Below are 144,179 nucleotides of genomic sequence, written 5' to 3' on the forward strand. Positions count from 1 at the left end.
AACACAGCTCTGAATCCCATCCCCCTATCAAAACAAAATGAAGCAAAAAACTACAAAATCTCTCTAAGGACATTTGCTGTATTTTATATTTAGAATCTAAGAGTTAGAATGTACTTTGAAAGCCATATATTTAATACCATAAGAAACAGGATTTCCCTCTCTAACCTGTGCAACAAGTTGATATTGAACTTTTGTGTGAAGATACTGAGTAAAGGGTAACCTATTGACTTCTGATCCATCCATTCCACTTTTGGCTACCTCCATGTAGCATCCAAACTTATTAAAGTGTTGTTTTCCCCAACATCTCTAGATGATCTACAGGCTTTCCTTTAAATATAAACATAAAAATCTATCCTTCATTTTTTGAAGACAACCAAAAATAACATTAGTAGAGTGTTGTGATGGCTTGCAAGTGAACTTGTCTAGAACATAAAATAATGAATATTTATAGCCTCAGAGGTGAAGGAGACCCTAAGACTTTTCCCCTTGCAGAATAATCTGTCATTATTAAATACAATGAATGAAAATCACTTTGCTACCTCAGAAGTGGATACGGTAATAGAGAATTAAAGGAGAAGTTAAAAAGGTGAAAGCCTTTCTTTTATGCCTATAAACCTAATCAGAGAACCTGCCCTTCATCATATAGTTAGCCAGCTTCAGCTGACTATAGAAGATCCATGTATGCTCCAGTTTCTCCAAGGCATCTTGTTAAATGTCTTGATAATCTGCCAAGAAACAGATCCCAAGCATCCTCCACATGGAGAGAGCATCTCAGATCATCTAAACATATTCCAGATCCTCATTACATAAGCATTGAAAGAATATATAAAAATAAATTTAGAGAATATATAAAAAATATTTGGAGAGGGTGTACACTAGTAATAGAAATAATCAGAAAAGACCTCTTTTGTAAAGCCATACTTAGACTGCATTTTGAATGAAGAATGAGATTCCATAAAATATAAATGAGAAAGAAATGCATTATAGATACAAGGGAAGAGCAATGCAAAGACAAAATTAAGGGAGATAGAATTTCTGTGTGAAGAATGAGAGGTCAATTTAGTTGGACTGCAGTGTGGGGTGGGGAAGGAGAAAAATGAAATGTATAATAGCTAGAAATTTCTGTGACTAGAAATACAAATTGGAACAAGTTTGCAAAGTTATAAAAGCTAAAAGAGTTTTTTATATTTAATTCTATAGGCAAGAGAAAAATCTCTGAAGCTTAGGCAGTACAGAAATGATATGGTCACATCTGTACCTAAAAAAAAATTTCTTTGGCTACTCTGGAGAATGGATTACAACACGCAGAGATGTGAAGAAGCCCTTAAAATGCTAAAAGTGAGAAGATGTCATTCATCCTCCATTCTTGAAGAGGATACATGACATCATATGGAAGATAGCTTAACCTGGGTGTGAATTAGATTTGAGGAAGGTAGCATGGCACAAAGTCATCAACCTCACTTTCGCCTCCAAAGTCATTGAAGTCCAGGGGTTTGATCTAGCAGTGTTTCTACTGAGCTTATACCCCAAAGAGATACTAAAGAAGGGGAAGGGACCTATATGTGCCAAAATGTTTGTGGCAGCCCTGTTTGTAGTGTCTAGAAGCTGGAAAATGAATGGATGCCCATCAATTGGAGAATGATTGAGTAAATCATGCTATTTGAATGTTATGGAATATTATTGTTCTGTAAGAAATGACCAGCAGGATAATTACAGAGAGGACTGGCGAGACTTACATGAACTGATGCTAAGCGAAATGAGCAGAACCAGGAGATCATTATATACCTCCACAAGGATACTGTTTGAGGATGTATTCTGATGGAAGTGGATCTCTTTGATAAAGAGAGCTAATTCAGTTTCAATTGATCAAGGATGGACAGAAGCAGCTACACCCAAAGAAAGAACTCTGGGAAATGAATATAAACTGCTTGCATTTTTGTTTTTCTTCCCGGGTTATTTCTACCTTCTGAATCCAATTCTCCCTGTGCAACAAGAGAACTGTTTGGTTCTTATTCTAGAATAAAAAAGGCTTTGTATATGCATTCCTAGGATGCTTTTCTCCCAAAATCTCTAGGTCTAATTTAATCTCTGCTGTTGTTTTGAGTATGCTCAGCTCTCTAATCCTTGAGATCAATGAAGTGTTAATAGGAATGTTTCACTAGCTGTCTCCAAATCCTTTCAGTGACATTGGCAATGAGTATGTGCAGAACTTTCATAGGAAGATAGTATCCCAACTACAAAGACGCATCTCCTTTTAAATTCATGAAACTGATTAAGTTGCTCTGATCAATCTTTATAATTCTAAACCAGTTAGACTCTACTGCCATTCTGACTGATAGGCAAGTTGTTTGTGTTCTACTTAAGGAAGCCTCTAGGCTTTTGGGGGATCCTTGTTATGGCTATTGATTTATATCAATTAATCTCTCATGTCTGTTCTTTTATCCATTTCCCATTTTCTACTATCAATAACTGTTTTACATAACTCAGATTGAATTTGTTTTGTTTTTTTCTTCTACTTTGGTGTTGATTTTGAGCTTTGTTCCATCAAATGAATAGAGAGCTGATTCCGAAATATTTCTCATATCAATCTCCAGTCTTTCTTTCTACTAAAATGGACTTTTTAAAAAAATCAACAGAGTACTTATCAAATATGAGGCTTCTGTGTGGTTTATATGTGTCTTCAAGCTTTTTCCTTTTAACTTCACATTCAAGACACATTTTCTAGAAATTTTAAAATATCCTTTTCTGTGCCTATCATAGTATTGAAGTTACCAAGCATTAAAGTATATGCTGATTTAATTTAAGAATCTTATCAGGTTGTAATAGATAGTAACAAGAATGCTGGCTCTGGAATCAAATGACCAGGGTTTCAGTTTTGTTTGCAATTATCTCGTGACCCTGGACTCTGACTTTTTAAGCCTTGGGTTCCTTATCTATAAAATGAATGGGTCAAACTAGAAAACCCTTTAGATTCCCTCTACATCTGTGTTACTAATAGCTTTATTTTTTTTATCCATATTGTTACAGAAATTGCAATGTTAGAAAACAATATACTATACTAGATAGAATAATGGCTCTGTTGTCAGAAGTCCAAGATTCAAAACCTCAGATAAATTACTTACTCACCTTGGGCCTCAGATTTGTGCATTGTAAATTTGAGAGGCTAAGACTAAATGGTCTTTCATGTCCCTTTACAGGTTTAGATTTATGAAACTGCATCCTTGTCAGTCAATAAATATCTATTATGTATCTGATAAGTGTCAGTATCTGATAAGTATCAGACTCTATGTTAAGTTCCAAAAATACAAACAAGCAAACAACAACAAAAAAAGGCAATTCCTATCTTCAAAGAGTGCACAATTTAATGATAAATAATAAACAAACAAGTAAATATGTACAAATAATATTGATGCCAGCTAAAGGAGTTTTCATATTCAGCACATTTAAAGAACTTCTCTCCTATATGAATTACCTTATGTTTAGAAAGATCTGGTTGCCACCTAAAGGATTTCCCATACTCATTATATTCAAAAATAAATAGAAAACAATTTACTGAGAAAGGGCACTAGAATTAAAAGGATTTGGGAAAATTTCCCAATAGAAGATAGGATTTTAGTTCTTCACCAAAGTAATCAAATACAGCTGTTTGTTTTCGTTTGAAAAATATCATCCCCATTTTTAAAAATCTGTAATCTAGTATCTTAAGTAAGATTGACAGTTTTAGTACTGTTTAAATCTTAATTTCAACTTCCATCCTTTCTCTCATACCTTATATTAACACAGGATAAATATATATACTAGCAATCTGGTTCCATTTCAATAGGGAATCTCATTCCTAACTTTGGAACTGTCAAGATCAAAGTCAGTGATTATCTCAGGTCTAGGGCTAGCGGCCCTTCCTCCAGGAGTGAACACACATCCTGTGAAATCACGGTCCCAGGCACAGTTAGAGAAGTTCTTAGGAGGCTATTGACCTTCAAGGATGTGGCTGTAGAATTCACCTTGGGAGGAGTAGAGACAAGTGGACCATGCGCAGAGGAACTTATTCAGATATGCTATGGTGGCAAAGTACAAGAACCTTGTTTCTCTGCATAAAGACAGCTTTTTTTTTTCTGTGACCAAAAACCTGCACATGGGAGGCAAACAATAACAAAACCAGATTTCATCTTAGCGTTGGAAGAAGAGAGACACCATGAATGAAACAGAAATTAAGGAGGCACCTATTTGAACAGTCTTATTCTGCATAATAAATGTAGAACCATCAAGGAAATCCAAATATGGGACATTTATGTAAGAAATCCATCCAAAGAAAGACTTAAAGAGGATGGTCCCGGGGATTCCAAGTTGAGAAAACCTGGGAATGTGATATAGCAGAACAGTTGCAACTGCAATCACAGAAAGTGTTCTGCAATCACAGAAAGAAAAAAACTACATTTAACAAAAATGAATATAGTATATTTAGAAAAGGCTTCAATAAAGTCACTTAGAATTAAAAAAAAAAGATCATGCAAAAAAAAAAAAAGATCTAAGTAAATGTGATACATACAAAACAAACTTCAAACAGTGGCCAAATGAAAGGAAATTTATTGTGATCTTTTCTGAGATGAAGCTTTGTAGAGAAAAATAAAGACATTCAGTTACCACCCAAAATGTACTGAACTTCACAGGGAAAATACTAAAGGAAAAACTTAAGAATGTGGAAAAGTATTCAGTTATATATCATCCTTTACAAAACATCATAATCAGTTCATACTGCAGAGAAGACATTTGAATATAATGAGGGGAAGAAATTATTTAGCTGGAATGGACAGCTTATTAAATATAAAAGAATTCATACTGGAGAAAAACCTTTACATGTAATGAATGTGGGAAAATCCTTTATGGATGCCTTATTACACATAAGAAAATTCATCTTAGAGAGGAACCTTTTAAATTTAGTGCATGTGGGAAATTCTTTAGCCAAAGTGGACAGCTTTCTACTCATAAAATAGTGTACACAGTAGCAAATCCTTTGAATATAATGAGTATGGGAAATCCTTTAGGTGGCAACCAGATCTTTCTAAACATAAGATAATTCATATAGGAGAGAAGTTCTTTAAATGTACTGAATATAAAAACTCCTTTAGTTGGCATCAAGACCTTACTAACCATAAGATGAGTCTTACTGGAGAGAAGCCTTTTAAATGTAGGGAATGTGACAAATCTTTTATGAGGAGTGGACAGCTTGTTGAATTCTCCAGTATGTGTTCATACTGGAAAGAAACCCTTCAATTGTAGTGAATGTGGGTAATTCTTTAATTGGAATGAATATCTTACTACACATAAACAAATTCATGCAGGAAAAACCCCTTTGAATGCAATAAATATGATTAAAAAAACTTTATCCATAGTAGATATGGATAATTAAATATAAGAGAATTCTTACAGCAGAGAAATTGTCTTAAATTCAATGAAGGTGGGAACATATTTGACATAAAGATGCCACTAAATATAAAATAATTCCTTTGAGAGGAAAATCTTTGAATGTATTTAGTACAGGAAATTTAGCTGCAATGGACCCCTTTTTTAACTTACAGGAAATATTTTTAGCCAGACTAGAAAGAAATTTCTTTCCATTTTACAAATTTAAGTGGTCTTTTGTTTGAACATAAGTGATTTCATATCAGAGTTAAAAGCTTTTTTGTAGAAGTCAGCAGTTTTACTCACTTGTGAATTGCCTCGAAATAACAATATTATATATTATTTGTATGGTAATTATTTTCTAATATTTTCATAGATGCTGTGACTTTCATTTGTATAGGAAATCCTTTCTACTAATTCAACTCAGTACAGGCTCGGCAACTTAGAGGCAAAGAAGTTACCCAAGTGAAGCCTCCAACTTACCCTAAATCACACAGCAGTATGTCAGGAGTTTCTTGAGCATAGATTTTTTTCTCTACTTTGTAGCCAACTCTCTATTCACTTAGCAATGCTACCATTAAAAATCTCGCTGATTTAGTAAATATACATCTACAACAAAACAAAATAATATCTCTATATCCTCATTTTCCCCCTCCTTAAAACAAATATTTTAAAACTGTGAAACCAAGTACTCTTATTCACTAATCAATTCAGAATTGCTTTATCCAGATGTATTTGCTCTTTACATCAAAGCTAATAAGTTAGAGGAGGAATAAGTCTAAAGGATTCAGATATTTGGAGAGATAACATTCAAGTTCAGGAAATGAGAAGTCAGATTTTATATATAATCTCATCCAGAATGGTCAGTTTTATTTTATTTCCAATAAATAGTGGATAATAAAAGAAGAGTTCAAGATTGCCTCTTTTGCCTTTAAAAAAATCAATTTAATATATTTTGCTTTTATATCACCTTTATTTTTTTTATTCTATCCCCTACTTTCTTTTGAAGAGCCATGTTATAAAATAAAATAAAAGGTCAACATGCTATATATATTAAAAGGCCAATGATTGATTCCCTGGAAGTGATTCTGTTAGACAGAAAAGAGGCCACTCTTTTGTTCATTTTGATTCTGATTCTGTGATTTTCTAAAAGTCAAGTCAAATTAAAATGTCACAGTGTCCATAAATGTATCATAATCATCACAGATCTGAGTTAAGCCACCATTAACATTTCTTCTTTGATTACCAAACAGCAGCAATTATAGACATTTTATAGACATTTTTCTAGAAAGCATAACAAGCACTGTCTTTATTTCTTGGTATCTGGACTAATTTCTTCCCTCAGTGATCAAATTGTAGGGGCAGCTGATAAGATGGTACATAAAGAACAGAGACCTAAAGAAGACAAACATCTGTTAAGCACATAAAGAACCCAAAAATTAATACATAAGAGAAAATTAAACCAAGACCTGAAGAGGCAAATTTGACATTAGTGCTAATGTCTTCTCAGTTCTTTTCTTGTTACTTTTTCCTTGTTATAACAAATACAGTTACATATTGTCTGTGTGGGCACTCCACTGACAAAAATAATAAGTTACTGTGGCCAAAAAAAAAAAAAATCCTTCATAGCTAACTTGGCAATCAATATTATTTTTGATAATCCAAAATTTAAAAATAAATAAATAAAATTAGTATGGCTTAGCAAGAAATTAAAACAACTCAATCATACCTACCTATGCAAACTTTTGATTGGAAAAATAAGAAATGGACAAAGGAATAGATATAATTTGTCCTAACACCATTTCCTAAGAAATTTTAATAGACTTAAAATGATTACCTTAATAAGAAACCAGAATATCCTTAGGAAGCTATCTTTATATGTATGATCTTATATATGAGCAAACCAAAATATCCTTAGTTATATGATCTTCAAAGAGTTATATGGGTTAAGGGAATTTAAGTCCTTAGCCTTTCCTTTTGAGTAATTTTTATTTTTTTTTTAAATTTTAAATAATTGGTAGCATAGTAGTAATTATTCAAAACAACTGCTAACTAGAAATAGAACAATTGTAAGAGGTCCACATTACAAAAAGAATAAAACACTTCTGGTCTCAGTAAACTTAATTAGATGAGTAGAGGTTCTAATATCAGAAGCAATATTATCAAGCCACACCAATACTTAGGGGAGGGCTTTAATATTACTTAAGTTTTTGTATCAAAATTAATATTCAATCTGTATGATTATTGATAGCTTGACATTTATAATGATTAAATATGACTTCAGAGATGGTAGCAGGATATTCAGAAGCTTAAGGAAGGGCCTTTTCACTATTGATGGTCAATTATGGACTGAAAACTAGCAGGTATAATTTTCTGCTGATCTGCTAATCCTCAGCTGAAAAATGCTTATCTCTACCCAACAACTGTTCAAGGGTAAAATTTATATTTGTTTAAAAGATTGTACTTTCCTGGATAGACTTTGTCTGTATAAGGACAGACTCCTTAAAGTTGTTTATGTTTGTTTGTTTGCTTGCTTTATCAATGATCTATAAACTTATTGGTTTTTTAATGATGATGATGATGTATTTTAATATAATAGATTTTCTTTACAACTCTATTTTATTTTTATACACTTAAAAAGGATCCAAAGGCTTTGCTAAATTGTCAAAGTGGTTGATTTGTGACAAAAGAAAAAGAAAAAAAATCCTTAGGGAAATAATAGCCTATTCACAACTCATCAATTGTTATAGTAAAAAGCACATAAACCACAGATTTAAAGGGAAAGTTTATATAAGGTTCAAGAGCTCCACATTACATAGAATGTATGGTCCAAGATGATAACCAAGGGTTAGCATCCAGAGATTCATTTCTAAAATGGGATGGAGAGAGAACAGAAAAAAAGTAGAGGCAGAATACAAAAAGAAGGAAAGGGAAAAAGTGTTGGAATCTTTACAAACTGCTAACTAATTAGAGTTGATCTAACCTTACAAGAAGATGTTTTGGGCCAGAACCTGAAACAAGGTACTAAGTAGAACTAATTAATACAAGGCTTGTGTTCACACCTTTACTCATTGGAGTTCTCAAGTATGGGAGTTTCACAAAGTAAACTTTGTAACTTTATGAGTTCACACCTCCCTTGAAGCTCTTTGGGCCAGAGAGCACTATGGGAGAAAACCCACAATCCCTCTCTTGAAGGAGCATAAATAGACCTTCAATGGGCCAGTCAAAGAAGTTTTTCAGAGTGAAGAAGCTACAAGTCGAGATTTCAGCGGAATTACGCCAGAAGCCCTCTCTCCAAGGCAAGGCAGAATATTTTGCACTTGGCTGGCTGATGGCAGAAGAAGAGTTTTCAGAGGAAGAAGCTGAACTCTCGAGTCGAGAGTTCAGTGGACAACCAGATTCATCTTCATCTCACACCACTGTGGTAGGTGGCTGGGCTCCTGCACGCCCCCCACTGAGACCAAGCTGGTCTGAAAGACTCACCAGAAAGCTAGCCGAGCCCCAAGTGAAGGAAACAAGAGATTCATTCCATCTCTGTGCTGGTTGGAGGCAGAAGAAAGCAGAGGCAGAGGCTGAAGGACCAGACCTTTGGATTTGGCGACATTGGGAGGGAGCTCTTGGAGCCAAGCAGAGAGATAGACCTCTAAACTAACCAGGCTATATTGGAGATAATAAAAGATCTGAACTTTTATCACCTGGCTGCATTTGGGAAGAAGATCACCACATTTTGGTGCCCAAACAGGAACCGACAAAATCCTGATTCCAGGGAAGGCACCCAGAGAGAACTTTTATAATATTTTATAGAAGAACAAGAACCCAACATTTGAACGCAAACAAAAAAGCAGGAAATAAGGAAGGAAAATAGGGAAGAATTGAAGTAGAAAGAAGGGAAAGAGGGAGACAGAGACAGAGAGAGAAAGAGAGAGGGAATGAAGAAGAGAGGGAGAGACAGAGGGAGACAAGGAAGAAAGAAAGAAAGAGCTGGCCAAAGGAACTTAGATTATATTACAATATAAGTGCATAATGGGGTGTAAAGCAGGGAGAGAGAAGCTAAGATTGTTAATATTAATGCAAAGAGCTTCTTTGCTATGCTCTAATTTTAAACACCCATCTTAAAGGTTTCTCTGTCCCACAAGAAATAAGGTGACCAATTAGGAAAAATGGCTAGGGTCCACCAATTCTGTCTGTTGTCAAATGCTATCAAATGATTAAATTTTATTGAAAGATTCCAAGACCTAGAAAGAACTCTATGAAGTAATATGTATGATTACAGTAATGTGATTTGTTAAAAAAAAAAAGTTGAATTCAGATCAATAACTTTAATGATGAATCCTCATTTTTAAAGAAGATGATGAAACACACTTCCTTAATCTTTATATCAAAATAGGACCAACAAGGTGTGGATGGTTTCTAGTTAACAGATGAAGTTGCTATACCATTTCATTTTGCATAAATTTTGTGGAACATTGTTGTTGTGTACAAAAGTTATTTGAGAAAACATATAAAAGGCAAACAAACATTTCACATTATATATCAATGATACATTCTATGACTATTAGCATATATTAGTCTCTTAGTTTAGTTACACATGAGTTTGATCTTAATTAACTTTCTTGAATGGATACAAAACTTAGAGGCTATAGTGTTTGAAGGTCACCCCAATAGCTATTGTGTGTCTTGGGACACCTCAGGTTCCTTTTCTGTAAAGTAGGGACAACAATATTTTTACTATCTATCTTATTTTATTATTGTGAGGAAAGTGTTTTATAACTTAAAGCACTGATTTTTATTATTTTTATAATTATTATAATTTCCTATTGCCATTCTTCCTCCCCAATCACATCACAAATCTCTTATCTTAGGCACAAAAGGAGAAAGCAAAGGAAGCCTCAGGACTCCAATCCACTACCACTAGTGGGAAAACAGCCTTTGGGACATGTTCTCATAACAATAGATTAAGAGCATCAAATTTGTGCAGGCAACAGAGCACATTAGTAATAAATTTATTAAACATAATCCTTTTCTAAATTGAATGATCAAATTGTACTGCCATTATGTTAAGCTAACTGGTAAATGAGAAGCAAAAATGTTGAATGCTGTATTCATGTGAATGCTTAGATTAGTTCTTACATTCAAGTGCATGTCATGCTCGATTTATTTCTGTGAGCTCAGAAAGGCAGTTGGTTATGTGTACTGGATACACACTTAGCATGGATAGCTAGCATATGGATAGCATAATAATTTAAGGTTTACAAAGTATTATATATACATATATGTGTGTGTGTTGTGGTGTGTGTGTATAATACATATATATATATGCATATATATATATATGTATATGTATATATAATTATTTCATTTGATTCCTACAACAACCCTGAGGGGTAGGCTCTAGTATTAACTTTATTTTATGGAGGGAAAGACTGAGGCAGACAGAGTTTAAGTGACTTGCTTTGGATTACATCACTGGTTAGTGTCTGAGACAGGATTTTAACTCAATTTTTCTGTCTTCAATTCAACACTCTTTCCACTACACTATTGATTCACCTTATGAATGAAATGATACTCAAACTTCTGGATGGGGATAATGTCCACATTTTTACTTTAGCTACCCAAAATGAAATTATCCACTACATCACCCTAAGAGTTCAAACTTTGTAACTCTGTTACCTCAGGCACCCAAGAATCTTGATAATCTTTCTTAAGGAAGAGATCTTTGGGGACAATCTAGTCCCAGTGCCAAAATTTTTGAGATGAAAAAACTAAAGCAATGAAAGATGAAACAATTATTAAAGTTATTAAACAGAAGGGATGGATTGTGGATCCAGGTTCTCTGACTCCAATTCCATTGTTTGGGTCCCATTCCAATGTTTGTTACAATCATGATTGCCACATTCATCTCAGTTTTCTTATGTGAAAAGATCCTTCCCATACACCAACTACCTTAAACTGTGGTGAAGAAAGTATGATAATGTAAGATGTTGACATTATTACTGAAATTATCACATAGTCCTATTGTAAAACCAAAGAAAATATATGTAAAGCACTTTTAAAACTATATAGCACTACATGAATGTAAACTAATTTCATTGAAGAATCTTTTTTTATTTCCATAAGTATGAAAGCCTCTTGAGGCCAAGAATTGTTTTTTTTTTTCCTATCCTTATTATTTAGTACAATAGTTAGGACATGGTTAGGTACTCAAATACTATAAATGTATATGTTCAAGTGTATATGCAAACATATATATGTAAATAGACACATGTGCATATATATGGATATAAAGATATGTGTGTATGTAGATATGTATATATCTTCTGTGCAATTCATTCACATATGTGCATTGTCCAGAACCTTTTTAAAAGTTGAGGACATATACATGCATGTATGTACATATACATATTTGCATATGGACATATACGAATTTTTACATTTTACATTTTTTTACATTTATATGTGCACATGTCTTTGTGTAAATACATACCTGTAAATAACATGTGCACATGCATGAATATGTGTTTGAATATATATATATTGTACAAGCAATGGCAACATGTAAAATTTACAATTTATTATATTTGAATGAGAAATGTCAGGTCTACATAAAACTAAATTTTACTATACAAATAGCTAGAGGTTTTTTTTTTTTTTCTTTTCCCTGATGCTTTAAATAAAACCTATCCCTTGGGGCAAATATCTGCTATAAAATTTAAAAAACTTAGTCAGCAATAGTATCACTAGCAACAATGATTTAAAAAATTAAAATTAAAAACGCCAGGTATGAAGCCATTAGTTCAGTCATTAGTGTTAATGGAGAACTTGCAACCTGCTTTCAATGAATGATTAAAGCAGATACTAAAAGTTAGAAGGAGCTAATCAGCTCATTTTCCCCAGGAATCAAAATAACAAGATGCAATTTTCTTCCTTGTCAAGGTGTCCAGGGAACAGAATAAACATATATCAAGTACCACCTGAAAGAATAAACACAAACTTATCTTAGTTCCAAAACAGATAACTTTGAGGATGATTATTTTTCCTATATGTGAATCCTTCACATTAGGAAAGGTTTGGCAATGTTCTGTTGAAACATCAACCCCCTTATTGAAGAATTCACATGTAAGAAAAATAATTGTATTTAATTTCCCACTGTTCTAGGCACTTCTCTAAGATCACGTGTTGAAAAAAAGGAATAGGGTAGAGGACGTTTCCTAACTGTGGAGACCTAGGAGTTCCTTGCATCAATGAAATCACAAATCTAGTACCTATCTACCTATGTGCATCTATAAATATGTATCTTGTATATGTATATATTGTATAATATGTATAGAGCATGTATATGTGTCACTAGTTTCAGCTAGCTGCTAAAAGAAATTTGTGTTAGTATTTCCTTCTATATTTTTAAAAGAAATCCTTTACTGACCATAATACAATAAAAGTTACAATCAACAAAACAGAATTTGAACAAAAGATTCAGACTTAAATGGAGGCTAAATAATAAAGCCCTATAATATGTGCGGTCAAAAAATAAATCACAGAAATAATATGCATTTATAAAATAGAATTATAACAAAAAAAACTTAATCTTAATTTAAAATGTCCCTACTATGTGTCTAAAGGAAGCAGGCAAAACAGTCCTTAGAGGAATATTTGTATATCAAAACATACTCATCAACAAAACAAAAACAAGAACTCAATGAACTAATCACATCCTAAAAATACAAAACATAAATCAAAAAACAAAGGCAAATCAAAAAACTTCCAAAGAAAGGCAAATTTTATGCAAATTAATTTTATAAACCAAAGAAGAAATTTAAAAGATGACTACAAAAATGTTTTTAAACTAATAGCTCTTATGAAAAGATTAATAAACTAGAAAAACTTTAAGCTAAGTTGATTTTTAAAAAGGAAAATAAAATCACCAAAATGAAAAAGAAAAAAACAACAGATAAGAAAGAAATAAAGTAAATTGTTAGAATATATTCTAGGGATGCAGATTTGAGCTTGATTTCACTGATATAAGGAAATGAATGTGATAAACCTCCTCATACCAAAGCAGGTAGGTATATATTCTTCAATTTGTAATCTTAGGATGTTGTCTCAGGACACTGACAATTTAAATGACTTACTTGGGGTCACACAGATAATTTGTATCAAAAATGGAACTTGAATCTTCCTGACTCTAAAACTGGTTTTCTATATTACATTTTCATGTATTGTCTTTCATGTAGTAAGAACTTAATATAATATTTTTCTTATAATTCAATAAAAGCTAATTGAATTACTATATCTAATAGTATTCTTGACTATTGTACCTTCTGGAAACCAACCACCTACATGGATCATCTGCCACCTACCATATTGCCCTTTTACCCCAAGTGCCTTTACTTAATCTTTCTCTCACTCAGTGCTAGGACCTAAATATTTAGCTTGTGCCAGCTTCTAGTGAATGCCTCTAATCTCTGTACATGGTTGTATCCTATTTCACTCATCCTATAGACTTTTATATTGACACATTGTCTTTTCTAAATAATGATAAAATATTACAAATTGATAAGGTAAAAATGGCTCTTAGATATGGAAGTAGAATTTGCAAAGTATCATGACTTAATTTAAAAATTGACCTTTAAAATCAAGGCATGCCACATATTAAAATCCTAAATAAAAAAAATAAAAAACTCAAAATAAAAGTTAATGTCTAATTGACAATATAGACAAAGTCAGAAAAAGTAAGTCTTGGAGCTGTAGGGAATCTAGCATTGAATTATTATATTAATTGGACTAATCAATCTGGAAAATTTACATTTAAAAATTAAATTAAAATCTGGAAAAATTAAAATTTGTATGAGAAAAGTGATCCCAGAGGTGGACACATAATCTGAAAAGGTAAAGGAATAGAAAGAAATGTCTCATATTCCAGAATATTTATAGCAACATTTGTCAAAGTAAAAACAAGCAAAAAGCTCAAAACAAATTAGGTCATCAGTTAGGGAATGCCTAACAATTTGTGATATATTAGTGTGTGTGTAATTTTATTATGCTGTAATAACTAAAATTAGGAGTTTACAAAAACAAACAAAAAGCAAAATAAACAAAAGGCAAAGGGACAGTTAGATGGTACAGTGGTGGGCAAATCACTTAAACCTAATTGCCTCATGCAAAAAAAAAAGTATTCAGAGAAATATGAAAATACATAAGATTGATGCAGAGTGAAGAAAACATAATCAGGAGAAAACTATAAAAAATATCAATAATGTAAATTTAAAAATGCTTTAAAAAAACTGAACTCAAATGAAATGCATCGGCCAATTTTAAACCCAGAGCACAGTGATGAGACCTAGTCTCTTGATCTGAAAAGATTACTAAATCACTAAATACTATATGTGCTTCCATTTCTCTGTTGGTCAGTTATGCTTAGCTCAAGGCTGGTAGTGAGGAAATACCAGGAAGTGACTATGATTAAAAAAGAGAGAGCAATAAATTTTTTGAAAATGATTAAATTAGACAAGATTCCTACACACACATACATGAATAACATTTAATTTTATTCAACTGTTTGTTCATTCATTCATCCAATAAATATTAATTATATGACAAAAATATGTGATGATAAAAAAGGAATAAAATCCATCCTCAAATAATTTTTTGTTGTTGTTGTTGAGGAATGGAGAGAAATGACATGAACAGGAAATATACAAAATAAATGAAAAAATAGTGTGAAGAGAGAGAGCACTAAAACTGAGTCAATTAGGAAAGTACTTTTAAAATTATGGACTCAAAGCAATTGAAGTATCTTCATGCAGTTGGTTTCTGATCCAATGCTATCTCAATTATGATTCTTAGAAGTTTAAAACAATTCCATCTGATTTATGTCTATCAATGTAACCAGAGTTTATTCCATGGCCAAATTAGGCAAAGCAGTTAACTGTCTAGCTCAAATTACATAAGGAGACTCCATTGGGAGGCATATTTTAAGCTTGACTTTTTATATTTGCACAAATATCACCTCCCACTGGATGTATTTGCCCACATTGTACTGACAGGTTAGGGTTCCACAGGACAAGGACTCCCCTCACAGTTCTAGAAGTAAGCCTGAAGAGTTGTAGCATCTAATAGTGTTGTTCACAAACCTCTATCAGGTATGATTCCAATACCAATCCACCAGTAGAAGTCTGTTAATTTCTAGAAGAAGCTTTGAAGGCATTAAAAAAAAACTGGGATTATAAAACATTCCTCCTATTCTATGAGTGTACTCTAATATCCTTAGACACAAAATGGCCTTAGAGAGAATGGGTCAAAACTTAAAAAGCAATCGAGATAAAGTATATGTAAAGAATATTTGTGGCCAAGGGCTACCTCCTGAATCCTCATCCCATATTTTTCCTCTCTTCTTCATGCTGGGTTTCATATCTCTCTAGAATTGAAAACCTGGATTTCTCTCCCTTCCATGAATTCATGGTTGCTAAAACTTCTGATAATGGAGTGGGAATGTTTCATGTGATTTTTTGTTTGTGATGATTGTGCATTCAATGCAGCCTCCAAAATTGAGATGCAGCGAAGTATGGAGCAATTCTCAGCTGCTTCTGCTAATTTTGGCCTAAGAAACCATGGGTTCTTTATCAACCAGCATCATACTATCCACACATGGAGCTATCAATTACAGCAAATGGTAAAGTTTTGAATGCTATGGATAAATTGTCTTACTTTGGCATTGTGCTTTCTAGGAATGTTCACATGAATGACATTGATACGCACATTGCCTAAGTTAGTTTAGTGTTTGGGAAGCTCCAAAGGAAAGCCTGAGAGAGGAAAGTTATTAGACTGACTACCAAACTGAAAATCTACAAAGCCACTGTGCTGATTTCATTGTTGTGTACCTGTGAAACCTGGATTATATACCAGTGCCATGCCAGGAAACTGGATCACTTCCATTTGCACTAACTTAGGAAGATTCTGAAGATCATCTGACAAGATAAGAAACCAGACACTGAGGTCCTTTTTCAAACCAAACTGCCAAGCATTCCTACTCTATTGCAGAGAGCACAATTCTGTTGGGCTGCTCACATTTGTTTGAATGCCAAATGTACACTTGCCAAAAAGATTACTTTATGGAGAATTCACATAAGGCAAATGTAACATGGAGGTCACAAAAAAATGAGATGAAGACACTCCCAAATTTTTCTTAAGAACTTTAGAATTGATTGTATGACATGGGAGACACTGGCACAGGACTGCCCACATGGCATGCCCTCATCAGAAAAGGTGCTGTGTTCTATGAGCAAAGCAGAATTTAATTAGCTCAGAAGAAACACGAGAAGCACCCCAAATGTTCATAGGGACTGTTTGTGTTCATCCTGTGACAGAGCAATATTGATCTGATCAGCTAAAGTCGTATACACTGTACCTCAATTCTAACATTGTGATGTCATTTGAAACATAAGGTTTTGCAAGGGTGGATGTTGAAAATTATCTGTGCATGTGTTTTGTAAATAAAATTCTTTAAAATATTTTTTTAAAAATTAATACCCTATCTTGCTTTGAAGCCAATTAGAAGATTCTTTATTATCATACTCTTTCAGCTTTTCAATACTTGTAGACAGCAATACACTCAGCGAGTCTCCCTGTGTTAGGTGGGAATTGAGAAGGGAATATCTGTGCCATGAAAAAAAGGCAAATCTAAGGATGCTGTAAGGACTAAGTAGACCCTCATTAGCCAATCTGCACATTACTAAAAGGTTTTTTTCATGTCCTAAAATTCTTCTCCTTATGGCTTATAGGTACCTGTTTTATGATATGTCACTTTAGTCAATGCTAGACAAAGATTGCAAAGTTGACAGCATGTTGGTTGATACACACATATATACACACACCATCTGCCCTCCAACCCCTTCCTGACCTCTATTACCATATTCAGACATTGGCTCTGAATTATAGTATGAATCATTAACAATTTTTATATAGTTCTACTTATTTGTTGGATTTCTGCTCTAGTAAGGTCCTTCCTCATTAATGATCATTTTTTAAATGTGCAATTATTTTGCATTTTTCCTGCCCAGATTTTTCTTCTCTTTTTTCCTTTAAATTAAATGAGGAGAGAGGAAAGCATCCATAGAAATGTTAAATTTTCCCAATGCTTGATATTAAATTATAGTTTGGAGAAAATTCTAAAAAGATTCTTCCTGGGCCTTTCTCATTCCTTTATAATAGTGGTATTTATTATAAAGAAACTGTAATTTTCCTTTGATGTGAAAATCCTTGCCTCTAAACTCAAATTAAGAACCGTGCAAGACTAGAATATTAGAGAATTGCTGTATGAAACACTGCTTATATAGAACCACTTCCATTTATTATCTCTTTAAAGACAATCATAAGTTATGCCTTCTTCTCCCTAATCTGTTTTGCCCTATTGTATTCTAGTTTATAAATGCCCAGCTTCCTTTAACCTGTGATTTGCATAATTTATGACCATTTCAGCTATGTTTTTAAAAAATTGAACACATAGTCCTCATAGCTGAAATCTACATTGACTGGGTTACTTAACATTCTTGCAGCTTTAACATTTTCAGAGTATTTTTTTTCTATTCTTAACAGTTTCTAGTTTGTAGGTGGTTAAACTGTATTTCTCAATAGGAAGAAACGAGGGGATCATTATTGCCACTCAGTTTATAGGAGAGCATAAAGGTTACTTACTAAGAATATGTTCCCAGGGCTGGCCCTAAGAAATAATAATTTTCCATCTCCATTCTGCAATAATTCCAACCAATCATATTTACTTTCAGCTTCTAGACACATTGTTGCTTCCCATCACCACCACCAACACAATTGTGACTTTCTATAGCAATTTCAAGCTTCTCATGGAATATTAACCACTCATTCATTTATGCAATCATTTAGTCACTGATTGTGTATTCAGCACTTTAAATATGAGGCACTATGCTAAGAAATAGGGCAAAACCAAAGATAATTAAGAAATGTGTTTATAGTTTAAGGAGGGTAGAGATAAAATACATATGCAAATTTGCAATGGAATACAATAAAACACAATTAGGAAAAGAATAGGATAAGATAGGATAGGGCAGGACAGAACAGAACAGGACAGGACAGGACAGGACAGGACAGGACAGGACAGGATAGGATAGGCAGGATAGGATAGGATAGGTAAGGTAGAATAGGGGGCAAAGCCACGAGGGCAGAAAGAAGCCAGGAAATTGTCTGAGTTCTCCCCATTTTCCTTCAGAAAAAAATTAAAACAACCCCTTAATTTCTGGAACACAGAACCCACTTCCTCAAAAAAAAAAAAAAAAAATAAAATAAAATAATTTTCCATCTTTAGATAACTTAGGACTTCAGGAAAAATCTGTCTCCCTTGGATAAAAACGGGGAAAGCAGTCCAGTGCAGATAGTGTCCAAGCAAGCAATCAGGAGGCTCTTAGTCATAGCACAGGTAAGCAACTGATACCCCATAGTCTTGGCTCAGCAAATTAGTGGGGGAAAAAAAGTGATTTAAGAAAACAATTCCTTTAAAAAAATTTGGCCTAATTGGAAAAAAAGTCTACTAAAGAAAATAGCTATAAAAGCAGAATTGAACAAATGGAAAAGGAGATACAAGAGCTAACTGAAGAAAATATTTATTAAAAAATTAGAATTGGTCTAATTAGAATTAGAAGTGGAAGCTAATGAGTCCATGAGACTTCAAAAATCAGTTAGATAAAAATAATGAAAAAAATGGAACATGTAAAATGCTTCATTGGAAAAAATTAACTAACTTGGAAAATATATACAGATGATGAGATAATTTAAGAAAATATATATAGGAGAGATAATTTAAGAATTATTCAATTATCTAAAAGTCATAATTTAAAAAGAGCCTGGACAGTATCTTTCAAGAAAATATCAAGGAAAGTTGGGCTGATATCCTAGAAGCAGAGGATAAAATGGACATTGAAAGGATCGACTACTCATCTCCTAAAAGAGATCACAAAATGGAAACTTCAAGGAATATTGTAGCTAACTTTCAGAATTTTCAGGTCAAGAAAAAATAAGCTGCCAGAAATAAACAATTCATCTATCAAGGAACCCCAGTCAGAATTACACAAGATTCAGCAGTTTCTATGTTAAAGGATCAGAGGGCCTAGAATATGATATTCTGGAAGGCAAAAGAACTTTGATTACAATGAAGAATCAACTACTCAGCAAAATTCGGCATAATCTTTCAGGGGGAAAGTTGGATATTCAGTGAAATAAAAAACTTTCAAATTTTTCAGATGAAAAACCTAGAGCTGAAAAGAAAATGCAGTCTTTAAACATAAGATTCCAGAGAGGCAAAAAAGGGTAAAAAGGAAAGAAAAAAAATGTTATCCAATAAAATTAAATGGTTTACATACCTACATGGGAAGATGATACTTATAACTCTTGAGAAATGTCTCTATTAGGGCAGTTAAAAGAAGTATACTTATATTGAGGGTGTGTTGTTAGCTTTGATGTGGGGTGATAAGAGTGAAAAAAAGATTTTTACTGAGAGAAGAGGAAAGGGGAAATAGAGTAAGGTAAATTATATTACATGAAGAAGCACAAAAGACCTATTACAGGAGAAGGAAAGAAGGAAGGGATGAGCATTGTTTGAATCTTATTTATTTGATTCTTATCAGATTTGGTTCAAAGAAGGAATAGCATACACATTCGGTTGGGTATAGAAATTTATCTTACTCTATAGGATAGTAGAGGAAAACAGGTGAAAGAAAAGGGGAGGCTTATAGAAGGGAGGGCAAAATGAAGGAGACAATGGTCAGGAAAAAGCTGGTGATGGAAGGAAGGTGAAAGGAGAAAAAGAAGTATAAATTGAAGGAAATAGTATGGAGGGAAATATAGTTAGTAATCATAACTGTGAATGCAAATAGAATGAACTCTCATATAAATGAAAGCCAATAGCAGAGAAGATTAAAAACCAGAATTCTATAATTATTATTTATAAGAAACACATTAGAAGCAGAGAGATATCCACAGAGTAAAAGTAAAAGGCTGTAGCAGAATATATTATACTCCAGATGAAGTAAAAGAAAAAAAAAAAGGAAAGCTATGCTCTCTATTATTTTTCCTTTAAATGATAAGCAGTATCTCTCTAAAACCATTAGTAAGCACTATTTGTATGAAGATAAATGAGAAGCATTCCCAATAAGATCAGAGGTGAAACAAGTATGGTCATTATCACTTTATTCTTCATTACTGTACTAGAAATGTTACCTTAAACATTTATAGAAGAAAAAAAATTTGAAGTAATTAGAATAGGAAATGAGGAAACAAAACAACCAGTTTTGGCAAATGATATAATCTTATATTTAGAGAGTCCTGGAGAAACAACTAAAAACTATTTGAAAAAATTAAAAACTTCAGCAAAGTTGCAGAATATATAATAAATCCATGTAAAACATTAACATGTCTATGTATTGGCAACAAGTCCAGTAGAAAGAGATAGAAAAAAATTCCATTTAAAATAATTGTAGACAATATAAAATATCTGTGTATCTCCCTGCCAAGACAAACCCTAGATCTACGTAAAAAGAATTAAAAGATACTTATCACACAAAGTCAGATCGGAAGAATTGATTAAATATCAATTGCTCATGGAAAGGCCGAGATAATATAACAAAAATAATAATTATATTTAAATTAATTCCCTTATTCAGTGCCATACCAATCAATCTGCCAAAAAATTACTTTAGAAGGGACCCACATGTGCAAAAATGTTTGTGGAAGCCCTTTTGTAGTGGCTAGAAACTGGAAAGTGAGTGGATGCCCATCAGCAGGAGAACATTTGAATAAGTTATGGTATATGAATGTTATGGAATATTATTGTTCTATAAGAAATGATTAGCAAGATATTTCAGAGAAGCCTGGAGAGAATCACATGAACTGATGCTGAGTGAAATGAGCAGAACCAGGAGATCATTACATATGGCAACAAGATTATACAATGATCAATTCTGATGGACGTGACTCTGTTCAACAATGAGATGATTCAAGGCAATTTCAATGGCTTTGTGATGAAGAGAGCCATTTATACCCAGAGAGAAGACTGTGGGAACTGAGTATGGATCACAACATAGCATTCTCATTCTTTTTGTTGTTGTTTACTTGCATTTTATTTTCTTTCTCTTTTTTTTCTTTTTGATCTGATTTTTCTTGTGCAACAAGATAATTGTATAAATATGTGTATATATATATATATTGGATTTAATATATTTTAACATATTTAACATATATTGGATTACTTGCCATCTAGGGGAGAAAATGGAAGAAAGAATTTGGAGCACAAGGTTTTGCAAGGGTCATTGTTGAAAAATTATCTGTTAATATGTTTTGAAAATAAAAAGCTTTAATAAAAAAAGAAATTATAAAGCTAAAAAATAATAACAAAATTCATCTTGAACAAAATGTCAAGGATTTCAAGGAAATTAATGAAAAAATGCTAAGGAAGGTGGTCTAGTTGTACCAGACAAAACTATATGATAAAGAAAAATAAAATACTATTTTTTTAAAAAGTTACACTAGTTAATGACTATAGCAATCTATTGTTTGATAAAGTCAAGCACTCTAGCTTCTGGAATAAGAACTCACTTATTCAAAATTAAAATTAAAAATTAAAAACTGCGGGGAAAACTGGAAAACCGTATTGCAGAAACTAGATATAGACCAACATCCCACACCCTATACCAAGATAGAGTCAAAATTGGTATTTTAAGCATAAAGGGAATATCATAAGAACATTAAGAGAGCAAGGGATAGTTTACTTGTCAAATGTTTGGAGAAAGAAAGTATTTATGATCAAACAAGAAATCGAGAATATTGTAAAATGTAAAATGGATGATTTTGATTATATTAAATCAAAAAGGGGTTGCACCCATGCATTAGAATCTATTCCAAGATTAGAAAGAAAATAGAGAGCGGGGAAATAAATTTTATAGCCAGTGTTTCTGATAAAGACCCTATACTAAAACATATAGAGAACTGAGTCAAATTTATAAGAATACAAGTTATTCCCCAGTTGATAAATGGCCAAAGGATATGAGCAGGCAATTTTAGATGAAGAAGTTGAAATTATCTGTAGTCAAATGAAAAAATGCTCTAAATAACTACTGAAGAAAAATTATAAATGTTGGAGAAAATGTGGGAAAATTCAACACTAATGTATTGTTAGTGTAATTGTGAACTGATTCAACCATTCAATGCCCAAAGGGCTATAAAAGTATGTATACCCTTTAATCCAGCAATACCACTACTAGTTATATATCCTAAAGAAATCATAAAAAAGGAAAAGGATCCAAATGTACAAAAATATTTATTGCATCTCTTTTTGTGGTGACAGTTTTGGAAATTGAGGATTTGCCCGCTAGACAAGTTGTGTTATAATGGATATTATTGTGAAATAAGAAAAAATGAGCATATAGTTATCAGAAAAACCTGTAAAGACACGTGAATTGATGCTGAGTAAAGTGAGCAGAACTAGGAGGACATTGTACATGGCAACAGCAAGATTATACGAAGATCAATTCTGATGGACTGAGTCTTCTTAGTATCATTTGAGAAAATTCCAAAAAATTCATAATGGAAAATGCTATCCACATCCAGGGAAAGAACAATAGAGTATGAATGAAGAATTTCATTGTTTGGCCTTTTTGCTTGGTTTTATTTTCCTTCTCATGAATTTTTTCCCATTTGTTTTGATTCCTTTTGCACAATATGACTAATGTGGAAATATGTTTAACATGAAGAAAAGAAAGGAGGAAGAAAATTTTGGAACTCAAAATTTTATAAAAATTAATGTTGAAAACTATGTTTATATGTAATCAGAAAAACAAAATACTATTAAGTACAAAAACTAAATAAACAATTACACTTAATAAAAAACTTCCAAAAAGGTAGGATTGGATAGGACAGTTCAGGAAAGGATAAGGCAGGGTTAGAATATGATGGATAGCATAGTATAAGACAGAATGAGATGATACAGGTTATAATAAATTAGGTTAGGTTAATATAGCTTTAGTTAGGATAAGATAGGTATGATTAGGAGAGACTAATGATATAAAACTGGAGGGGCTATTTATTGATGGAGGAAGGGAAGATCGCTTGTAATTAAAAATAAAAGACAGAAATTAATAGAGAAGATGGTTGTTGTCCTTCATTCTCAAAGAGGACCAAAATGACATCACTTTGTTAGAGTTAAGTTATAGGATATCCCAGAAGGTAATATTTGGACTGGGCCTTAAAAGATACATAGTATTTTACTTTTGCTTTTGTTTACCAAAAGAAAAGAAGCAAGAGGGAGGTATGATGTTAATCTAAATACTGACTAGATTGAACATATACAGGTAATGACAAGTTGTCTCAAATGGATAAAACTAAGTACTTGATGGGGGGTAAGGGTGGGGGTTGGATAAGCTAAAAGTGCTACCAAGTTATGGAGATCTTTATTGCTAGCTTAAGGAGTTTGCTCGAAGATAGGTAGATGGTATGTATGTTTATATGTATGCATGCCTTAATTTATTAACTGGTTGTTTTTATGAATGGATGGGTGCATGGATGGATGAATGAATGGTTGAGAATACATTAAGTGCTTAATATGTGCCAAACACCAAAACAAAGAAGACAGAAATATAAAATCAGGATAATCTCTAACTCCAAGGAGCTCACATTCTGGTAGGAGGAAATAATATGTGTAAGAGGGAAATCATTTATAAAATGTCTCCCATGTTCTAGGCACTGTGTTAAGGGCTTTTTATAATTATCTCACTTAATACAACAACTGCAATGTAGGCAATATTAGTATCCCTATTTTACAGTTAAGAAAAATGAGGCAAACAGAGGTTAAATAACACATAGCAAGTAAATATCTGAGGCTATATTTGAACTGGAGATCTTCTTAACCCTAATCCAAGAGCCAGAACATTAGCCATTGTGCCATGAGCTACTTTTGATTCCAAGGTAGTTGTGATTAAGGGAGTGTATTTTTGTTTGAAAATTTTGATTATATCAAATTAAAAAGCCTTTGTACAAACAAAACTAATGCAAGCAAGATTAGAAGGGAAGCAACAAACTGGGAAAACATCTTCACAGTTAAAGGTTCTGATAAAGGCCTCATTTCCAAAATATATAGAGAACTGACTCAAATTTATAAGAAATCAAGACATTCTCCAATTGATAAATGGTCAAAGGATATGAACAGACAATTTTCAGAGGATGAAATTGAAACTATTACCACTCATATGAAAGAGTGTTCCAAATCATTATTGATCAGAGAAATGCAAATTAAGACAACTCTGAGATACTACTACACACCTGTCAGATTGGCTAAGATGACAGGAAAAAATAAGGATGAATGTTGGAGGGGATGCGGGAAAATGGGGACACTGATGCATTGTTGGTGGAGTTGTGAACGAATCCAACCATTCTGGAGAGCAATCTGGAATTATGCCCAAAAAATTATCAAATTGTGTATACCCTTTGATCCAGCAGTGTTTCTATTGGGCTTATATCCCAAAGAAATACTAAAGAAGGGAAAGGGACCTGTATGTGCCAAAATGTTTGTAGCAGCCCTATTTGTAGTGGCTAGAAACTGGAAAATGAATGGATGCCCACCAATTGGAGAATGGCTGGGTAAATTGTGGTATATGAATGTTATGGAATATTATTGTTCTGTAAGAAATGACCAGCAGGATGAATACAGAGAGGACTGGCGAGACTTACATGAACTGATGCTAAGTGAAATGAGCAGAACCAGGAGATCATTATACACTTCGACAACGATATTGTATGAGGACATATTTTGATGGAAGTGGATTTCTTTGACAAAGAGACCTGAGTTTCAACTGATAAATGATGGACAAAAGCAGCTACACCCAAAGAAAGAACACTGGGAAACGAATGTGAACTATCTGCATTTTTGTTTTTCTTCCCGGGTTATTTATACCTTCTGAATCCAATTCTCCCTATTCCACAAGAGAACTGTTCGGTTCTGCAAACATATATTGTATCTAGGATATACTGCAACATATCCAACATATAAAGGACTGCTTGCCATCTAGGGGAGGGGGTGGAGGGAGGGAGGGGAAAAAAATTGGAACAGAAACGAGTGCAAAGGATAATGTTGTAAAAAAAAAAAATTACCCTGGCATGGATTCTGTCAATATAAAGTAATTATTAAATAAAAATTAAAAAACAAAAACAACAACAAAAAAAAAAGAAAAATCACAGGATGATTAATAGAGTCACAGGAGGGAAAACTGACTCTGTCTTTCCTGAAGTCATAGTAGTGTGGATTTGATCTTTATTTCCTTTTTTTTTCTTTTTTGTGTAATTATAATAACTTTTTATTGACAGAATCCATGCCAGGGTATTTTTTTTACAACATTATCCCTTGCACTCACTTCTGTTCCGATTTTTCCCCTCTCTCCCTCTCCCCCCTCCCCTAGATGGCAAACAGTCCTATATATGTTAAATATGTCGCAGGATATCCTTGATACAATATATGTGTGCAGAACCAAACAATTCTTTTGTTGCACAGGGAGAATTGGATTCAGAAGATAGAAATAACCCAGGAAGAAAAACAAAAATACAAACAGTTTACAATTCATTTCCCAGTGTTCTTTCTCTGGATGTAGCTGCTTCTGTCCATCATTGATCAGATGAAACTGAGTTAGGTCTCTTTGACAAAGAAATCCACTTCCATCAGAATACATCCTCATACAATATTGTTGTTGAAGTGTATAACAATCTCCTGGTTCTGCTCATTTCACTCAGCATCAGTTCATGAAAGTCTCTCCAAGCCTCTCTGTATTCATCCTGCTGGTCATTTCTTATCAAACAATAATATTACATAGCATTCATATGCCACAATTCACCCAACCATTCTCCAATTGATGGGCATCCATTCATTTTCCAGTTTCTAGCCACTACAAACAGGGCTGCCACAAACATTTTGGCACATACAGGTCCCTTTCCCTTCTTTGTATCTCTTTGGGATATAAGCCCAATACTAGCACTGCTGGATCAAAGAGTATGCACAGTTTGATAACTTTTGGGGCATAATTCCAGATTGTTCTCCAGAATGGTTGGATTCGTTCACAACTCCACCAACAATGCATCAGTGTCCCCGTTTTCCTGCATCCCCTCCAACATTCATCCTTATTTTTTCCTGTCATCTTAGCCAATCTGACAGATGTGTAGTGGTATCTCAGAGTTGCCTTAATTTGCATTTCTCTGATCAATAATGATTTGGAACACCCTTTCATATGAATGGTAATAGTTTCAATTTCATCATCTGAAAATTGTCTGTTCATATCCTTTGACCATTTATCAATTGGAGAATGGCTTGATTTCTTATAAATTAGAGTCAATTCTCTATATATTTTGGAAATGAGGCCTTTATCAGAATCTTTAACTGTGAAGATGGTTTCCCTGTTTGTTGCTTCCCTTCTAATCTTGCTTGCATTAGTTTTGTTTGTACAAAGGCTTTTTAATTTGATATAATCAAAATTTTCTATTTTGTGATTGATAATGGTCTCTACTTCATCTTTAGTCATAAATTTCTTCCTCCTCCACAAGTCTGAGAGATAAACTATCCTATGTTCCTCTAATTTATTTATAATCTCGTTCTTTATGCCTAAATCATGGACCCATTTTGATCTTATCTTGGTATATGGTGTTAAGTGTGGGTCCACTCCTAATTTCTGCCATACTAATTTCCAGTTATCCCAGCAGTTTTTGTCAAATAATGAATTCTTATCCCAAAGTTAGGATCTTTGGGTTTGACAAACACTAGATTGCTATAGTTGACTATTCTGTCTTGTGAATCTAACCTATTCCACTGATCAACTAATCTATTTCTTAGCCAATACCAAATGGTTTTGGTGACTGTTGCTTTATAATATAGTTTTAGAGCAGATACAGCTTGATCTTTATTTCCAAAGCAAGAGATGACAAAGATGACCAGGGTAGACCATCAAATGGGATTCAAAGCATTGTGTTGAGCTATAGAGTTAGAAATTATAGATAATGAGAATCTGCCTTGACTAGTTTACCAATCAGGCTCACTTAGCATTAAAAAAAATTGAACACATGGACTACCAAGGCATGATCTTAGATGGTCCAGAGGGAGCAAGAGCAAGATAGACATCAAAGAATGATTGGGTAGAATGGTAGAATTGGATTCCAGGTGGAATGTGAAAAAATATGTTTGGTTTTATTCTTAAATTCTATACATCTTTCTCCTTTCTTAATAAAATCACATATATTCAATATTAAAATATATATGACCTTGCTCTTTGACAGAAAATTAAATACGTTCATTTAAATTAAAGCATTCATGGTCAACAATAGTTAACTGTGATATCCCTCTCAAATAGCAATTGTTTTCAATGCCCATAATTCCAAAAAATAACTTAATGGTGTAAATGTAGGTATCAATACAAGGTAGCACACAGTGGGATGATGATTTTATTAAAGAGGGGAGACCCTTCTTGAGATCTTTCAAATCACACCAATGAATAAACCTGGCTCTTTTTCATGTTTCCAGATAAGAAAGGGGAAAGGAAAGCTCAGACAGCTTTAAAAAAAAATCACAAGAATCCTAAGGATCCTTCTGAGTTGGGGGGTTGCAGGAAACTTTTTATTCATTTTTCCCACTGAGATTTTATATAGTTTTCCCTGTCAGAATGATTTTCTTTCATAGCTACTGATCATGCCACTTAGTTGGTTTCCAAAGTGCTTGAAATAGATATTTCTAGATGAGTTTTGACAGGATGTCCAAACAATCTCTTAAAGTAACAGCACTAAATAAATAACCTGCTAGTACCGTCATTCTTCCAGACCTTGTGCTACCCAAGTCTTGTTTCTAATCATATCAAACTGCCCTCTGGGTTACTTGTTCTATCATAATTCAAACAGGGAGATTGACGAGTAAAAGGTAAAGTATAGTCTGACCTACAGAAAATGTTTGTTACCAAGTCTGTTGTCCAATCCTTGAATAGAACATCTCACATTGGAGACACCCTAATGGATATTATATTATCCATTTTCTCTTTGCAAAGGTTATCTCTACCCTTCAGGAGCTTAAATTCGAATTGGGGAATTCAAATCATACACAAAGGTGGTTGACAGGAAAAGATACTTTGGTTTAGAAAGTTATAGACATGATGAACACAGTTAGAGGGGAATAGATATCTTTTCTAAGCAGCAATGGCAGATTTGATCAGAGACAAGGTGGGACAAGGCTACTATTTGAAAAAAAATGGCTGGGTAGTTGAGTAAAGCATGGCTAGAGCTATACCTAAATGAATTAAGAAACTGAGTCAACCACAATACAAAACAGAGAATTCTAGAATCATAATTTGAGGGGTCTGTGTGTGAAATGGTTAAGCCATTAAGGGTCATAGTTTCTGGCACTTAATGCATATTTCAGTATTTCTAAAATTTCCTACATGGTCTTTGAAACTTGTTGTGGCCAAAATATTCATCACCTCAAAACATAACTGGTGATGTCTCTTCAAGCTTAATTGGTCCTCAAACAATAGACATGAAAACAAGTTTCTTTAATAAAGGTCTAATTTCCAATATAAGCAAGGAACTGATTCAAATTCATTAGAATAAGAACCATTCTTCAATTGAAAGTCAAAGGATAAGAATACTCAGTTTTCTAAGTAAGTAATTCAAGCTATCAATTGCTCTATGAATACATGTTCCAAGTAATTATCAGAGAAATGAAAATTATCTGTACCCTAACACCCATCAGATTGACAAAATTGACAACAATAAATATTGGAAGGATTATGAAAAAAACTGGTGCCTTAGAGCACTGATGGTAAAAAAGATTTATTAGGCTGCGTTTCTTATGACCCAGTGATAACACTAGTAGTCCTGAGAGAAGGGGGGGGGAGGAAGGAAGAGGAGAGGAGAGGAGAGGAGAGGAAAGGAGAGGAGAAAAAAGGAGAGGAGAGGAGAAGAAATAAGAAGAGAGGAAGGGAGAAGAGAGGAGACGAAAGGAGAAGAGAGGAGAGGAAAGGAGAAGAGAGGAGAGGAAAGGAGAGGAGAGGAGAAGAGAGAGGAGAGGAGAGGAGAAGAGGAGAGGAGAGGAGAGGAGAAGACAACAGGAGAGGAGAGGAGAGGAGAGGAGAGGAGAGGAGAGGAGAGGAGAGGAGAGGAGAGGAGAGGAGAGGAGAGGAGAAGAGAGAGCGAGAGAGCGAGAGAGAGAGCGAGAGAGAGAGAGAGAGAGAGAGAGAGAGCACATATATACCAAATATTTATTGCATTTCTTTTGTAGAAGCAAAAAACCTTGACATTAAAGGAATGTTCAGCAATTAGGGAATAGTTTAAAATTTTATGTGCATGTAATGTATTTTACCGCAAGAAATGCTGAAAGAGATGGCTTTAGAGAAACTTGAAGGAATTGATACACAGTGAAAAGAAGGAGAATTAGGGGACCAATTTGTACAATAATAACACCACTAAAAAGACAATTTTTGAAATACTTAAGAATTCTGAGCAATCCAATAGTGATCATAATTCCAGAAGTCCAATGACAAAGCATGCTACCTACTCCGAGAGAGAGAGAGAGAGAGAGAGAGAGAGAGAGAGAGAGAGAGAGAGAGAGAGATGAAAAAAAGACTCAAGCTGTAAGATAAAAAATACATTTTTAGACATGGCCAAATAAGGAATTTATTTCCTCTGGGAGGATTCTGGGAAGATAACCAAGTAGGTCAGCAAATTTCAATCTCTCCAGATTTCCCCCACAAACAGAAGAAATTTGCACCTCAGGGCAACATAAACTGTGAAACACACACACAAAACTTACAGCACTACTGCAGTACTCCTGGGACAATGCAATAACACCTGAAGAAAGACCCCAAACTGGGATTAACTATTGGGAAGTGCAAACAGCTTTAGGGTATCTCCATAGAAGCAACAAGTAGGAATTCTTGGGGCTAGCTGGGTTTGGCTAGGACCTTAGCAGGAGCTACAGCCACTTTCACCTTTCTGACAGGGTGTAGAGTCCAGGTCTGAGTCCAGAGCCTGGAGTAATCTTGGTTGATTAGGAATGCCAGGTCCAGCTGTACTGCAAGGATGCGAAGGAACCAGCACACTCAGAGTGCAGAGCAGTGGGGCAGGGACCCTACTGGCTACTGGCTGAATGCCCTTGAAGGAGGAGGGAGCTTTTGGTTTGGGGTTCCAAGTCAGAAGGTAGAACTGAAGTGCAGTCAGTCACTATCCTCTCATTCCATGATTAGAGGTACTTTCACTAATACTTCTCAGAGGAAAAAAAGAAAAAAAGGAAAAAAAAAGGACAAAGAAAAAGGAATCCCAATTATAGAAATTTACTATGAAAATAGGGAGGATGGGGTTCATCTTCAGAGGAAGACAATGAAGTAAAAATAAGCTTCTACTACCCTAAAGAGTAATGTTAAATGTCTCCCTGTCCAGATAGAATTTACAAAACTCCAAAAAAAATTTAGAAATCAAATGAGAGACATTGAGGAAAAACTAAAAAAAAAAAAATAAAATAAAATAAAAAGCATCCAAGAAAGACAAGAAGATTATGAAAAAAGTTAACCAACTAGAAAAGGAGATAGAGTCTTAGAGAAGAAAATAATTCTTTAAAAATTAGAATTGGGCAAAAAAAAGCCAGTGAAGCTATAAAAGACCAAGAAATAATCAAAAAAATATAAAGAATGAAAAAATAGAACAGAATGTTCTAAGAAAAACAACAGATCTGGAGAATTGATCAAGAAGAAAAAAATATAAGAATAATTGGACTACCTGAAAACTGTTACCCAAAAAAAAAAAAAAAAGAACCTTGGCAAAATAAAGCAAGAAATAATCCAAGAAAATTGTTCTGGAGTGATAGGGCATGAGGGGAAAATAGAAATAGGAAAAAAATCCACCAATCACCACCTCAAAGAGATCCTTTATGGGAAATACATAAGAATATTATTGCCAAAGTTTGAAACCCTCAGATCAAAGAGAAAATTTTGCAAGAAACAAGAAAAAATTTCAAATATTATAGATCTACAATTAAAATTGTATAAGATATATCACCAATCACAATGAAAGACCACAGGTGATGCCATTATATATACCAGCAATCAAAAAATAAACTAGGTCTGTGGCCAAAATTCTCATATCCAGAAAAATTATCCATAATGTTGAATGAAAAAATACACACTCAATAAACTTGCAGATTTTCAGGACTTTGTCTCAACCCAACACAAGCTTAATAAAAAACTTAACATATAAGAACCAATATCAAAGATTAATTTCAAGGAACTAAATAGACAAATTATGTGTTTTTTTACATGAAAATGTATACTATATGTTTAATATTGACATCACTAATTGGGAAATTCATTGGGGGAGTAATTGGGGACAGAGTTGAGGATGATCTGACTAAAAAGAAAAACTATCTAGGAAAAGGTAAAAATAAAAATTATGTTATACAAATGAGGTACAGAGGAAGAATAGACACAGAAGGGGGAGGAGAGGTCATAGTTCTGAAAATCTCCAAAGATTATAAAGAAGGAGGGGGACAGGCTGAGGAGGAAGCAAAAGATGGGGAGGTGAAGACAAGGGAGGGATGCATTGCTAAGTAATAGCAGAATTAAAATAGGAGCGTTAGGAAGGATAGGAAATAAGAGGTATATAGAAACACACAAGGATTAGAAATAAAATTTATTAGAAAAACAAAGTAGGACTGGTAATCACTGATCTCAAAGTCAGACTTAAAGATTAAATCAAGAGAGAAATCTACATTCTATGTCAGCCATATTAATATTGTTTTAGATGCATGTTTACATATGAATAATTATATACATATGTATATTTTTGAGTACATGTGGGTATATATGGTTGTAGTGTATGTGTATATAGAGATATAGTATGTGTGTGGAGATCTGTGAATAGGTGTGAATGTATATGTGTATATTTATATATACATTTTATATATAAAATTATCTGTGCTTAACTGTAGCCTCTTCGGAGAAGGTAGGCAGGATGAAAGGGAGAAACAAGAATAAAGTAAATAGGTTACAACAGAAAACAAAAGAATAGTCTACAAGTAAGCAAAGAGGGACATTCATGATTATATTTCTTCTATTATTATATATGCTTTCTTGAAATAGAAATTTATTGTTATACATTTTGAATTCTCCTATATTCTGCTGGGAGAATGACAATGTTTTGTTTTGTTTGTTTTTTATTTTCCTTTTCTGTCTTTTTTTCTATTCTGTTTTTTCTTATTTTGTATTTAGTTCAAGAAATACATTTTTTAAAGAAAGAAATTTGGTTTTCTTGTCTAAGCATAATTGTTATGTTTTATTTCTTTTTTTTTACAATAAGAAGAAGAATGTGAGAAAGGAAAGAAATATTGTTAGTTGAAAAATATTTTTTTAAATATATGGCTGAAAACTGGTGATGGACTATATATTTTTAAAATATATCACTCTCTCCCTTCCTCTCCTTTCTGTTCTCTGCCTTACCTTCCCCTCCCTTTTTCTTCTCTTCTTTCTCTTCCCCTCTACTTATCTAGTGAGTTAGCTATTTCTCCAGTTTTATACTATATAACTATCTTTTTTTTTAAGTAAATTTGAAACAAATTCTAATTTACTTATCAAATCTACAGATGACCCAAAACTTGGAAGGATAATTAACACTGTGGTTGTCAAAGTCAAGATCTAAAAAGATCTTGATGAGCTAGAACACTGAACTACATCTAATGAGATGGAATTTAATAGGCACAAATATAAAGTTCTACATAAGCTTGAAATGCCAATTGTGAGAAGCACTATTGCCTCGTACAGAAAGAAGGGGCCTGAGATTACAGGATAAGTCATATGAAGGGCAATCTATTTAATCTTTTCAGTGTCCCATGAAGCTGGAAAGCAGCTAGGTAGCTCAGTAGTCAGAAAGTTTCTGGAACTTGATGCATACTCTAATGTTTTTTAAACTTCCTATACAGTGTTTGAGACTTCCTGTGGCCAAAACCAAAGTCAAACTAGTGATGTCTCTCCACACTTGATTAGTCAGAAGGACTGGTCTTAGACACCAACTAGTCTTGCAACCCTGGGCAAATAATTTAGTTCCTGTTTTCCTTAATTCACTGGAGAAAGAAGGAGCTAATCACTCTGAGATCTTTGGCAAGAAAATAAATTCCCATGGGATCACAAAGCATCAAACATGACTGAATGATTGAACAACAAAGCAGCGTCCTAGGCAGTTCTCTATAAGATCATAAGTCACCAAGCCATTGTCAATTTGCATAAGTAAAGAGATCTTACACACTGGGATATCAATGACAAATGTACTGGATATTGAAGAATTCTTTTTTTTTAATAACTTTTTATTGACAGAACCCATGCCAGGGTAATTTTTTACAGCATTATCCCTTGCACTCATTTCTGTTCCAATTTAACCCCTCCTTCTCTCCATCCCCTCCCCTAGATGGCAATCAGTCCTTTACATGTTGAATAGGTTACAGTATATCCTAGATACAATATATGTGTGCAGAACCAAACAATTCTCTTGTTGCACAGGGAGAATTGGATTCAGAAGGTAGAAATAACCCGGGAAGAAAAACAAAAATGCAAGCAGTTTATAGTCATTTCCCAGTGTTCTTTCTTTGGGTGTAGCTGCTTCTGTCCATCCTTTATCAATTGAAACTGAATTAGCTCTCTTTATCGAAGAGATCCATTTCCATCAGAATACATCCTCAAACAGTATCATTGTTGAGGTATATAATGATCTCCTGGTTCTGCTCATTTCACTCAGCAGCAGTTCATGTAAGTCTCGCCAGTCCTCTCTGTATTCATCCTGCTGGTCATTCCTTACAGAACAATAATATTCCATAACATTCATATACCACAATTTACTCAACCATTCTCCAATTGATGGGCATCCATTCATTTTCCAGCTTCTAGCCACTACAAACAGGGCTGCCACAAACATTTTGCCACATACAGGTCCCTTTCCCTTCTTTAGTATCTCTTTGGGGTATAAGCCCAGTAGAAACACTGCTGGATCAAAGGGTATGCACAGTTTGATAACTTTTTGAGCATAGTTCCAAATTGCTCTCCAGAATGGTTGGATGTGTTCACAATTCCACCAACAATGTATCAGTGTCCCTGTTTTTCCACATCCCCTCCAACATTCCACATTATATTTCCCTGTCATTCTAGCCAATCTGACAGGTGTGTAGTGGTGTCTCAGAGTTGTCTTAATTTGCATTTCTCTGATTAATAATGATTTGGAGCATATTTTCATATGGTTATAAATACTTTTAATTTCTTCATCTGAGAATTGTCTGTTCATATCCTTTGACCATTTATCAATTGGAGAATGGCTTGATTTCTTATAAATTAGAGTCAATTCTCTATATATTTTGGAAATGAGGCCTTTATCAGAACCTTTGACTGTAAAAATGTTTTCCCAGTTTATTGTTTCCCTTCTAATCTTGTCTGCATTAGTTTTGTTTGTACAAAAACTTTTCAATTTGATATAATCAAAATTTTCTATTTTGTGGTCAATAGTGATCTCTAGTTCTTCTTTGGTCATAAATCCCTCCCTCTTCCACAGGTCTGAGAGGTAAACTATCCTATGCTCTTCCAATTTATTTATAATCTCATTCTTTATGCCTAGGTCATGAACCCATTTTGACCTTATCTTAGTGTACAATGTTAAGTGTGGGTAAGAATTCTCTCAAACTGAACTGCCAAGCATTCAAACTACTGCAGAGAGTGCAACTCCAATGGACTGGCCATGTTTTCCAAATGCCAAACATACATTTGCCTAAAAAACTATTTTACAGAAAATTCACACAAGGATTCACATGAGGTGTAGAAGTGATACAAAGGTTTTTCTAGAAATTTTTGACTTCAATCAGGAGACATGGGACATACTGGCACACAAGTGCCCAATATATGCCATGCTCTATGAGCAAAGCTGATTGTGATAGCTCAAAGGAAACATCTTCTTCCCAAATGGTCATATGAACTATCTGGTCTAATCTGTGGTCAGAAAGAGAAAACTACAATATCAGTGACTGGTCAAAACATAAAACACTTCCAAGAGCCCAAGTACAGGTTTGGGGAAGCATGGTAGTAGGCTTAATACCTGAGGATTTTAATGGACTACAAGCTGAAAATTCATCAGTTATGAGATATGGAACTCAGAAAAAATAATGCAACCTTAACTTCCATGAATAGACAGAAATAAGAAATTTAGAATAAGAAAGATGAAAGTGCCCTGGAGCCTGACTTTGGGAAGACTTCTTCAAATAGTGGTCACACTTTTAGTGATAGCAAAGAATTGGAGGCAGAGAAATAACCAATAATTGGGAAATGGATGAACAAGTTATGTTATGAATATGATAGAATGTTATCATGTTGTAAGTAATGATATAAAGACAGTTTCAAAAAACTTAGAAAGTTTCATATGAACTGATAAAGAGTCAAATAGGCAGAAGTTGCAAAAAAAAAAAAACTTACTACAATAGGCTAATGATAAACACTTTGAAAGATGAGAGCGCCAATCAAAGGACCAACTACAATTCCAGATGATTCAAAATGAAACAGTCAGTCATCTTCTTAATAGAGAAGTAATAGATTTATTGTAATTTGAGAAGGATTTTTTTTAAATTTTATCAATTGAGAACTTTATAAGAAATCAAGCCATTCTCCAATTGATAAATGGTCAAAGGATATGAACAGACAATTTTCAGAGGATGAGATTGAAACTATTACCACTCATATGAAAGAGTGTTCCAAATCATTATTGATCAGAGAAATGCAAATTAAGACAACTCTGAGATACCACTACACACCTGTCAGATTGGCTAAGATGACAGGAAAAAATAATGATGAATGTTGGAGGGGATGCGGAAAAACTGGGACACTAATGCATTGTTGGTGGAGTTGTGAACGAATCCAACCATTCTGGAGAGCAATCTGGAATTATGCCCAAAAAATTATCAAAATGTGCATATCCTTTGATCCAGCAGTGTTTCTATTGGGCTTATATCCCAAAGAAATACTAAAGAAGGGAAAGGGACCTGTATGTGCCAAAATGTTTGTAGCAGCCCTGTTTGTAGTGGCTAGAAACTGGAAAATGAATGGATGCCCATCAATTGGAGAATGGCTGGGTAAATTGTGGTATATGAATGTTATGGAATATTATTGTTCTGTAAGAAATGACCAGCAGGATGAATACAGAGAGGCTTGGAGAGACCTACATGAACTGATGCTAAGTGAAATGAGCAGAACCAGGAGATCATTATACACTTCGACAACGATATTGTATGAGGACATATTTTGATGGAAGTGGATTTCTTTGACAAAGAGACCTGAGTTTCAATTGATAAATGATGGACAAAAGCAGCTACACCCAAAGAAAGAACACTGGGAAACGAATGTGAACTATCTGCATTTTTGTTTTTCTTCCCGGATTATTTATACCTTCTGAATCCAATTCTCCCTACACAACAAGAGAACTGTTCGGTTCTGCAAACATATATTGTATCTAGGATATACTGCAACATATCCAACATATAAAGGACTGCTTGCCATCTAGGGGAGGGGGTGGAGGGAGGGAGGGGAAAAAAATCGGAACAGAAATGAGTGTCAATATAATGTAATTATTAAATAAAAAATTTAAAAAAAAAAAATTTTATCAATTGAGAACTTTGTTCTCAATTAATTGTACATTTTTTGTAACAAAGAGATTACATTCTATCTTCAGAACCATATTTTGGTAAATACTTTGTCAGACTGGAATATATCTTAAAGAGCAGAACTAGAATAGTAAAGAGATCAAAGACTAGGCCATGGAGAGGGGTAGGAGGGTTATTGATACTTCCAAGGATTTGAAAAGATGTCATATGGAAGAGAGATTAGACTTGCTCTCCCTCTCCCCAGACAGCAGAACTAGAAAAAAATGGGCAAACACTGCATAAAAGCACATTTACAGGGTTAAGAAAATCTTGCTAGTAATTTGAGCTATTCAAAAGTAGAATAGGCTCCCTCATAAGAGAGTTAGCTTTTTATCTGTTCAACATGAAAGCTAGACTGCAATGCTGCTCTCCCCTGGAGATGACACAAGTTTGGGAGAGATAACTAACTCAATAGCTAAGTAGAGGGGAAGAGAAAGGAGAGAAAAAAAAGAGAGGGGAAGGTGAGGCAGATAACAGAAAGGAGAGGAAGGGAGAGAGTGAGGCAAGAATCAAGAGAGGAAAAATTGAAAAGGAGAGGAAGACAGAGGAAGGAGAAGGAACGAGAGAAGAGATAAGGACAGAAAAGAAGAGGAGAGAATGGGAGAAAAAGGAAGAGAATAGAAGGGAAGAGAAGAAAAGAGAGAGAGAGAGAGAGAGAGAGAGAGAGAGAGAGAGAGAGAGAGAAGAGGAGAGGAAAGGAGAAGAGAAGAAAGAAGATGAAAGAAGAGAAAAAAGGAAAAGAGAGGAGAGGAGAGGAGGGGAGAGGAGGGGTAGGAAGGGAGAGGAAAAGAAAGTGAAGAGAAGGGAGGGAATGGAAGGGAGGGAAGGGATAGGGAGAGAAAGAAAGGGAAGAAGGGAGGGTAGGGAAAGGGAAGGAGAAGAAAGGGGAGAGGAAACACACACAGAGAAGGATTGTAAGCTGTATTTCTAAAGAAAATGCTTATCACACCCCCACAGTACACAGTTTTTACAAAATACAAATACTAATATTCCTTCCTAAACTAAGTACTGACTCATTAGAGTAGGATGACAATTTACAGCTCTAGTAAGAAAACAGTTATCCTCATTTCTATGAATTCATTCTCAGGGGATTTTATTTGGAACATTGCCCAAGTTACAGCTAGCTTCTCTGCTGATTCACCCCGAATTTGAAGTGACTAATGCTTTGATGATAGCAAAGTTTTCCTAAATAATGTCTTTAGTCACTGTCACTCAGTCTCCTTGGAAAAGAAAAAACATATGCTAATCCTACAGTTAGTGCATTAGAGTTTAACTTAAGGTAATAATATTCCAAATTATGTTTTTTAAGTTACTGTAAGTCCATATAGCATATACTTACATCATACCAAATCACACATGGAAGCAGGTGAATAATAGCAAGTATCTAGATCTAGTGATGAGCTGAAGTTGGAGAGAGAGAGACCACATATAAATAACAGCTATTAATAGAGCAATAAGCAATGAGCCAGGAGAGCAGAAATGACATAGACCAGTGGGGGGGGGGAGGGGGAAGAAAAAGGTGAGAAATTCAAAGTTCGTCTAAGTCATCAGCAAAGTGAGAACTACCAAATCACTGAATGGCAAACTAGAAATGACTTCAATGGTCATTTAGTCAAACCCCTAATTGAAAGAACTGAAGAAACAAGGTCAAAGGCCTGAAATTCAGCATCCAGGAAATTCGCCAGAGCTGAGACATCAGACAGATAAATGAGCCACATCATCCAAAAAGAAAGAAGCCAAGAATGGGAGCCACTTCTTGTCGCCTCAATCACTTTTGCTTCCCTGCCTCCCATCCTTTGTTAGCCTAGATTCTAGTCCTGTGGTGATAACTACATCTTATGAGTTGTAGGAAGGGATGACAGAGGAATCTTCCAGCCAATCAAAATCTTTCTAAAGCATTAACCACATGGTCCAAGTCAGAGGATTTTGTTAAAAGGGACATCAAGTCCCAAGTTCTTCTCAGGTAAGCTCCTTCTATGGGTAAAACACCAACTTCCATTTCATATCAATACCCCATATACCAGAAATTTTCAATGAAATGACAAGCCATATTAAGGGAGCATACATAGCCTTAGAGTTCTGTTTCCATTACACCTATACATAGTATGGAAAGTGAACATTTCAGTTGACCATCTGGATATTTGATCTCCATGGCACCTTGCATTAGGACATTTTGAAATTAAGTAGAAAACTTCTAGATAACTGACAATAATTTCTTTTTTACTTTTCTTGTGGCTTTTTTGATATCATAATGATGCAATTTAAGTTCAAGGCACAGCTTTTTTTTTTTTCTGAAAGGAATTAGTCGATCAGTCATCAAGGATTTATGAAGCATCATTCTTAGCATTGATGATGCAAGGGCAAAGTATGAAACAAGATTTATTCTCAGGGAGATTCCAATAAAGAAGGCAATGAGAAGATATAAAATCTTTTGGGACACTGTTTCTCTTGCATCTTTATATGCTCACTAAAAATGCCTCATCCTCAATTTCACCAAAGTCCTCAAAAGAGATCACATTAAATAATATAAACAAAGCATTGTGCAAACCTAAATTCTAGCTGTCATGTTACTGTTCTTTGAGAGACTGTGTCATAGCATGAAAAAAAGAAAAAATGAGTATGATTTTTAGTTCTTAACATGTGGCAATGAGTCACTATTCACCCATTAGTTTCAAGTAATTCTTCTGCAAAATGTCGTAAATAAAACCAATCTTACCTTTTTCATAGAACTGATGCAAGGAAAGAACTGTTGCTACTGTTTTTTTTAATTGTAATACGCTATACAAAAATGAAATTTCATTATTGTGTCACTAAGATAAATTATATCTATATATTATAATTCATATATTCAGAGATCATAGAATTTAGAGTTGTAAAGAAATTAGATCAGAGAATCAGATCAGAAAATTCTATATTCTCAGTCTTATGACGGATTTAGTGAACTTTCATCCTCAAAACAAGCCTGTGAAGTAAGTTCGTCAGGAATTATCGCCCTAGTTTTATAAATGAAGCCCATAGATTTAAAGATGTACACAAAAAAACCCCACAAATATAAAAGGCAAAATTCAAACCCTGGTCTTCCTGGATTCAGGTTCTGAGTTCAAAAATATATATGAACAGGATTTCACTGTCAGTGGCACTAGGAAATCATTTGCAGTTCTGGAAAGTATTTTGAACCATGCAAACTGTGCACAACTCAGAAATAGCACAACTAAGTCAATACCCCAGACATATCAAAGAAAAAGGAAGAAAACTGATATGTGTAAAAATATTTATGACAGTCTTTTGTGGTGACAAAAAAATGGAAATTTCTGGGGTGTTCAGCAATGGTGGCATATGAATGTGTTTGACTAGTACTGTGCTATAATAAATGATAAAGAAGACAGTTTCAGAAAGACTTGAAATATTTTATAAATGGATAAGCATATAACCAGAAGAATAATTTTTACCACCAATAATAGAAAGAAAAACAATTCTGAAGGATTTAAGAACACTGATCATTGAAATGACCAACCACAATTCCAGAAATCACAAAATGAAATATTCTACCTCGCTCCTAAAAGACAAGTAATGGATCAAGTGCAGATTGAGACAGGGTTTTTTGGACATGGCCAATGGGAGAATTTGTTTTCCTTGGTTGTACATACTTGTAACAGGATTTTTTTTCTTTTTTAATTTGGGGTTTGGAAAAGATAATGTGCATTTTTGCTTGAAAAATTTAATTAAAATATGTATATATATGTACAATATATACATACATAACTAACTACTCTTGGCTTGAAGAGAGAAATTCACTATTGCCCAAGGCAACCCATTCCACTTTTGACAGCTCTGATTTTAATTAAAATCTAAACAAGACATTATTTTCCAGCAATTGATGTTTATATTTTGCTAAACTCTAATATAATATAGCTTGGCAGTATGTAGATTCAGAGATAACAGGTCAATATTTTCACATGTCTTTTTAAGGTGTCTTCAAAGAAATAATGACTATATAATACAATCCAAAGAGGCAATGGGGATTAATAGAGAGCTGACTGCAAAGCCTGGGAAATTTGTATTAAAGTCCAATTTTGAAACATAGTGGTAGTATGACCTAGGACAAGACATTTACTACTTAATGTTTCATGTCCAGTATTGTTTTTATTGTACCATTATGATTCTTAATGAAATATGTCTTATTGAGACTCTGGGAAGATCACTTTATCAGAGTACCCAAGGAGCCTCTCCAAGATTATACACTACAGAGAAAAGGATAACTTCATCAATAAATGGAATTTCTTCACAAAGTTTTATATATTACTGGAATTACACGTTCAGAACATATTTTTATTAAAGGTTTTTAATTTTCAAAACATATGCCTGAATAATTTTTCAACATTACCCTTATAAAACCTTGTCTTCCAATTTTTCTCTGCCTTCCTCCCATCCCCTCCCTTTGATGGCAAGTAATACAATATATGTTAAACATAGTAAAATATATGTTAAATCCAATATATGCATACATATTTATACAATTATCTTGCTGCACAAGAAAAATCAAATCAAAAAATAAAAAATGGGAAAGAAAATAAAATGCAAGTAACTAAGATGAGTGAAAATGCTAGATTGTGAACCACACTCAGTTCCCACAATCCTTTCTGTGGGTATACATGGCTGTCTTCATCACAAGATCATTGGAACTGGTCTCAATCATCTCATTGTTGAAAAGAGCCATGTCCATCAGAATTGATCATCATATAAACTAGTTGCTGTGTACAGTGATCTCCTGATTTTGCTCATTTCACTTAATATCACTTCATTTAGGTCTCTCCAGGCTTTGCTGAAATCATCCTGCTGGTCATTTCTTATAGAACAATAATATTGCATAATATTTATTTACCATAACTTATTTGGCTAGTCTCCAATTGATGGGCATCCATTAAGTTTCCAGGCTCTAGCCACTATAAAAAGAATTGCCACAAACATTTTTGCACATGGGGGGTCCTTTTCCTTCCTTTAAGATGATCTTTTTAACATATAAATTCAGTAGAAACACTGCTGGATCAAAGTGGATGCATATTTTGATATCCCTTTGAGCATAGTTCCTAATTGCTCTCCAGAATGGTTGGATTCATTCACATTCCACCAACAATGCATTAGTGTTCCAATTTTTCCACATTCCCTTCAACATTCATCATTATCTTTTTCTGTCATCTTAACCAATCTGAGAGGTATATAGTGATATCTCAGAATTGTCTTAATTTGCATTTCTCTGATTTAAAGGTGATTTAAAGCACCTTTCCAAATGACTAGAAATGCTTTCAATTTCTTCATCTGAAAATTGTCTGTTCAGATCTTTTGACCATTTATCAGGTGGAGAATGAATTGAATTCTTATAAATTTGAGTCAATTTTCTATGTATTTTAGGTCTTTACCAGAATCTTTTAATGTAAAATATTTTCCCAGTTTATTGCTTCCCTTCTAATTTTGTCTACATTAGTTTTATTTGTACAAAAAAGTTTTAACTTAATATAATCAAAATGATTTTGTGTTCAATAATGAATTCCAGTTCTTCTTTGGCCACAAATTCCTTTCTTCTGCACACATCTGAGAGGTAAATTTTCCTTTGTTCTTATAATTTGCTTATAATATCATTCTTTATGTCTAAATCATAAACCCATTTAGATCTTATCTTAGTATACGGTATTAAATGTGGGTCAATGCCTAGTTTCTGCCATACTAGTTTCTAATTTTCCCAGCATGTTTTTTGTCAAACAGTAGTTTTATCCTAAAATCTGGTATCTTTGGGTTTGTCAAGCATTAGATTATTATAATCATTGACTATTTTGCTCTGTGAACTTAACCTGTTCCGTTGACCAGCTACTATATTTCTTAGCAAGTATCAAAGGGTTTTGATGACTACTACTTTGTAATATAGTTTTAAGTCTGGCACAGGTAGGCTATCTTCATTTGCATTTTTTTTTCATTGATTCCCTCAAAATTCTTGACCTTTTGTTTTTCCAGATGAACTTTTTGTTATTTTTCTAGATCTGTAAAATAATTTCTTGGGAGTTTGATTGGTATGGTACTGAATAAGTAAGTTAATTTAGGTAATATTGTCTTTTTTTAAATATTTATTTGTTTGTTTGTTTGTTGCCAAGGCAATTGGAGTTAAGTGATTTGCCCATAGTCACACAGCCAGGAAATGTTAAATCTCTGAGATCATATTTGAACTCAGGTCCTCCTGACTTCAGGGCTGGTGCTCTATCTACTATACCACCTAGCTGCCCCTGTTGTCATTTTTATTATATTTGCTCAACCTATCAATGAGCATTGGATATTTTTCCAATTGATTAGATATGATTTTACTTGTGTGGAAAGTATTTTGTAGTTGTGTTCATATAGTTCCTGACATTGTCTTGGCAGGTAGACTCCCAAATATTTTATATTATTGACAATTATTTTAAATGGAATTTCTCTTTGCATTTCTAGCTGCTGGATTTTGTTGATAATATATAAAAATGCTGATGGTTTATGTGAATTTATTTTGTATCCTGAAATTGCTAAAATTGTGAATTGTTTCTATTAGTGTTTTAATTGGTTCTCTAGGATTCTCTAAGTATACTATCATATCGTCTACAAAGAATGATAATTTGGTTTCCTCATGAATTACTATAATTACTTTAATTTCTTTTTCTTCTCTTATTGCCAAAGTTAACATTTCTAATACAATATTGAATAGTAATTGTGATAGTGGGTAACCTGATCTTATTGGGAATGATTCTAGTTTGTCCCCATTACATACAATACTTGCTGATGGTTTTAGATAAATGCTACTCATCATTTTAAGGAAAACTCCATTTATTCATATACTTGGTAGCATTTTAATAGGAATGGATTTTAGATTTTATCAAATGCTGTTTATGCATCTATTGAGATAACCATAAGATTTTTTTTAAGTTTGATTATTGATATAGTCAATTATGCTAATAGTTTTCCTAATATTGAACTAACCCTGCATTTCTGGTATAAATCCTACTTGGTCATAATGTATTATCCTAGGGATGACTTTCTATAATCTCTTTGCTAATATTTTATTTAAGTTTTTGCATCAATATTCACTAGGAAAATTGGTATATGATTTTCTTTCTCTGTTTTGACCCTATCTGGTTCAGATATCAGCACCATATCTGTGAGAAAAGGAATTTGGTAGGACTTCTTCTTTCCCTGTTTATTTTTTTTAAATAGTTTACATAGTATTAAAATTAATTGTTCTTTAAACATTTGCTAAAATTCACATGTAAATCCATCTGGTCCTGGAGATTTTTTTAAGGGAATTGATTAATAGCTTATTCTAATTCTTTTTCTGAATTGGGACTATTTAAGTAATTTATTTCTATATTTTTGTAGGTATTCCTCTATTTCACTTAAATTATCAAATTTAATGACATAAATCTGGGCAAAATAACTCCTAATTATTGTTGTACTTTCTTCTTCATTGGTGGAAAGTGCTGCCTTTTCATTTTTGAGATCAACAATTTGATTTTATTCTTTCTGCTTTATAATCAAACTATATATTTTGTTGGGGTTTTTTCATAAAACCAACTCTTTGTTTTATTTATTAATTCAATAGTTTTCTTACTTTCAGTTTTATTAATCTCCCCTTTTATTTTCAGAATTTTAAATTTGGTATTTAATTGGGGGGCTTTAATTTTTTCTATTTCTAGGTTTTTTAGTTGCAAGCCTAATTCATTGATCTTCTCTTTCTCTATTTTATGCAAGTAAGCATCTAGAGATAAAAAAATTTCCCCTAATAACTGCTTTGACTGTAACCCACAGATTTTGGTATGTTGCCTCATTGTTGCCATTCTCTTGAATGAAATTATTGATTGTGTCTATTATTTGTTGTTTCACCCAGTCATTCTTTAGGATTAGTGTATTTAGTTTCCAAATAATTTTTGGTCTTTTTCCTCTGGCCATTTATTGCATGCAATTTTATTGCATACATGATTGTATGTAAAAATGCATTCACTATTTTTGCCTTTCTATATTTGATTTTGAGATTTTTATGCCCTAATACCTGGTCAGTTTTTGTATAGGTTCCATATACTGCCAAGAAAAAATGTATTCCTTTCTGTCTCCATTGAATTTTCTCTAAAAATCTATCATACCTAATTTTTCTAGAATTCTATTTACCTCCTTAACTTCTTTCTTATTTATTTTTGGTTTGATTTATCTAGTTCTGAGAGAGCAAGATTTAGATCCCCCATTAATGTAGTTTTGCTGTCTAATTCTTTTTACAGCTCTCTTAACTTCTCCTCTAGGAATTTGAAAGCTATACCACTTGGTGCATATATTTTTAGTATTGATATTACTTCATTATATATGATAGCTTTAAGTAGAATGTTGTTTCCTTTCCTTCTCTCTTTTAACTAGATCTATTTTTGCTTTTTTTTCCCCTGAGTCAGTTGGGTTAAGTGACTTGCCCAGGGTCACACAGCTAGGAAGTGTTAAGTGTCTGAGAATAGATTTGAACTCAGATTCTCCTGACTTCAAGACTGGTGCTTTGTCCACTGTGTTACCTAGCTGTCCCTCTGTTTTTGCTTTTGTTTCTTCTGAAATCAGGATTGCTACTTCTGCTTTTTTTTTTTTTAACCTCAGCTGAAGTATAATAGATTCTGCTCCGGGCTTTTACCTTTACTCTAAATGTATGACTCTGCTTTAAATGTGTTTCTTGTAGACAACAAATTGTAGGATTCTTTCTTTTAATTCAGTCTACTATCTGTTTCTGTTTTATGGGAGAGTTCATTCCATTCACATTCACAGATAAAATTACTAACTCTGTATTTCCTGCCATCTTGTTTACCTCAATTATATTTTTCTCTTCCCTTTCCACCTTTCCCTCCTCCCTAGTATTTTGTCACTGATCACCTCCTCCCTCAAACAGCTCTGCCCTTTTGCAAACCCTTCCCATTTCTTATACCTTTCCTCTACTACTTCTGTTCTCCCTTCTATTAGCCTACTCCCTTCCTTTCCCCCTTCCTTTCTTAGTTCTCTACAGGATGAAATAAGCTTCTCTGTCAAGTTAAATGTGTCTGATATTGTCTCTTTGAGGCAAATCTGATAAAAGTAAGATTCACACAATGCTCATCCCCCTATTCTTTTCCCCTCGATTGCAATAGGTCTTTTTTGCCTCTTTATGAGATGTAATTTGCCCCATTTTAACTCCATTTTCCTTTTCTTCCAATAGAATCACATTTTCTCCTCCAGTTTTTTTTAATTATTACAATAAAATAAAATTATATCTACACCTTCTATTTATACCCATAACATATACAGATCTCTAGAGTTATACATAAAATCTTTTCATATAGGGATATAAGCTTTTTAACTTTTAAAAGAAAGGTATTTTTTCTTTCTTTTTTACCTGTTTATGCTTCTCTTGAGATCTGCATTTGAAAATCAAGTTTTCTATTCAGTTCTGGGTTTTTTTTCAGAAATAGATGAAATTCACCTGTTTCATTGAATATCCATCTTTTTCTCTGAAAAATGATGCTCAGTTTTGGGGAATAATTGATTTTTTACTGTAATCCAAGTTCCTTTGTCTTTCAGAATATCAGATTCCATGCCCTTTGATGCTTTAAACTGAAAGCTGCTAGGTCCTGGGTAATCCTGATTGTGGCACCTTGATATCTGAATTGTTTCCTTCTGGCTGCTTGCAATATTTTCTCCTTGACCTGATAATTCTGAAATTTAGCTATGATGTCCCTTGGGGTTTTCATTTTGGGATCTCTTTCAGGAGGTGATTGGTGAATTCTTTCCATGGCTATTTTATCTTCTGGTTCTAGCACATCCTGGCAGTTTTTCTTGATGATTTCCTGAAAGATGATGTCTAGGCTCGATTTTTCATCATAGATTTCAGGAAGTCCAATAATTCTTAGATTGTCTCTCCTAGATCTATTTTCCAGGTTAGCTGTTTTTCCAATGAGGTAGTTTTCTTCTTTTTTTGGTTTTGTTTGATTGATTCTTGATGTCTCATTAAGTCATTCATTTCCATTTGTTCACTTCTAATTTTTAGTGAATTATTTTCTTCAGTTAGCTTTTTAAATTCCTTTTGCATTTGGCCAGTTGAACTTTTAAGAGAGGTGTTTTGTTTATTGCATTTTTTCCATTTAACAGATTTTGTTTTTATTGAAGTGTTTTCTTTTTCATATCTATTTTGTAAGGAGTTATATGATTTTCCCATTTCATCAAATCTGTTTTTTAAGGAGTTCTTTTCTCAGATAATTTCTGGTTTTCCTTTTCCATATCCTATTGCAAAGATCTCATTTTCTTTCTCCATTTCCTCATTTTTTTCTTTATTTTAAAATATTTTTTTGAATTCTTCCAAGAGAGCCTTGTGAACTGGGGATTAATTTATATCACCCTTTGGGACTTCATCTGGAGCTGAATTGTCTTTAGGATTCTTAAGGTTTGAGTTCTGTTTCTCTCTTTCTCTATAAAACCTGTCTATTGTCAGAGATCTTTTTTTTTTTGCTTTTTTGCTCATTTTTAAAATGTTGAAGTCTGCTTTTAAGGCAAAGGGGTGACAGCAGCTTCAGTTTGCCTGGGGCAGTTCTGTTGACTGACTTCTGGTGCTGGGTAATCGAGGCCATGTCCCACATTCTTCCTTGGCTCAGTGACTTGCAGTTTGCCTTTTTTATTGATTTTTGGGTGTCTCACAGAAAATCTGCTAAATCACCAGCTTGCAGCCAGGACAGAGTAGCCTAAGAGCCTCACAGTAGATTCCCTGGTATACAGATGCTGCAATGCTATGGCTCCCCACTCCAGCTCCTTGCCATGTGCTCCCTGCACTGTGGTCTGGGCTCAGCAGCCTCTCCTCCTGCCTAATTGAAACACACCTTTCCTGAAGTTCTTCCAAAGTATCTTATTCTGGAAATTTGTTGTACTCAAAATATTTGTAGGTTTTGTCACTCTAAATCCAGTTCAGATGCTTAATCTGCTGTTAATTTGAGGAAAGCTTAAAGAAAGTCACAGAGATAGGTATCTGCTCTCTGCCATCTTCCAGAACTCATTCTTAACACAGCCTAGGATATAGGTATTTCTTATGAGAGAAAAATTGAAAGTGCATTTTAGTCATTATATTTACCATGGAATTCTGGTGTAAGATCTTCTAACTTTATTGCCAAATTTTCAGATAAAGACATTGAGGTTGCCAAATATTCAAATATTGTGCCCACCACTAGTACTTGTCAGGACAACATATATATATATATATATATATATATATGTTTTTGGTTTTTTGGGGGTTTTTGCTGAGGCAGTTGGGGTTAAGTGACTTGCCCTGGAAGTGTTAGTGTCTGAGGCCAGATTTGAACTCAGGTCCTCCTGAATTCAGGGTTGGTGCCCTATCCACTGTGCCATCTAGCTACTTCCTCAGAACTAATTTCTGAACCAGATTTCCTAACCTTAGGCAGAGCATTCATGGAGAGGCAACTTGGTATAGTGAATAGAGCACCAAACTTGTCATGAAGACCTGGCGCCAAACCCTATCTCAGATATTCATTCTCTGTATGGCTGTGGGAAAATCATAGAACCTCTCTGAGTCTCAGTTCCCCATCTCCAACATTGAAATACTACCATCTGCCTACTAGGGCAGTTGGAAGAATCAAATGCATTAATGTATATAAAATGCTGCCCAAGTGGCATGGAAATAAATATTAGATAATTCCAGTGTTTCCATAGTACCATATTGCCTTAAAATGCTTAGTCTCCTAATGGAAATGTGCTTGGTTTATTAATAGATAAATTTATTAATTTCAAGAAATGTAATTTCATAGGGTATAATTCAAATTCTTGAGAATTTGTGATTTAAAGGTTGGGGATTTATGAGGGGGAGGGAATAAGCTTCATTAGAGGGATTCTATTTTAAGTGACTTTTATTAAATTATATAAATGAGAGCAATTTTTTCCCAAGATGTAGGTCAACCAAAATGTTACATTGAATTAAATTACAGGGGACACCGGTCATTCTCCAGGAGGCTCTACAGGGTCAGGCGACCTCATGGGCTGAATGGAAATCAGTCGAGCCCTGGTTGCCTGGCACAGCTGCTGTTGCTATGGGGATGGACCCATGCAAGTATTCCATCTGCTGAAAAAGGGACACTTGGAAATCCTCTTGAAGGGCTAAGGCAGGAACACAACAAACATTGAGTTACAAAGGCTTTTTGAGCAAGACACTGTCACCCAAATTTGGAAACAGGCAAATATGTTGCTTCTGCAATTTAAAAATACATTTGTTTTCCTTTTTTAAATGTTCTTGAAAACAGTCCAATGATCAGGCAGTTTTCTATTCATCCCCAAAGGTAATCAAGTCATTTGAATGTTTTGCATTGGATCTCTATACAGGATTCACATTTGAGGCAACCTAGTGTTTTGCTTAGCAGCAGTCCTTTTGTCTGAATTTCGGTTTTAATTCTGATTGTTTTTTAAAATTATATTGGCTTCAATGGGCTTCTGATTCCACTGCCAGACTTCAAGTATCTTGAGAGCAAGATCTATTCTTTATCTATTTGTACCATTCTTTTGTACCATTCTTAGTATCTAATAAAATCCTTATTGGTCTGTTTAGTTAATAATATTCTTTCTCTGGAAATGACTTTATATTTATTCTTATATATATTTTATTGAGTTCTTGTGCACATGTTTTATCCTTCCATTGAATATAAACTCCTTAAGAATATTGGGGTGTGTGTGTGTGTGTGTGAGAGAGAGAGAGAGAGAGAGAGAAAGAGAGAGAGAAAGAGAAAGAGAGAGAGAGAGAGAGAGAGAGAGAGAATCAGAGACAGAGACAGAAAAAGAGAGAAAGAAATTTAATGTGTGTTTAATTCAAACTTGAATTGTACATGCAATATATTTTTAATAAATGCTGGCTGATTCATTATTATTTTCATTCTATGTTCATCAGGAATAGAAGAATATACAACAAAACCTGAAAAAAAAGTTTATTTTCTTTATAGATATTATAAGGAGGGATACAAAAAATAAATAGCAACCTTGAATAAAAGAATGTATTATGTTATTTATTTCTCCTGGACAACAATGAATTAATCTGGGCATCATTCATATATTTTTTCTTCTATTCGTATGGAAGTCTAAACAAGATCAAAAATGTTGTTGAAAATCTGTGGAATGAATGCATGAATGGATGAATGAATGAATGAAACAGAAAAGCACTTAAATGTTCTATATGCCAAAAACTACAGTAAATGATAGGGATACAAATACAAAAGTAAAGCTTGTTTCTGAGCTTACATTCCAACAGAGAAAAATATCATACACGGAGAGAATTAGCCATGGAAGAACACTTTGATCTACACAGTCATAGCAATGGTAAATGGGAAGATTAAGGTGTTAGATACAACCCTTCCAGAAGAAGTGCTAAAACTGATCATGACCCTATACACTGGGGTTTTTCAGTGGAAGGAAAAGAAAAGATATAAGAATGGCCAGAGAGGAAGTAAAAGTGAGGAATTGATGGTGCCTTCTCAAAATGGTTATCTTGCAAAGTATTAGCCAATTAGTAGAGAGGTTGGAATATGGCAAAAATTGCAGTTGCCAAAAGGAGACTTTAAGCCTCCACAGCAATGTGTCAGGTCCTTTGAGAAATTGACAGTGGAGTAGAAAATATGGAGTATATTAAATTTCTCAGCACTAAATAAACTGTATATAGTAACTGAAAGGATAAGACATTCACTGCTTTTGCAAGTTTTCCTCTAGAAATAGTAATAATAATAACTAGCATTTATATAGCACTGATTTAACATATGTAAATACTTTACAAATATTAATTCATTTGATCCTCATGATATCTCTGTGAGATAATATACTATTATTAGCTCCATTTTACAGATAGAAATTGAGGCAGACTGACATTTTAATGACTCATCCAAGGTTACATAGCTATTACGTTGTCTGAAGAGAAATTTGAATTCAGGGCTTCCTGACCTGAGAACCAGGCATTCCATCAATTGTGCCCTCTAGCTGCTTATAAACAACAATCTCCAAAGTTAGAATTCTCAGTCCAGGTGTGTCCTGACCTGATAATAATTAGATTTTTATTCAGAGTAATGTATTTTAGGGAATCAATAGATGAATTACATCAACAAACACTTATTAAGCACCTTTTATATGCCAGGCCCTGTGTTGAGTATTTGGGAAACAAAAGGTCCAAAATAATGTCAATCCTCAAAAGCTTATTTTCTAAGAGGGGATACAAATTGCTAGTTAATGAGCAAATCCTATAGGATTTTGTGGTACCTTTCTTCTCCATAGTTCAAAGACACTGCTTACTAATTCTACTGCCATTTAGGGAGATCTCCTGTGGCCAGTCCATTAATAACATATATTGAGAAGCTATATTTTCAAGAGATGAGTGAATTAAGAAGAAACTTAATAAAAAAAAATTTACCAGCATCCTTTGAAAAAAAATCCATTCAAAAAACTACTATGGTAAAAATTCTGTTTTCTGATGTTCTATTAATTGAAACTTTCTGTTAAACAAATCTTTTATATGTATAATCTTAACATTGTCCTAAGCAAAATTTCAAGATTAAGGAATGCAATTTGTTTGTTTGTTTGTTTTTCAGTGCCTCTCCAGGTTGCCCTTTTTAATTGTCACAATTTTCTCAAATAGTGAAGTTATATAATTTCATCCAACCCTTGAAGTATTTCTTTGTCCTCAGCCTAGAACTTCTCTCCCAGGATGCAATTCAGGGTTCAGACATTTCCTATCTTTTTAGTGTTATCAAAATATACCTATTCCACTTGTCATTCTTTCAATGTTTCACATTTGCAATCTTTGCAGACTCGCTTTTATTCCTTTATGCAATGGAATTCAGGAAGATAGTGGAAGTTACTTAGGAGAAATGGGAATTTTCATTGTCTTAAGTTCTATAACTTATCAGCTGCCTTAAAAACATAAATTTAGGTTTTAATTATCAAACAAAATAACAGCTTTTCTGTCTCACCTGACCATGCGAGACAGAAGAAATACTGGATAGCCATTGGTTTGCTTTGTTTTAGGAAGGGCACTGAAATGCTAATAAATATCTAAGGGGGATCACTGAGATGATGAAAATTCTAGAGACCAAGTCAATTGAGAATCACTTGAAGAAACAGGATATGTTTGACCCAGAGGGAAAAAACAAGCAAAAACTAAAAGGGGTATATAATAGCTGTCTTCAAATATTTGAAGAGTTGTCCATAAAGTTATGATTCAACTTGTTCTATTGAATCCCAATGGGCAGAATTAGGAGAAGTGACCAACTAATACCTTAAAGCAAAAATAAAAACAAAACTTTCCAATAATTAAAGGCATTCAAAAGTAGAATGGGATGCTTTGGAGGTCAGTGAGTTCCCCTGAAGGTTCAGGATATTCTAAGATCCCATGATTCTTTTTGAATAACTGATGAACAATTGATTTTCTGGATCATATGAGCACTCATCTTGCATCATATTCTCATTTTGAAAATTGGTCATCCATGCATGGTTATTGTGACATGCTGCATTAGCTCTATTAATGGGCATGGAAATCAGAAACATCAGATCTAAAGTAAGTTGCAAAAACCAAAACAAAACCAAGATATCTGATTTTTGAAATATTTTTCTTATATGGTCTTCACATAAACTTTTGATATGTATATCCACAAGTATATATTTAGATGCTCAAATAGACCTGTGATCTCATCAATGAACTAGGTTTTTATGTCAATAATGCAGATCACAACACATCTATGTCAGCCAATCATGTTTGATTCCTATACATTTTTCCCCATGAGTCTACGACGGGAATTCATCCAACATTCTATGGTCTTTGTGAATTTCCCTTGGCAACATGAGGAGATGGAAATAAATAGACAAATCTACTGATTAATGAACACTGATTAAGCATGTATGTGCTAGGCACTATGCTAAAGATAGTTGATAGATAGGCAGACAGATAGATAGACAATAATTTATATGATTTTTTCAATATGGAAACCCACTCTACTAACTCACAATAACTTAGTTCTAGGATCTTGCTTGAAGAATTTAGGGAGTAATTGATTTGTCTAAGGTCATGAAGCTAGTAAATTTCAGTGGTGGGCTTTGAACAAAAATCTTTACAAATCAAATCCTAGCTCTCTCTCTGCTATATCACATTGCCCATTATGTGTATATGTGTGTATGTGTGTGTATAATATAAGGAAGCATATACATGTATGTGCATGCTACTATCCTACATTGTTTTTTATATGTATATATGTATATGGATACACATATATAAATGTATACTCATATAATACATATCAGCATATACATATGTTTGCATGCATGCATTTATGATATGGGTATGTATCCCATCCCAATTATCAAAATCCTGCAGTCAGGGACTAAATTAGACAGGATATATGTAAGCCTTTAAATCTTTATCTTTGAGGAATTGACTGGTGATATTTGGAAAATTAGAAATTATATATAATAGAAAAAGTATAATATAACCTTTATGAAAGGAAAGATCCCAAAAAAGTACTTATAGAAATCAATTTCAACCACAAATTGATACTAAAAAGAAGCAAGATAGTGGACATTTTAGACTAACTTCATTGTTACAAAAATATAAACCAGGGAGATAAATGGAAATGAAGTATCAGGGCCAGACATGGTAGCACATGCCCATAGTTCCTGCTAGTGGGGTGGCTGAGGGTTGTGGACTGTGATTTCTGAGCTATAATAAGACTAAATGTGTTTGGGTGTCAACATTCTGTCCAATACTGATATACTGAAACTTGAGACCAATAGGCTACCAGATTGCCTACAGAGAGATTAGCCAGCCCAGTTGGAAAAATAGAATCAGTCTTGCATGCAAGATGGTAGTAGCATTGGTCACATGAGTGACACTTTACTTCCAGTCTGGGTGATATGAGACTCAGGCTTAAAAAAAAAGTGTCAGTTTAGTATGGATCTAATTAGGCTTAGATACAGTATTGCATAATACTATACTGATACATCCTGATACAAAGAGTACTAAAATATTATGAGAATTGAATAATAGTTAAATGAATACTGAGCAGCTGGGGAAAATTTAGAAAAAATACAAAATGCTGTTTGTGAGAAAATTGTGTGGCTGGGAGAAGAATCCATCAGCTCTCTACAGGGTTCAGCTATAGGCCAGGTTATTCAGGGTTGTCACATTTCATTTGAACAAAAGATGCCTAAGAAGCTCAAGTTTCTGTGTCCTACTTCTCAAACAGAAACACACACTATGTAAGAGTAGTTGACATTTATTCACACTTTATTCATAATAGTAACTACTGACATCATCATTGTTATTATCATTTTTTTTATTTTTCCTGTACCTGTGATATCCTCGGTATAGGAAACTGATGCTTAAAAAAAAAAAAAAAAAAACTTCTCTGCAATTTAGAAGCTGAGAATTGTTTAGAATACTAAGATTAAATGACTTGCCCAAAATCACTTAGCTTATTGCATCAGAAGCAAGACCAAAATTCAGGGCTGCCTGATTCCAACACTGGCTCTCTAGCCATTACACTACAATGCCTTTCATGCCTGACATTTGCATAGAACTTTCAAATTTGTAAAGCACTTTAAACTCATCTAATTGATTCCTATGTCATCCTTACGAAGACTACTTTTTTCTAATTTTACACATGATACATTTACAGTATAGAGTTACAGATTAACTGACATCAAAAATCACACACAGTGTCAGAAGTGAGAAGGGTGATGATAATGATGATGATGATGATGATGATTGCTAGAATTTATATAGGGATTTAAGGTTTGCAGAACACTTCATTTTCTTCTCACATTGACCAAGTGAGGAAGATGCTTTTGGTATTCCCATTTCTAATATGCTAAAACTGAGGCAAAGACAGTTTAAGTAACTTGCCCTGGTTCATACAGTTGATAAAGGTCTGAGGCTGAATTTGAATGATCTTCCTTACTCCAGGTCCTATGTGCTAACAAGAGGATGGTACCACCTCTGAGCTTTGAATTCATGAGTTGCTGCCACCATAAAGTACAGCTTCACGTCAGTGAACTCGCTGTAATATATTTATAGTAGGGCATAAAAATAACAGCTAGCATTCATTCATATAAGGCATTAAAATTTACAAAGCACTTTGCAAAATCTCATGTTATTCTCACAAAACCCTGGCAGGTAGATGCCAATATTACCCCCATTTTATAGATTAACAAACTGAGGCACTGACTTGCCCAGGATCATATGACTAATAAGCATCTGATGCTGGATTTAAACTAGGGGATTCCTGCCTTTAGGTCTAATATTATGCCTATAGGATTAAGCAGAGAAAAGTTATGATCTGTGGCTTCTGCAGAGCATCCAGATCACAAGACCACTGTTCTATGGATGTATTTGCCTACATTATCTCATTTGATCCTTAAAATAACTCTCTGGGTTACATAGGTATGATAATCCTTACTCTACAGATACAGAGGATAAGGCACATAAATGATCATACAACTTTTAAGTCTCTCAGATTTGAGTTAAAGCCAAGTATTCTTGACTGTAATTCCAGTATTTTATCTGCTGTCCATTCTGTCGGACTCTGTATACTATTGATCCAACTTCAAACATTCTAGTGCCTTTGTTTTCTCAACTATAAAATGGAGCTAGCTTCAAAATTGAGAGGGAGGAAGGAAGAAGGAAACAAGGAAGGAAGGAAGGAAGGAAGGAAGGAAGGAAGGAAGGAAGGAAGGAAGGGAGGGAGGAAGGAAGGAAGGAAGGAAGGAAGAAAGGAAGGAAGGAGGAAGGAAGGAAAGAAAGAAGGAGGAAGGAAGGAAGAAAAGATAGAAAAAAAAGAAAAAAAATTCCCAGAACAATAAATAAAACACTCAACTGATATAAAATGAGAAAACATATTCATCTGTGGGGAAAAGAGAAAATATATGTGGAATAGGATACTAAAATTCTTAATAGAAATACAAAAATTGAGTGCTTTTTAAGATTTCAAAATTTTAAATATAGCAAAAATAAATATATGTGTGTATACATATATATATATATATATATATATATATATATATGCAAAAGCAAGTTAGTTGAGAAAACAGTTTGATGTATTTGCATTTTAAAAAATATTTGCATTCTAAGTTCCCACCACTATGTTGGATAACTACAGAAAAGATGCACATCTGGAATTATCATTTCAATCCTATAGCTCTGAAGCACTATCCCCATCCAAAAAAAAAAAAAAATTAGCTTCACTTCTACATGGACTTTAAAAAAAAATTTTTTTTAAGTTTTGCTGACAAAGCATCAGTCATAAAGCTGAGCAAGCTATAGCTGGTCCCATCCACAAAACACATATTCAGTATCTGCAGGATGCAAAGCAATCAATGATAACTATCAGTTTAAAACTTCAAAAGCATATTCAAAATTTTCCTCTTAACTGAGATAACCCATGACAAAGAATTCAATGAATGTGACAATGCTCACAGCTGGCAAAAGGTTTTTTTTTTTCTCCTCCTATAAGCAGAAGATGTACTTGAAATTTGCATAAAATATTTAAGCCTAATAATTACAGGGAAAATGTAAATGTATCTGGGCAGTATATGCATTCTTTTGTCTAAAATATGAGAAAAAAATCAATGCATTTGGAAAGTTTTAGCAGATTTTCAGTACCATTATGCCCCTGCTGAGTCTTGCAAAGGTCTGTTGCCTTGGATCCTGGCTTTTCCCCAAATCTGGGTTCTCTTCTATCTTGGCTGAGATATTCCAGCAAGCTTTGTGAATAAAGTATATTTAAAAAAGCATACCACTAGAATTAAATTACTTTCACTTTGACACATTCTTTTAAACCTATGATAATTTTTTTTAAATTTGTACCCCATCTTTGGTGGATACCAGAAGACATACTAAAGAGAAATAGTCAAGCCAATAGCTAGAGGAAAAAAATTACAACTTCTACTAGTTCTAGCTGGTAGTCCTAAATAACTATAGATCAATCAATCAATTAATTTGTCTAAAAAGTTTCTACTTATAAAGTAAGAACTGGTGATGTAAGCCTAGCACGATATATTTTTATATTTTTCACTTTCTACTTAATCCAGAACATCTTTCCCTTTTAGTCTTCTTTACACTAATCCTAATATTTTGTAACAAATATTAAGATAAAAGTAAATACCACTGTCTTCAACAAGTGGTTAGACATCCCAGAACACTGAGACTGGAGACAAGAAGACCTAAGTTCAAACCCTGCCTTAAATATTTATTAGTTGTGTGATCTCCAGAAAGATATTTAATCTCCCTCATCCTCAGCTTCCTCAACTCTAAAATGAGAATCATAATAGCATCTGTTTCTTAGATTGTTATAACATTCAAATGAGGTCATATTTTTAAAGTGCTAAGCAAAATGCCTGGCATTTAATAAATGCTTGTTCCTTCCTTTCCTCTTCTCCACCCATAGTTCTTAAATGAAAAATACAATGAAACAACTAGAAATGGCAGTAGAAAATCAAGAAATTCTGGATTTAGATCCTGCCTCTAACAGATACCAGTTGTTTTAACCCTAGACAATTAATTTAACTAGTCAATACCCCAAAGACACCCTCCAAGAACTTGATGTTTCTGTCTTTACTATTATTATTAATCATTTCTGCCCGTTGTGGCCATAGTTGTTGAAAATGCTGTTTACATTAGATGTCTCCACTTCCTCTTCTTTCTCTGCTTTAACCACCGTACTATGGCTTCCAACCCTAGAATTCTGCTGAAATTACTCTCTCCAAAATGACCATTACTCTCCCACCTGCCAAATCTAATTGTCTTTTCTGAATGCCCAGTCTCCTTAACCTCTATTAAGCCTTTATCACTGTTGATCCTCCTCTTGATACTCACTTCTCTCTAGGTTTTTTGGGACAACATTCTCTCTTGGTCGTTCCCTTCCTATCAGATCATTCCTTAATTTCCTTTACTATATCTTTATTTAGGGAATGCCACTAATGGTAGGTGTCACACACAGTTCTCTCCCAGGTTCTTTACTGATTCCCTATATTACACTTCATTTGGTGATCTCATCAGCTCTCATGGATTTAATTTTCATTTCTATGTTGATTATCTTCAAATCTGTCTATCCTGATCCAAGAAGATACTTCAACTAACTTTGCTTTCAGAAAAAAAAAGTTTTCCTTCCAAGGAAGAAAAGTAAAAGACTTTTCATTCCCTTTATCTAAGACACAACTTTTTCTTAGGTTCTCAAAACCATCTCTTTCTAATCCCTTTTACAAATGAAATTTTCCAAAGCCAAAAAGGACAACACTGCACATAGAATAAATTCAAGGTAATTAGGGAAGGAGTTTACTAGTAGATAATGAATCCAGAAAGCCTTCAGATAGCAGATGGTATATAAGCTAGATCTTAGAGAAAGAAGGGAATTCTATTAGGCATAAGTGAAGAAGTGTAGATCAAACATGAGATATGGCCAGTGCAAAGTAATGTAAATGGGAGATCTAGAGTAATTTATGAAAAACAATGTTAAGAAGAGTTTGATTAGACAGTACAGTATGTATGGATAAGGAAGTAACATGTAATGAAGCTGGAAAAATAGATTGAGGGCAGAATATGAAGGGCTTTACAAAACATGGGAGTTTATATTTTATCCTAGATACAATAACCCTTATAATATATTGATTGGGAGGGATGACATGATCAGATTTGCCCTTAACAAAAATTACTTTAACAGCTGTGTGGGAGATGAATTGGAGTAAGGAGAGATGTAAAGAAGGGAGAGCAACTAGAAAAACTAGAGTTTCTTCATCCAGGCAGTCTCTATATAATTAAAATCCATTCTTTATGCATATACATTCACATATGTATGTAAATGTGTGTATGTATATATATATATATGTGTGTGTGTGTGTGTGTGTGTGTGTGCATGTCTGTGTATGTATGTACATATATAAACATATTTATGTGTGTATTTATATTTGTGTATACACACATACATATATATATGGTTATAGTTGTATTGTCTACCTCAAAGAGTTCTTGCAAGGATAAACACTATATAATATATAACTATTCTGATTACACACACATATAAAATATTCTCAATAGATCTATATATATATATATATATATATATATATATGTATATATATATATATATATATATATACTAATATATATGAACACATATACATATATCATATATATGTATTTGGTCAATGTAATATAAGTACCGTGATACTTAATGCATGCTATTATGCTTTTAACTTTCTGGGATTTTTTTTTAATTGTTAGTTTGTCATTTTCTCTCTGATTTACTTTCTTAAATGCTCTTATACTTATTAATTCATTATATTGTGTTCATCCCATTATACAACAGTATATATATATATATATATATATATATATATATACACATATACATACACATACATATGCATGTGTCTATGTATATTTATATATGTATTTACATTTGATGTGAATATATGCATGTATATATGTCTGAGCATATTATATATGTATATATAATAGGAATGGTTATATATTATATAATGTTAATTGTTACAACAATTTTTTGTTGTAATAATACAACTATAATTAGTCCCATTGAAAGGATGAGGAAACTATTAAGGGTCCAAGAGTTTTGGTAACCTTCTCAAGGTCTGGAATGGGACTTCTAATCTCATTCTGGTTCTAGCTTATTTCCTACTGAACTTTGCCCAAATGTGATGGTATCTTGCTCATGGTTCCATGCTCCATCTGCCATGATCTTCAGGGTTACCATGCCTTTGTCTCATGTTTTCCATATCGCTTCCTAATGCTTGATAACAATTCTGTATCTTTGACACATTTTCAACAGAAAACTATCCCAGCAGCAGCCTGATTCTTGCTTGCTGTGATTGTCATGCTGCATGGGCTGAGTCTGTACTCTCTGGGAGATGTATAGTCTTTTCTTCCATAACTATTAAAGACAACTGTGTGGAATCTGGCTCCTGTGTACCTTCTGTGCATCCTTCTGGACTACCACCTACCTTCTATGCACAACTAAATTTACCTTGATACTAGAATTCCTACTTTTGGCTCTCCTACCTATATTCACTGATTATAATTAAAAAGAGATATGTTTCAGCTTAAGAATATATTACAGTTCTGTGTTACTGTTTTAAAAGGCCATTTAAGTGTTACTTGCCTCATTGGTTTTCAATCAGCACATATTGGTGTGCTCACTAATCAAACTGATTGATTCCATTAATCTGGGTGATATCTGGAGTCAAGCAAAAGGCAGGAAAAATCTTTTGATCAGCAATCCAGGGCTATATGCTCTCTTCCCATCTTGATTTCTATCTCCATCTGTTCTCTCTTAGGGAAAAATAATGATTTTCCTTCCCTTCATGTTGTTACTGATATATGCTGAGCCAAAGAGGCATACTCCCTCCACTTTGGTCCAAAGAAGTAAACAGGACCAATTTTTAGTTAATATTAGAAGTGAGAGGAAATGTGGTCTCCACTGCCAAAGAATGACTATTGGTAACTATTATTTTATATGAAAAGAGAAGAAGTCATGATCTCTATTGAATAATGTTGTACCACAAGTTAAATGGCAGTGGGGGGGGGGGGTAGGAGAATGGATAAGTGCTTTGAAAGGTCAGATTTACTGAGTACCTTTTCAGTTACTTCTTCTCTCTAAGAGGTGCTTTATTGATATGATATTAGCCTTTTTTATATGGCTTCCATTCTAATCAAGTACACGCCTGTTATTCCTCATTGAATGATTCATAATTCAAACTGGAGTGGCCTCTTCACTGCAAGAAGTTTAAGATGAAAAATTATGCTTTGTCTCAGCTCTTAACTCTCTGTAAACACACCTTTAGTCTTTTTGGATGCCTCAGGTATGTTATCTTTCATGTGCTTCTTAAAGGTTAGAAAAGACATTTCTTTTTATTAATAGATCCCTAGCTAACATCTCACACTTGATTTATTTAATGTTTAAACTCTTTGATTCTTTCTTTTCTCTGTCTTTCTCTTAATGACTAATGGGAAAAAAAAGTGATACTTTTATGATAAGCAATGTGATATTCAATGCATTCTATTCAACTTTTAACTTTCTGTGTGTTGTTTGGCTTTTGTTTTTGTTACTGTTTGTTAACTTGTCATTTCCTCCCTGATTTAGTCTTTTAAACACCATACTTATTAAGTATTATTAAGGCATTATATAGTGTTCACACTGTCATGCAACAAATTATCCTTGAAAAAAGTCACATATAGAAGAGTGGACTTCCGGTTAAGATGGTGGAGAGGAGGCTCACAGCTGCATAAGCTCCGCGCTTTCTCTCACTATCCATTTCATTACAAGCCTCTGAATCAATGCTTGACTGAAAAAAACCCACATATAGTTACCAAGAGAAGCCATCCTTGAGATTCACCAAGAAAGGTCTGTCTTTACTGGAGGGTTGGGACGGTTTTAGATCGGGCGCAGGCTGAGGGCAGCGGCAGTGAGAGCACGGGAGCAGACTGGAGAGGGGGTGGGGAGTGATCGCAGCTGTCTCTGCGGGGAGAGCTTCACTACAGGTTTGGATACTTTGCTCCGGCAGCAAGTCAGCAGCCCAGCAGAGAAGCTAAAAATACCGGGGCTGAAGAATACAACCCCAAACAGCTGGAGTCTCTCAGGACCTGGCCGCCCCCCCTCCCCCACAGTGACTCAGCACGCTCTGGGATCTCAGAGCGCAGGCGCACACAGTCTTGCTAGTGCCTCACTGCTGCCCCCTGCAGTCTGTAGAGGAAGCTCGGTAACACACCCAGCCCCCCCCCAAAGAAAGACTCCAGTTTTTTTCTGTTTTTCTTTGCTAGTTTGTCTCTGATTATTAGACAGAATGAGCAAGAAGCTGAAGAGGACTTTAACCCTTGACAGCTTCTATACAGATAGAGAGCAGACTCTAAATCCTGAAAAGACTAAAAACAGACAGTCTCCAGGTGAATACCCAAAGGAGGAGATCATCTGTTCTTCAGCACAGATGAACCTCATAGAAGTAATTAAAAAAGCTCTCACAAGGGAGCTAGAAGAAAAATGGGAAAAGCAGAGTGAGGCTTGGCAAAAGAGCCTGGAGAAGTCAGTTAAAGAGAGAGTAGATAAAGAAGTAAAATCCTTGAAAAATAGGATTGGTGAACTGGAAACAGAAAATAGCTCTCTAAAAAACAAAATTGGCGAAATGGAAAAAAATTCCACAGAACAAAAGAACTCAATTGGACAATTAGAAAAAGATCTTTAAAAAGTGAGCGAAGAAAATACTTCACTGAAAATCAGGGTCAAACAAATGGAATTTAATGACTCAAGGAGACAAGAAGAATCAGTCAAGCAAATCCAAAAAAATCAAACAATGGAAAAGAATGTGAAATACCTTCTGGGGAAGACAACAGACCTGGAAAACAGATCCAGGAGAGACAATCTGAGAATCATTGGACTCCCAGAAAAGAATGATGAAAAAAAGAGCCTGGACACTATTTTCCAGGAAATTATCAAAGAGAACTGCCCAGAAGTCATAGGAACAGAGGAAAAAATAAACATTGAAAGGATTCATCGATCACCCACTGAAAGGGATCCTAAAATCAAAACACCAAGGAATATAGTGGCCAAATGCCAGAACCCTCAGACGAAGGAAAAAATATTGCACGCGGCTAGAAAAACCCAATTCAAGTATCAAGGAGCCACAATAAGGATCTCCCAGGATCTGGCAGCATCCACATTAAAAGATCAAAGGGCCTGGAATATGATATTCCGAAAGGCTAAGGAACTTGGTATGCAACCAAAAATAACTTACCCAGCGAGAATGAGCATCTTTTTCCGGAGAAGAAGATGGACATTCAACGAAGTAAGCGAATTTCATCTATTTCTGATGAAAAAGCCAGAACTTAATAAAAAGTTTGATCTACAAATATAGAACTCAAGAGAAATCTAAAAAGGTAAAGATTAATCTTGGGAACTATATTTTGACTATATAGATGTATAAAGAATACATGTATACCTTGTTCTAGAAATTGATGTGGAAAGGACATTGTACCAGAAAAAGGGTAAAGTGGGGATAGTACATCTCATGAAGAGGCATAGGAAACCAATTATATCTGAGAGAAAGAAGGGAGGGGGATGAATATAGTGGGTATCTTACTGCCTTCAGAATTGGCTTTAAGTGAAAAATCTTAAGGCATATTCAATCTATGGTGAAACTTCTCCCACCTCATTGAAAAGTGAGAAGGGAAAAGTGAAAAGGGAAGGAATAAGCTAAGCAGAAGGGAATACGGGAACTGGGAGGGAAAGGGGTAAGACAGGGGGAGGAACTCTAAGGCGGGGGGAGGGATACTAAAAAGGGAAGGCTGTGAGAAGCAAGTGGTGCTCACAAGCTTAATACTAGGAAGGGGGGGAAAGGGGAAAGAAGGGAGAAAAGCATAAACCGGGGTTAACAAGATGGCAAGCAATACAGAATTGGTCATTCTAACCATAAATGTGAATGGGGTAAACTCCCCCATAAAGAGGAAGCGGTTAGCAGAATGGATGAAAAGCCAGAATCCTACAATATGTTGTTTACAGGAAACACACCTGAAGCGGGGAGATACATGCAGGTTAAAGGTAAAAGGTTGGAGCAAAATCTACTATGCTTCAGGTGAAGTCAAAAAGCAGGGGTAGCCATCCTGATCTCAGATCAAGCTAAAGCAAAAATTGATCTAATTAAAAGAGATAAGGAAGGGCACTATATCTTGCTAAAGGGCAGCATGGATAATGAAGCACTATCTATATTAAACATATATGCACCAAGTGGTGTAGCATCTAAATTCTTAAAAGAGAAAGTAAGTGAGCTGCAAGAAGAAATAGACAGCAAAACTATAATACTGGGAGATCTCAACCTTGCACTCTCAGAATTAGATAAATCAAACTACAAAATAAATAAGAAAGAAGTCAAAGAGGTAAACAGAATACTAGAAAAGTTAGATATGATAGATCTCTGGAGAAAATGTAATGGAGACAGAAAGGAATACACTTTCTTTTCAGCAGTTCATGGAACCTATACAAAAATTGACCATATATTAGGACATAAAAACCTCAAACTCAAATGCAGTAAGGCAGAAATAGTAAATGCATCCTTTTCAGACCATGATGCAATGAAAATTACATTCAACAAAAAACCAGGGGGAAGTAGACCAAAAAATAATTGGAAACTAAATAATCTCATACTAAAGAATGATTGGGTGAAACAGCAAATCATAGACATAATTAATAACTTCACCCAAGAAAACGATAATAATGAGACATCATACCAAAATGTATGGGATGCAGCCAAAGCGGTAATAAGGGGAAATTTCATATCTCTAGAGGCCTATTTGTATAAAATAGAGAAAGAGAAGGTCAATGAATTGGGTTTGCAACTAAAAATGCTAGAAAAGGAACAAATTAAAAACCCCCAGTCAAACACTAAACTTGAAATTCTAAAAATAAAAGGAGAGATCAATAAAATTGAAAGTAAAAAAACTATTGAATTGATTAATAAAACTAAGAGTTGGTTCTATGAAAAAACCAACAAAATAGACAAACCCTTAGTAAATCTGATTAAAAAAAGGAAAGAGGAAAATCAAATTTTTAGTCTTAAAAATGAAAAGGGAGAACTCGCCACTAACAAAGAGGAAATTAGAGCAATAATTAGGAGTTACTTTGCCCAACTTTATGCCAATAAATTCGACAACTTAAATGAAATAGAAAAATACCTCCAGAAATATAGCTTGCCCAAACTAACAGAGGAAGAAATAAATATCCTAAACAGTCCCATCTCAGAAAAAGAAATAGAACAAACTATCAATCAACTCCCTAAGAAAAAATCCCCAGGACCAGATGGATTTACATGTGAATTCTACCAAACATTTAAAGAACAATTAACTCCAATGCTAAATAAACTATTTGAAAAAATAGGGATTGAAGGAGTCCTACCAAACTCCTTTTATGACACAGACATGGTATTGATACCTAAACCAGGTAGGCTGAAAACAGAGAAAGAAAATTATAGACCAATCTCCCTAATGAATATTGATGCTAAAATCTTAAATAAAATATTAGCAAAAAGATTACAGAAAATCATCCCCAGGATAATACACTATGACCAAGTAGGATTTATACCAGGAATGCAGGGCTGGTTCAATATTAGGAAAACTATTAGCATAATTGACTATATCAATAACCAAACAAACAAAAACCATATGATCATCTCAAGAGATGCAGAAAAAGCATTTGATAAAATCCAACATCCATTCCTAATAAAAACACTTGAGAGCATAGGAATAAATGGACTTTTCCTTAAAATAGTCAGGAGCATATATTTAAAACCATCAGTAAGCATCATATGCAATGGAGAAAAACTGGAACCTTTCCCAGTAAGATCTGGAGTGAAGCAAGGTTGCCCTCTACCACCATTATTATTTAATATCGTATTAGAAACACTAGCCTCGGCAATAAGAGTTGAGAAAGATATTAAAGGAATTAGAGTAGGCAATGAGGAAACCAAACTATCACTCTTTGCAGATGATATGATGGTATACCTAGAGAACCCCAGAGATTCTACTAAAAAGCTATTAGAAATAATTCATAATTTTAGCAAAGTAGCTGGCTACAAAATAAATCCCCATAAATCCTCAGCATTTTTATACATCACCAACAAAACCCAACAGCAAGAGATACAAAGAGAAATTCCATTCAGAATAACTGTTGATACCATAAAATATTTGGGAATCTATCTACCAAAGGAAAGTCAGGAATTATATGAGCAAAATTATAAAAAAGTCTCCACACAAATAAAGTCAGACTTAAATAATTGGAAAAATATTAAGTGCTCTTGGATCGGCCGAGCGAACATAATAAAGATGACAATACTCCCTAAACTAATCTATTTATTTAGTGCTATACCAATCAGACTTCCAAGAAAATATTTTAATGATCTAGAAAAAATAACAACAAAATTCATATGGAACAATAAAAAGTCGAGAATCTCAAGGGAATTAATGAAAAAAAAATCAAATGAAGGTGGCCTAGCTGTACCTGATCTAAAATTATATTATAAAGCAGCAGTCACCAAAACCATTTGGTATTGGCTAAGAAATAGATTAGTGGATCAGTGGAAAAGGCTAGGTTCATAAGACAGAATAGTCAACTATAGCAATCTAGTGTTTGACAAACCCAAAGCTCCTAACTTCTGGGAAAAGAATTCATTATTTGATAAAAACTGCTGGGATAATTGGAAATTAGTATGGCAGAAATTAGGCATGGACCCACACTTAACACCATATACCAAGATAAGATCAAAATGGGTCCATGACCTAGGCATAAAGAACGAGATTATAAATAAATTAGAGGAACATAGAATAGTTTATCTCTCAGACTTGTGGAGGAGAAAGAAATTTGTGACCAAAGATGAACTAGAGCCCATTACTGATCACAAAATAGAAAATTTTGATTACATCAAATTAAAAAGCCTTTGTACAAATAAAACTAATGCAAACAAGATTAGAAGGAAAGCAACAAACTGGGAAAACATCTTCACAGTTAAAGGTTCTGATAAAGGCCTCATTTCTAAAATATATAGAGAACTGACTCAAATTCATAAGAAATCAAGACATTCTCCAATTGATAAATGGTCAAAGGATATGAACAGACAATTTTCAGAGGATGAAATTGAAACTATTACCACTCATATGAAAGAGTGTTCCAAATCATTATTGATCAGAGAAATGCAAATTAAGACAACTCTGAGATACCACTACACACGTGTCAGATTGGCTAAGATGACAGGAAAAATAATGATGAATGTTGGAGGGGATGCGGGAAAACTGGGACACTAATGCATTGTTGGTGGAGTTGTGAACGAATCCAACCATTCTGGAGAGCAATCTGGAATTATGCCCAAAAAATTATCAAATTGTGCATACCCTTTGATCCAGCAGTGTTTCTATTGGGCTTATATCCCAAAGAAATACTAAAGAAGGGAAAGGGACCTGTATGTGCCAAAATGTTTGTGGCAGCCCTATTTGTAGTGGCTACAAACTGGAAAATGAATGGATGCCCATCAATTGGAGAATGGCTGGGTAAATTGTGGTATATGAATGTTATGGAATATTATTGTTCTGTAAGAAATGACCAGCAGGATGAATACAGAGAGGACTGGCAAGACTTACATGAACTGATGATGAGTGAAATGAGCAGAACCAGGAGATCATTATACACTTCGACAACGATATTGTATGAGGACATATTTTGATGGAAGTGGATTTCTTTGACAAAGAGACCTAACTAAGTTTCAATTGATAAATGACGGGCATAAGCAGCTACACCCAAAGAACGAACAATGGGAAACGAATGTGAACTATCTGCATTTTAGTTTTTCTTCCCGGGTTATTTATACCTTCTGAATCCAATTCTCCCTATGCAACAAGAGAACTGTTTGGTTCTGCAAACATATATCGTATCTAGGATATACTGCAACATATCCAATATATAAAGGACTGCTTGCCATCTAGGGGAGGGGGTGGAGGGAGGGAGGGGGAAAAAATCGGAAAAGAAACGAGTGCAAGGAATAATGTTGTCAATATAAAGTAATCATTAAATAAAAAATTAAAATTAAAAAAAAAGAAAAAAGTCACATATAGATCTGCCTTCTTCTAGTTTGGACTAATAAGCAAATCAATTGTAACTGCTTCCATGGAAAGCATGATCTTCTTGCTGCTCTGAGTCCACTTAACAACCCTCTTGATTCTGAGTTACAAGCTGCTTACCTAGCTCAAAACACCCTTTTTGGACTATTACTTTCTACTCTCTTCTTGCAATACTTAGTCACCATCCTCCTATATTTCTTCCTCTCTAAATGTCATTCTGTTGTTTACTTTGGAATGTATGTCTTTCCATTGTTTTGTTTTGTTTTTTTGTTTTGTTTTGTTTTGAGTTTTGGAGTATTTGGTTTTTATTGTTCACAAATAGCCTTTCTCTCTTCCTAAACCCTGAGTAGTCAATTCAATAGAGTACTGAATTTGTAATGAATAACTGAGTTCAAATCCAGCCTCAGATACTTACTAGTTATGTGATCCTGGACAAGTCACTTCACCTGTTTGCCTCAGTTTCCTCATGTGCGAAATGGAGATAATAATAGCAAGAGTTTCTCAGGGCATTGTGGAGATCAAATGAGAAAATATATGTAAATCATTTTGCAAATCTTAAAGTCCTGTATAAATGTTGCTATTATTATAAATTATATTTAATTTTTATAAAATTGTATGTCAACCCCAATTCCCTGACAAAAAAATGGAGTGTTTCTATTTAAATCTCTATATCCCCAGGAATTGGCATAATTACTGTGGACCAAATTTAAGTTAGCCCATTATAATAGATTTAAGATTTAAACTATAATAAGCACTAATGGGTTATAAAATTCAATCAAAAGCATCAATCAGGCCTTAAAGGAACATGCCTCAAAGTTAAAAGTATGTAAAATGTCACTCTCCTTCATAGTCCTCAAGTCAGGAACACAGTAAGGCAAGATACAGGTAGTTAGCACCCAGGAAAAATTACTAATGCCATTACCAGCCTAGATTAAGCCTATTATGCTTCAAGTTACATATGGCACATAAAGTGCAGGACTAGGCGGAGAAAAGGGAAAGAGATAAGACAGAAAAGATTTTGGGAATGGGCATAACACTAGCAAGAACAATAACATGCTTCTGCTTTCAGTGATGTAGAACCAATCATTGCTTTTCTTTTTTTTTCTTTTTTTATTTTTTTTAATTTTTATTTAATAATTACTTTATATTGACACTCGTTTCTGTTCCGATTTTTTTCCCTCCCTCCCTCCACCCCCTTCCCTAAACGGCAAGCAGTCCTTTATATGTTGGATATGTTGCAGTATATCCTAGATACAATATATGTTTGCAGAACCGAACAGTTCTCTTGTTGCGTAGGGAGAATTGGATTCAGAAGGTATAAATAACCCGGGAAGAAAAACAAAAATGCAGATAGTTCACATTCGTTTCCCAGTGTTCTTTCTTTGGGTGTAGGTGCTTTTGTCCGTCATTTATCAATTGAAACTCAGTTAGGTCTCTTTGTCAAAGAAATCCACTTCCATCAAAATATGTCCTCATACAATATCGTTGTTGAAGTGTATAATGATCTCCTGGCTCTGCTCATTTCACTTAGCATCAGTTGATGTAAGTCTCGCCAGTCTTCTCTGTATTCATCCTGCTGGTCATTTCTTACAGAACAATAATATTCCATAACATTCATATACCACAATTTACCCAGCCATTCTCCAATTGATGGGCATCCATTCATTTTCCAGTTTCTGGTCACTACAAATAGGGCTGCTACAAACATTTTGGCACATACAGGTCCCTTTCCCTTCTTTAGTATTTCTTTAGGATATAAGCCCAATAGAAACACTGCTGGATCAAAGGGTATGCACAATTTGATAATTTTTTGGGCATAATTCCAGATTGCTCTCCAGAATGGTTGGATTCGTTCACAACTCCACCAACAATGCATTAGTGCCCCACTTTTCCCGCATCCCCTCCAACATTCATCATTATTTTTTCCTGTCATCTTAGCCAATCTGACACGTGTGTAGTGGTATCTCAGAGTTGTCTTAATTTGCATTTCTCTGATCAATAATGATTTGGAACACTCTTTCAAATGAGTGGTAATAGTTTCAATTTCATCCTCTGAAAATTGTCTGTTCATATCCTTTGACCATTTATCAATTGGAGAATGGCTTGATTTCTTATAAATTTGAGTCAGTTCTCTATATATTTTGGAAATGGGGCCTTTATCAGAACCTTTAACTGTGAAGATGTTTTCCCAGTTTGTTGCTTCCCTTCTAATCTTGTTTGCATTAGTTTTATTTGTACAAAGGCTTTTTAATTTGATGTAATCAAAATTTTCTATTTTATGATCAGTAATGGTCTCTAGTTCATCTTTGGTCACAAATTTCTTTCTCCTCCACAAGTCTGAGAGATAAACTATTCTATGTTCCTCTAATTTATTTATAATCTCGTTCTTTATGCCTAGGTCATGGACCCATTTTGATCTTATCTTGGTATATGGTGTTAAGTGTGGGTCCATGCCTAATTTCTGCCATACTAATTTCCAATTATCCCAGCAGTTTTTATCAAATAATGAATTCTTTTCCCAGAAGTTAGGGGCTTTGGGTTTGTCAAACACTAGATTGCTATAGTTGACTATTCTGTCTTGTGAACCTAACCTTTTCCACTGATCTACTAATCTATTTCTTAGCCAATACCAAATGGTTTTGGTGACTGCTGCTTTATAATATAATTTTAGATCAGGTACAGCTAGGCCACCTTCATTTGATTTTTTTTTCATTAATTCCCTTGAGATTCTCGACTTTTTATTGTTCCATATGAATTTTGTTGTTATTTTTTCTAGATCATTAAAATATTTTCTTGGAAGTCTGATTGGTATAGCACTAAATAAATAGATTAGTTTAGGGAGTATTGTCATCTTTATTATGTTCGCTCGGCCGATCCAAGAGCACTTAATATTTTTCCAATTATTTAAGTCTGACTTTATTTGTGTGGAGACTTTTTTATAATTTTGCTCATATAATTCCTGACTTTCCTTTGGTAGATAGATTCTCAAATATTTTATGGTATCAACAGTTATTCTGAATGGAATTTCTCTTTGTATCTCTTGCTGTTGGGTTTTGTTGCTGGTGTATAAAAATGCTGAGGATTTATGGGGATTTATTTTGTAGCCAGCTACTTTGCTAAAATTATGAATTATTTCCAATAGCTTTTTAGTAGAATCTCTGGGGTTCTCTAGGTATACCATCATATCATCTGCAAAGAGTGATAGTTTGGTTTCCTCATTGCCTACTCTAATTCCTTTAATATCTTTCTCGACTCTTATTGCCAAGGCTAGTGTTTCTAATACGATATTAAATAATAATGGTGATAGTGGGCAACCTTGCTTCACTCCAGATCTTACTGGGAAAGGTTCCAGTTTTTCCCCATTGCATATGATGCTTACTGATGGTTTTAAATATATGCTCCTGACTATTTTAAGGAAAAGTCCATTTATTCCTATGCTCTCAAGTGTTTTTATTAGGAATGGATGTTGGATTTTATCAAATGCTTTTTCTGCATCTATTGAGATGATCATATGGTTTTTGTTTGTTTGGTTATTGATATAGTCAATTATGCTAATAGTTTTCCTAATATTGAACCAGCCCTGCATTCCTGGTATAAATCCTACTTGGTCATAGTGTATTATCCTGGGGATGATTTTCTGTAATCTTTTTGCTAATATTTTATTTAAGATTTTAGCATCAATATTCATTAGGGAGATTGGTCTATAATTTTCTTTCTCTGTTTTCAGCCTACCTGGTTTAGGTATCAGTACCATGTCTGTGTCATAAAAGGAGTTTGGTGGGACTCCTTCAATCCCTATTTTTTCAAATAGTTTATATAGCATTGGAGTTAATTGTTCTTTAAATGTTTGGAAGAATTCACATGTAAATCCACCTGGTCCTGGGGATTTTTTCTTAGGGAGTTGATTGATAGTTTGTTCTATTTCTTTTTCTGAGATGGGACTGTTTAGGATATTTATTTCTTCCTCTGTTAGTTTGGGCAAGCTATATTTCTGGAGGTATTTTTCTATTTCTTTTAAGTTGTCGAATTTATTGGCATAAAGTTGGGCAAAGTAACTCCTAATTATTGCTCTAATTTCCTCTTCGTTAGTGGCGAGTCCTCCCTTTTCATTTTTAAGACTAACAATTTGATTTTCCTCTTTCCTTTTTTTAATCAGATTTACTAAGGGTTTATCTATTTTGTTGGTTTTTTCATAGAACCAACTCTTAGTTTTATTAATTAATTCAATAGTTTTTTTACTTTCAATTTTATTGATCTCTCCTTTTATTTTTAGAATTTCAAGTTTAGTGTTTGACTGGGGGTTTTTAATTTGTTCCTTTTCTAGCATTTTTAGTTGCAAACCCAATTCATTGACCTTCTCTTTCTCTATTTTATACAAATAGGCCTCTAGAGATATGAAATTTCCCCTTATTACCGCTTTGGCTGCATCCCATACATTTTGGTATGATGTCTCATTATTATCGTTTTCTTGGGTGAAGTTATTAATTATGTCTATGATTTGCTGTTTCACCCAATCATTTTTTAGTATGAGATTATTTAGTTTCCAATTATTTTTTGGTTTACTTCCCCCTGGTTTTTTGTTGAATGTAATTTTCATTGCATCGTGGTCTGAAAAGGATGCATTCACTATTTCTGCCTTACTGCATTTGAGTTTGAGGTTTTTATGTCCTAATATATGGTCAATTTTTATATAGATTCCATGAACTGCTGAAAAGAAAGTGTATTCCTTTCTGTCTCCATTACATTTTCTCCAGAGATCTATCATATCTAACTTTTCTAATATTCTATTTACCTCTTTGACTTCTTTCTTATTTATTTTGTGGTTTGATTTATCTAATTCTGAGAGTGCAAGGTTAAGATCTCCCACTATTATAGTTTTACTGTCTATTTCTTCTTGCAGCTCTCTTAATTTCTCTTTTAAGAATTTAGATGCTACACCACTTGGTGCATATATGTTTAATATAGATAGTGCTTCATTATCCATGCTACCCTTTAGCAAGATATAGTGCCCTTCCTTATCTCTTTTAATTAGATCAATTTTTGCTTTAGCTTGATCTGAGATCAGGATGGCTACCCCTGCTTTTTTGACTTCACCTGAAGCATAGTAGATTTTGCTCCAACCTTTTACCTTTAACCTGCATGTATCTCCCCGCTTCAGGTGTGTTTCCTGTAAACAACATATTGTAGGATTCTGGCTTTTAATCCATTCTGCTAACCGCTTCCTCTTTATGGGGGAGTTTACCCCGTTCACGTTTATGGTTAAAATGACCAATTCTGTATTACTTGCCATCTTGTTAACCCCGGTTTATGCTTTTCTCCCTTCTTTCCCCTTTCTCCCCCTTCCCAGTATTAAGCTTGTGAGCACCACTTGCTTCTCACAGCTCTCCCTTTTTAGTATCCCTCCCCCCGCCTTAGAGTTCCTCCCCCTATCTTACCCCTTTCCCTCCCAGTTTCTGTATTCCCTTCTGCTTAGCTTATTCCTTCCCTTTTCACTTTTCCCTTCTCACTTTTCAATGAGGTGGGAGAAGTTTCACCATAGATTGAATATGTCTTAAGATTTTTCACTTAAAGCCAATTTTGAAGGCAGTAAGATACCCACTATATTCATCCCCCTCCATTCTTTCTCTCAGATATAATAGGTTTCCTATGCCTCTTCATGAGATGTACTACCCCCACTTTACCCTTTTTCTGGTACAATGTCCTTTCCACATCAATTTCTAGAACAAGGTATACATGTATTCTTTATCCATCTATATAGTCGAAATATAGTTCCCAAGATTAATCTTTACCTTTTTAGATTTCTCTTGAGTTCTATACTTGTAGATCAAACTTTTTGTTTAGTTCTGGCTTTTTCATCAGAAATAGATGAAATTCACTTACTTCGTTGAATGTCCATCTTCTTCCCTGGAAAAAGATGCTCATTCTCGCTGGGTAAGTTATTTTTGGTTGCATACCAAGTTCCTTAGCCTTTCGGAATATCATATTCCAGGCCCTTCGATCTTTTAATGTGGATGCTGCCAGATCCTGGGTGATCCTTATTGTGGCTCCTTGATACTTGAATTGGGTTTTTCTAGCCGCATGCAATATTTTTTCCTTCGTCTGAAGGTTCTGGCATTTGGCCACTATATTCCTTGGTGTTTTGATTTTAGAATCCCTTTCAGTGGGTGATCGATGAATCCTTTCAATGTTTATTTTTTCCTCTGTTCCTATGACTTCTGGGCAGTTCTCTTTGATAATTTCCTGGAAAATAGTGTCCAGGCTCTTTTTTTCATCATTCTTTTCTGGGAGTCCAATGATTCTCAGATTGTCTCTCCTGGATCTGTTTTCCAGGTCTGTTGTCTTCCCCAGAAGGTATTTCACATTCTTTTCCATTGTTTGATTTTTTTGGATTTGCTTGACTGATTCTTCTTGTCTCCTCGAGTCATTCAATTCCACTTGTTCAATTCTGATTTTCAGTGAAGTATTTTCTTCACTCACTTTTTAGAAATCTTTTTCTAATTGTCCCATTGAGTTCTTTTGTTCTGTGGAATTTTTTTCCATTTCGCCAATTTTGTTTTCCAGTTCACCAATCCTATTTTTCAAGGATTTTACTTCTTTATCCACTCTCTCTTTAACTTTCTCCGGGCTCTTTTGCCAAGCCTCCCTCTCCTTTTCCCAAGCTTCCCTCTCCTTTTGCCAAGCCTCACTCTGCTTTTCCCATTTTTTTTCTAGCTCCCTTGTGAGAGCCTTTTTAATTACTTCTATGAGGTTCATCTGTGCTGAGGAACAGATGATCTCCTTCTTTGGGTATTCACCTGGAGACTGTCTGTTTTTAGTCTCCTCAGGATTTAGAGTCTGCTCTCTATCTGTATAGAAGCTGTCAAGGGTTAAAGTCCTCTTCCGCTTCTTGCTCATTCTGTCTAATAATCAGAGACAAACTAGCAAAGAAAAACAGAAAAAACTGGAGTCTTTCTTTGGGGGAGGGGCTGGGTGTGTTATCGAGCTTCCTCTCAAGACTGCGGGGGGCAGCAGTGAGGCACTAGCAGGACTGTGCTGCACCTGCGCTCTGAGATCCAAGAGCGTGCTGAGTCACTGTGGGGGGGAAAGAGGGGCCGGCCAGGTCCCGAGAGACTCCAGCTGTTTGGGGTTTTATTCTTCAGCCCCGGTGTTTTTAGCTTCTCTGCTGGGCTGCTGACTTGCTGCCGGAGCAAAGTATCCAAACCTGTAGCGAAGCTCTCCCCACAGAGATGGCTGTGATCACTCCCCACCCCCTCTCCAGTCTGCTCCCGTGCTCTCACTGCCGCTGCCCTCAGCCTGCGCCCGATCTAAAACCGTCCCAGCCCTCCAGTAAAGACAGACCTTTCTTGGCGAATCTCAAGGATGGCTTCTCTTGGTAACTATTTGTGGGTTTTTTTTCAGTCAAACATTAATTCAGAGGCTTGTAATGAAGTGGATAATGAGAGAAAGCGTGGAGCTTATGCAGCTGTGTGCCTCCTCTCCGCCATCTTAACCGGAAGTCCAATCACTGCTTTTCAATGAAGGCCAACCTCTTGGTATATTCCATCCATTAAGGAGAGATCCCCAAAATTTTGTTGGTGAAGTTCTGCTGCTAAAAGAAACTTAAAATAATTCTAACAACAATCCTAATGCAGGAGATCAACATAAACATCAATAAGACAGTAGAAATTATCATCTTAAAATAGTGAAGACATGACATCAGAACCCATTCATAAAGCTCTTAAGAGATTAAAAACAAAAACATTTATGATGGCTAAAATCTAGACCAGGAAAATGGAGTGCACTGAATAAATGATAATACCTTCAATATTATCAGTAGTTCCAAATGAATGATAAGGTTTTGGATAATCAAGAATTATCATTTTTAACATAAAATTTAGCCCCTTCCATCATATTCTTTCCCTCCCACTTTTGTTTAGTTTTAATTTTTTGGTTAAATTATCTGTGATAATTCAAGAAATATTTCAGAGTGACTAATAGTCTATTCTAGCCTATTTTCTCCTTTTCTACTCTGCTTCAAGTTGTTCTGATTCTGTCTTTGGTCACTAACTGTTTTCTTATAGATTCCTGCCTTAGAGCAGAATCTCCTTGTGTGAAGTGTCTCACTCCTTCCTTAGGGTAAGAAATTCAAATGCAAATTTCTTTCAAATACATTGAACATAGGCAATGTACAATTTTTCATAGTTACTAAGATGTTCTTAGCATCAGGCTTATGCAGATATCCTCAAAAGATGTACAGCAATAATATACAAATTAGCTTCTCTGAAACAAGACACTGGCCACAGTTGCCTTTTAACAAGTCATTTTTTTCTTTAAAAGGCAACCTTACACCCAATCTTCACTCATTTGTGCTTCTCCCAAGCACTGAAGACTGTATTCCTCATACAGATTTCATTTTTTTTCCTTTACCTTTCAATAAATAAAACATGTTCAAACAAGAAAATATCACCGCCTCACACTTAGGGTAGCTCTCATAAAATTATATGCTGAATCAACTGTGTATACTCTTTGACCCAGCAATATGATTACTAATTCCAAAGAGATTATAACAAAAAGGGAAAAAGACCTACATGTGCAAAAATATTTATAGCAACCATTTTCTCTGTAGCAAAATATTGACAATTGAAAGGATGTCCATCATTGGGAATGGCTAAACAAGCTGTGGAATGTGAATTTAGTGCAATAAAAATGATGAACAGGCAGATTTCAGAAAAATCTGGAAAGACATATAAATTGATGCAAAGTGAAATGAGCAGAACCAAGAAAGCACTGAGCATATAATAGGCAATACTGTCTGATGATCAATTTGGATAGGGTCAGCTCTTTTCAGCAACACAATGATCCAAGATATGTACAAAGAACTCACAAAGCAAAATGCTATCTATAACCAAATAAACAACTGATGGACTCTGAATGCAGATCCAAGCATGTTATTTCACCTACCTTATTCTTTGTCATACTCTTTTTCTCTTTTTTATTTATTTCTTCTTTCACACTGTGGCTAATATGGAAATAAGTTTTACATGATAACACATGTTTGAACTATATCAAACTATATCTTTGAAAGAGAGGAAGGGAAGGAGGGAGAAAATTTTGGAATTCAAAATCTCATTAAAATGAATGAAAAAATTCTTGAAATGTAACTGGGGGAAAATACTATTTTTAAAATTTTAATTAAATGTTTAAAAAGTTATATGTTCAATTAAATCTGTTTCTCTATAATTCCTAGGATTATATCTATTTGGTTTTGACCTCTAGAGGAACAAGATAATTGCACATTGTTCATAGGAAAGTCTTTAAAATACCTGAAGCAATTCTGATAGCTACATGCTTTCTCTTCTCCAAGACATGTAGCTGAAATTTCCTCTCATCTTATTATGGTACTCTAACTCTATGTTACACTACTCAGTTTCAGCCACATGCAATCTAGTTTGTCAATACTTAAATATAAACTGCCCCATGAAGAGAATAATGGAATTCTTCTATCTCAACCCCTCAAGTTCATGTCCCATGATTCTAATCTACTCATCTCTTCATACTTGTATTATTTCAATGACATCCTAAGTAGTTATCATGTCTCTAATCTTTGTGTACTCCTAAATACCCTGCAAGCTTTCAGATTCCCTCCCCCCAAAAAAATCTATGTGGAAGTTTATTTCTACCTGACCTTGAAAAATGGATAAGAGACAGAAAGATAAACATTCCAAACAAAAGAAAGAATCTGAGCAAAACTCCAAAAACATGATGAAGGATATTGAAAAGCAGGACAAGGAATTCAGATAGAAATAGGGAATAGGAAATAGGGAAGAATCCAAGGTATTTGAGTAGTATCTATAATTTGGCCTAATGGAAAAGGATCTGGATCTGCAGAGGACCAGTATTCAAAATATGGATCCCTTGATGAGAACTTTTGCAAGTTATTTTCAAAAAATCACACACACACGCACGCGTGTGCACACACACACACACACACACACACACACAAACATTGTAGGAGAGATTCCTGTTCAGATACATCTTACATCCTGGGATTCCATTATGTTTTTATGAGTTTGAAGATATACTTAAAACCCTAGCTCAGTTTTCTCATCTGTAAAAGGAGGGAGTTGGACTAAATTATCCTGTAAGGAAAGGGACCTGTGAAAACAATTTGTTGGATTCATGAGTTGTGGGCATGAATTAAAGAAGGAAACCAGATAAAAGGAGGTCATTCTAGTGATCCATATGGAAGGACCTGAATTTGGATGATAGCAAAATGAGTGAAGAGCCATTCCAAAGGCAAAACTGAATGGCTAATTAGATAAAAGGGTTGTAAAAAATGGATGAGCTAATGTTTTCAGCTTAGAAAAGAGCCTCAAAACATTTCCAAAGGAAAGACTGTCAAATGAAAGATGGACTGGAATTATTTGGGGATTCGGGGAATTTCATTCAAGTCAAACATCTATTAATCACCTTCTTCATGCAAGAGTGTGCTAGGAATACTAAAACAAAATAATAAGACCTGCTCTCCCATAACTGACTTTTTTTTTAAGAGAAGGGGAAAAATGTATATATGCACAAGTATATGCAAAGTATAAAGTTATATGAAGTGATTTTAAAAGGAAGTCATTTCTAACAATGAAGAAAATCAAAAGAGGGTTTATAATAATATAATTAATATATAAATATAATTAACATAGCCTAATATTAATGGAATATGTTAATAACATATTTAATAATAGAATTATAATATATACTATTATATATTTAATAAAAATATTATAATTTAAAATAACATATAAATATTAAATATATTTTTATATAAGTACAGTAGAATATATTATAATTATATACAATGTAATATATTATAGTTTATAATATTAAATAATGCACAATAATATATAACAGAATTAAGATATATAATATAATTATGGAGTATATTAATATATTATGTATAATGTATAGTTAAATGTGTAATCAATATATTAGCAATATAATATAATAATAGCTGGCATATATAGATATATAAAACACTTATTATGTGCTGGTCACTTTATTGATATTATTTCATTTGATTCTTATAATAACTCTGCAAAAAAGGTGCTATCATTAGTCCCATTTTATAAATGAGTTAACTGAAACAAACAGACTAGCATCATATAACTATTAGGTATATAACACCAGATTTGAATTCAGATCTTCCTGAATGAGGCCCAATGTTCTATCCACTATGATACTTACCTGTCCCTTATGTAGGAAGTGGCAGCCGAATTGTGCTTTGAAGAAAATGAAAGATGGGATAATACCATAAACAAATTAGGAGAAGAATGGATAATTTACCTATCAGATCTTTGGAGAAGGGAGGAATTTATGACCAAAGAAGAACTAGAGAACATTGTGAAAGGCAAAATGGATCATTTGGATTACAATTAATTAAAAAGGTTTTGCACAAACAAAACAAACAGGAACATTATTTAAAAGAAAAGACAAAGCTGGGAAAAAATCTTTATGGCCAGTGTTTCTAATAAAGGTCTCATTTATAAAATATATCAAGAACTGTGTCAAATTTATAAGAGGATATGAAGTTTTCAGATAATGAAATTAAAATCATTTATAGTTATATTAAAAAATGCTCTAAATCACTATTGATTAGAGAAATGCAAATTAAAACAACTCTGAAGTACTACCTCACACCTCTCAGCATGGCTAAGATGACAGGAAAGGATAATGATAAATGTTGAAGGGAATGAAAGAAAACTGCATTGTTGGTGGAGTTGTGAAAAGATCCAACCATTCTGGAGAGCAATCTGGAACTACACCCAAAGGGATACAAAAAAATGTCCACTCAGCAGTGCCATTACTGGGTCTCTATCACAAGGAAATCATAAAGGAGGGAAAGGGGCTCACAGGTGCAAAAATGTTTATAGCAGCTCTTTTTGTGGTAGCAAAGAATTGGAAAAGGAGTGGACATTCATCAATTAGGAAATAGATGAACAAGTTGTGGTTCATGAAGATAATGGAATATTATTGTTCTATAAAAATTATGAACAAGTTGATTTTTCAAAAATACATGTAAAGATTTACATGAACTGATGCTTGTTACAATTCTTACAAGGTGCAAGTCACTGGAATTGATAAGCACTTCGAGAGATTCACAAGTCAGGATTCAGTTGGAAGATTCACAAGTCCAGGAGATTCACAAGTTTAGTGGAGGAGATTCACAAGGCACAGCTCTCACAATCCCACCCTCGGAAGAGAAGTCAATCTTTGAGTTCACACCTTTAAGAGATCATATATAAGAAGCTCCCACAAGCCAACTAGAGACTTTGGGGAAATTGAGAAGCCAGGATTCAGTTGGGCAGAATGAAGAATTCAGAGAGAGGTGGAGGCTGAAGCTGGCAGAGGCAAAAGGACTAGCAACAGGAGCTCTTGGAACCAAGGAAAGAGATAGGCCTCTAAGAAAACTAACCAGGCTATTTTGGAAGAGACAATAAAGGATTAGACTTTAACTCCTGGCTGCATTTGAGGTGATCATTACACTAAACTGAAACTAAGACTGCCTCCAGAAGCCCCCAGGAAACTGCTCCCAGAGAACAACTATTATATTTAGAGAAGAGAACATTACAGATGCTGAGCAAAACAAGCAGAACCTGAAATATATTGTAAAAAGTAACAGAAGAATATGCAATGATCAACTATGAAAGACTTTGTTTTTCTCAGTGATTCAAAGAAATCCCAATCTGGTTGCCATCTGCAACCAGAAAAAGAACTAAGAAGATTGAATGTAAATCAATGCATGCTTATGTTCATTTCTTTTTTCTTTTTTTTTTTTTATCTCTTCCATGTTTTTTCTCTTTTATTCTAATTTTTCTCTCCCAACATAATTCATAAAACAACGTGTATTAAAAACAAATAAACTTAAAAATTTTAAAAAGGAAAATAGTGGAAGATTCCATGAGATGAAGTTGAAAAATGAGATGCATTCCAGACATGGGAGATCAGCTCTGAAAAAGTCTAGTGGCACAGCTAACCTTACCTCAAGAGTACATGAGAGATAAGAAACATACTGGAGGACATAAAGTTTCAGGTTGAGGTAGTGTGGTGCAGTGGAGAGAGACTGAATGTGGAATTACAGTCTGTGGTTACAAATCCTACTACTGCCAGTATCTATGTGTATAACTCTGGGCAAGTTACTCAACCATTTTTTGCCTCAATTATAAGCTGCCATGGAAACCATTATTATATGACATTTGCCTTTGTATCCCCATTCCACAGACCAATGGCTGTAGAAGCAATTAACAGAGCAATTTGTATTTTCTGACTCCAAATGTAGTGTCACCCATCATAGAGTTTATAAGTACTTTGTCTCTAAAACAATTGAGGGTTAGCCCCATGAACTTAATGGATTTTGAGCTGGAAAAGACTAAACATCATTTGATACAGCTTCCTTGCTTTACACATAAGCCACTTGAAGCACAGAAATGTAATGATCACAAAGGACAAGGGTAGCTAGGACACAATTTGAACGTAGGTCTTTGACTCCATAGTCAATGCTTTTCCCAGTACATCACACTTGAACCTATACCAGTTTATCACACAAAACACAACACTCAGTTCCACACTATCTTGAATTAGTCTAAGTATGGAAAAATTTCCTGCCCAAAGTATTTATGAGCTTCATTTTTTTTCTTCCATGGTGCTTAGCACAGTATAAAGCTCTCTGTATGTGATGATTAATATCTGTTGATTTGGCTATGTTCCATGCACACAGATTTTCTTTTATCTTCTTGGCTAGGAATTTCATAAATGCATGTCACTGGTCAAAAAAGAGACCAGCTGATAAAGAAGATCAAGGAGAATTGGTCACTACACTTGCCAGAGCAACTTAAAGAGTGTGCCCTACTGATGACATCATCAGCTATTCTGCTACAGTTTATTTTGCATTTGAATGCAGGCCATTCATTCCCACTCAGCAGGTCATTCCCCTCCCCCCATTTTCCTACACATAGCTTTCAATAAGTTTAATCAACACTCATTCCATTTTATATCCTACTGATGGTTGTTATTATCCTATTTGTTTCAGTGGTGTCCAGCTCTTCATGATCCCATTTGAAGTTTTCTTGTTAAAGATACTGCAGTGATTCCAGGTAATTTTAAAAATGAGGAAACTGAGGCAAATAAGATTAAATTACTTTCCTAGGGTCACAAAGCTCATAAATGTCTAGGTCATACTTGAACTCAGGAAGATGAGTCTTTCTGACTTCAGGTCTGGTACTATATTGACCATACCATTGATCTGCCTTAAAAATGCCCCACACACTTGGTTCATGTGATAAAGTACTCTCTTGATCAAATCAGATAATTCTAAAAAAAGGACACCATTTTTTTTTTCATTTACAGCATCGTCTTTGTGTTTTTTAATCAGTCTGATGCTGCCAGTGGACCTTTTCTTAGAATAATTTTTTATTGTAATAAAATGAAATACCTCTCAAGGATTTGTAGTAAAGGGCTATGTAAGTAACAACATATTCCCCAAACTCTTACATGTGCTGTCTTCCTCCAACTCTATCACCTGCCCACTCTGTAACTATATTGAAAGGGACCATTTCCTACAATGAGGCTTTGCTGGACAGTGACATCATAGATAAGATTTCCAAGACAATTATGGCCTCCATTGAGATAGTTAACCCACTAGTGCAGTTGCAGCATGAAAATAAAAAGAAAAAAAAAGAAAAATTTGCTGCTGATAAACAATATAAAGACATTATGAATTATATAATCTGAATTTTGAAGGACCAAGGAGTGCTTTCCTTCTGGTAGAATATAACTTAGTAAATAGCATCAGATATGTCCCCGCCCAGGTCTATAACTTTTTTAAGGATAAGCAGAGTCAAAAGTTTGGAGAAGGAGTGGGTGAGCATATGGAGAACAAGAATTGAAGATATTTTGCTGGTAATTTCCCTACTTTTGATACAGCTAGAGCCACTTGTCGCAGCTTTTTCTACTCAGTTGATTTTGGGAAATTTGGTATGGAGAGGGAATTCAAAGGCTTGAGAGATTGCTTTTTTGAAATCACTTAGTTTAATGGAATCCATGGCTTGTTTGAAGGTTCTAATGCCATCATACATGTCTGTTATTAAGATTAAACTGCTGACTTTGAACCCATGATACAATAAAAGGTATGGTCCCATATCCTAAGAATGATCAAACTGGGATGAGTTGGATTATTACACAATCAATGATTGCCATGGTAAATATGATTTTCTATCCATTTGATACAATAAAGCAGCAAATGATGATGTCATTGGGTGCTAAAGAGTTGATATCCCAGTATATGGGATGACTGAATACTAAAGGAAGATTGCTAAAATGAAGGTGGAAAAGCTTTCATTAGGGATAACTGGCCTAATGTTCTCAGAGGCATGGATAAAGTTCTTGTGTTTGTCTTACATCATGAATTAAAAGTGATCTAAATACATCATAACTGAAAATGCAGGAAAATGATTATAAATTAGGTGACAAAAAAGTGTAAAACACAGCTGATTGACCACATGAGTTCTACAACACTCTGGAGTTCAGTATGATTCAGATTAAAATGCAATTAGAAACTATATAACCAAGTAAAAAATACAACAAAATTGCGATAATGTTAATATGTGATTTTTTAAGATAATATGTGTCCACAAGGCTCCATAAGTATGGTTTAGTGTTTCTCATTTCTATTACAAGGCATCCCGGTGGCACAGCAGATAAAGTGCCAGACCTAGAGTCAGGAAGTTGTGAGTTCAAATCCAGCCTTACATACTTACTAGGCAAGCCACTTAACTCCATTTGCCTCAATTTTCTTGGCCAGAAGAAACATAGAGTCACAAAGAGTTGGACATAACTGAAACAACTGAATGATGTTTTTATTAAAGTTTGACACCATTGATAAAGAATATTTAATTATATTTAGCATTTTGGACCATTGACCTTAAAGAAATTCCTATTATCTTCTTTATCCAATACAGATCATGTCTTTAGAGGAGTCAAGAAAATCTCTTAGAAAAAGTATAGAACTGGTATATAACAATAAAGATAACTAGATGATACAGTGGATAAATTTATGGGACTGGAGTCAGGAAAACCTGAGTTCAAATCTGGATTTAGACGCTTAGTGTCTATGTAATCTTGTATTTACAAGGCAAGTCACTTTACATTATTTGCCTCAATTTCTTCAATTGCAAAATGGGAATATTAAAGTTCCTACCTCCTAGGGTTGTTATAAGATTCAAATGAGATAATAATTATAAAGTACTTAGCACTGTGGCACATAGTAAGTGCTATATAAATATCAGCTACAATTATTATTAGTATTAGTATTGCTGTGGATTTGAGGTGACATGAATTTGGATCATTTTGTAGGAACATAGACTTATGTTAAAGAATTTGTTTTTAAATACCATGCCTCTCATTTGTAATTAAGCATGTGTGAGGGTGTGTGTGAGGGTGTGTGTGTGTGTGTGTGTGTGTGTGTGTGTGTGTGTTTTATACAGCTGGATATTTTACAGTTAAGATCTATGTTGGACATTTACTATAAAAATGACTTTTAAAATGTTTTAAGAGTCTTGATGTAATAACTAGATTACAAAAAAAGAAAAGTATAATTTTTCTCATAAAAGTTTACATACCCTATATATCTATCCATAAATGTCTTCAGGATATATAAACCCAATGTTATGAATTTGTAATATTGAGATGCAATAGCTCTATGTTGATTATAAGGAATTAATGAGATTAAGCAATTCATTAAGAATTGCTAAAATGTCAAAAAAAGAATTGGTGATGATGATATAAAGGAAATTAAGTATTATGTCATAGAAACAACAGTAATTTAGAAGCCAAAAAAAATGAGATTTAGTTTTCCCTCTGCATTTCATCCTTTTTAGGTCTCAATTTTAATCATTCATTCACTCATTCCACAACTTGAGGAGGTGACCATTATGTGCATCTTGAAGATGATAATAACAAAATATGTGTAAAACACCAAATTAAATAACATATGTAAAACACTTTGAAAAACTATTAATACTGAGTGTGATAGGGGAAGACTTCTCATTTGTTCAAACTCTAACAGTTTCATTTACCAGAAATTATCTCACTTAGGAGAAATGAGAACTCCAAGGTGGCCTCTCTTCAGTGCTATTGTGAGACTTTGCCATATCAGCAAGAGTTAGACCATATAAGGTTATGAATGCTTTTATGACTTTGAGTTGGTTAATTTCTGTTTCCCTATTCTTTGTATTGGGGCTAATTTTCCCCATTTTAGATTGTGAGCCAGCCTCCCAATCACTGGGATTGGAGGCCAGTGGTGGAAGGGGATTTCCCATTTAGGGATATAAAATTTAGTGCTTTCTTCCTGTGATTTGCCTCTCTTTGACTGACTATTTGTTAGGAGGAAGATGCCTTTTCTTTCAAAATGGTAATAAAATTCCTTTCTGCTTTTGCCTTGAGGAATCTCTTTGATTATGTGAGTCCATGGTCTTTGTCCCACACAGATAAGATGGGGGCTCATCTGGGATCTTGAAGCCTACCTGGGAGAGAAGCTCTATTTCTGAGACTGGGGATAGGTATGTCCTGCCCAACTTTGGCAGTCTCGGACCCAGAGGATGAGTCACCTCCTGATGTGCTGAACGACAGGAGAAGAAAAGATTCTGGTAAAGCAGAAACAAACTTGGAAAAGACTCTTATTGTACACCCAGCTGGATGAGTAGAGCAGTCATGTAAGTTATACACATAGCCAAGAGGTGAGTGCTAAAGCAGGAGTCCTCAAACTTTTTAAATAGGGGACCAGTTCACTGTCCCTCAGACTTTTGGAGGGCCGGACTATAATACAAACAAAAATTTTGTTTTGTGAGCCTTTAAATTAAATATTATTAATTAAATCAATTAAATCAAATTAATTAATTAAAAATTAAATAGCCCTGGGTCGGGGGGATAAAAGTCCTCAACTGCTACATCTGGCCCACGGGCCATAGTTTGAGGACCCCTGTGCTAAAGAATCAGGGGTTATTTGTGGAGTTTTTGAGATTTAGGGGAGACTGGTGACAGCATCCAACCAAATTACAATAGAAACCCCAATAGGGAGGATACTGCTAAGTAGGCTTCATGGGTGACTGAGAGAGAAGAGCGACTTCTTCTGATACTTTGATTTATGAAATCTTGAGACTCAGAGAAGACAGATGACAGCTCCCAACCAAATTATGGCAACAAACAATCTAAGTCTGTGCAGTAAGAGCACAAAAGTGAAGTACCAATTGATAGTCCATTAGGGGCCTGACTAAGCAATTGGGATCTACCCAAGTATAAGAAAAGGATAAGAAAAAGATGATAAAATATTATTGCTCTATGTGGAAAGGATGCTCCCAGGACTAATTGGGTATGTCAGGCTTAAATCTTGTAAAAGCTGGAAATAGATTTCTGTGTGAATCTTGTGCACTCTGTGTTGTATGTTAAAAGTTAGTAAGCTTGTGAGAAATAAGAATTCAGCTTCTGTATGGAATCTCTGGCTTGAAAAAATATCAGGCTGAATTGCTGGAATTCATTCAGAGTAGTAATTCTTTCAGAATGGTTGAAGTTAAAATCTTTAGAAGTTTCATATCATCCTGTTGAATACCCAGTGTTAGGGCTTCAATCCTTGACTCAGAATCCTAAAATTGCTCCGCATCAGACTTGGTGTGGGCTGAGGGAGGTGGCTTTCTTAGCCCCCTTTTAGTGAGAGACTGCTCTAGTTTTGGGAAATGAAAGAGAGCAAAGGAATGTAAGAGAATAGACCGGAATTTCAGATGACTTTGGGAATGGGAACCTGCACTTTTAGAAATAATAACTAGGAGGTTTGGTATCTATCCTGTTTCATGGAAGGAGAGGAGATTTATCCCATAGAGACAATTTTGAGGTTATTATTCATTTGAAACTGAATTTGGGAGTTTATATTAGGATAGTGAAAGGAAAGAGAATATTTTTCTCTTTCTCTCCCTCTGCTTCTGGCTGACTGCAGTAACCTTTCAGGGAGAATAAGGAAATATTTAATACAGTGAAGATGATAAAAGCAAGTGGAAGAAGTGTCAAATCAGAGTGATAAAGAAATGTGATATACAGTTTTATATGTAAACAGAAAGGTAAATGAGAAAGTTTAATCATATAGGAATGAGAAAAGCATAGATTGAAAAGAATTAGAGAGTTTGTAAACTTATGGCAAAACAGAAAAGCAGTATATTTCCCACTTTAAAAACTCCTGTAAGCAAGGGGCCTGAAACTTTTTTATCAAAACTCAGGCTTATAGAACCTTGCCAAGAAGAATCTCAAGGTACAAACCCATATGAAGCAAAAATTAGCATGTAATTCTTTCTTGGTTTACAAAAGAAAAGAAGTTTGTATGAATTGGAAAAACAACTAAAAGATAATTTTGCTTGAATGGAACATCTAGGTAGATTTTAGGGAATCCCAAAAAACTAAAGTACTGGTTAATTTTAAATTAGCTTTTAAATTGGTATGTGTGTCAAAATTAGAAACTTAATAAGTTGTGATTCAAATTGGTTCTATTCTACTTGAACTGATAAGCAATGGGTTCTTTCTGAGATCGTAGAACCCAGATCTGGTTTATTATCTAGTAACTTGAATGTTATTAGAATATAAACTCAAAAACTAACAGGAGGTAGAAAATGGGTTAAAGAACCTGTTGTTATTATCAGCTTTACAAACAGTAATTGTAATTTAGGAGACTGGGTATTTCCAAACTTGCTTGTGAATTAAGAAGAAATTGAAGATGACCATTTGATGAGTTCTTATGAAAATTATGATTGTTCATTATGTTAAAACCTAAAATTGGCAATCATTGTGTGTAGAACAAGAGTAAAAAGAAGATTTAGTAGTTACTGGAGTGGAGAAATCCTCACTCTGTAAATTAGTCAGGAGTTTCAGGATTGTAATTGTGAGATAGATATAAATTTCAGAGGTGGAAAATAACTTGCCAGACAGAGATTGTATTATACTATTGGTATTGGAAGTAAAGGTGTTGAACCATCAGAAAGATTTAAAATGCACTCTCTTTTGGTAAAATATGAATGACAAAAATAGGAGAAATTTTAAAATTCCCCACTTAAAATTAGTCTGAAAAATCTAGAGGATGTGATGTCTCTGCTAAACAATAGTATTGTTTATCATTGGAGGGAAAAATAGGATTACAATCAGCAAGAAAGGGACTTGTGAAGGATGGACTATTTTTGTATGTCCCCTTTCAATGTTCTTATTTGTCCCTTAAGAAATCAGATAAGATTTATAGATTAATACAAAATCTGGAGGCAGTAAATAATTTAGTGACATATTAGAAGAGTATTAAGAGAACCTGGCTCTGCTACCTTGAGAGGGATTAATAGAATAACATTGGAATAAATAATATCTAGGTGTGGATTGCTAGAGACAATTGAATTTTGATAAAGGAACACACTTTATTTCTAAGGTTTTATAAGAAATAATGGAAGAGGTGATGCAAATTGAGTGCATCTGCCCTCATCAGAGAAAGTGAAAAGAATGAATCAGGTTTTTAAGAAACAAATTACCAAATTGATGTTAGATACTAAATTGCTTTGGACCAAATGTTTCTTTATTGCTTGTCAAAATATTAGAACTGTCCCCAGAAGTGATCCTGGACTTTTCCCATATGAGATGTTGTTGGGGTTAACCTATAAGGGAGGGGGAAGGGAAGTGCCCTCTTTTGAAACAAAGAATAAATAAAAAGAATTATATACTGGCATTATCCTCATCTCTTTTAGAACTTAAAAGGAAAGATTGCTGATGTAGACAACACCTTTGGAGTATGCAGTTCCAAAAGAGTGGGTGCTTACTAAATCCTAGAAGAAGCAGAGTGGGAAGGACCTTACCACTGTTGCAGATGACTGAGACTGCAGTCCAAAGACTGAGAACACCAGAGTTAAAGGACCTGTGGAGGAATTTCAGGAATAGATTGTTAAGGACAATTTATAATTTGTACAAATTTACTTTGGGCAGTTAAAATGTTTCGGTGGGGGGAGGAAATGTATCAAAGAGTACACCCCATAGAAAAGTCCTAAAGACGGTTGGGATGAACAGATAGGACCATCAAGCTAGCCCATTTTCTGGGACCCTTGTAGGTTTCTCTATTTAAAATATTACTATGTCTTTTGAAACCATCTTGTCAGTCCTGTGAAGAGTTTATTTAGGTTTTATAATCTCCAAAGAAGGAATGGGTTTATTGATAATCTACAAGTTTGCTATAAAAAAAATTATTTCTATTGTTTACCTCTCATACCAGAATGACTTTTGCTACAAAGAAAAAGGAGTCAAAAATATTAGGTGAAATTTTTTTATCTATGTGAAGTTTAGGAAATTTTATTTTAATTGGTTGTATTGAACCATCTTAAAGTTGTACCTGTTATTTAAAGGGATTCTGAGAATAGTAGCTAATGCCTTTGTTCCTTTGAACATGTTTTTATTTTAGATAATATGCAATTTTGAATTTATGCATATATATTAAAACTTGAACCTTTGGTTACTAGTTATTAAGGATTTTAAAGCAAAAATTATTTGTGTAATGTTGAACTTAAAACTATCTACTTAGATATGAAAGATAAGCTGTGAACTTTCTAGGATGATTCTCTTACTGTTATCATTGTAAGATCATAGTCAATACTTATTTAGTACATGTGATTCTTGAGGGCTAATTAAATTCATCTGAAGCTTTGATTAATGTTACTTACTTTTTGAGATAAAATCTCTTGGGACTATAGCTGATGTTATTTGGAGTTTTAAATTCAGGTATGACTGTCTGATGTATTATCAAGTCAGTAATCCACTATCTGAAAGGAATATGTCACAAGCTACTCAGAAAACTGTGATCCTGAAATGTTATAGGTGGAAGTTAGTGTCTGGAAACCAGAGTTAGAAGGACAATCTTGGCCTCTGCTTAAAGTGGGATCCTCCAGACTCATTTTCCCAGTGGTGTTCTTTTGAATAAGAACCTAATTTATTATTCCTGAGTCTGGCTATAAGGTGGAATTGTTACTACATGATTAATTTAAAACTGACAATTACCTGAAGGCAAACTGAGCTAAAGATTATGTATGTGCTCTTAGGCTACAGCCTAAAGGACCAGTTTTGATGTTATTATAACATATCTCTTATGGCAAGTTTCTATAATCAGAGCAAGTTTAAAAGAAACACATTTGACACAGAGAGACACATACAGAGTAAAGGTAAAAGGCTGGAACAGAATTTATTATGCTTCAGCTGAATTAAATAAAGCAGGGGTTGCGATTCTAATCTCAGATAAAGCAGAAGTAAAAATAGATAAGGAAGGAAAGTACATCTTGATAAATGGTACCACAAAAATGAAGTAGTAATGATATGAAATGTGTAGGGACTAATTGGTAGAGCAGCAAATTTCTAGAGAAGTCTTTACACCAATTACAACAAAATTACTCTAGAAGGGGACTTCAACCTTCCCCTCTCAGAAACAGACAACTCCAACCACAAAATAAACAAGAAAGAAACTAGGGAGACTAATAGGATCCTAGAAAACCTGGATAGATCTCTGGAAAAAACTGAATAGTGACAGAAAGGAATACATTTTTTTTTTCAGCAATGTATGGCACCTACACAAAAACTGACCATATATTGCATCATAAAAACCTTACACTCTAATGTAGAAATAGTCAATGTTTCTTTTTCAGGCCACAATGTAATAAAATTATATTCAAAGAAAAGCCAGGGAAAGATAGACTAAAAACCAATTGGAAATTAAATCATCTAATTCTAAAGAATGAGTGGGTCAAACAACAAATCAAAGAAACAATCCATAATTTCAAGAGAATGACAATTATGAGATAACATACCAAAACCTATGGAATGCAGCCAAAGGAGTTCTGAGGGGAAATTTTATATAGCTACATGAATAAAATAGAGAAATATGAGATCAATGAATTAGGCATGCAACTAAAAAAGCTAGAAAAAGAACAAATCAAAAATCCCCAATTAAATACCAAATTAGAAATTCTGAAATTCAGATTAGTAAAATTGAAACTAAGAAAATTATTGAACTAATTAATAAACCAAGAGTTGTTTTTATGAACAAAAAAAACAAAAAAAATAGATAAACTTTTGGTGAATTTGATTAGAAAATGGAAAGAAAAAAAAATCACCAGCATCAAAAAAGAAAAGGGTAAACTTGCCACCAATGAAAAATAAATTAAAGCAACAATTAGAAGCAATTTTGCCCAATGGTATGGCAATAAATCTGACAATCTGAGATGGATTAGTATTTACAAAAATATAAATTGTCCCAGTTAACAGAAAAAGAAATAAATTACTTAAATAGTCTCATTTAGGAAAAGGATTTGAGCAAGTCATTAATGAACTCCCTAAAAAAAAAATCTTCAGGGCCAGAAGGATTCACAAGTAAATTCTACTAAACATTTAAAGAACAATTAATTCCAATATATAAACTATTTGGGAAAATAGGTAAAAATAGGTTTTTAAAAAGAAGTCCTGCCAAATTCCTTCTATGACACAAATATGACACTGACACCTAAACCAGGAAGAGTCAAAATAGAGAAAGAGAATTGCAGACCAATCTTCCTAATAAATATTGAAGGAAAAATTTTTAATATTAGCAAAGAGATTACAGCAATTTATCAGAAGAATAATACACTATGACCAAGTGGGATTTATACAAGAAATACAGGGCTGGTTCAAAATCAGAAAAACTATTCCATAGTTGACCATATCAATAAGAAAACTAACAGAAATCCTATGACAATCTCGATAAAGGCAGAAAAAACTTTTGACAAAATATAGCACCCATTCCTATTAAAAAAAAAAAAAACACTAAAGAGCAGATGGATAAAGGGAGCTTTCCTTAAAATAATAAGTTGTATCTATCTAAAACTTTATTTTTAATGGAGAGAAGCTGCATACAGTTATGCCCACTATCACCACTACTATTCAACAATGTATAGAAATGTCGGCTTTAACAATAAGAAAAGAAAAAAGAAATTAAAAGAATTAGAATAGGCAATGAAGAAATAAAACTATGACTCTACAGATGATATGATGATACACTTAGAAATCCTAGAAAATCATTCCAAAAACTGGAATTCAAAAACCACTGGAAACAATTAACAGCTTTAGTAAAGTAGCAAGATATAAAATAAAACCACACAAATCAGCATTTCTACATATTACTGACAAAACCCATCATCAAGAGATAGAAGAATTCCATTTAAAATTACTATAGATAAAAATAAAATACTTGGGGGTCTACCTACTGAAACAAACCCAAGAACTATATAAACGCAATTATGAAACACTTCTCACACAAATGAAGTCAGATCTAAACAATTGGAAGAATAGCCATTGTTCATGGCTAGGCTAAATTAACATAATAAAAATGACAATTCTGCCTAAATTGGTCTACTTGTTCAGTGCCGTACTAATTGAATTACCAAAACATTATTTTATAGAACTAGGAAAAAATAATAACAAAATTCATCTGGAAGAAGAATTATTAAAAGGTTAATAATATCAAGGGAATTTATTAAAAAATACAAAAGATGGTTCCTTAGCAATAGTAATTCTAAAACTGTATTATAAGCCAGCAGTCATCAAAACTATTTGGTACTAGCTAAGAAATAGAGGGGTAGATCAGTGGAAAAGATTAGATATACATAACACAATGCAGCATTTGGTAAACTCCTAAATTCTAGCTTCTGGACTAATAACTCACTATTTGACAAAAATTTCTGAAAAAAACTGGAAAATAATGTCAAAAACTCAGCATAGACCATACCAAAATAAGGTCAAAATTGATATGTGATTTGGGCATAAAAGATAGTACCATAAACAAATTAGGAGAACAATGGATAATTTACCTATCAGATCTTTGGAAAAGAGCGGAATTTATGACCAAAGAAGAACCAGAGAACATTTTGAAAAACAAAATGGACAACTTTGATTACATTAAATTAAAAAGGGTTTGCACAAACAAAACCAACAGAAAGAAGATTAAAAGAGAACTACAAAGTTGGGAAAAAATCTTTACACCAAGTATTTCTGATAAAGGCCTTGAACGAGATGAGGTGAGATCTTTCAAGACAGTTGTGAAAATCGAGTAAGGCTTCATCTACTTCAGAGTTTGAGTAGGCCTGAAGGACTTTAAGCATTGAGTCAAGGGAATACTTAAGTCCTTTTCCTGCTATCCTCCTATGACATCAGTTTCTCCCTGTTTCGGTCAAATGAGTGCAACTATGTAATTACTGGTCAAGTTCAACTTCTTGGGTAGTTCCCACGTTTAGAATGTCAGATTCTCAGCCAATAAGGATGAGGCTCAGTGGTGGGAGGGGGAATTTGTGTTAGGGATTAAAAGTGTTGACCCTGCCCCTGACAGTGCTTCCTCCCTTCAATTGTTTGTTCCATGGGTGGGACACCCTTCTCACAAGAATGTATAATAAACTTTGCTTTGCTTCTAGAGATCTCTCCAGCTTTTTTAATTAAATGGTGACCTCTCACCATTTCTGAACCACACAACCTCATTTCTAAAGCATATAAAGAATTTGTGTCAAATTTACAAGAATATAAGATGACAGGAAAAGATAATGATAAATATTAGGGGGGATAAGAGAAAACTGGGACAATAATGCATTGTTGATGGAGTTTTGAAATGATGAACCCATTCTGGAGAGCAATTTGGAAATATGTCCGAAAGGCTATAAAAATGTGAATATCTTTTTTTTTTTTTTTTTTTTTTTTAATTTTTTTATTTAATAATTACATTATATTTACACTCATTTCTGTTCCGATTTTTTTTCCCCTCCCTCCCTCCACCCCCTCCCCTAGATGGCAAGCAATCCTTTATATGTTGGATATGTTGCAGTATATCCTAGATACAATATATGTTTGCAGAACCGAACAGTTCTCTTGTTGCGTAGGGAGAATTGGATTCAGAAGGTATAAATAATCGGGAAGAGAAACAAAAATGCAGATAGTTCACATTCGTTTCCCAGTGTTCTTTCTTTGGGTGTAGCTGCTTTTGTCCGTCATTTATCAATTGAAACTCAGGTCTCTTTGTCAAAGAAATCCACTTCCATCAAAATATGTCCTCATACAATATCGTTGTCGAAGTGTATAATGATCTCCTGGTTCTGCTCATTTCACTTAGCATCAGTTCATGTAGGTCTCTCCAAGCCTCTCTGTATTCATCCTGCTGGTCATTTCTTACAGAACAATAATATTCCATGACATTCATATACCACAATTTACCCAGCCATTCTCCAATTGATGGGCATCCATTCATTTTCCAGTTTCTAGCCACTACAAAACAGGCTGCTACAAACATTTTGGCACATACAGGTCCCTTTCCCTTCTTTAGTATTTCTTTGGGATATAAGCCCAATAGAAACACTGCTGGATCAAAGGATATGCACATTTTGATAATTTTTTGGGCATAATTCCAGATTGCTCTCCAGAATGGTTGGATTCGTTCACAACTCCACCAACAATGCATTAGTGTTCCAGTTTTCCCGCATCCCCTCCAACATTCATCATTATTTTTTCCTGTCATCTTAGCCAATCTGACAGGTGTGTAGTGGTATCTCAGAGTTGTCTTAATTTGCATTTCTCTGATCAATAATGATTTGGAACACTCTTTCATATGAGTGGTAATAGTTTCAATCTCATCCTCTGAAAATTGTCTGTTCATATCCTTTGACCATTTATCAATTGGAGAATGGCTTGATTTCTTATAAATTTGAGTCAGTTCTCTATATATTTTGGAAATGAGGCCTTTATCAGAACCTTTAACTGTGAAAATGTTTTCCCAGTTTGTTGCTTCCCTTCTAATCTTGTTTGCATTAGTTTTATTTGTACAAAGGCTTTTTAATTTGATGTAATCGAAATTTTCTATTCTGTGGTCAGTAATGGTCTCTAGTTCATCTTTGGTCACAAATTTCTTTCTCCTCCACAAGTCTGAGAGATAAACTATTCTATGTTCCTCTAATTTATTTATAGTCTCGTTCTTTATGCCTAGGTCATAGACCCATTTTGATCTTATCTTGGTATATGGTGTTAAGTGTGGGTCCATGCCTAATTTCTGCCATACTAATTTCCAATTATCCCAGCAGTTTTTATCAAATATTGAATTCTTTTCCCAGAAGTTAGGGGCTTTGGGTTTGTCAAACACTAGATTGCTATAGTTGACTATTCTGTCTTGTGAGCCTAGCCTTTTCCACTGATCCACTAATCTATTTCTTAGCCAATACCAAATGGTTTTGGTGACTGCTGCTTTATAATATAATTTTAGATCAGGTACAGCTAGGCCACCTTCATTTGATTTTTTTTTCATTAATTCTCTTGAGATTCTCGACTTTTTATTGTTCCATATGAATTTTGTTGTTATTTTTTCTAGATCAATAAAATATTTTCTTGGAAGTCTGATTGGTATAGCACTAAATAAATAGATTAGTTTAGGGAGTATTGTCATCTTTATTATGTTCGCTCGGCCGATCCAAGAGCACTTAATATTTTTCCAATTATTTAAGTCTGACTTTATTTGTGTGGAGACTTTTTTATAATTTTGCTCATATAATTCCTGACTTTCCTTTGGTAGATAGATTCCCAAATATTTTATGGTATCAACAGTTATTCTGAATGGAATTTCTCTTTGTATCTCTTGCTGTTGGGTTTTGTTGGTGATGTATAAAAATGCTGAGGATTTATGGGGATTTATTTTGTAGCCAGCTACTTTGCTAAAATTATGAATTATTTCCAATAGCTTTTTGGTAGAATCTCTGGGGTTCTCTAGGTATACCATCATATCATCTGCAAAGAGTGATAGTTTGGTTTCCTCATTGCCTACTCTAATTCCTTTTATATCTTTCTCGACTCTTATTGCCGAGGCTAGTGTTTCTAATACGATATTAAATAATAATGGTGATAGTGGGCAACCTTGCTTCACTCCAGATCTTACTGGGAAAGGTTCCAGTTTTTCCCCATTGCATATGATGCTTACTGATGGTTTTAAATATATGCTCCTGACTATTTTAAGGAAAAGTCCATTTATTCCTATGCTCTCAAGTGTTTTTATTAGGAATGGATGTTGGATTTTATCAAATGCTTTTTCTGCATCTATTGAGATGATCATGTGGTTTTTGTTTGTTTGGTTATTGATATAGTCAATTATGTTAATAGTTTTCCTAATATTGAACCAGCCCTGCATTCCTGGTATAAATCCTACTTGGTCATAGTGTATTATCCTGGTGACAATTTTCTGTAATCTTTTTGCTAATATTTTATTTAAGATTTTAGCATCAATATTCATTAGGGAGATTGGTCTATAATTTTCTTTCTCTGTTTTCAGCCTACCTGGTTTAGGTATCAGTACCATATCTGTGTCATAAAAGGAGTTTGGTAGGACTCCTTCAATCCCTATTTTTTCAAATAGTTTATATAACATTGGAGTTAATTGTTCTTTAAATGTTTGGTAGAATTCACATGTAAATCCATCTGGTCCTGGGGATTTTTTCTTAGGGAGTTGATTGATAGTTTGTTCTATTTCTTTTTCTGAGATGGGACTGTTTAGGATATTTACTTCTTCCTCTGTTAGTTTGGGCAAGCTGTATTTTTGGAGGTATTTTTCTATTTCATTTAAGTTGTCGAATTTATTGGCATAAAGTTGGGCAAAGTAACTCCTAATTATTGCTCTAATTTCCTCTTCGTTAGTAGTGAGTTCTCCCTTTTCATTTTTAAGACTAACAATTTGATTTTCCTCTTTCCTTTTTTTAATCAGATTTACTAAGGGTTTGTCTATTTTGTTGGTTTTTTCATAGAACCAACTCTTAGTTTTATTAATCAATTCAATAGTTTTTTTACTTTCAATTTTATTGATCTCACCTTTTACTTTTAGAATTTCAAGTTTAGTGTTTGACTGGGGGTTTTAAATTTGTTCCTTTTCTAGCATTTTTAATTGCAAACCCAATTCATTGACCTTCTCTTTCTCTATTTTATACAAATAGGCCTCTAGAGATATGAAATTTCCCCTTATTACCGCTTTGGCTGCATCCATACATTTTGGTATGATGTCTCATTATTATCGTTTTCTTGGGTGAAGTTATTAATTATGTCTATGATTTGCTGTTTTACCCAATCATTCTTTAGTATGAGATTATTTAGTTTCCAATTATTTTTTGGTCTACTTCCCCCTGCTTTTTTGTTGAATGTAATTTTCATTGCATCGTGGTCTGAAAAGGATGCATTTACTATTTCTGCCTTACTACATTTGAGTTTGAGGTTTTTATGTCCTAATATATGGTCAATTTTTGTATAGGTTCCATGAACTGCTGAAAAGAAAGTGTATTCCTTTCTGTCTCCATTACATTTTCTCCAGAGATCTATCATATCTAGCTTTTCTAGTATTCTGTTTACCTCTTTGACTTCTTTCTTATTTATTTTCTGGTTTGATTTATCTAATTCTGAGAGTGCAAGGTTAAGATCTCCCACTATTATAGTTTTACTGTCTATTTCTTCTTGCAGCTCTCTTAGTTTCTCTTTTAAGAATTTAGATGCTACCCCACTTGGTGCATATATGTTTAATATAGATAGTGCTTCATTATCCATGCTACCCTTTAGCAAGATATAGTGTCCTTCCTTATCTCTTTTAATTAGGTCAATTTTTGCTTTAGCTTGATCTGAGATCAGGATGGCTACCCCTGCTTTTTTGACTTCACCTGAAGCATAGTAGATTTTGCTCCAACCTTTTACCTTTAACCTGCATGTATCTCCCCGCTTCAGGTGTGTTTCCTGTAAACAACATATTGTAGGATTCTGGCTTTTAATCCATTCTGCTAACCGCTTCCTCTTTATGGGGGAGTTTACCCCGTTCACGTTTATGGTTAGAATGACCAATTCTGTATTACTTGCCATCTTGTTAACCCCGGTTTATGCTTTCCTCCCTTCTTTCCCCTTTCCCCCCCTTCCAAGTATTAAGCTTGTGAGCACCCCTTGCTTCTCACAGCCCTCCCTTTTTAGTGTCCCTCCCCCCGCCTTAGAGTTCCTCCCCCTATCTTACCCCTTTCCCTCCCAGTTCCCGTATTCCCTTCCGCTTAGCTTATTCCTTCCCTTTCCACTTTTCCCTTCTCACTTTTCAATGAGATGGGAGAAGTTTCACCATAGATTGAATATGTCTTAAGATTTTTCACTTAAAGCCAATTCTGAAGGCAGTAAGATACCCACTATATTCATCCCCCTCCATTCTTTCTCTCAGATATAATAGGTTTCCTATGCCTCTTCATGAGATGTACTACCCCCACTTTACCCTTTTTCTGGTACAATGTCCTTTCCACATCAATTTCTAGAACAAGGTATACATGTATTCTTTATACATCTATATAGTCAAAATATAGTTCCCAAGATTAATCTTTACCTTTTTAGATTTCTCTTGAGTTCTATATTTGTAGATCAAACTTTTTGTTAAGTTCTGGTTTTTTCATCAGAAATAGATGAAATTCGCTTACTTCGTTGAATGTCCATCTTCTTCCCTGGAAAAAGATGCTCATTCTCGCTGGGTAAGTTATTTTTGGTTGCATACCAAGTTCCTTAGCCTTTCGGAATATCATATTCCAGGCCCTTCGATCTTTTAATGTGGATGCTGCCAGATCCTGGGTGATCCTTATTGTGGCTCCTTGATACTTGAATTGGGTTTTTCTAGCCGCTTGCAATATTTTTTCTTTCACCTGAGGGTTCTGGCATTTGGCCACTATATTCCTTGGTGTTTTGATTTTAGGATCCCTTTCAGTGGGTGATCGATGAATCCTTTCAATGTTTATTTTTTCCTCTGTTCCTATGACTTCTGGGCAGTTCTCTTTGATAATTTCCTGGAAGACAGTGTCCAGGCTTTTTTTTTCATCATGTTTTTCTGGGAGTCCAATGATTCTCAGATTGTCTCTCCTGGATCTGTTTTCCAGGTCTGTTGTCTTCCCCAGAAGGTATTTCACATTTTTCTCCATTGTTTGATTTTTTTGGATTTGCTTGACTGATTCTTCTTGTCTCCTCGAGTCATTCAATTCCACTTGTTCAATTCTGATTTTCAGTGAAGTATTCTCTTCACTCACTTTTTTAAAATCTTTCTCTAATTGTCCAATTGAGTTCTTTTGTTCTGTGGAATTTTTTTCCATTTCGCCAATTTTGTTTTTTAGAGAGCTGTTTTCTGTTTCCAGTTCACTAATCCTATTTTTCAAGGATTTTACTTCTTTATCCACTCTCTCTTTAACTTTCTCCAGACTCTTTTCCCATTTTTCTTCTAGCTCCCTTGTGAGAGCCTTTTTAATCACTTCTATGAGGTTCATCTGTGCTGAGGAACAGATCATTTCCTCCTTTGGGGAATCACCTGGGGACTGCCTGTTTTTAGTCTCCTCAGGATTTAGAGTCTGCTCTCTATCTGTATAGAAGCTGTCAAGGGTTAAAGTCCTCTTCAGCTTCTTGCTCATTCTGTCTATTAATCAGAGACAAACTACCAAAGAAAAACAGAAAAAACTGGAGTCTTTCTTTGGGGGGGGGGGCTGGGTGTGTTATCGAGCTTCCTCTACAGACTGCAGGTGGCAGTAGTGAGGCACTAGCAGGACTGTGCTGCGCCTGCGCTCTGAGATCCCAAAGCGTGCTGAGTCACTGAGGGGGGGGAAGGGGGGGGGCCAGGTCCTGAGAGACTCCAGCTGTTTGGGGTTGTATTCTTCAGCCCCGGTGTTTTTAGCTTCTCTGCTGGGCTGTTGACTTGCTGCAGGTTCCAAACCTGTAGCAAAGCTCTCCCCGCAGAGACGGCTACGATCACTCCCCACCCCCTCTCAGCTCTGCTCCCGTGCTCTCACTGCCGCTGCCCTCAGCCTGCGCCCGATCTAAAACCGCCCCAGCCCTCCAGTAAAGACAGACCTTTCTTGGCGGATCTCAAGGATGGCTTCTCTTGGTAACTATTTGTGGGTTTTTTTCAGTCAAGCATTGATTCAGAGGCTTGTAATGAAGTGGATAGTGAGAGAAAGCGCGGAGCTTATGCAACTGTGAGCCTCCTCTCCGCCATCTTAACCGGAAGTCCCGTGAATATCTTTTGATCCAGCAATGCCACTGCTGGGTCTGTATCCCAAGGAAATCATAAAGGAGGGAAAAGGACCCACATATGCAAAAATGTTTGTGTGGGAAGAAAAAATTGGAAAATGAATGGGTGCCCATAAATTGAGGAATGGCTGAATTAGATGTATATGTAGGTAATGGAATATCATTTTGTATAAAAATGATAAGTTAGAAAAAGAGGAGAGATGATTGAGTGTTATGGGTGAAGACTTCTCATTGTCACCTGGATAAATTTATTCAAACTGTAGCACTTTAGTTTCATTTACCAGAAATTATCTGACTTTTGAGAAACCAGAACTTCAAGTTTTTTCCTCTATTGTGAGAATTTGCCACATCAGCAGGAGTTGAACCAAATAAGGTTATGAATCTTTTTATAATTTTATATTCGTTAATTTCTGTTTCCTTATTCTTTGTATTTGGGATAGTTTTTCCCATTTTAGATTGTGAGACTGCCTCCCAGTCACTGGGATTGGAGATCAGTGATGGATGGGAGATTTCCCATTTATCGATATATAATTTGGTGCTTTCCTTCTGTAATTTGCTTCTTCTTGCCTGACTGCTTATTAGGAGAAAGATACCTTCTCTCACAAGATTTTAATAAAAGTCTTTTCTGCTTTCATCTTGATGTTGAGTCCATAATCTTCCCACACATTATATAAATGATAGCTATTATTTTTGTTTTTATTGCAATTGTTTGATAAATAATTATTCCCCTTATTAAAAAGCTTATAACTTAGTCATTTCTTCCATTTTAAAATAAAGAATTCAAATAAATCAACTTATAAAATAATTTTAGTTTACTACAAAGGAGCTCCAGAGTAGGATTTACTTCACTTTTGATTTTATGTTCCCACATTCTACAATGGCACCTAGCACACAATTGCTTTTGCTGTTGTTTTAGCCTAGCATACAACAGGCACTTATTCTTGCTGAATTGAATAGATTCTGAATAGTAGCAGGTCAGTGAATTTAGCAAAGACTTGAAAGGAAGAGATTCCAAATTCTCTTGATTTTGCTTTTCTATGCCTTTTCTAACATGGTTAAGTAGTATCATCATTTATAGGAGTAAAGAAACCAAATTCTTTGTTTGTTAATTATGTAGTATTTTATTTTTCTCAATTACATGTTAAAATGTTGATAGTATTAAAATTCTGAGTTCTGAATTCTCACCTTCCTTCCTTCATTGAAAAGGCAAGCAATTTGATATAGGTTATATATGTGTAGTCATGCAAAACATATTTCAATGTCAGTCATATTATAAAAGAAAACATAGACCAAAATAAAAATCTTCAAGAAAAATAAAGGTTAAAAGTATGTAATCAGATTCCATCAGGACAGCTAAATTCTTAATGTAAAAAATATGTATTCAGGTATTGAATAAAACATTTTGCAAATATGCAAAACAGTCCCCCAAATAATAGATCAGAAGATTAATCATCATAAACTAGCTAGGGAGAGACTGCCATAAGAAGTAAGCCAGGGTAGCTTTTCTTTCTTGAATAATCCTTGATCACATATTTTGGAGCATTCAGCATGTCGTTATAGAATCATAGGACCTAAGACTTAGATAGGAATAGAGGTCACATTATTCAGTTTCCTATCCATTGCAAGAATTTCCTCCAGTTATTAAATCTTACTTCAACATCTCCCCTCTGGCTGATCATGGAAAACTTTTTTCTTCATGAAGCAGCCCATTCCATTTTAATATAACATCTCTTTACTTATGTAATCTCTAATTCTTCATAAATTCTTTATATTGAGCTAAAATCTGTATTCTTGAGTTCTCCAGAATAAAAAAGAGAAAGTTACCCTATTAAACACACATATATAAACATATGTATTTTATATATATATATATATATATATATATAGTGGCACAGATAAAACATATATATGTACACATACATATATATGTGATAGAGAATAAGAACATAAAGATTCCTACTCTATAATTGAATGATAGATTTCTGAACAGCTGCAAAACTGAACAGATGTGCAGAATCTTAAGTAAGTTCTGTTATCCAAGAGTGAAGGACGCAGACAAAACAAAGAAGCAAAAGAGGAAGAAAGGAGATAATGAGAAACACATATCAAAAACTAGGGTCTATGCTGCAGAAGGAGGGGCCTTTCATTTCATTGGATGGATAAATTCAGGGCCTAAGAAACAAGTTTCACATTAACAAAATAGCCCATTACAGTCTCCTGATTCTCCATCCATGTCTTTAATATGAGACAATTGTATGCTGCAAATGTTATCTCCACTGAATAACAATCTATAGTAAATCAGCTTTGCAAATAGGAAATTTACCAGCTCCAGCTTATAGCAATTTTCCCCCAGACTGAAATCCACAGAGACAATGGTGATACCCAGAACACTTACCACTTAATGACTGTTATTCCATACCACCTGGCCACCTACACTTAATAAGGATGGACATTATAGGCTATTGTAGCAAGCCTACAAATAATGACATCATTGTGCAATTTCAAGTACCTAGCAAATTAAATTCAGTGTATCAACAGTAAAACAAATTGCATAGATTCCCTCCTTCCACCCAACTCCCAACCCCCTGTTGTTAACCATATTTGTGCACATGCCATTTTCCATAGAAAAATGTAGACAGTTTGAGGGAAGGACTACTTTTTAATGTTGTTTTATTTTTTGTTCTTTTGTTTTTTGACTGGTTCCTAGCATATAATAGGTAGTTAGTAAATACATTTTAAATTGAACAATTCAAGAAGGGAACATTACATAAAAATTAAATGTGCAGTATTATAGAGCTGATGTTGACCTCAGAAAAGAAGGAAATTGTTGGTTTGATACTTTCCAAAGACCAAGGCAAGTTAGTCCAAACAAGTCTAGGTTCCAGACTCAAAAGGAAATGAATGAGACAAAAGAAATTGCTGTATTTTTAGCCTTAAAAGTCAGAGCTTCTCCTTTATATCTAAAAGGATAAAGAAAGGTTTCCTTACCTAATCATATTAATGACCAAGACTTCCTTGGTACAATTTAATAAAAAGACAACTTCCTCATCGTCTGAAGCAAGATTACAGAGAGAATCATCTCTTTGTTTCCATTTCTTGAATTTGGGCCATAGCATACACTTGTTTGCTCACAATATTAAATTAAAAGAAACATCATCATCATCATCATCATCATCATCATAATGGGAGATTGTCTAAACTGGAAGCAGCTCTATTCCCCTAATATTATTCAGGTACTCTGAGGACACCATCAGATAATTTTACCAAGGTTAATTTTTTAATTGTCTACTTCTGAAATATTTACAACCTGCTCTCCCACCTCTTTTTTTTTTTTTTTTGGTGGGAGGAACATTCTAAAACAAATGGTTTCATTCTGAAAGATGTGATATGGTGGGAAGAGCATTAAATTTTTAAAGACCCTATGTTTAGACTCCAGCTTTTTCTCATTACACATCAGATATTCTCCCTGGACCCCAGTTTATACATTTGCAAAATGTTAAAAGTTATAGATGTGCTTCCTAATTCATAGAACTTTTTGAGCAAAATTCTGTGCAAATTTGAGGTGAATATATAAGATTTTTTCAATCATTTAAATTAAGCTGTTCATTTGTGTTTGTTTTGTTGCTGTTGCTATTGTTGTTGTTGTTGTTTTAATGGATTCTGAGTAATGACAAAAATGTAGACCAGGAAAGCAATAATCAGAGATAACTCTCCCAGGTTTGCTCCACCTTGGAAATACTAAAAACTTGCATGTCTTCAGAATTCTGAAAAGCTGAAAAGCTTGAAAAGCACAAAAGAGCTTGAAGCTTGTGACATTGGCTCCCACATATGTAAGAAGATCTCCACTTTAACATAAAGTTCAAAGTCAAGAAATAGTTTTGAAAATCAGACAAAAAATCATTTTAAAAACTACTGAGATGGTAAGGAAGACCACAACAAACTCAGGAGAAAACAATAATTTGGGGAAAGCTACAAACAAAGCCTCAAAGAAAAATGCTAATGAAACTAAAACCCAACTAGAATTTCTGAAAGAGTTAAAGAAAGAGATAAGCATGGTAGGAAGAAATTTAAGAAATTAAATGAGAGTGACATAAGAAAATTATGAAGAGAATTAAGAGGCAGAAAAAATACTGAAGAAAAAACTCCTTAAAATAGGATTGTCCAAATGAGAAAAAATGTACAAAATCTCACTGAAGAAAATAAATTGGGGAATTACAAATTAGAATTGGGGAAGTGGAAAGTAATGACTCCATAAGACATCAAGAAAAAATTTTAAAAGTCAAAAACATTTTTTTAAAAAAAATATTTTCCATCCTTTTTTATCTTTTTTTTTTTTTTCGTTTGTGAGGCAACTGGGGTTAAGTGACTTGTCTAGAATCACATAGATAGGAAATACTAAGTATCTGAGGTTGGATTAGAATTCAGGTCCTTCTGACTCCAGGGTTGGTGCTTTTCCACTGTTCCATCCAGCTGACACACTTTTTTAAATAGAAGAAAATATGAAATATTTCATCAGAAAAACAATTGATCTAGAAAATAGGTCAAGGAGAGCCAATTTAAGAATCATTGGCCTACCTGAAAGTCATGATCAAAGAAAGAGATTAACCATTATATATCTTGAAATGATTAAGGAAAATTGCCCCAATATCTTTGATATAGCGAATAAAATAGAACTTGAAAAGTACCCACCAAGCATCTTCTGACAGAGATTCCAAAATGAAAACTCCCAGGAATATTATAGACAAATTCCAGAACTCCCAAGTCAGAGAAAATATTTCAAGCCACCAAAAAGAAATAGTTTAGATATTGTGGAGTCACAATCAGGATCTCACAAGACTTAGCAGTCTCCACATTAAAGGATGGGATGGCTTAAAATATGATATTCCTGAAGTCAAAGGAGCTAGAATTACAACCAAGAATCAGATACTGAATAAAATTGAGTATAATCTTTTAGGAGGGAAATTATTTAATGAAATAGAGGAATTTCAAGCATACTGGATAAAAAGATCAGAGCTGAATAGAAAAATGTGACATTCAAACATAAGAATCAAGAGAAGCATTTGTTAAAAAAAAAAAAAGTTAATCTGAAAGACCAATCATAAGGGTCTCAATTAAGTTGAACTGTTTAAATTTCTATATAGTAAGATGATACATGTAACTCCTAGGAACCTTATTATTATTAGGACAGTTAAAAGATGTTTATGTAGATGAATGATTATGCTGGAATGATCTCAAAAAATGAATAGAAAAGAAAAAGAGCATGGGGGAAGGGCTAGGGGAAGACAGAATAGGGAAAATGTTCTTACATAAGAGATTCACAAGGAAGAGCTTCCTATGTTGGTCTACTCATGTGGTCTAATTTATGAATTATAGTTCAAAGAACCTTCTATAATATTTTCCCATTTACATGTTAGGTATGACAAAAAAAACTAAGTATCTATCATTTTTTTAGATACAGTTCTCATAAAATCAATCACTGGATATATAGATAGATAGATAGATAGGTAGATAGATAGAAATAAATATAGATATATTTTAAAATGAAGCCTATTGCAAGGGTGATATTGAAATAGGATGAACAATAACATTATTTGGCTGGTAATTGTGCAGAAATCAAAATGACAAGGGAACACCGAAACTCTCTAAAACTCCCTCAAGGAGAAATTCTCCTTGAATACTGTCTCTGTGTGATCCACCCCAAGGAACTAAAATAAAGTGGTTGCAGTATTCAATTCCAAGATTTTCTATCCCTATTGTTGACTCAAAACCACTCCCAGAAAGTAGTCTCATCTAAGCCTTGGGGCAGTGACAGCATTGAGGGAATCTCATTCAATTGAACTTCTGTCTCAGATTTCCTTATAAAAAGGGGGATTTTAAACTCACTCTTTGCAGAGGACCTAACATGCCATACCATGCCATGCTATGCCATGCTATGCCAAGAAAACCTCTACCTGCTGAAATAAGATTCTCTTTCAACATTACCCTCTCTTTATCTCCCTCACCTATTTTTTTAAATAAGACTCTATATCTCTCTGTCAAGATTTCTCTGCTGGAAATTCTCTTTCTCTCTGCCAGGATTGCTCTACTACTTTACTCCCTTGTCAGGACCTTGCCACTAAGGAAGTCAGCCTTTCTATTCATGCATAGCAAAGGCTGACTTTCCAATGCCAATAATAAACTTCTTTTTATCAGTCTAGCTTTTCAGGTTTGTAAATTCCTTTACAAAGAACCTCTGCGCCACCAGAAGGGGCATCCCAGAACTCCCTGTATGCTCCCAATCAAAAGGGGAGCCAAACCTCTTCATTTGGTTCCCTGAACCCCGAACTTGCCACTAACCTCATCATTTAACTCTCTGACCACGAGGAACCCTAATCTCATCATTTGGTTCCCTGAATCTAATCTCATCAAAAATGTATTCCTTTCTATCTGTTGTTTCATTTAATCATTCATTCACTTAAATATTGGTTGAACAAGGACTTGTGTGTAGAGGAAGATACAGAGTTATATAAGTCTCAGAAGCCTTCCTTCAAGGATTTGACTTTAGTAGGGAAAATAAGGTAATTACCCACTTCCGGTTAAGATGGCTGAGAGGAGGCACACAGCTGCATAAGCTCCGTGCTTTCTCTCACTATCCATTTCATTACAAGCCTCTGAATTAATGCTTGACTGAAAAAAAAAAAAAACCACAAATAGTTACCAACAGAAGCCATCCTTGAGATTCGCCAAGAAAGGTCTGTCTTTACTGGAGGGCTGGGACGGTTTTGGATCGGGCACAGGCGGCGGGCAGTGGCAGTGAGAGCACGGGAGCAGACTGGAGAGGGGGTGGGGAGTGATCGCAGCTGTCTCTGGGGGAGAGCTTCGCTACAGGTTTGGATACTTTGCCATGGCAGCAAGTCAGCAGCCCAGCAGAGAAGCTAAAAACACCGGGGGTGAAGAATACAAACCCAAACAGCTGGAGTCTCTCGGGACCTGGCCGCCCCCCCCCCTTTCCCCCCCCCCACAGTGACTCAGCACGCTCTGGGATCTCAGAGCGCAGGCGCAGCATAGTCGGGCTGGTGCCTCACTGCTGCCCCCCACAGTCTGGAAAGGAAGCTCGGTAACACACCCAGCCCCTCCCCCAAAGAAAGACTCCAGTTTTTTCTTTATTTCTTGGCTAGTTTGTCTTTGATTATTAGACAGAATGAGCAAGAAACTGAAGAGGACTTTAACCCTTGACAGCTTCTATACAGATAGAGAGCAGACTCTAAATCCTGAGGAGACTAAAAGCAGACAGTCTCCAGGTGAATCCCCAAAGGAGGAGATCATCTGTTCTTCAGCACAGATGAATCTCATAGAGGAAATTAAAAAGGCTTTCACAAGGGAGCTAGAAGAAAAATGGGAGACTTGGCAAAAGAGCCTGGAGAAGTCATTTAAAGAGAGAGTGGATAAAGAAATAAAATCCTTGAAAAATAGGATTAGTGAACTGGAAACAGAAAATAGCTCTCTAAAAAACAAAATAGGCGAAATGGAAAAAAATTCCACAGAACAAAAGAACTCAATGGAACAAGTAGAAAAAGATTTTTAAAAAGTGAGTGAAGAAAATACTTCACTGAAAATTAGAATTGAACAATTGGAATTGAATGACTCGAGGAGACAAGAAGAATCAGTCAAGCAAATCCAAAAAAATCAAACAATGGAAAAGAAAGTAAAATACCTTCTGGGGAAGACAACAGACCTGGAAAACAGATCCAGGAGAGACAATCTGAGAATCATTGGACTCCCAGAAAAATATGATGAAAAAAAGAGCCTGGACACTATTTTCCAGGAAATTATCAAAGAGAACTGCCCAGAAGTCATAGGAACAGAGGAAAAAATAAACATTGAAAGGATTCATCGATCACCCACTGAAAGGGATTCTAAAATCAAAACACCAAGGAATATAGTGGCCAAATGCCAGAACCCTCAGATGAAGGAAAAAATATTGCAAGCGGCTAGAAAAACCCAATTCAAGTATCAAGGAGCCACAATAAGGATCACCCAGGATCTGGCAGCATCCACATTAAAAGATCGAAGGGCCTGGAATATGATATTCTGAAAGGCTAAGGAACTTGGTATGCAACCAAAAATAACTTACCCAGTGAGAATGAGCATCTTTTTCCAGGGAAGAAGATGGACATTCAACGAAGTAAGCGAATTTCATCTATTTCTGATGAAAAAGCCAGAACTTAACAAAAAGTTTGATCTACAAGTACAGAACTCAAGAGAAATCTAAAAAGGTAAAGATTAATCTTGGGAACTATATTTCGGCTATAAAGATATACATGTATACCTTGTTCTAGAAATTGATGTGGAAAGGACATTGTACCAGAAAAAGGGTAAAGTGGGGGTAGTACATCTCATGAAGAGGCATAGGAAACCTATTATATCTGAGAGAAAGAATGGAGGGGGATGAATATAGTGGGTATCTTACTGCCTTCAGAATTGGCTTTAAGTGAAAGATCTTAAGACATATTCAATCCATGGTGAAACTTCTCCCACCTCATTGAAAAGTGAGAAGGGAAAAGTGAAAAGGGAAGGAATAAGCTAAGAGGAAGGGAATACGGAAACTGGGAGGGAAAGGGGTAAGATAGGGGGAGGAACTCTAAGGCGGGGGGAGGGATACTAAAAAGGGAGGGGTGTGAGAAGCAAGTGGTGCTCACAAGCTTAATACTGGGAAGGGGGGGAAAGGGGAAAGAAGGGAGAAAAGCATAAACCGGGGTTAACAAGATGGCAAGTAATACAGAATTGGTCATTCTAACCATAAACGTGAACGGGGTAAACTCCCCCATAAAGAGGAAGCGGTTAGCAGAATGGATTAAAAGCCAGAATCCTACAATATGTTGTTTACAGGAAACACACCTGAAGCGGGGAGATACATGCAGGTTAAAGGTAAAAGGTTGGAGCAAAATCTACTATGCTTCAGGTGAAGTCAAAAAAGCAGGGGTAGCCATCCTGATCTCAGATCAAGCTAAAGCAAAAATTGATCTAATTAAAAGAGATAAGGAAGGGCACTATATCTTGCTAAAGGGTAGCATGGATAATGAAGCACTATCTATATTAAACATATATGCACCAAGTGGGTAGCATCTAAATTCTTAAAAGAGAAATTAAGAGAGCTGCAAGAAGAAATAGACAGTAAAACTATAATAGTGGGAGATCTTAACCTTGCACTCTCAGAATTAGATAAATCAAATCACAAAATAAATAAGAAAGAAGTCAAAGAGGTAAATAGAATACTAGAAAAGTTAGATATGATAGATCTCTGGAGAAAATGTAATGGAGACAGAAAGGAATACACTTTCTTTTCAGCAGTTCATGGAACCTATACAAAAATTGACCATATATTAGGACATAAAAACCTCAAACTCAAATGCAGTAAGGCAGAAATAGTAAATGCATCCTTTTCAGACCACGATGCAATGAAAATTATATTCAACAAAAAGCCAGGGGGAAGTAGACCAAAAAATAATTGGAAACTAAATAATCTCATACTAAAGAATGATTGGGTGAAACAGCAAATCATAGACATAATTAATAACTTCACTCAAGAAAACGATAATAATGAGACATCATACCAAAATGTATGGGATGCAGCCAAAGCGGTAATAAGGGGAAATTTCATATCTCTAGAGGCCTATTTGTATAAAATAGAGAAAGAGAAGGTCAATGAATTGGGCTTGCAACTAAAAATGCTAGAAAAGGAACAAATTAAAAACCCCCAGTCAAACACTAAACTTGAAATTCTAAAAATAAAAGGAGAGATCAATAAAATTGAAAGTAAAAAAACTATTGAATTAATTAATAAAACTAAGAGTTGGTTCTATGAAAAAACCAACAAAATAGACAAACCCTTAGTAAATCTGATTTAAAAAAGGAAAGAGGAAAATCAAATTGTTAGCCTTAAAAATGAAAAGGGAGAACTCGCCACTAACGAAGAGGAAATTAGAGCAATAATTAGGAGTTACTTTGCCCAACTTTATGCCAATAAATTCGACAACTTAAATGAAATAGAAAAATACCTCCAAAAATATAGCTTGCCCAAACTAACAAAGGAAGAAGTAAATATCCTAAACAGTCCCATCTCAGAAAAAGAAATAGAACAAACTATCAATCAACTCCCTAAGAAAAAATCCCCAGGACCAGATGGATTTACATGTGAATTCTACCAAACATTTAAAGAACAATTAACTCCAATGTTATATAAACTATTTGAAAAAATTAGGAATGAAGGAGTCCTACCAAACTCCTTTTATGACACAGACATGGTACTGATACCTAAACCAGGTAGGCTGAGAAAGAAAATTATAGACCAATCTCCCTAATGAATATTGATGCTAAAATCTTAAATAAAATATTAGCAAAAAGATTACAGAAAATCATCCCCAGGATAATACATTATGACCAAGTAGGATTTATACCAGGAATGCAGGGCTGGTTCAATATTAGGAAAACTATTAGCATAATTGACTATATCAATAACCAAACAAACAAAAACCATATGATCATCTCAATAGATGCAGAAAAAGCATTTGATAAAATTCAACATCCATTCCTAATAAAAACACTTGAGAGCATAGGAATAAATGGACTTTTCCTTAAAATAGTCAGGAGCATATATTTAAAACCATCAGTAAGCATCATATGCAATGGAGAAAAACTGGAACCTTTCCCAGTAAGATCTGGAGTGAAGCAAGGTTGCCCACTATCACCATTATTATTTAATATCGTATTAGAAACACTAGCCTCAGCAATAAGAGTCGAGAAAGATATTAAAGGAATTAGAGTAGGCAATGAAGAAACCAAACTATCACTCTTTGCAGATGATATGATGGTATACCTAGAGAACCCCAGAGATTCTACTAAAAAGCTATTAGAAATAATTCATAATTTTAGCAAAGTAGCTGGCTACATAATAAATCCCCATAAATCCTCAGTATTTTTATACATCACCAACATAACCCAACAGCAAGAGATACAAAGAGAAATTCCATTCAGAATAACTGTCAATACCATAAAATATTTGGGAATCTATCTACCAAAAAAAAATCAGGAATTATATGAGCAAAATTATAAAAAAGTCTCCACACAAATAAAGTCAGACTTAAATAATTGGAAAAATATTAAGTGCTCTTGGATCGGCTGAGCGAACATAATAAAGATGACAATACTCCCTAAACTAATCTATTTATTTAGCGCTATACCAATCAGACTTCCAAGAAAATATTTTAATGATCTAGAAAAAATAACAACAAAATTCATATGGAACAATAAAAAGTCGAGAATCTCAAGGGAATTAATGGAAAAAAAATCAAATGAAGGTGGCCTAGCTGTACCTGATCTAAAATTATATTATAAAGCAGCAGTCACCAAAACCATTTGGTATTGGCTAAGAAATAGATTAGTGGGTCAGTGGAAAAGGTTAGGTTCACAAGACAGAATAATCAACTATAGCAATCTAGTGTTTGACAAACCCAAAGACCCTAACTTCTGGGATAAGAATTCATTATTTGATAAAAACTGCTGGGATAATTGGAAATTAGTATGGCAGAAATTAGGCATGGACCCACACTTAACACCATATACCAAGATAAGATCAAAATGGGTCCATGACCTAGGCATAAAGAACGAGATTATAAATAAATTAGAGGAACACAGGATAGTTTATCTCTCAGACTTGTGGAGGAGAAAGAAATTTGTGACCAAAGATGAACTAGAGACCATTACTAATCACAAAATAGAAAATTTTGATTACTTCAAATTAAAAAGCCTTTGTACAAACAAAACTAATGCAAACAAGATTAGAAGTGAAGCAACAAACTGGGAAAACATCTTCACAGTTAAAGGTTCTGATAAAGGCCTCATTTCCAAAATATATAGAGAACTGACAAATTTATAAGAAATCAAGCCATTCTCCAATTGATAAATGGTCAAAGGATATGAATAGACAATTTTCAGAGGATGAAATTGAAACTATTACCACTCATATGAAAGAGTGTTCCAAATCATTATTGATCAGAGAAATGCAAATTAAGACAACTCTGAGATACCACTACACACCTGTCAGATTGGCTAAGATGACAGGAAAAAATAATGATGAATGTTGGAGGGGATGCGGGAAAAGTGGGACACTAACGCATTGTTGGTGGAGTTGTGAACGAATCCAACCATTCTGGAGAGCAATCTGGAATTATGCCCAAAAAGTTATCAAATTGTGCATACCCTTTGACCCAGCAGTGTTTCTATTGGGCTTATATCCCAAAGAAATACTAAAGAAGGGAAAGGGACCTGTATGTGCCAAAATGTTTGTGGCAGCTCTGTTTGTAGTGGCTAGAAACTGGAAAATGAATGGATGCCCATCAATTGGAGAATGGCTGGGTAAATTGTGGTATATGAATGTTATGGAATATTATTGCTCTGTAAGAAATGACCAGCAGGATGAATACAGAGAGGCTTAGAGAGACTTACATGAACTGATGCTAAGTGAAATGAGCAGAACTAGGAGATCATTATACACTTCGACAACGATATTGTATGAGGACATATTTTGATGGAAGTGGATTTCTTTGACAAAGAGACCTGAGTTTCAATTGATAAATGACAGACAAAAGCAGCTACACCCAAAGAAAGAACACTGGGAAACGAATGTGAACTATCTACATTTTTGTTTTTCTTCCCGGGTTATTTATACCTTCTGAATCCAATTCTCCCTGTGCAACAAACAAACAATTCTCTCTGTGCAACAAGAGAACTGTTCAGTTCTGCAAACATATATTGTATCTAGGATATACTGCAACATATCCAACATATATAGGACTGCTTGCCATCTAGGGGTGGGGGTGGAGGGAGGGAGGGGAAAAATAGGAACAGAAATGAGTGCAAGGGATAATGTTGTAAAAAAATTACCCTGGCATGGATTCTGTCAATATAAAGTAATTATTAAATAAAAATTTTAAAAAAAGGTATTTACCCACATAACTAAAATACATAGCATATGTGCTAGATACTACATTGGTGATGCAAAAAAAAAAGTGTGGAAAGTGTGCAAAAATTACTTCTGGCTGAGTTGTTATAGGATTATAGATCTAAAACAGAAAAGGATTTTAGAGTTTCTGTTGTAAAAATCCTTTCATTTTGAAAATATGAAAACTAAGACTATGGGAAGGTGCATTAATTGCCCATTGCCCCAGAGACTTCCAAACTTCTAACTTCCAAACAGAGCATCTTTGAGTAGAATTGAATAGAGAATTGAATATTAATGCTACCTCCTGAAAATCTCAGCAAATTACTTTAAAATGAAATCAGAGAATCACATAATTTAAGAATTGTAAAGAGCCTAGGCACCTTGCCCAGCCCACACAAAAAAATGAATCCTCACCATCAGAGACTAAATGAAGGCTTCGACCTCCAAGGAGGGGAAAACACACCATTTTTATACAGGCAGCTCATTCCACTGGAAAGCTCTGTCAAGAAGATTTCTGGGATCTCTTAGAAGAGTGATAAAAATTCCCATGCTGAAATCCTACCTACAGAAGGAGGCAGAACAGAAGGAGAATGTTGGAGGCAGAAAGGAGGTAGAAAAACACAATCATAGAGTACCTATATAAAAATTCATATTTATATTGTGAACACCAATTCCTGTCTTGTCATTCGATTCAATAGCCAATAAACATTTAGGAAAATAGTGATTTTTCTGAGAACACAGTACTGGGTACTAATGAAGAAAAGATTCAGTTTCTTCCCTTGCCTTCAGCAAAATTATAGTCTAGTAAAGTGAAATACTTGACTATAAAAATATTTCTCAAGATCATAAACTTAGAACTGTAAGAAACCTTAGAAATCATCTGATCCCTTCATTTTAAAGATGAGAAAATTTCAGAAGCCCATAGACTTTCTCAGGTTCACATGGATAGTGTCTGAGGTAGGATTCAAATATAGTCAGATTTTCTTGACTTCAAAAGTCCATATTTTATCCATCATGCCAAACTAATTTTACAGCTTCTTTATATTATATTTTTATTTTATTTTTATAGCTGCAAAATTATTTCTTTACATCTATCTCAAAAGTCAAGATTTTTTTTAATTTTCTATTTGTTGATATCACAAAAAGTGATTTATTAATTGACAGATTATCTTGATCAAATATTACCCTGCATCAGAAAATCCATTATTTTTCGTTATTTTTACTTAATAATTTAAATGTCTATATCTATATATAGATATATGTGTATATGTGTATAATATATATAGGTATGTATATATATGTATGTATGTATGTATATATATACATACATTTTTTCCTAAAGTATTTTTTAACAGTGCCTGGTACATAGTAGGCACTATGTACATGTTATTTTTACTGTTATTGTTATTTTACATTAAAAAGCAAAATTATTCCTTCTAAAAATATCTTAGAGTGATTGTCTAAAAAATGTTCTACATGACCAAATAAATTGTTTTAATCTCTTGTCTAACTGTAGGACTCATTACCCTTTAAAAAAACAAATAAAAAGAAATAACTCTAGATTTTCACTTTCAAAGCAAAGTCAAAGTAAAGAGGGAAATATAAATAGTAGTTGCTACAATTGTTTTTGGCACCCAGTGAGTCAGATGAAAAAAAGAAGTACTAAAATTCTGATTATCATAATTAAAGCAATAAGAAATAAAGAAAAAAAGTAAGACTTCTAGAGCTAATGAAATTTCATATATCTCTCTTCCTAAATATGTTCACTGGAGCAAAGTATACTTGAAGCCAGTGAGTAAGTGTAACACAGTTTTACTATTTAATGTTTCCAATACAATATAAAACAACAAATCCATCATGTACATGGCCCTAAACTGTATAAACATTATTGGATTAATACAAGTCCCCAATTATTCAGAACCCATACTTGGCCCTCACACTTACTTCACAATCATTCCATTCTAATTTCATGGATTTCTTAGTTCATTTCCTACAACAACTGTTTCCAAATTTTCATCTCTCATCAAGTACTCAGCCATTTTACTAGCCCTGATGCTTATAAACTATAACTTAGTCCTTTGCTTTCCTGAGAAGATTCAGATTATCTAATGGTAGCTCTCCTCCACATTTGTCCACATGGTCACCCCCTCTTTCTTTTATCCTTTTATGACTCAGAAGTAGAGATAACTCTACTAGAGATAGCCAAAACATTCAGACTAACATAAAAAAACAAAATATAGTCTCAATTTTGCTGAGCTCAGAAAATAGTCTCAGTAGGCAGAAGAATGGGTAATTACTAGTCTACTTCCCTTTCATTCTTTTATTACTTCTCCCATTTTTGTCAGTAGTCTCAGAAGTTAAGATCTCTCCCAACCTCTTCTTGTTTATCTCAAATAGATGTGCATTGATTATTAGGTAGATTATTCTTCAGGTTACATTGTCAGAATTAGTGCCACTTCTAGAAATAGAAGATCCAGGTCAAAACTCTCTCAAATTAGAAGGAAATAATGGCCATTCTCTACTTTTATAGAGATAATCCTATTTCCTAACTCCAAAAATTCCACTACCTCTTTCCTGGGTTCCATCATATTTCATTTTCTCCAGACCCTTCTCCAAAAAATTTCCTTCTGCTTCATGTATCTTCAATTACTCCCTCCTTATTGTCTTGTTCATATATGAAACAAAAGATCAGAAAGACCTTAGATATCCTGTCCTGTCATCCTGTCTGCAAACTGATTATCTCAGGGATAAAAAAAAAATTAATTTAGTCTCTTTAGGCCACTCAATCAAAGTCCAGAAAGTATTGCTAGTAATAACATGTTTTGCTGACTCAAGTGGTATTTTCCCAGATATGATCATTTGCCTAACAGTAAATGAATTAGGATTTCAAATCTCTATCATTAAAAAAAATCAACAAGCTTCAGCATGTTACAGGAATGAATCTTTGTTTTTAAGCATCTAATTTAGGGAAATGTCTAAACATTTCAGTGCTTAGCATAGTGCCTGGAACCCAGAAGGATCTAAATAAATGTTTATGGACTAATTCAACTTCAAAATTATATATTGATGTACAAATTCCTATATAAAATACTATTTGCTATCTCTAGAGGGATGCCAAGATCTTCTTTCAAATGTGTAATGCCTTTACCTTCTATAAAAAGAGTTGTCTGTTGCTTCATCCTGTCTATATCCTTCTCCCCAGATAACCTGGGCACCAGGATAATTAAGTCTCTATCATTGGAATACAAGTTCTGTCAGGTCTAAACAGGCTGGAAATGCTTTGATTTAAAAAATCATATGCTTGTCATCCCAGATCCAGGTTAGCAAACTTCACATCGGTGATTTGTTTTTGGCCACACCAATTCTTGAACACTGCTTCCCAAATTTGAGATGGGTAGTGATCTTAAAGAAAAATGGGAAGATGGCTGAATAGATGCAGAGTGATATTAGGGGGATTGTCAGTATAATGATGTCAGTGAGAACAATAGCAAAGGACAGCAGAGATCTGATAATTGTAATGACCAATCTTGGCCCAGGAAAACAAAGAATGAAGTAAATTTCCCTCTTCTTGGAGAGATGTATTTCCTAGTAGAATGTCAGACATGATTTCTTCCTAATTGGTTCTGCTTTATGGTCTATTGATGGATGGGAAGGTTCTGTAGGGTGCAAGATAATATAGAAGTAAATGACTACACTGTAAAAACAAAATCCATAAATAAGAATTTAAATTTTAACAAAATTAAAGAGAAAGAAAGAAACTTTTAGAGAAGTGAGGCTCTATAACCTCTTGCATATAGCATTTTAGAGAACCATACAGATTCTTTATCATTTGCCAAGTTTCTAACATATAAGAATAAAAAAAGTAAAATACAAAAATACAATGCCATTCTTGAATGTATATCAAGGCTCTAGATTATATTTTCCCTCTATACTACCTAGACTTTTAAAGCAATCATTTTCTAGCTAAAACTCAGACTATCAGAGTTGCCTGCTAATCCAAGCTAATTACTCTAGTGTGAACACATCTGGAAGTCATGCTGCAGCTAAACTGGGTCAACTGACAGATCCAATACATCTTCCCGTGTGTTCATTCTGACATACATTTTGGAAAAAAAAAAAAGCAGTCATTAAGGAGGAGGAGAATTTAAGAATGACATTTCCCTAAGTGTACAATTATTATAATTGCTGAGGCTGCAGTCACCACATCCTGACCTTTCATGAAGATTTCCTTCTTTCTGTAATGGAAATGGCTTCATAAATGAGCCTAATGAAGTAGAAGTAGCCAGCCACAGAACTACTCCATCACTTGATGGTCCTCTGCTCTGCAGCAGGGAAGGAAAGCAAGTATGTGAGTAATTCCCTTGTCCTTGAGGAAGTAGAAAATACCACCACCATCAAAATGGCAGAGATTGACCTTAAAATCCTCAGTGCTGAAAGATGCTTTTCTCTTATAGTAGGAATCTGCTGTTGCCTCAGAATCCACAGAGTATTTTGTTTATGGCTCTTAACACATTCTGCCTTAAGCAGACTTACTGAAGTATATATGTCTTATCTTCTTTAAGAAACACAACTACAAAGTACACAAGGACCATACCCAATTTGATGTCAGTAACTTATTTATCTAGCATTTTAAAGTTTGCAAAGCACTTTACATAAATTATCTCATTTGAGCCTCATAGCCACCAAGTGAGGTAGACACCACATTTACCTTCATTATCCTTCAGAGAAGCTAATGATTTATCTATAGTAGGTACAGAGAATTTGTAATTCGAGCAGAATTCAAAGATAGATTTTTCCAAAATAGATTCCTGAACTCTAACCACTTTACCATGTGCTCATTTTCTTTATTGTTTATGTCCCATCGCACCTAGTACATGGCTTAGTCTATATCAGGGCAGGAAGGAAGGAAGGAACAAGGGAGGGAGGAAGAAATGGAGGGAGGAAAAGATAGGAGAAAAGGAGGGAGGATGGGAAGAAGGAAGGGAGAGAGTTAGGAAGAAAGGAAGGAAAGAAGGAAGAAGGAAGGGAAGAAGGAAGGGAGAAAAGAAAGAAAGAAAGAAAGAAAAGGAGGGAGGGAGGGAGGGAGAAAGGAAAGAAGGAAGGAAGGAAGGAAGGGAGGGAGGGAGGGAGGGAGAAAAGAAAGAAAGAAAGAGAGAGAGCAAAAGAAAGGGAGGAAGGAAGGGGGAGGGAGAAAGGAAGAGAGGATGGGAAGAAGGAAAAGAGGAAAGGAGGAAGGAAAGTAGAGAGGAAGAAAGGGAGAGAGAAAAGGAGGAAGAAAGGAAAAAAGGAAGGAAGGAAGAATGAAAAGAGAGGGGGAGGGAAGAAGAGAAAGAAGAAAGGAAAGATTTATTAAGTGTCTATGATCTATAAGGCATAGCAGGCAAGCCAAGGTCTCTGGATTATATAGTACATGAAAGGAAAATAAAGTGTAAGATGAATAGAAAAGCAGAAAGAATTCAGATTATGACAGATATAGTGCTAAAGCAGGTAGAGAGATAAAAGAGAAAGAAAATTATAGACCAGTTTTCTGGTCTATGAAAAATCTTAAATAAAATATTCATGACAAGATTACAGAAAGTCATCCCCAGGATAACACACTATGACCAAGAAGGATTTATATGAGGAATGCAGGCTGGTTCAATATTAGGAAAGCTATCAGCATAATCAACTATATCAATAACCAAACTAACAAAAATCATATGATTATCTAAATAGATGCAGAAGAAGCATTTGATAAAATCCGCCCGTTCCTATTAAAAACACTAGAGAATATAGGAATAAATGGACTTTTCCTTAAAATGATGAGCAGCATCTTTTAAAAATCATCAGCAAGCATCATATGTAATGGAGTCACACTAGAACCATTCTTAGTAAGATCAGAAGTGAAACTAGGCTGCTCACCATCACCATTACTATTCAATATTGTATCAGAAATGTTCATTTTGGCTATAATACAAAAAAAAAGAGATTAAAGAAATTAGAGTAGGTCATGAGGAAACCAAATTATCACTCTTTGCAGACGCTATGATGGTATACTTAGAGAACCCTAGAGAATCAACTAAAAATACTTTTAGAAACAATTCACAACTTTAGCAAAGCTGCAAGATACAAAATAAATCCACATAAATCATTAGCATTTTTATATATTACCAACAAAATCTAACAGCAAAAAATACAAAAAGAAATTCCATCCAAAATAATGTTCAATAGTATAAAATATTTGGGAATCTATTTGCCAGGGAAAGTCAAGAACTATACAAACACAACTACAAAACAATTTTCATATAAATAAAGTCAGACCTAATCAGTTGGAAATATATCAAGTGTTCATGGGTAGGCCGAGGAAATATAATAAAAATGACAATACTACCTAAATTAATCTACTTATTTAGTGCCATACCAATCAAACTGGAAACTAGTATAGAAGAAATTAAGGCTCAATCCACACCTAATACCACATACTAAGATAAGATCTAAATGGATTCATGATTTAGACATAAAAAGTGATATTATAAGCAAATTAGGAGAACATAGGATAGTTTGCCTCTCAGATCTGTGGAGAAGGAAAGAATTTGTGTCCAAAGAAGAACTTGATTCATAATTGATAGATTGATAGATTTTGATTATATCAAGTTAAAAAGGTTTTGTACAAACAAAACTAATGCAGACAAGATCAGAAGGGAAGCAATAACTTGGAAGATCATTTTTACATTTAAGTGTTCTGATAAGGACTCAGTTCTAAAATATATAGAGAATTGACTCAACTTTATAAGAATCCAAGCCATTCTTCAGTTGATAAATGGTCAAAGGATATGAACAGATAATTTTCAGATGATGAAATTGAAACTATTACCACTCATATGAAAGAGTGTTCCAAATCCACATTGATCAGAGAAATGAAAATTAAGACAACTCTGAGATACCACTACATACCTCTCAGATTGTCTAAGATGACAGGAAAAGACAAGGATGAATGCTGCAGGGGAAGTAAGAAAACTGGGACACTAATACATTGTTGGTGGAACTGTAAATGGATCCAGCCATTCTGGAGAGCAACTTGCAACTATGTTCAAAAAGTTATCTAACTGTGCATACCATTTGACCCAGCAGTGTTTCTATTGGGCCTGTATCCCAAAGAGATCTTAAAACAGGAAAGGGACCCACATATGCAAAAAAGTTTGTGGCAGCACTTTTCATAGTGACAAGAAACTGAAAATTGAGTGGATGCCCATCAGTTGGAGAATGGCTAAATAAGTTATGATATATGAATGTTATGGAATATTATTGTTTTATAAGAAATTGTTGAAATCCTTACAAACTGTTAAGTCATTAGAGTTGATAGAGACATTTTAATGTGGTGTTTTTCTTCCTTAAAATATAATGGTTCTCTCTGGGAGCAGGTTTCTCGGGGAGGTTTTCTGGAGGCAGCCTTAGTTTCAGTTAAAAGTAATAATCATCCAAATGCAACCAGGTGCTAAAAGTCCAAATCTTTTATTGCTTCTTCCAAAATAGCCTGGTTAGTTTTTCTTAGAGGCCTATCTTTCTACTTGGTTCCAAGAGCTCTTGCAATTGTTCTTTGCCTCTGCTTTCTTCAGCCTCCAGCCAGCACAAAGGTGGAAAATGGAATGAACCTCTCTTGCCTCTGAGAGAGGGCTTCTGGCTGAACTCACTTGACACTCCCGCTCAATCTTTTCAATTAAACTAACTTGACTGGCTCACTGAAGCTCTATTTATGCTCCTTCTCTGAGAGAGTGAGATTATGGGTTTCCTCCCAGAGTGCTCTCTGGCCCTAAGAGCTTCTTGCTTATATGAGCTCTCTAAAGGTGTGAAAACAAGCATTATTTCTCAGTTCCACTTAGTACCTTGTTTCTTCTGGCCCATAACATCTCTTTGTAAGACCAAATCAATCATACTGAACCATGCTAAATTAGATAATTATTGTTTCTATCAACTCTAATGACTTAACAATTTGTAAGGATTCCAACAAGAAATGATCAGAAAGATAATTTTAGAAAGTCCTGGAGAGAGTTACATGAACCGATGCTAAGTGAAATGAGAGGAACCAGGAAATCATTGTATACAACAACAACAACATTATATGACAATCAATTCTGATGAATGTGACTTTTTCCAACAATGAGATGATTGATGCCATTTCCAATGATCTTTTGAGGAAAAAAACATTTACACCCAGAGAGAGATCTGTAGGAACTGAATGTGGATCACAATATAACATTCTCACTCTTTTTGTTGTTGTTCACATGAATTTTGTTTTCTTCCTCATTTACTTTCTTTTTTTTTTTGATCTGATTACTCTTGTGCAGCCAAAGAATTGCATAAATATGTTTATACATACTAGATTTAACATATATTTTAACATATTTAACATATATTGAATTGCTTGCCATTTAGGGGAGAAGATGGGGGGAAGGAGGAGAAAATCTGAAACAAGACTATGTAAGGGTCAAAGTTGTCAAATTATCCTTGCATATGTTTTAAAAATAAAACGCTTTAGAAAAAAATTGTTTAGGAAGAGTTCTTAATAGTCCAGGGAGATGATATTATAGTTGATCTTAGAGATAGCAAGGAGCCCCTCTTGAATGAGGGTAGGGGATCAGATCTGCACTTTAGGAAAATCACTTTAATAGGTGAATGGAGGATGACTTTGAATGAGAATAGCCTAGAGTCAGGGAGACCAATCAAAAACCTACTGTAATCATCTAGGCATGAAAGGATGAAGGCCTGTGCGATAGGGGCATAGATAGGAGATGTTGCAAAAGTAGAAATGACATGACTTGACAATTTATTGAACATGGGAAAGGGCAAGAAAGAGTCAAGAGTTGAAGATAACATCTAGTTGAGGTTACTGGGAGGGTCTTATTTCCTTAACAATAAAAGTGATATTGAGTGGTAGAGTCCAAATCTCAATAGATGTCCATTGACCCCAAATCCAGCTGCTTTTTCCACTGAAGCAGGCATTTCAGGTCCCATCTCTTACGTACTAGTTGGCTGACCCTAGGAAAATTATTCACTCTATCAACACCGCTAGCAATTCTATGATACAGATGCAGATCTACTTTGAAGAAGGAATATTTCTCACTGAAAGTCCTATTCACTAAAGACATTTTCCTATAGTTATAAAATCATAATCTTGATATTATACTTCACACCAAAGTGCTATATAAACAGCAGCAACAATAGCAGTAGTAGGGTAGTACTAGTGGTGGTGGTAGTAAGGCAGCTAGGTGTTCACACTGAAAAGAGCACTAGACCTGGAGTCAAGAAGACTTAAGTTCAGATCTGACCTCAAACACATATTAGCTGTGTGACCCTGTACAAGCAATTTAACCCTTTTTGCTCCACTTTCCTCATTTGTAAAAGGAGATAAACAAGGAAATAGAAAACAACTTCAGTATTGGAAGACAATGTAAGGCAATCATTGGAAGGAAAATTCAAGAAGACTTCCAGGTTCAAGAATTCTTGCTACTTCTTAGACAAAATTCCAACATGAGTTTTGAAGTTGAAAGAGACTTTAGAATCACACATACATACACCCCTGCCCATTACAATCTCCTTATTTTAGAAATTAGGAAATAGGTCCAGAAAGGTGAAATAATTTACCTATAGTTACATTGTTAACTGGAAGAACCTAGATTTGACTACAAGTCCTTTGTATTCAAATACTATGTTCCTTTTATTCATGAGAGGCAGAAACTACAAATTATGATCATAACATTACATTATATTAATACATTACACAATGTGCAATTATATTAGTGGATGATTTTGAAAACAATTTTAAACATTAATATCTTATCTCCCTTTTCAAATGTGAAGCATATTTTTCTTTTTTTCAATTGAATACAAAATAAGAAAAAAAATTATAGAAAAAGAAAGACGGGGAAAAATTTTAATGTCATGCCCAGTAGAATTTCAGAAAGAATTAAAAATACATAACAATAAATTTCCAGGAACTAAGAAGGCAGAGTGAAGCCAGGAAGCTGTTCATGCTCTACCAGTTTCCCTCAAAAAACACATAAAACCAAAACTCTGAACAGTCTGATAGAATGAAACCATTCTCCAGTCAAGATAGATTGGAAAAACCTCAAGGAAAATTCAGTCTCACTGGGGCAAAAAGGGTGTTCAGCCCAGCTCAGATGGAGTCTGGAAAAGCCAGTGAGAGGATCTTAAATCATAGCAAATAAGCAGCTAAAACCCTTGGTCCTCTCAATAGAGGAGCAGACTAGTGGTGCAGCCTTCAATCTCAGCTTGAAAGAAAAATTCTAGGAAACCAGAGAGTGCCCTGAAAAGAGCAAAGAAAGTTACCCCCTGTAAACACAAGGGACCCCTGTGCTCAAAGTTGAGGCTGAGAGCTGCACAAGAAGCTTGGGACAGTGACCCCTTTATCCCTAGAGCAGAGCTCAACCATAAAAGTCACAAAAGAGGAAATACCAAAAGAAAAGAAAAGAAAATGAGTGAGAAACTGAAAAGAACTTTGACCATAGAAAGATACTTGGGTGACAGGGAAGATTTGTGATAGGGACCAACTGTCTCATAAAATTGAAGAAAATAGCAGAGTAGATTAAAAGACAAAATCCTACAATATTTTATTTACAAGAAACACATTTAATACACAGAGAAAAATACAGCATAAAGGTAAAAGACTGGAACAAAATTTATTATGCTTCAGCTAAAGTGAAAAGAAACAGGCGTAGCAATTCTGATCTCAGATAAGGCAAAGTAAAAAAAGATCTCATTGAAAGAGATAAGGAAGGAAAGTACATCTTGATAAAGGTTTCTGTAAACAATAGTAGTAAATGTATACGTACCAAGTGGTAGAGCACACAAATTCCTAGAAAAGAAATAGAAAGCAAAACTATATTACTGAAGGACCTCAAAATTTCTCAGAATCAGATAAACCTGACACAAAATAAACAAGAAAGAAATTTAGGGAGGTTAACAGGATGCTAGAAAACCTAGACATGGTAGCAAATTGAACAGAGACAGAAAGGAATACACCATTTTCTGGGCAGTACACAGCACCTACACAAAAATTGACTGTAATGGGGCATAAAAACTCTCACAATCAAATGCAGAAAGACAGAAATAGTAAGTGCTTCCTTTTCAGAACATCATGCAATAAAAATTATATTCAATGAAGGACACAGGAAAGAGAGACTAAAAACCAAGTGGAAATTAAGGAATCTAATTCTAAAGAATGAGTGGGTCAAACAAATTACAGAAATGATCAATAATTTCATCCAAGAGATGACAATAATGAAAAAAAATAACAAAACCTATGGGACACAGCCAAAGAAGTTCTTAGAAGAGACATTATATCACTAAATAGCTATATGAATAAAATAGAGAAAAGAAATCAACAAATTAGGCATGCAACTAAAAAAGCCAGAAACAAAAAAAGAATTTAAAACCCTCAGCTAAATACTAAAGTAGACATTCTGAAACGCAAAGGAGAGATTAATAAAATTGAAACTAAGAAAACTATTGAACAAATTAATAAAACTAAGAGTTGATTTTATGGGAAAAACAACAAAATATAGAAACCTTTGATTAATTTGATTAGAAAAAGGAAGGAAAAAAACAAATCAACAGCATCAAAAATGAAGAGTGAACTTACCATGGATGAAAAAGAAATTAAAGCAATAATTATGAGCAATTTTGCCCAACTGTATGGCAGCAAATCAGACAATCTAGCCAAAATGAAAGAATGTTTACAAAAATATAAATTGCCCAGATTAACAGAAGAGGAAATAAATTACTTAAATAGCACCATTTTAGAAAAAGAAATTGACCAAGACATTAATGAACTCCCTAAGAACAAATCTCCAGGAACAAATGGATATACAAGTGAATGCTACCAAAGAGTTAAAGAACAATTAATTCTATACTAGGTAAACTATTTGGAAAAATAGATAAAGGAGTCCTGCCAAATTCCTTCCAAGACGCAAATATAGTACTGATACCTAAACCAGGAAGAGCCAAAACAGAGAAAGAAAATTACAGACCAATCTCCCTAAAAAGCATTGATTTAAAATTTTAAAATAAAATATTAACAAAGAGATTGTGGCAATTTATCAGTAGGTTAATACACTATGACCAAGTGGGATTTATACCAGGCATGCAGAGCCAGCTCAAAATCAGGAAAACTATTTCCATAATTGAACATATCAACAAGAAAACCAATAGAAATCAGATGATAATTTCAATAAATGTAGAAAAAGCTTTTGACAAAATACAACACCCATTCCTACTAAAAACACTAGAGAGCAGAGGAATAAAGGGAGATTTCCTTGAAATAATAAGTTGTATCTATCTAAAACTTTATTTGTAATGGAGAGAAACTGAAGGAACTATTATTCAACAATGTATAGAAATTTTTGGTTTTAGCAATAAGAAAAGAAAAAAAATTAAATGAATTAGAATTGGCAATGAGGAAATAAAACTGTCACTCTGCAGATGATATGATGATACGCTTAGAAAATCATTCAAAAACCTACTGGAAACATTTAACAGCTTTAATAAAGTTGCAGAATGTAAAATAAATCCACACAAATCAGTATTTCTATATATTACTGACAAAGTCCATCAAGAGGTAGAAAGAGAAATTCCATTTAAAATTACTGCAGACAAAATAAAATATTTGGAGATCTACCTGCCCAGACAAACCCAAGAAATACATAAACATAATTATAAAATACTTCTCCCACAGATTGTCACATCTAAACAATTGAAAATATATCAATTGTTCATGGCTAGACCAAGCTATTATAATAAAAATGACAATTCTACCTAAATTAGTTTACTTGTTCAGTGTTATACCAATCAAACTACCAAAACATTATTTTATAGAACTAGTAAAGTAATTACAAAATTCATCTGGAATAACAAAAGGTCAGGAATATCTAGGGAATTAATTTTAAAAATGCAAAGGATGTTGGCTTAGCAATACCGGACCTAAAACAGTATTATAAAACCAGCAATCATCAAAACCATTTGGTACTCACTAAGAAAAATGGATGAGTGAAATAGATTGAATACACATGACACAATAATCACAGCCTACCGTGGACTAGTATTTGATAAACCCCCAAACTCTACTTTCTAGGATAAGAACTATCACAAAAATTTCTGGGAAAACTGGAAAATAATATGTTAGAAACTTGGCATGGACCTACATCTTATATCTTACATACCAAAATGAGATCAAAATAGGTACGTGATTTGGGCATAAAGGATGATATGCCTTTACGCATATAAAATGAATGCTACCAAAGATTTAAACAATAATTAATTCTATACTATATAAACTATTTAGAAAAATAGATAAAGAAGGAGTCTTGCCAAATTCCTTCTAAGACACAAATATGGTACTGATACCTAAACCAGGAAACAAATTAGGAGAGCAAGGAATAATTTATCTATTAGATCTTTGGAGAAGGGAGGAATTTATGACCAAAGAAGAGCTAGAGAACATTATAAAAGGCAAAATGGACAACTTTGATTACATTAAATTAAAGTTTTTGTATAAACAGAGCCAACAGAAACAAGATTAAAAAGTAAGTACAAAGGTGAGAAACCATTTTATAGCCAGTGCTTCTGATAAAGGTTTCATTTCTTAAAATATATAAAGGAACTGTGTAAAATTTATAAGAACACAATTCATTCTCCACTTGATAAATGGTAAAAATTTTTAACAGACAATTTTCAAATGATGAAATTAAAGCCATATTCTATAGTCATATTAAAAAAACCATTCTAAATCACTATTGATTAGAAAAATGCAAATTAAAATAACTCAGAGGTACCACCTCACACTTCTCAGATTGTTAAGATGACAGGAAAAGATAATGATAAATGTTGGAGGGGATGTGAGAAAATTGGGACACCTGCATTGCTGGTGGAATTGTGAAATGATCCAACCATTCTGTAGAGCAATTTGGAACTATCCCCAAAGGGCTATAAAATTGTACATTCCCTTTGACCCAGCAGTGGCACTACTAGGTCTGTGTCCAAGGAAATCATAAAGGAGGGAAAAGGATCTACGTGTGCAAAAATGTTTATAACAGCTTTTTTTTGTGGTAGCAAAGAAATGGAAAAGGAATAGATGTCCATCAATTGGGGAATGGGTGAATAAGTCATAGGATATAAAGGTAATGGAATATTATTGTTATATAAAAATGATGAACAAGATGATTTTTTAAAGGACTGCTATGTTCACATACATGCATATACTCACACACACACATATATACATATTTACCCATATGTAAACATTCACCTAAATTATATTAATTTGGCTGACAAATACTATAGATCTTTCTTGATTGTTGACTTTGTTTAAGATCAATAATAACCTGCCCTTTTTTTCTAATAAATTTTACTCCTGATCTTTGTTGTACTATTTATAAATATCTCTTATCTTCTCCCCCCAAACTCTGCAGCACAACTGAGCCTGGCTTCATAATCAGCAGAAGTTCTCTCAGTTTGCCCAGATTCAAACCCCTGGCTTCTCATGAAGTCTGGAAAGTGAAAGCTCTTGTGATTCAAGATGAGGCTCCCTCCAAACCCAATTAGCTCCAGGCTTCACTGCTTACTGTTTTTGTGGAGCTATCCTGGATGCATTTGCATTTCACATTGGTTAATCGCTATATGGGATCTTTCTTTGGGTCTTTTTTGCCATTTGTGCCAGGAGGACCCTCTGGGCAGCCCCAAGTCTTTTTTTTTTCTTTTTCACTGGTCTATGTTCACCCAAAGGCACAAATTTATTCTATTGCAGGGGGGGAGGGGGGAGATTCTGTGAGAACTTGAAATTTACCAACATACTCCACCATCTTCCCAGAATCCTCCCTATAAAACACATATTGACTCACTGTTAACATCTAAAAAAAAATCTACAGGAAACTTCAGCTGTACTTACTGAGCTATTTCCTAACTGACCCAAAATAAACTAGTTTGATTTTGCCTTGAATATATGGAAATTCACAAGCCAAAATGAATACAACCCTACAGATAATTAAAGTGAAAATAATCACAGTAGAAAATAATCATTTGTTCTGGCTTCTTCTTCTTTTTCCTCTTATTGTTCTTGCTATTCTCCTCCTCCTCCTTGTCCTCCTCCTCCTCCTTCTCCTTGTTTTCTTCCTCCTACTCTTTTTTCTCCTTCTTCCATGCTTGAGGCAAAACTATAGACTAAAAACCGATAAAAATATTTCTATGATTTTACCCATCTTGTAATTGGGCACTGAATCATCTAATATCAAGGCAGGACTTTAAACTCAGGAAGTATTTCATGAGTATTAACAGTTTTCCTATAGTAGAAATCCTGCTATTGTTATGCAGAAATCATTGGTACTTATTCACTGGATTAAAAAAAAAAAAAAACAGAGATTAAGAGGTTTGAGGACTATTCGTGGCTTAAATTGTATTTATATGTACAAATATTGTACATAATATGTAATATGTACATGTAAATATGTATTTTATGGAAATATGTAATATGTAAATACGTAATTATATGTATGTATTAGGGAAATATGTAAATTGTAAATACATAATTATATGTATGTATTAGGGAAAAGGGATACTATGATAATTTGATTTATCTGATATTTTCAATGTAGATATTCCCTTCAAAGCCATCACTAAGGCCAAGTAACCAAAATTTTGCCCCAGGAAGCCGGATTTTTACATCTAGGGAAACTACACAGTAAACCTAGAGTCAGGAAAACCTCAGTTCAAATCCAATCTTTGACACTTACTACCTGTATGATTCTGGACAAGTCATTTAAACCCTGATTGCTTCACTTTCCTGATCTGTAAAGTGAATGGAATGGCAAACCACTTTAGTATCTGTGCAAAAAAAAAAAAAAAAAAAAAACTCAAAAATGGAATTAAAAAGAACTGGACACAAATGAAAATGGCTAAACAACAGTACTCCTCTTTTTATGGCCATCACTAAGATGGCAGGAATAATTTGATTAATATCAAATGGTACAACTGTCTTTTTGGTGTGGGCACATTCATTGTGATTTCCTTCATGCAATTAACACCAACTGCCCACTCATCCAATGGCCTCCTCAACCAAAGACTTGAAGTATCTTAGGGTTTTTATCCCCAGCCCACTTTCATTGTTTGAATATCAAATTTTCTTATCACTATTCTGGTTGTTAGTATTAGTAGAGATCACATCTTCTCTCTTACTTTGTATTTTTCCCATCTCCTTCCAACTATTCTCCACTGAAAACGTAACAAAAATGTGGTAGGCTTTCCTTTTGGTCTTTTACCATTTATTCCATGGGTACCAAAGCAGCATAAATGTCATTCGTCTGTTATTCCTTCATCTTACTATGTGGCCAATTCACTTGATCATTCATCTCCTAAATGGTATTTTTATGTCACTTCTTGGACCAAAGTTCATTGTTGCTAATGTATCTTTAAGTTGATTGTACACAATTGATTCACTGAAGATTGTGGTGGTGTTTGTCTTATATGCCTCATGACTTAGCATTCCTGAAAAAAATATTTATTGCTAAGATGTTGATTTTTCCAAGGAAAAAGTTGGGCTTGCTAAATATGATGATGATGATGGTGATATTAGTGGTGTTGGTACTTTACAAATACTTTTGCACTTTTTCCTCATAAAATCCTTCAAGGTAGATGTTATTGCTATGCTCATTTTACAGATATGGAAACTGAGATAGACAAAAATTAATGACTTGTTCAGTGTTACACAACTAGTGAGTGCTTGAAGTCATTTCAACTTGGACCTTGCTGATTCCAAGTATAATGCTCTATCCACTGCACTAATTAATATCATTGAGTTATCTTAATGAAAGCATAACAAGTTTACAAATTCAATCTAAACCATTCTTCTTTTTTCTATTGAGCTTTAAATTCAAAATAATTGTCAACTGTAGTAGCTAAGCAAGGTATAAAATGTAGTGATGGACTTACTCAATAAACTGTCTATATTATCTCTCATAATTTGGTAAATAAGCATTCTTCATCCACTTAATTTTATGGAGTTTTTTTTTTCTTGTGTGGATTGTTATAAGGATGAGTAAATGTTCTTGCTATTCACTAAGCCCTGTATTATTTTAGAGTAATATGCAATAAACAAAATATAATCTGCAAATAGCATATAGAGTAGCTTGTATACAGGCAATCTCTCTTCTCTCTGAATCCTGAACCAGATATCTTCCTCCCACCCCATATGTACTTTTTCCTATATGAGCAATATAGAATGTTAGAGTTGGGGTCATGCTAATAAATGTTTAACAAAATTCTAAAAATGTATACACAATTTTTTAACATATTCACAGCACACTTTTATATTTAACTTGTACTTTTAACAGTTTCGTAAATCTACACAATCTACAAAACAATAAATTCAAGCTCTGATTTGTCCAGTGTGGCAATTTCTGATATGTAAATGCTCAAGTGCAAAATTTAAGAATTGATTTTTGTAAGCCAGTTTGAACTGGCTTTTATATACTCTTGGTTAGAGGCCAAATGTGTTTGTTTTCATTGATAAAGAATTATTGCTACAGCAACATTCCTTCAGTCTTATCTATACATGGGTTGATATTGTATGGGACAAAATCAGAGACTCTCAAGATAGAAAAGGAAAAAGGATTTATCATTCACTCCATGGGGACCAAAGCAGCATGCATTTTAGTATCTTTGGTCCCACCCTTTAAAGATAATCTAGTCAGAAATCCAAGTTAAGAAAGTTCCTGAGACTATCCTCTGTGGAAATTTTAGTCATGTCCCCGAGGTTAAATTTTTACTATAAAACCTACTTGTGGGCCATCCCATAGTTGCTTGCTTCCTTTGGGTCAATTCATCAGCCCACTTCTCCTTATAGCTAACTAACTCTTTTAGGGTGCTAAGTCCCTTTCAGGATTTAACCTGCCTGCTAAGGGCATGCCCCTACCTTGTGGGGGTACTCCCTATCTACTGGGAAATTATAAGTTCCCTTGAGAACCAGCAGAAATGCTGAAAGAAAGAGACAGACATATGCATCTAGCAACAGATAGATGACCAGGCCAAATACTCACCTACTTATTTAGGATATAATGAGCTCATATTTTCAGATAGGAAACTGCAAGATCTTGCATATTTAAATTGTTCTCATAGCTTCTACTGAACACTTACCCTGATTATAGAAATTTGTTATAAAAGGAAAAAGCTGGGACATGATTATAATAGCATCAAAACTTGTTCTTCAGGCCTCAGCCTGAGAACATATACATGACAGAATAAAGCATCATTAGCTAATTGTATATATAATAATTCCACCTTATAGCCAGACTCAGGAATAATCAGGTGGGTTTTTATTCAAAGGAATACCACTGGGAAACTGAGTCAGAAGGATGTCACCTTAAATGAAAACAAAGGTTATCCTCCCAATTCTTACCCACATACTAATGTCTACATGTAACAATTCAGGATCACATTCCTCTGAGTAACTTGTGGTATATTGTGAAGACCGAGTTAGCACCCTGGATACCTTAGAATTAGCCGGAGTCAGGATAAGCAAAAGTCCTTGGTCTTTATTCTTGATCTTTAGGAGTAGAAGTGAATTGGATGGATGCAGGATCTCCACAACCTCTCCTCTTTGTCTCCCATCCAAAAGTGATCCTGGCTAGTCTTATTCCACTCCCTAGTTCTTCCTACAATTCTCTGTATACACCAATTATTGAGCCAGCACAGAATAGTGGAAAGGGCCATTTCCCAAGTATATGCTAATAGAGTATTGTCCAATTGGTAATTAGCCTTAAGTGCTCAGTTGTCCTACCTCAGTGCATCAACTCAAGAGTTTCAGACCTTTACAATATATTACTTTCAGATGGTGGGTTACTGGCTTGATAATCCATCAAACAATCATATCTGAATTCAAAACTCCAAATAAAATCAGCTGCAGTCCCAAGGTATTTTATCTCAAATAGCAAGTCTCATTAATCAAAGGTTCTACTTACCCCTCTTAAAGCAGCAGAGCCCAGGACAAAGTTTCCATCCTTCCTATCAAATGAGCCACTTTAACTCTTCCCCACTGGTATCATTTCATTAAAACCTAATATGAATATTTTGAAGCCAAGATCCCTCCCTCTGGAAAGACACTTCCTTAATAACTCCTTATTTATCTTTAGACATATACACACTTTTTAGATACAATTTGTTTTGCAATTACACATGCCCTATATGGCAAATTTTCTTGCTTTTACTTCTTTATTAAAGGAAAAAAGCAAGACAAAACTTAAGATTCAAAATATCAGTAATATCTAAATAACTTTGGACCATATTTCACGAAGTTTATACCACATATACCAGCCAGCAGGGCTGACAAAATGTTAAAGCACAGATCATACAATTTTTTAAAGTTCAAATCAAATACAGATTGATACATCTAGTAGCAATATTTCAATATTAATGCATACATATTTCTAAAATCTTATACCAGAATAAACAAGTTCACAATTTTAGCACACATTATTGATGTCAAGATATAGTCTTGGGAATCATCGACATAGAGGTTGTAAATTGTTCACAATTACTAGAATGTGAACCCCAATTTTCTCTCTTTCCCCTATCCCTGGCCTTAAGATTAGAGAAGTGAGGAAAATAAAGAACTCCAGAAGAGAGAGCAGCAAGGAATATGGAACATGGTACTTTTAACAAGCTAAATGTATTTCCCCCTCAGTATTTAAGAATGGTATGCTTCTCTCAATTTATAACCCAAGGTTTCATTAATTCAAATTATACATATGTGTGTGTGTGTGTGTGTGTGTGTGTGTGTGTGTGTATAGTCATCTCGTTTCTATAGACACTAAAATCACACAGACCTAGTGTCATTCCTATTGCTCTTTCCTAAATTCTCCAGATGTTCTTATGTTTTTATCCCCCTACTCTTGCAAACATACTTTTTCAAAAGGCAGTCAAAAACAATTGAAGTCTCTTTTGCTGTTCCATAGCACTATAATTTCCTACCTCATTTCCTATCGTCGTTTTTCTATTACAGTACTTTCTTTACTTTGATCTTTTTTCTGATTCTGTTTGGGTTATTTTCAAGTTGAATCACTGATATATTTTACAGCTAAATATCAGGCCTAAATATCCATATTTCTTAGCTTGCTGAAGGCTTCTCAGTTATTTTCATATTCATTTTTTTACACTTCAATCTAACATCATCTGCTAATGATACCTATTCATTCCATTTCTTTTTTACTTGTTTTACAAAGATAGCAAAACTAGCTCTTGCTCTACAACCTTCTCTTAATTAGCTTGTCTTCATCATTAATCAGCCTTTTTCAATCAGGTTAATATATTCATTTTTTCTAGTAAATGAATGAATGAATGGATAGATGATTCCAACCAATGAATTCAATTCAATTTTATGTTTTTTGGCATATATAATATACCATGGCCCCATCACTGGAATTCAATATCTTGATACAGCAAAGGGGAGGATGAGGAATGACATCACTTGGGATCTTAATAAGACATTTGAAAGTAATCCAAGAGAAAAAGAAGAAAGAAGTAAAGGGTTGTTTATACTTGTCATTAAGGATTTGTGACTTCACTAGTTTAATCCTCTCCTGAAACATATCACAGCCCTTCCTTTCCAAGCCTTAGTAGGCTTTGTTTGTGAATTTCTTTGAACAAAAAATTCATAATTCTGTGGTTGACCTTGAAATGAGCTTTTCTCTTTTTTAAATTTTTATGTATCTTGTTTTTAATTTATAAAATAAAACAAGCATTTCTATAAGATGTATAATTTTTTTTAAAATATGATTGTATGTGATACTGAAATTTTAATGTACAACTTGCTATTCCTTTTAAATATATAATAAATATGTTTATATATTTAATAAACATAATGAAGTCATCCTATAACTTTCTTTTTTTCCTCTTTGTTTCCCATTTCTCTCCCGCCCTGCCCAGTCCCAGGCTAATGGCTACTATTAGACACAAACCTACTTAGATTGATCCTAAACAGCAGATTCAACACTGTCCACTTTCAGCCTAATAGGATTTGCCAGTGCTTTTGTTCTTCTGGGTTACTCTTTTAGAATCTGATGTTACATTCATCTCTTGATGGAGGATCAGAGTAATAACTGGATCAAGTAAATAAAAAAAAATTGCTCCATGCTCCATGCTATTGTCACTCTTTTAAGTACACAATAACCTCTCAGTTGCCTTTGCTATCTTGACATAGTTCTGGTAGAGGCAGTATGTCCTAGTAAGTGGAAGGTTGACTCATTTCATGGGACACTCACTGGATTTCTCAAAACCCAGGAAGCTTTCTAAGATTATACATTAATGAAGAGCTACCTCAGCGAAGAAAAGTTCTATACCAGATATTCTCCTACACCAACCTACCAATAAAAACATAAATACATACTAAGGGTGAATCTGTGTGTTTGTCTATTAGGGCAGTAGGGCAAGGATTGAGGAATGTAATAATATGCCTGGGAAGGTAGATTCCTGATTTAAAATTTATTATTTTATAATTGTGTCCATGTTTAGATTATGTGTGACTTCCATTACCCTATTCCATAACTATTTAATGACTGTCCCATGGGCTAAGAATAATCTCCCTTCTCACTTCTGTCTCTTTTAAGTCTCAGATACAATTCTACCTTCTGCACAAGGCCTTTCCTTCCTCTACCCACTCAGTGCCTTCTCTCTGAGATCATCTTCTATCTTCTCTGTATATATCTTGTATATGTTAAATGTTATGTATGCACATATTTGCAATATAAATATATTATCTATGTATGTTATTCATATGTTGTCTAGTCCACTCCCTACCATTGCCTCCCATAGAATGTGAGTTCCTAGAGGGCATAGACAGTGTTTTCCCTTTCTTTGTATCCCCAGTCTTTTCCACTTTGCCTTGCACAAAGCAAATATTTAACAAATACTTATTAACTAATCAACTTGTATTTCATAAAACAATTATTTAATTTCATTTTTTTTAACATAAGATCTTAGAGCTAAAGTTGAAAGGGTACCCAGAGGCTATCTAGTTTAGCCACTAAATTTTACAAATAAGGAACTAGGATCTTCATTAAGTGATTTGTCTGAGATCACACAGGAAATAAAAAAGGTAGGATTTGAATCTGTCTTGTGACTCTGGAGCCAATGCCCTATCAATGCAGCATGCTGTATATATCATGTGATGGATTTTGGTTGAATGCCCCCCACAATGGTCTGTCCACATTCATTTCCAATCATGAACAGATATGTCACATTATTTTAGGTTTTTTCCAAATAAGATGTTTCTGATCTTTTCTTCCTTTACCTATATTTCCTCCAGCTTCAATTCTTTCCTTGATGCTAGCTTATTTTGAAGCTGAGTTAAACAACATCAAAGCAATCTTGTAATATTGTAAAATTAGGTTCTTTTAGAAAGAAAATAGCCACATTTCTGATCATAACACATAGTCTAGGGCTCAGCAACTTTCCCCTTCCTCTTAATTAAAAGCTTTTAAATTATCCGTACAAACAAAATACTGCTACAAAAGTTAACATCATAGAACACATTTCAGTGGCCAAACAACTACATGTTTGTGAATAAGCTGTTAATTGTTAAAGGTTTCAAGGATCATGGACTCATAAAGGGGATCCACTGTCTAGTCTATTGCCTTATTTTGCAGCAGAGGAAACTGAAGTCAAAGGTAGTTTAGTGATTTGCCCAACTTCACATAACTGATAGAGATAAGATTTGAATCCTAGACTTCTGGCTCTAAGGTCATGCTTCTTTCTCTGAACCACACAATCTGTCACCAAACTTTAGTTTCTGATTCAGATTTCAGAGCAAAAACTTGATAGCTGTCATTTAATCTTAAATATGCCAGAGAAGCTGTTGATATACCTTGAGACTCAGCAGAAGTAAGAAGTTGTAGGGTAGATGTGGCCTAAGGGAGTTTTGTATTCACATACTACCTCTTACATGTGCCTATGGGCAAATCATTTATCTCTTGACCTCAGTTCCCTCACCTGTAAAATAGGAGTAGCACTATCCATGGTAACTATATCACAGGATTCTTATAAAACTCAAATGTATAATATCTGTATAATACTTATCAAAATGAGATGTGTACATATATAATGAAAATGAAAAACTGGAATATTAGATACATAAAACAGAACAATAGATGATAGATGAATAGATAGATAGGAGAGAAATAGAATAGAGATACAAAATATATAGATAGGCTAGAGGTACAAAAATAGGATTTTGATGGATACATAAATAGGCAGACCTATGGACAGATAGAGATAGACTTACAGATTCATGGATAGATAGATAGACATAGATAGAACAGATGCATAGGTAGACCTACAGCAGAGAAATGGATGTATAGAAAGAGAGAGAGAGAGAGAGAGAGAGAGAGAGAGAGAGAGAGAGAGAGACATAGAATAAATGTATAGGTAGATTTATAGACTGAGAAGGATAAATAAATAGATAGATAGAGATGATAGATATCTAGATAGATATTAACTTGAAATGTGTTCTGTTGATATAGGAAACTACCTCTACCAACTGGTCAGCTCCTGCCTTGCAATTTCAATTCTCAAAGAATTTCTTAGTGTTGAGAAGTTAAGCCCCCTGATTAGTATGTATCATAGGCAGAATTATAAGACTTCCTTCTGAAGACAGCCCTCTTTTCATTGTTCCATACCTTCTCTATTAGTTATTAGTATTTCTTTTTAAATATATGCGAAGTTGGAAGAGTAAGATTTGTGCTGTGATCTATTTCATTTCTTCACAATGATAAATCACTGTCCTGTCCTGGGGAATCTCTTGCATCAAACGTTATTAACACCACAAAAGATGAACAACATTATACCTGAAAATAAACATTTCTTAGAGTGACTCCATTATGGAATATCAATCAAAGGTTCCAGCTGGTCACTCCACAAAGAGGTTTGGAGAAGGCTTCGTTAGCTCTTTTGTATGGTTTTGCAAAAGGCTAATCACTATTCTGAATGCTTTTGACTTGCCTCTATACCATGTGTCTATGCAAGCTTAATATAGGCGCATATATAGTTCATTATACAAAACACAGCTGTGAGATTATTGTTTACAATTATAGTAAAGAATAAAGCACAATGCAGCGGCCTGGGTACCAATAATAACTGATGGAAGCTGATTGAGATGTCTTTTTCCCCTCCACATTTCCAAACACAACTCCAGAAAAGGAGGTCATTGGACAGCACTAGAGGAATTGAATTACTTTCTGATCTGCTAGTACATTTTCAGTCAGATTTGTCTTCTGCACTCTCTTTATTAATTGCAATGAATATTGAATGCTTTTCCCTCCCTTTCTATTATTAATATTATAGAGGTATCAGGGTATGAAGAATAGGGTCAGGGACTGGGATTCACATCCCTTTTCTAGCATCTACTGGCCATGTGACGCTGGGCAAGTCTATCACCCTCTCAGTGTGCCCAGCAAATGCTCTAAGACCTAATTTTGCATAAATGCTGCTGACAAGCATTGATAGAGTTTGATTCTGGAGAATTTTGTAACAATGAAATCAGAGATCTAAAGGAACAAATTTTCACTGTTTCCCTCTTAACAAAAATTGTACATATTTTGCAATTTCATCAAAGTGCGATTGCAATTTCATCATTCCAGTGTGGAAATCTGCAGAACAGAAACTCATCTATAACTTCTACAATTAGAAAATTGCCTCAGGTCATACAACCAGTATATAGCCAAATCTTCAGGACTCCAGTCAAGCCTTTAAAATCACTAAAGAATCTTTCTTGGATCCTTTCATCTTTTCTCTCTAGAGTCTCTCACTTAGTGATCTCATCAGCTCTTAATGACTGTCTCTATGCATATGAATTCCATATTTATACATACAGTGGTAGTCTCTCCCCTTAGTTCTAGTGCCTATTTGACTTTTCAAATTGGATTCTAGGAATATGTCAAATTCAACATATCAAAACAGAATTCTTCCAAAATATCTTCTGAATATATCTTCTGAATTTCCTATTTCTGCACAAAATGTAACCACTTTTTTCAAGACTCACCTCAAATGTTACATTTTTTCAAGTCCTTTCCTCCTCTCCTCACAAAGTTACCTAGTATTTGCTTTCTGTGAATTCAATAAATAATTACAAATATATACAAATTGTATCCCATATTAGAACATAAGCTTCTTAAAGGTAAGTGTTGTTTTGATTTTTATTTTGAAACCCCAAGACATTGCCTGAGATAAGATATGTAAATAAGTATAATATATAAAATATGAATTTGTTACATAATAACTTAAATAAATCAATGTCGAATAATTTAATGACATAGCATGCTTCCTTCATGTAAAAATTCAGTAGTGGAAAAATCCCTTTATGAGATGTTGTCACATAAATTCTTTTCTTCTGCTAACAAAGAAAAACTACAAATATTACTATTTCTATTCTCATGTTATAGTAACAAAACACTCTGGTTGGGCAAAAGAATGAGAAAGTGGACAACTTGGGACATCAAATCTTGATAGGTGTACAAATCTAGTTCAGTCACTTCATCTGTCTACCAAGCAACACCTATGAATCATGTTTGCTTCACATGTGGATTCACTGAAAAAAGATACAATTCTTAGAACCAATCTTTACCAGGCTGATTTAAGACGAAAGCTAGCACTCTGCTGCAACCTACTGGTAGATTGGAGAACTACAAGTATAATACCACATGTTTACTTTTGGAAAAGCAATTTTTTTTTTAAGTTGATCTTTATTATTCTAGGTGAATCAAATCAAGTGTGAACTCGAAATAGAATTTCAGAACTTCCAGGTTGGAAGGAATCTCAGAGGTCGTTTCATCTAAAGTGGTTGTGCCCAACCAGGATTCTTCTCTAAAATAGCCTGGGATATTGCCCTAGTTGCTCATCCAGCCTGCTATTAAAGGTTTGTGTTGAGGGCAGGAATTTCTTAACCATCTGAGATATTCGTAATTGTTAGGGATTTTTCTTTAATAGGTAAAAACTTGTAGGGGGAGATTAATAAAAAGAAACGCAAATAAAAGAGGGCTTCTACTGGAGGGTGGGATATTGTTAGAAGGGATACAGTAAATGGCGGAATAAGAAATCAAGAGATAGACATTCAGAAAGAGAAAAGGGGAGGAGGAGGAAAAGGAATAGGAAAAGGAAGAAAAGAAGGAAGAGAAAGAGAAGGGAGAAAGAAGGAGGAAGAGGAGAGGAGGAGGAGAAAGAAGAAGGTAATGATGATGATGATGATGGTGATGATGATGATGATGATGATGATGATGATGATGATGATGATGAAGAGGGAAATATGTAATTAATTGTGTAGCAATAAGATATATACAAGACAAATAACAGATCATCAGCAAAGGAATGGATGATAACCATTAAACAGGACCAGAAAAGGCTTCTTGTAGAGAAAGATTTTAGTGGGGAGAAGGAAACCAGGGGATCCAGGAGGGGGAGATAGGGGGAAAAATTCAGGCATGGAGGACAGCCAGAGAAAATGCCTGAGAGCGGAAAGATGGAGTATCTTGTGCAAGTAACAGCAAGGAGACCAATGTCATTGAATCAAAGAATACATGCTTTGTGGGGAGTTTGAGAAGGACATAAATGTAAAAAGATGGGAAAAATAAAGAGAATGTAAGTTAAAGAAAAATGAAAATAAAAATCATTAATGAAACATTCAAATGCCATTTTGTTACATTGATGCATACAATCCTTATTTGTATAACCAGAACTTTTGAATTATTTTATAATTGCCCTCCTTTGCCAATTAGAAAAACCTGTGATCAATTTGATAATTCTCATTAATTTGAGCAGATCCCATAATATGATCTTTGTTTTGAGGCATCTGAGTGATCACTTCCTCATTAGAATATGAGCATGTCTATTATCCCTGAATTAATTGGAATAGAGATTACCTGCTATTGATTGGTTTACTGAGAAACAGTCAACATCCTTGGAGTCAATAATATATCAGTCTTTTTTTTTTTTTTAGCTCTCGCTCTTCTGAACTATCCTTATGCCTTTATTCTTGCTTTTGTTGCTCAGTTGCTTTGATTCTTTGTGATTCCCCCCCCTCCCAATTTGGGCTTTTCTTGTTAGAGATATTGGAATGGTTAGCTATTTCCTTCTCCAGTTCACTTTCCAGATGAAGAAACTGAGGTTAAAACCGAGTTAAATGGCCTGCCAAGGATCACACAGCTAGTGAGTATCTGAGACCAGATTTGAATTTTTGTCTTCCTGATTCTAGAGTTGCCACTATCCATTGAATCACCTAATATCCTGCAACCTCCTTCAAAAATTCAGCATGAATATGGGTGTGTGATAGAGAATTTCTGATTGTAGCAGAAGTAGACATGTACTTCTATTCAAACTGAGAGAAAAAGCACCCCATATACAGTTTCTGCCCCATCATCAAGTATTGATGACTCTTATTAAGAGGTCTTAATGAATTAGATGTTTTCACAGAGGTTTGAGAAGCAAGTTACCTGACCTTAGGTTCCTAGCTATCTGCCATCCTGATATCTTTCTACTTTCCTTTCTGAATACAATCAGAAATCAAAGACCTAAAGTCTTATTTCTCAAATCAAAGTACTAACAGTCAGGGCACCAACTTTCCTATAGAAGCACATTGGAGAAACAGACAAGTACATGCCCAATCAATCTGAGAAGAATTGTCTAGTTTGGGGAGCTAAGTAAGCTCTTTATCATTCAAAAGAGAAATGAGTGATTGGTTCTCAGGTGTCTGAGCAGCAGAAGGCAATCTTAGAAATTCAAACAGTGAAGAACAGTGGAATCATTAACATTCTTTGGGAAGGCATTCCCTAGATGCTTCCAAATAAAGGCCCGTGATTAAATTTCATCAAGCTTAACAGGGAATCCACTGATCCAACTCACCCTTCCCTAATTTCATACATGGATATACAAACACACACATAATTAATAAAATAATGTGTTATTCTAGCATTATTGACTACATCACCTACTATAGTTATGGGCAGAAATAGAAATCAGAAATAAAATTTTGAGGAAGTTGGAATTTTAGCTGAGTCTTGAGGGAAATTATGGAACCTAAGAGTCAAGGATGAGGAAGAACATTCTAGGTATCAAGGACAGCAAAAAGGTGTTGATATGGAAGATAGAGTCATAGCATGGAGGTCAGGGCAACTGCACCAAGAGAGATTTTAGAGGGAAATAAAGTATGAGAAAACTGGAAATATTGGAAGATGATGGGCTATCAAAGTCTGCAAGTGCCAAACAGGATCCTAGAAGTAATAGAAAATCACTTGAGTTTATTGAGTAGTAGGGAGCTATACTTAAACCTGAGCTTTAGCCTAAGAAAAGGATGTTAAATGTATGGGACCTTGGAATGAGAGAGATTTGATCCCCCAAAGCCAAATAGAAGATCTGATCTCACTTCCATCTTAAAATCTATATTCCTGTAATCCTACTTTATCAGTGAAGTCCCTGTAGAAAATCTCCCTCTACTAAAACAGCTAGCAACCCAACTCTAAGTAGATAAAAGTTTTAGTTACAAAAAGGTTACCTGGCTTTCCTAGGTCACTAGGTCCTAGAGACAGAATCTGAACAGAAATCATTCCATCTACCTTGTAATGCTGCTTCTCCTTTTAATTCTATATGGTGAAATATTTAGCCATGAATATACTTTTTCTCTGCAATCTCTCATTCCATTTATCTTCTATTCTTTGACCTTGGATTTCAAAAATAGATGACAATCAGATTCCGTACCTAATAGTTTTGTGGATAAAACAGCAGGCTTGTCCTAGAACAAAATAAGCAACATCGAAATTGCTTCTGTTGAGTGCTTTGGGATTCCATGGTGCCAGGGGTGAGGGTGGGGGAAGATATCAAATATCTATTATTCTCTGACCTCTATAGTTTCAGGTTTAAGTAAGCTCTCATTCTTTCCTTCAGCTGAGGGAATGTAGCTGTGCTCCTTGGCAGGTGTAATAATCTCCTGCCAAAAAGACAGATTTCTGGAAAATGACCTACAAAATGCATTATATATCACAGATTTTTTGTTTTGTTTTGTTTTTTATCAGCTGATATTACTCATATCGCTGTGACATCCAGGCACATGGAAGTCATCTTCCTCCACAAGCTCATAAAAGGAAGTCATCTACTCAGGAAAGAAGGAAACGAAAACCAACAAAATTACTTTCTAAGCATGCAGAGCATGTAGTTGAGAGAGTGCTAGTTGGCCAGGTCAGTGCTAGTGGAGACTGACATGACATAAGGACCTTCTCTTTATAATGAAACACCTTCTCTAAGAAAGGTAAATTTTGAGGCTCAAATTAAATAGGCAAGCTCAAAATTCCAGCAAGAAGACCTCACTGGCCAGGCATGGTAGCATATACCCATCATATCTGCTGCTAAAGATAGTTGAGATTGGTGGATTGCATAAGCTCAGGACTTCTGAGTAGCAATAATGTTTAGCTTATCAAATTTCCATACCACATCCAGTAGGGCTAAGCTAATCCTGTCTTCACTAAGAAGGGGGTAAGCGGACAGCCTAAGGAGGGACCAAAAGGCTCAGGTCAGAAATAGACTAGATAAAAGCTTCCATGCTTATCAGAAGTGGGGTCAGACCTCTGAGTGGCTGCTGCACCTCCAGACTTAGAAATGATAGGGAGGTACAGTTTCCATAATAAAAAAAAGTCACACTGGTCTCCTCTGGCATCAAAGGTCACTGAGTCCCATAAACTATGAACTGCTAAGTAGTAATAAAAATCACTAAGATGTTCATGGAGATAATAAGATTATCAATTCTTTTTGAGCATTCTTTGTTTATGTTATAACAAGGGAAGATAAATTTACAGGATCATAAGTTTAAATCTAGAAAGTCCCATAGAGTCCATCATGTCCAATTCCCTCTTTTTAAAGATGAAGAAACTGAGGCTGAGTAAGATTAAATGATTTCTCCAGAGTCTCACAGCTAATAAGTGTCTGAGGAAGGATTTAAAGCCAAGTCTTTCTGACTCCAATTCTGGAATTCTATTTATCATATTATCTAACTATCCCATATGCCAAATACTCAATTCAATTCAATAAACATTTATTAAATGCCTACTTTGTGCCAGACACTATGATAAATATTGGGAATGCAAGAAGAGACAAAAGACAGTCCCTCTCCTCAAGAAGCTTACAATCTAATGGAAAAAAAGTTATTCAAATATGCATACTAACTAATATCTATAAAGTGCTATAAGATTTGCAACATGCCTTACAAAATTGTCTCATTTGAGCTTTATAAGAACACTGTGAAATCAATATTATTATCCCTATTTTATAGATATGGAAACTGAGGCTGCTAAAGATTAAATAACTTGCTTAGTGCCTCACAACTTGTAAGTGATTTCTAGATCATTGGAAAAAGCAACAGAACAAAGGATACCCCTGGATCTCTTAAGCCTTGAATCAGAAATTTCTAGTCTTGCTGAAATAATTTCTTCTGTAAAATAAAGAAAGTGGATGTAAAGATTCAAATGAATTCTACTGACTGTGATTTATGTCTAGAAATAATCACAATCTTTCCTAATTTTGATATCTAGTACTACTTTCAGATTGTACCTTTCAAATAGCATCATAAGGACAAAATAGAGAAGAGAATATGTTCAAACTAAACAAATCCGGCAAAGTATAGCTACTTATAAAAACAATACTGAACCTTAAGTCACCAGGGCTCAAAGCTTAGATGGGAACACCTTAGACAAGATAATTAATCTGCCTCAGCCTCAGTTTACTCATTTATAAAATAGAGATGATAATAATGCTTACACTATCCAACTCACAGAGTTGTAATGAAGAAAGAACTTTGTAAACATTTAAATTCTATATAAATATGAGTTCTTATTATATTGAGCAACTATGCTAGTTTTCTAGTAGCCTACAGAGCCCATGTTTGGTTTGGGCATTTAAAGCGAATGACCAATTGCTTTTGCAAATGGATATAAAACTGGCTTCTGCCCTGTTGCCTTTGGATAGAATTGACTAAATAATGGAAGAAGAAATTTACCCAAGTAAGACTTTTGGATGTCAAGGATCCAGATACACTGTGGGTTTCTTGACTGAAATATTTCTGTGTGTCTTACTGAGAGGCTGAGGAGCTTAGAAGATAAAAGGAAAGGAATTGTTGTCTCTGAAGTTTCTCACCAATCTAAGCTTGGGGGATTTTGAGATTCTGT

Source organism: Antechinus flavipes, chromosome 3, assembly GCF_016432865.1.
Source record: "Antechinus flavipes isolate AdamAnt ecotype Samford, QLD, Australia chromosome 3, AdamAnt_v2, whole genome shotgun sequence".
Classification (NCBI taxonomy): domain Eukaryota; kingdom Metazoa; phylum Chordata; class Mammalia; order Dasyuromorphia; family Dasyuridae; genus Antechinus; species Antechinus flavipes.